Here is a 144,179-nt window from a genome sequence, read left to right on the forward strand (position 1 = left end):
GGGGGGGGGGATTTTACAGATGAAAACATAATTTAAAAAATATTAGACTGTGAGGAAATGGATAGGCTAACATTATCTTTAATAAAGAGGATACAAAATACTATTTAACATGGGATTTGTTTTATAAATGGTTAAACAGCAGAGGTAGAAATTAGAAGTTGCAAGAAGTAAAGATTGTTATTATTATTGATACTATATAGGTAAATTGACCCAGACATAGTTACCAAGTCTGCATTACTATTAATCTTGTTCCTATCACCCATCTGCTCCCACTTATGACTGCATGACTGTAACCTTGTTGCTGGTATCCTTAAGATTTATATTGACTGTTTCCTAATATGATTTGATTGCTTATTTGTTCCCTATGACTAGCATTAAGTATTGTACCTTATGATTCTTGACGAATGTATCTTTTCTTTTATGTACACCGAGAGCATATGCACCAAGACAAATTCCTTGTGTGTCCAATCACACTTGGCCAATAAAGAATTCTATTCTATTCTATTCTATTCTATTCTATTCTATTCTATTCTATTCTATTCTATCCTATCCTATCCTATCCTATCCTATCCTATCCTATCCTATCCTATCCTATCCTATCCTATCCTATTCTATTCTATTCTACATTATACTGTTTATTCAACACTCATCTATGTTAAAGAAAAATGTACAAATAAAATTTATAAAAAAGAAAAGCTCCCCAAATCCTAATTTTTTTTAACACATCAGGTTTTCAGAAATAATAGGCATGTAATTCTAGACACAAAGATAAGCTGTGATCCTTCTGGAAATGCTCAGCTGGAGGGAAAAACAAATTTGACCAGCTGCTTATATATCACTGGCTACTCAGCAAAAACAAAAATGTAGGTGCACCTTTGATCCAGGGCTAAAAGTGCAGTCATAATCTTCCACTATGTAACCGCAACACAAATTGTAGAACATACAGCAAAACCAGCAGGCTGGAAGTAATGTTGGCTGGTAGCAGCTTCCATCTCCCTCGAGCAAGGATGGCCTGTCATCTTCTGAAATTGCCATCTGGCTGACATAACTAATTCCTCCGATGCCCAAATCTATCTAGGCAAGACCAAAGCCAAAGACGTTAGAAATAATTCTGATCAATTTCAGCTAGGATTTGGGTTCCTTTCATTTTCGGTTATTTCCCGAGCCACTATTCTCTGATGCATCCTTCTAAGCAGTGGTGGGATTCAGCCGGTTTGGGCCAGTTCGGGCGAACAGGTAGTTAAATTGCTGGCTGGTCCCACCCCTTCCTGCCCCGTCCCTTCCAGTAATCCCCACTCGCCCCACTTTTGCTCCCAGATAAGTGCAGGAAGGCCTCCTAGTCCCCCCCCCCAGCAACCCATTTTCACTCCCAGCAGGCTTCAGGGAGGCTTCCTAGGCCCAAAATGGGATGGGGGGTTGTGCATCCTCCTCCCACATGGGCTGTTTTTGCACCCAGAGGGTGCAGGAAGCTGAGTGCTGCCTGTCACACCTCCTGGCCACGCCCACCAAGCCACACCCACAGAACCAGTAATAAAATATTTTGAATCCCACCATTGCTTCTAAGCGATGCTAATGTACATTGAGTAGTAATTTAGCCCAGACAGAGCATCAACACTGATCATTCAACTGCACTCAGGCGAAGACTTCTTCCTTCACTCTGCCTTGTGAAGCTTGTTCGATTCCGTCCACTACCTATTGGATGATGGCACAATATGTTTATGGATTACATGGCAACAAGGGAAAATCAAGACTGTGTTGCTTTGCCCTGAAGGTGGACGGCAGCTAAATGTCTTCTGGGCTGAAAACTCTGTTCAAATACATCAGATGTGCTCTCCGAGCCACAATAACAAGTGGTAAATTCATTCTAAAACTCAAATTTAAAACAGCTCTCTGGCAGAACAATATGCTGGTGTGCTTTCCTGAGTGTGAACGTTTTTTTGCCTGGCCCCTTGCAATGTGAAATATGAACAGTATTACGAGGCAGAAGGAAATAACGAAGCTGAGGATCCCATCAGCGGAGGAAGCAAGAAACGAGGGCGCGAGGTCTCCGAATTTTGCAAGTGATCTCCATGTCAGATTCTTGGCAACGGCAGGAAAAAAACGGAGAGCAATTTTGACAGGCTGAAGTAACACAATTGTGGGAGAACATGGTGCTTGGGGCCAAAAGCCGCTTTACAAGCTTAATAGCACGTCTGCCTGTTCATTTTTGGGAGGTGATTTCATGCTTCTGTTAAAGGAAAGGCCATTCAATGCTCCAAGTTCAATGTCAGTTTCCTTGGAAACGCCTTTCTTACCAAATGGGGGAAGCAGGCCTTCTCCTCAGCAGAGGCCAGTCCTTCCCTTTGAGGCAGGCTGCCAGCGGACCAGAAAAACAATAAGGGTTGCAACGGAGCCTTTAGCCACACTGCTATCTCCAGAGATTAACAATGATCACTTTTGACCCCACTTGTATTAGCATTGTCTGCCTGCAGTTGGTAGGTACCTGCTAAACATGTTTTGGTGGCAGCTGTTTGTTTAATATGAATTTAATGCCGTTGTGTTGTTCTTCATTGTGTGTGCGTGTGTGTTTTAAAATAGGATTAGCTATCTTGGACACCAAATCCTGGTGAAAAGCTGGGATGTAATTCAATTCCATCAAAGAAATAGTGGAAGTGGATTAAGCAGCAGTCAAAAGGGACACGGTGGCTCAGTGGCTAAGACACTGAGCTTGTCGATCGAAAGGTCGGCAGTTCAGCAGTTCGAATCCCTAGTGCCGCGTAATGGGGTGAGCTCCCGTTACTTGTCCCAGCTTCTGCCAACCTAGCAGTTCGAAAGCACGTAAAAAATGCAAGTAGAAAAATAGGGACCACCTTTGGTAACAGCATTCCATGCGCGTTTCGCATCTAGTCATGCTGGCCACATGACCACAGAGATGTCTTCAGACAGCACTGGCTCTTCGGCTTTGAAACGGAGATGAGCACCGTCCCCTAGAGTCGGGAACGACTAGCATGTATGTGCGAGGGGAACCTTTACCTTTAATTAACAGCAAAGATGATGGGTGTTAAAGCCCCAAACATCTGCAGGACATCAGTTGTGTGCTAGGACTTCTCCTTGAGCGTCACTGACCTTCAATAAAGCAAACCCTAGAGAGTGTATATATGGCTCCTTCACAAAATAAAATGGCCGTACTAAGCATCCATTCTCAAAATGACCGATTAGATGGCAGACACAAGGGCACTCTTAATAAAGAAGGGCACAGGCCTTTCTTTCAAACTCCTCCAGAATCTCAAAAGCTGGAATTTAGCTCCTTTTCCCTTTTGGCTGATTTAGACTGTAGAAATTTAGATTTGTTCCCATGCTTTGAGAAACTCTCCAAAGCTAAGCAAAATCTTTCCGCTTCTGAAGATTATAGGCCAAGGTCAAGCAAGTTATCACGCCTTGCTCAATCAGACCAAGCAAGCAGAAGACGTGGTGTGTGTGTTCCAAACAGAGCATCTCAAGATGTTTCAAGGTGGACATCTCATTTCATAAACACAAGTGGCTGGATTGAATGTTCAGCAATGACAACAATTCCTGCCCTTTCCTCAGATACTTGCCATCAGAAGAAGTCATCCAATCCAACCAGTGGTGGGTTCCTCCATGTTCCGCTGAGCCGGTAGCGGTGACGATATGATGTCATCGAACCGGTTCTGCCCTCTCCGCCCCCCTGTCCCCCCGCCCCGCCCCCTGCATTATTCTTACCTTTTATTTGCCCTCACCTCCAATCTATTGCTGCCTCCTGAGTCCCAGCTGATTGGCTAGAGGGGAAAAAACTGTTTAAACTCTTGCCGCGGGGCTTCAAAGGGCTGTCCTACAGCTGATTAGTGTTAAAAGAAAACAAATGAGTAGACCGGTGCCTGCAAAAATAAATGAGTAGACTGGTGCCTGCAAAAACAAATGGATAGACTGGTACAGCTCTGCAAGCAGTTAAAAGCCTGGTAGACCAGTACCTCTGCTAAATCCTAAAGAATTGTCACATGACCATCAAGCCACGCCCACAGAACCAGTAGTAAAAGATTTTAGAACCCACCCCTGAGGCCCACCAGGCTCCAAAATGAAGTTTACTCCCCCTTCCAACTTTACAGTAGAGCAACAGATGTATTTGCCACATCCTTGTCCTGTTTTTCCCCTTGCTGCAAATTAGTGCAACCATTTTTTTAAACTTATTGGGCCCTATTATAGCTTAATTCATTTTAAAAAATAAAATATGGCTTTCTGGTCTTTTGGAGATGCTGACTGGGGAATTCTGGGAGTTGAAGTGCACATATCTTCAAGTTGCCAAGGTTGAGAAACACTGAAATCCATCCCTCAAGACTGCTTCATGTCAAAGTTGGTTTGGGAAGAGAACATGTGCCTTTCTCATAGTTACTAAGAGAAAATCTGGTGTTGCTTTGGTGAAAGTAATTGCACAAAATGAATCCTATTTGTCCAGAACCTCTCAAACAATCCTAATGTCCTTGTTGTGAACTTGAAATCAAAGTTGGCCATTAGAATAGGAGCAGCTAAAGAGCCATGCTGCCCTCTAGTGAATGTTCAGGGTATTTTTTTTTAAAAAAAATCTCACAATTAAAATATTTTTAAAAGGCTTTTTCATACATTACATACATGATTAGCACAAGAACCTTACCGGCTGAGCCTATATGCAAAAATTAGGAAGTCCTTGGCCTTAAAATCTGATTACTCATTAACTTTATCCAAACTGGATTCTGATCTCTATTAAATCATTCCTGCAAACCTCCAATAATCAGAGTTATTCAGGCACCAGGAGGGAAAAAATAGTATTAAAATGAAATCATTGAGCTTTTCATTTCTGAGCAATGCAATATTTTCCTGTCACAAGAGAATTATTATTAGATTGTGCAGAAATGAACAGATTAACGCTTGCAATTAAGAAGAAAGAACAAACTGAATATTATATGATATGGGAATTATTTTATCAACGGTTAGAGATTAAAAATGGAAGTGGGAAATAAAAGAAGGAATTAAAGAAGAGTAGAAAATATGTTAAGATAGAGATGTAAACAATATGATAATTGTTATTATTATGACTATTAGGATTATTATGCTTAATATTATTATTATATTATTATGCTCAATTTTTCAATATACTACAATTGTAAGATCAGAGAATTAATATCAATGTAATGAATGATGTTGTAAATATTGATGGTTATTGCACAGAGATATTTGTACCCAGATGACACGCTGTTTAAGGAGATGAAATGTTTATATTTTTTAAAAAAAACAAACTTTTTTTTAAAAAAGAGAGAATTATCTTCCCCAAGTCCCATCTTCCTAGAATCATTTATATCAGTGGTCCCCAACCTTTTTATCGCCGCGGACCAATCAGCCTTTGATAATTTTACCGTGGCCCGCTGAGCGCGCGCAGGGGTGGGGGCTTTGGGCCACACGTGCGTACCTGCGCGGGGCTCTCTTCCCTGGAGCCTTTGCGCACGGCCCAGGAGCTTTTGCGCACGGCCCAGGAGCTTTTGCGCACGGCCCAGGAGCCTTTGCGCTGCAGCGTTCATGTCCCCCGGCCGCTGCGCGGCCCGGTGCCAGGTACTCCACGGCCCGGCACCGGTCCACGGACCGGGGGTTGGGGACCACTGATTTATATGATGCTAGGGTTAGGATTTATCTCTTGTAAAGCAGGTGCGGAAGAGATTAAATCCATCTCAGAGTTAAGCTATAGAATTTGCTATAACCCAGTCTGCAGGGGTGGGCTGCTGTGCAGATTCTGTGCAGTTCGGACAACCCCCAAATCCTACTCGTGGCTGGCCCCGCCCATCCCACCCCACCCTTCCCCGGAATCCTCATGCAGCCCATTTTGGATGCAGGGCGTGCACAGAGGCTCAGGGAGGGCGAAAAACAGGCCTACTGGAAGATCAGTCCTCCGGAGCCTAGGGAGCCTGGGGAAGCCATTTTTGCCCTCCGGGAGGCTCAAACAAAGCCTCCGGAGCCCGGGGAGGGCAAACCCCCCCACCATCATGGTGCAGGAGGCCGACTAGGCCACGCCCACCATGGCCACACCCACCCAGCAATCAGGTAGAGAACCCCTAGCTAAAATTTTTGAAGCCCACCCTTGCCAGTCTGGGGATGACCGCTAACAGGAATGGCTTTATAAGAGGAAATGTAACAAATGAAAGGAGCAGAAGCTTTCAATAGCCATCAAGTAATAACAGTCTTCTCTTCTGCCAGGATCAGGAGCTGTCTGCTTCTGAATATTCTTGTTCACGCATTACACTTGTAGGAAGAAAAAATCCAGTTCCAGTTCCAAGCTGGGAATAAAAGGGAGGCCGATTGGAAAGAAAGTTGGTTTATTTATGAGCAGAACCACCAACAGCATGTGATTCTGGGACAGCTGACCAAATGGAATTGAGAGTGGGTGAGGTTTTTTAATAGCTTTTCTGGTTCCTATGGGGTCATGTAGAGGTCATGGTTGGCTCTATAGCAGGGGTGGATTCTACTTACCTTTACTACCGGTTCGCATCGTGTGCACGCGGGAGCTCTAATGCGTATGTACAGAAGCTCCTGCGCATGCGCAGATCACTTATGATAACATCCGGGTCAGTGGGCGGAGCCTCTCACCGGTTTTACTACCAGTTCTTGCGAACCGGTCCGAACCGGGGGAAACCTACCACTGCTCTATAGGCAAAAGGGGGAAATGCAAATCCTAGGTGTTTGTCTGAGCTAATCTTGTCTTGCCTAATTGCTTATCTGGAGTTTCTGTCTGACCCAGTCTTTCTGAATGGATTACCAAATCTGCATTTCTAAAAGCTGGCCTCCTCAGTTTCTGCTTGGGACAGGGAGACTGGGGCTGGTTTCTGCCACCCTTAAGATTTTTCCCCATTTCTCCTTTAGGGGAAGTATTCTGACCTGTCTTTTTAATATTCCCCAAAACATTTCAGTCTGTAAGAGACTTTCATATTTTGTTGTTATTGTTTTTTTTTTAATTGAAAAAGTTTTACAAATACAAATTTTCCCATTTCCCCCCCCTTCCCTCCCTAACCCTCCCTAACCCTCCCCTCCTCCCATGACTTCCCCAAGGTGAAATCCATCCACATTATGTTATGTCATACTTTACCACCCTTCTGTTCTCCCCCGTGTACTATACAGTTCTACATAACAATAATCTATTTTACCCCCTATATACTATACATTTCTGCACAACATTCAGCTAAAAGCTATCTGGTACTTCCTAGTTTGATATTTATTCTGCACATAATCTATCCATTTTTTCCACTCCCATATATAAGTCTCTTGAGTCCGGTCTTTTAAGTATGCTGATATGTTCGCCATTTCTGCAAAACTGGCCATCTTCAAAGTCCATTCTTGAATTGTAGGCATAACATCCCTTTTCCAATATTGACCAATCAGCAACCTAGCTGCTGTCACCATATACAATATCAATTTTGTTTCACCCACTGAGAAGCCCTTAACTATACCCAGTAATAACAATTGAGGAGAAAATTGAATTTTTTTCTTCAGAACATTTTGCATAACCCACCAAATTTTTATCCAAAAAGCCTTTGCTTTCTTGCAGGTCCACCATATTTTGTTGTTATTGTTGTTCTACTGGATAAATCATAATTGGCTGGCTTCTCACAAAAATTAAAGAAACCACATTTGGGCTATGGATTGTATAGGGACCAGGAACCCTTTTCCAACGAAGATGTGACTATGGGTAATCCACAACTTACAACCACAAACTTTCTGTTCCTAAGCAAGACAGTTGTTAAGTCATTTTGCCCATTTTACGACCTTTTCTTCACACAGTTGCTAAGGGAACCACTGCAGTTGTTAAATTACTAACACGGTTGTTAAGTGAATCGGGCTTCCCCATTGACTTTGCTTGTCAGAAGATCGCAAAAGGGGATTACGTTGACCCCGGGACACTGCAACCGTCATAAATATGAGTCACGTGGTCATGGGGAGGCTGCAAAGAATTAGGAAGTGTGAAAACTGGTGGTTAGTCACTTTTTTTCAGTGCCCTTGTTAACGTCGGTCACTAAATGAACTCTTATCAGTCGAGGACTATCTATACCGCCTAGAATTGAAGATGGAGTTTCAGTTCTGAAGGGCAGTTTGGCCACCTTACCAAGAGCTTTCTTGCCTTGTAAAACACCTGTAATGGTATGTGAGAATGAACTTGGGAGCAGGGGTGAAATGTAAAATTTGTTACTACTGGTTCTGTGGCCGTGGCTTGGTGGGGGGGGGATTAATGTGACTGGGTGGGCGTGGCCAACTTCTTTTTTTCTTTTTCTTTCCAAAGCATTTTTTCTAATGCTTTGAAAAGCCTCTGCTGATCAGGCAACTCAGCTGGGATCGTCAGAGACTTTTCAAAGCATTTTTTTTTACCACCTCTTCGGCCAAGAGGTTGCAGAAAAAAAATGCTTTGAAAAGCCTCTGACGATCCCAGCTGAGCTGCACGATCCTCAGAGGCTTTTTATTTAAACTTTTAAAAGCATTTTTTCGTCGGAAGAGGTTGTAGAAAAAATGCTTTTAAAAGTAAAAATAAAAAAAGCCTCTGATTATCGTTCAGCTCAGCTGGGCATGGTTGGGGGTGGGGGTGCAGGGATTTTTGCTACCGGTTCTCCGAACCACCCGCCATTGCTACCGGATCGGGTGATCCGGTCCAAACCGGGAGCATTTCACCCCTGCTTGGGAGCCAGGGAGCAGGAGTCACAGCCAGAGGATTAGGTCAGATAAGAAGCTTAGTCCACAAAAAGAATGGAGGCAGGGCAAACATCTCAAAAAGAACCCTCCCTATTGTCTTGAGCTATAAAGGATTATAAAGGGAGAGAAATGTATTTTCAGACTTGCAAGTCTCTTAGTGTCACCTTACAGTAAAGCAGAATTAATGCATATGGGTGGTGCTTCTTGTCTGGTCTGGTTTTGCAAAGATGACTCTTTTTACATTCCAGTAGGCCTCTGCCCCGCTAGTCTTTCAGAAGCCTTAAAAAGTTGGTTTTTCTCCTAAATATTAAAATTTGGGTGAAGCTGAAATCCGGTGACGATTGTTACTAAGGAATGCTGCTTAAGGTGTTGTTTTTTTGTTTTTATTGAAAAGTTTTACAAAAAAGAAATACAAAAAAAAAAATCCCCCCCTGTTCCCCCCACCCTTTCCCCCCCTTCATCCCCCCCTCCTCCCCCGACTTCCCAGAGCGAAATACAAGATATTTCATTTAATCAAACATAAACTAGATTAATCTACTTATCCTCAAAGTACTGCCTCCCCCACTGAAACCTTAACTCCACTACAGATAACCAAATACTTCTAATACTAACATTCATTCATAAGCTATTTGATATTTTCTTATCTGATACTTATTTTGAATATAATCAATCCATCTTCTCCATTCCGAAACGTATCTTTCTTGTGTATAATCCTTCAAATACGCCGAGATTTTCGCCATTTCTGCTAGGTTTGTTACTTTCAATATCCACTCTTCAATAGTAGGCAGAGTCCTTCTTCCAATATTGAGCTACCAGCAGCTGTTTTTCTTTTTTAATGTAGGTTTTGTTTTTTTAGTGTCTGTTATTTATTTGTACTGTTGTCAGTGGTGGGATTCAAATAATTTAACAACCGGTTCTCTGCCCTAATGACCCGCTGGGTGGGCGTGGCCACAGGATGTGACAGACAGCACTCAGCCTCCTGCATCCCTTTGGGAGCAAAAATGGGCCACGGGCAGGACGCACTGCCCCGCGCCCGATTTTGGGCCTAGTAGGCCTCCCTGCAGCCTCCCGGGAGCAAAATTGGGGCGCGTGGGGACTCCTGGAAGGGGTGGGGAAAGGAGGGGCGGAGTCAGCCAGCAATTTAACAAACATTTCACCCGAACTGGCCCGAACCAGCTGAATCCCACCACCAACTGTTGTTGTGAATTGCCCAGAGTTATGGTATACATAAGGACAGCCACATTTAATTTAATTTAATTTAATTTCCAATTTATATACCGCCCTTCTCCCTGAGGACTCAGGGCGGTGTACAGCCAAGATAAAAAACATAGAATACAAATATTAAAACATTTAAAAATATATATAAATTTTGGCCCGAAAGTTAAGAATCACAGACTAATTAAAAGAATTTAAAAATTTTAAAAATTTCTTCTTAGGCCAACCCGGCTTGTTGAAAAAGATAGGTTTTCAGGGAACGACGGAAGGCATTGAGGTCCTGGATTCTTCTTATCTCCGGGGGCAACTGATTCCAGAGGGTGGGAGCCCCCACAGAGAAGGCCCTCCCCCTGGGGGCCACCAGCCTACATTGTTTGGCTGATGGCACCCTGAGGAGGCCCTCTCTGTGGGAGCGCACGGGTCGATGGGAGGTCATCGGTAGCAGCAGGCGGTCTCGGAGATAACTAGGCCCTATGCCATGGAGCGCTTTAAAGGTGATAACCAACACCTTGAAGCGCACCCGGAAGACCACCGGGAGCCAGTGCAGCTCGCGCAGGAGCAGTGTTACATGGGAGCGCCATGTTGCTCCCATCACTACCCGCGCTGCTGCATTCATGAGTTTATGAAAATAAATAAAATCCACCTTAATGGGCCTTATTTCAGGGAAGCGCTTTTCATGTCCGCTAAATGAAATCAGCTAAAAGTAACCCATAATACATGGCAGCGACCAGTTACTGAAAAACTGTTCAAAGTGCCCATTTAATCTTTGTAATCTTATATTGCTTTGTTGTTAAAGAATTTAGAATACGGCTTTTTAAATTCTTTACCTTTGATTTGGTTTATAGCGCTTTGGCTTCCCAGCAGAAAGGCAGCATTAAATAGGATTGCTAAATAAATACTCATTTTGAACATGTATAAACTTTGTTTATTCACTGCTTGATGCAAAGTTCATTCCATCTGTGTGCAAATCTTCATGTGTTTTGTCTTTCTGTTATAGAGTGTAATAACCAATTATTAGGTTGATCTCATTCTAACCTCGATGAATGTTTATTTATCCATGACTGAGATTGCCAATTTGCACTCAAGTGCACTTTAAAATGTATAACCCTTTCCAAGCAACATAATGGAGCCACACATTTTAAATATAGATAATCCTCAACTTACAACCGTTCATTTAATGACTGCTTGAAGTTACAAAGACACTGGTCCTCACATTTACCGTATTTTTCGGAGTATAAGATGCACCTTTTCCCCCACCTAAAAGGGGGTGAAAATTTGGGTGCGTCTTATACACCAAATGTAGCCTCACCCACCCATTGGCCTCCACCCTTTGGCCTCTGCCTCCCAGCAATTTACGTCCTTGCAGCAAGCAGCAAGAAGAAACAGCCCATTTCAGCTTCAGCACAGCCTAATTAGCACAAGTTGATTGTTGGTTGGATCGGCCTCCCGACTCTCAGCTGTTTCAGGCCGCAGGGATTGCCATTGCCTATTGCTGCGTGGGCCTCAGCTGCTTGCTGCAAGGAGGTAAATTGCTGGGAGCAGATTTTTTTTTCTTGTGCTAATCAAGCTATGCTGAAAACAAAAATGAAAGTAAAGCAGGCAGTTTGCTGCTTGCTGCAATGAGGAAAAATTGCCGGGAGGCAGAGGCAGATTTCTTTTTCTTGCTTTCCTCACCAAAAAAGGTAGGGGCGTCTTATAGTCTAGAGCATCTTATACTCCGAAAAATACAGTACATTGTTTGCAGCATCCCCACAGTCAAATGATCAAAATTCAGGCACCTGGAAACCAGAATGTATTTATGAGAGTTGCACCGTTCTGAGGTCATGTGATCAGCATTTGCAACCTTTCTAGCCGGCTTCTGACAAGCGAAGTCAATAGAGGAAGCTGGATTTGCTTAAAGACCACGATTCACTTAACCGCAGTGATTTGCTTATAATCACAGCAAACAAGGTTGTAAAATCAGGCACAACTCATTTAACAAATGTCTTGCTTAGCACTGGAAATTCTCATCATCGTTGTGGTTGTAAGTCGAGGATTAGCTGTACAACCTATATCCATATTCATTTCATACTCCGTACCGTACAGTTAAAATGAATCTAGAAATCTGGATTCACCAAGCTGGCATTCAACCTAAGATAAATGAGAATACCCTGTTTGCATAAATTCTTCAAGCCAAGCAGTTCCCAATACTTCTATTTATTTGTCATTATTTGTTTTTCTTTTTATGACCCTGTAATCCTTTTTATGACCCTGTAATCCCTTGCTTTGGAGTGGGATCAAGATGACTGAATGGAGCTGAGCATTTACTGGCCAGATTCCCTTCCTGACGCCTATGCGGAGTTCACAGCACATATTTTTCTTTGTGCCCTGATAGAGAAAATTTGTTGCTGCCTAGGATTGAACTCTGCACTTTCCGAGTGAGAGGCGAGCGTCTTCACTTCTAAGGCCACCATGCCGCTCATTTATTTTTCAGAATTACGACAAACAATTACTTTGGTTGTTCTACGTCAGCTAATGAAGTTAGATTTGACAAAGAACCCATACTTCACTGGGTCCTCTAAATTGGGCTGAAATAGGACAAAGGAAAGAAAGTAAATATTCCAAAAAACCCTCAAGATTTCGAAAAATCGCAGTGTTCATTAAGAGAGCATAAGGGGACCAAGGAGAAAAACAGCATCAGTCATTATTTAATCATATCTGAAGCTGAATTTTTAACTACATTCATACATAATTCTAAACTCAAAAGGTCGTGAAACAAACCGCAGGAGCCTGATTTATGCAATACGATCAAAACAAACCAAGATCCTTTATATCAGTGTTTCTCAACGTTGGCCATTTTAAGATGTCTCAACTTTTAACTCCCAGCTAGGCTGGCTGAGGAATTCTGGGTGTTGAAGTCCAAACCTCTTAAAAGCGGCTAAGATTGAGAAACGCTCCTTTTATATTGTATGAAACAAATGGGCATTTCCATTTGACAAACAGCCTGTTTTATACATCTCTGATGATAGAACTTTTTTTTTTTAAAGCTCAACAAACCAAGCAAAGAAGAAATTGGACAGTATTTAAAATGGTGATTAGTTAAATATACAGCGGCCAGAGAAAGATATTAAATGCACCAGTACGTAAGATAAAGCACTCTCTGTTATTATTTATTTACATAGCACCATAACAAAGAGGAAGAAAGATTGTTCCCCCACGAATTAACCTAAATTTCGATTAATGTGGTACCTAGGTACTCCACTGCTTTGAAACTCATCGAATTCGGTACTCAAACGCATTTTGACGTAAAATCTTTATCCCGGTACTCAACACACAATTTGTCAGTGTCACTTGCCTTATGACTCACTATATTATTCCTTATGTTAAACCTGTTTGGTACTCATCATTTTTGCTATTCATCTCACCTCCCAGAACAAATTAAGGATGAATACCAAGGTACCACTGTATTCAGGAAGACAATGGGAAGCAAAGGGTAAAAAGCACAGGCTGCATATTAGAATGAGATAATAGAAAAGCGAGCTTTTACAAAGGATTTGAAGGATGGGATATTCTAAAAGAGAATTCCAGGCATAATGGAAAAATGCAGGACATAAGCAGGGTGCTTGACCAAGATAGACATAGACACCGTCAGGGATTACAGGTAATCCTTGATTTATGACTGTTCATTTAGCAACCGTTCAAAGTTACAACAAACCTGAAAAAAATGACTTGCAATCAATTTTGTATTTACAACCATTGCCGCATTTTGTGATCAAAATTCAGGTGCTTGGCCACAAACTCAACCGAGGAAGCTGGATTCGCTTAACAACTGTGTGATTCAGTTAATGACCACAGTGGTTCACTTAACCACAGCAAAAAAGGTTGTAAAGTTAATAAAGGAGAATATTTGTAGGTTGAAATGAGGGGTCCTTGGGGCTCTCTGAGCTTGCTTTTTTTCTTGCAGATGTTTCATTGCCCATTACCCAAACTAGAACACAAACAAACTCACAGCACATGGACCTCTCTGGTTGTAAAATTGAGCCGCAGTGGCGCAGTGGTTAGAGTGCAATACTATAGGCTACTTCTGCTGATCACCGGCTGCCAGCAGTTTGGCAGATCGAATCTCACCAGGCTCAAGGTTGACTCAGTCTTCCATCCTTCCGAGGTGGGTAAAATGAGGACCCAGATTGTTGGGGGCAATAGGCCGACTCTGTAAACTGCTTAGAGAAGGCTACAAAGCACTATGAAGCGGTATATCAGTCTAAGTGCTATTGCTATTGTGTGCAACTCACTTAATGACATCTTGCTTAGTGATATTTAAATCCAATTTTGGTTGTAAGTTGAGGACCACCTGTAATGGAAGATTAGGGCAGGAAGACTAAGTGAGGGTTGTTAAAATCAAACTAAATGCCTAGCCAAGAAAGCTACAAGATGAGCCATGGTGGCGCAGTGGTTAGTGTGCAGTTCTGCAGGCTACTTCTGCTGACTGCCGGCTCCCTGCAATTTGGCAGTTCGAATCTCACCAGGCTCAAGGTTGACTCAGCCTTCCATCCTTCCGAGATTGGTAAAATGAGGACCCAGATTGTTGGGGGCAATAGGCTGACTCTGTAAACAGCTCAGAGAGGACTGTAAAAGCACTGTAAAGCGATATACAAGTCTAAGTGCTATTGCTACTGAAACAAACTCTCTCTTTTATTTGTACAACCTTGTAATCCCTCAATTAGGGGTCAATTCCATAAACTGAGCTGATTACAACAGCAATAGAAGCACTTCAACCCAGTATAGTGCAATCAGGACATACTGTATTTTATTATTTGTTAAATTTATATGTCGCCTATCTTGCAAGCGGGGCTATTCTAGATGGCTTACAACAATAAAAACAGAAAAATGAATAGAAGCGCAAATGTAACAGTAAGCAAAGTAATGGAACAATGGAATAAAGAATGAGAAAGAAAACATACGATACAGCGATATGAGAATAAAAGATGGATGGGTAGAGAAACAGAGAGCAAGCGTTTTGTATCAATTTAACAGACATCTCCAGTGTGGAACTCCTCCCAGCCAGATCTCCACAGTCTTAGGGAAGGATAAGAGGGTGGAGGTAGATGTCACTTTGAAGGATAAGATATTCCAAAGGTGCTACAGCAGAGGAGGCTCTTCTAGATCCCGATAGTTGGAGTTCTTTGACCGATGGGATCCAAGTAGGTCCTCCCTGCCAGTATAAGTGAGACAAGGCTTGTCCTAGTGGGATGAGAGAGTTCAACAGGTAGCCTGGACCTAAGATATATGAAGCCGATATTCTTCTATTCTTCTTCATTCGGTGAAAATTCTCATAGTTTGCTGAGTGGCATCTCCACAGGTTCTCTTTGGAGTCTCCAGACAACCTGAATTCTTCCTCCTACTCTGTCTAGTTCTTGAAAGCCATGCAGATTTCCGTGATGGATATATTCCAAAATGGCTGACCGCAGGACCGTAATGGGAATGCTAAAGTTTAGGTGAGGGTAGGTCACACCGATGTTGTTATCCCTTGTGTTGCTGGCAACGATTCCTGCGAATGGAACACAGAGGATGAAAAGAATGGAATTCAATATCCCGACATACACACAAAGGGGCAAAAATGCAACATTAAAGGAAACGAGATTGAGGAGAGGCTTTAGGGAGATTTGTGCTGTTAAAATGAATCATTCAGAGCTGAATAATTTGTAGGAGCTAATGTGAGAAATTGTTTGTGCTAGAGCAGGGATGTCAAACACAAGACCTGAGGGCCAAATCCAGCCTGTGATGTGGTTGGATGCGGCCTGCAAGTCCATCCTGGAAAATGTAAGGGGCCGGCCTGCATGGCTTCGGCCCGGTCTACCCAGTGCGAAGAGGAAACATCGGGCGAGAGTGGCTTCGGTCCGGTCTACCCAGTGCGAAGAGGAAACATCGGGCGAGAGTGGCTTCGGTCCGGTCTACCCAGTGCGAAGAGGAAACATCGGGCCAGAGTGGCTTCGGTCCCGTCTACCCAGTGCGAAGAGGAAACATCGGGCCAGAGTGGCTTCGGCCCCGTCTACCCAGTGTGAAGAGGAAACATCGGGCCAGAGTGGCTTCGGCCCGGTCTACCCAGTGCGAAGAGGAAACATCGGGCCAGAGTGGCTTCGGTCCGGTCTACCCAGTGCGAAGAGGAAACATCGGGCCAGAGTGGCTTCGGTCCGGTCTACCCAGTGCGAAGAGGAAACATCGGGCCAGAGTGGCTTCGGTCCGGTCTACCCAGTGCGAAGAGGAAACATCGGGCCAGAGTGGCTTCGGCCCCGTCTACCCAGTGCGAAGAGGAAACATCGGGCCAGAGTGGCTTCGGCCCGGTCTACCCAGTGCGAAGAGGAAACATCGGGCCAGAGTGGCTTCGGTCCGGTCTACCCAGTGCGAAGAGGAAACATCGGGCCAGAGTGGCTTCGGTCCGGTCTACCCAGTGCGAAGAGGAAACATCGGGCCAGAGTGGCTTCGGTCCCGTCTACCCAGTGCGAAGAGGAAACATCGGGCCAGAGTGGCTTCGGCCCGGTCTACCCAGTGCGAAGAGGAAACATCGGGCCAGAGTGGCTTCGGTCCGGTCTACCCAGTGCGAAGAGGAAACATCGGGCCAGAGTGGCTTCGGTCCGGTCTACCCAGTGCGAAGAGGAAACATCGGGCCAGAGTGGCTTCGGTCCGGTCTACCCAGTGCGAAGAGGAAACATCGGGCCAGAGTGGCTTCGGCCCGGTCTACCCAGTGCGAAGAGGAAACATCGGGTCAGAGTGGCTTCGGTCCGGTCTACCCAGTGCGAAGAGGAAACTTCGGGCCAGAGTGGCTTCGGCCCGGTCTACCCAGTCTGAAGAGGAAACCGGGCCAGAGTGGCTTCGGCCTGGTCTACCCAATGCAAAGAGGAAACATCGGGCCAGAGTGGCTTCGGCCCGGTCTACCCAATGCAAAGAGGAAACATCGGGCCAGAGTGGCTTCGGCCTGGTCTACCCAGTGCAAAGAGGAAACATCGGGCCAGCAGTTTGCGGAGTAGCATCAAGCTGGCCATGCCCACCCAGTTTGCCACACCTGGCCAGCCCCCCAAGGTCAACCCTGATGCAGCCCTCAATGAAATTGAGTTTGACACCCCTGTGCTAGAGGCATCTGGTTGCGTCTGCTGAGAATTGTAGTTCAGTGACGTGTAAAGGACAGCAATCTCACCTTTCGTAAACTGAAAGCTAGAAACTTATTTCCTTTAAGCTTAATATCCTCAGGAAGTGAGATCAAGGACAAAGAAAGTGTAATCATTATACACCACGGATTTTTCTTTATATTACTGCTCCAGATGTTCCTATTTTGGGTTAAGAGTTGAGAATTTGGTTGGTTGCAAATCCATTTCTTTATCTATCCACCTTACCTAGAAGTTTCCCACTGTGGGTGCCAAAGAGGGCGCCTCCACTTGAGCCACCATGAACCGCACTGGTTGCCTGGAGCATCACTGGCTTATCTTCCACGGTGATCACAGCCGAGAGGATTCCCGATGTGACGGATGGTCCACAGGCCTGACCGAAGACACCAAAGCTCACAATACTCACATCTTCTCCTGATTGAAGAACACACAAACAAGACAACAGTCATCAAGAACCTTCTCATCATGTTCTGGATGCCCCACTATATTATTGCAGTGTAAAATATATTTTACTCTTTGTCATTTTGGGGGGGCACCTTAACTCAAAAACTCATTAAGAGAAAGGCAGATAAACTATACAATACCGAATTGTTGTTTTTTTTTTAAAAAAAGCATCCTTGCAAATAAAAAGCTAATTTGGGTCTAAACATTTGTTGTTATCTGTCTATGGAGATTCTCAGTCATCCAGGTCATGGTTGCCTCAAAGGTGCTTAAAGGTGCTCAGAGCTGAAGAAGCTTCTTGGATGAGAAGCAAAACGTCCTCAAAGAAAAATCAGAAAGTCCAGTTGCCTCTTGAAAAAAAGCACATTTGTTGTTGTCATTCATAAGTACCTCAAGATAGAAAGTATGGGTAATCCTTGAATTCTGAGCACAGCAGCAACTGGAAAATGTATTGCTGAACGATGCAGTCATTACGTGGGGCATCATATGACCACACCTGGTTTATTTTCGGGGGGAGGCTTATTTTAGCACATGTGCTCAAAAGCCCGATTAATATCAGGGGATATCTTATTTTGGGGGAAACAGGGTAACTAACTTGCTCACTCACTGTGATTTGCAACTTCCCTGCCAGCTTGCCCATTGATTTGGCTTCTCAGAAGCCAGTTGGAAGATTGTAACTGGTGATCACATGACCTTGGAATTTTGCAACTATTCTAAATATATGCCTGTTGCTCAGCAGCTGGGTCATAATCATGTAACTACAGAGTCACTGTGATGGTCATAAGTGCGAGGACTAGTCATAAATCCCTTTTTTCATTAGACACCTCTTTCACTTGCTCATAGAGATCTCCATAAATAGCTGTGCTGTGAAAAGCATGGCAGCTGTAAACCACTTAAAGCATAAACTCTGAGAATGAAGTAATTAGTGTGTGTGCAAAACACTTATTTCATAAGAGCTCTTTTGAATGCTTTAGAAGTATTTCAAGCTCCAATTTTGTTGCAAGCTCCAAATATTTCCAAAATGATTAAAATAACCTGCTCCAAAGGAGAAGCAATGGATTCATCTTGGAAAAAACTGCTTTACACATATAGCATATACACATATATGCTTTACACATACAGACTGGGTGAAATTCAGGTAATAGCAGTAACTTGGCATCTTAGTGGATAACCAATTAAATATGAGCCAACAGTGTGTGGCGGCAGCCAAAAAAGCCAATGCAATCCTAAACTGCATTAACAGAGGGATACAATCAAGATCAAATGAGGTACTAATACCACTCTGTAAAGCCTTAGTAAGACCACACCTAGAATACTGCATCCAGTTTTGGTCACCACACTATAAAAAAAATGTTGAGACTCTAGAAAGAGTGCAGAGAAGAGCAACCAGGATGATTAGGGGGCTGGAGGCTAAAACATATGAAGAACGGTTGCAGGAACTGAAAATGGCTAGCCTAGTCAAGAGAAGGACCAGGGGAGACATGATAGCAGTGTTCCAATATTTGAGGGGCTGCCACAGAGAGGAAAGGGTCAAGCTATTTTCCAAAGCAACTGAAGGCCAGATAGATGAAAACTGAACCAGGAGAGATTCAACCTGGAAATAAGGAGAAATTATGAGAGCAATCAACCAATGGAACAGCTTGTCTTCAGAAGTTATGGGAGCTTCATCACTGGAAGCTTTCAAGAAGTGACGAGACTGCCATCTGTCAAAAATGGTGTAGGGTCTGTTTGGGCGGGAGGGTTGGAATAGATGACCTAAAAGGTCCCTTCCCACTCTGTTAATCTGTAATCTGCTTCACTCAAAGGAATTGTTTGGAACTCAATTTCAGGTCAAATTTAATTTAAAATATATTTGCCTATCTCTTCAAAGATGATTTCAATATGTAAGGTTTACACTTTCCCATTAAATTTGATACATTATTTATCAATGCCAGCTTCAAAATTAATTGTTTACTAGTCCAATGTTAAGTAATGGGTATCAATATTTAATACAACAATATTTGAGGTGCTGCCACAAAGAAGGGGGGAGGGGGAAACCTATTCTCCAAATCACCTGAAGGCAGAACAAAAAGCAATGGATGGAAACTAATCAAGGAGAGAAGCATCCTAGAACTAAGGAGAAATTTCCTGTCAGCGGGAACAGATTGGACAGCCATTTCTCTGGAATTGTATAGGGTTTCCAGCTTGAGCAGGGGGTTGGACTAGAAGACCTCCAGGGTCCCTTCCAACTTTCTTATTTTGTTCCTCTTCTTTACAGCCCTATGTAGACAAAATAACAAAAAAGAGACACCAATCTGGATGCATTATTCTGTTCTCACCTGGATGAAAAGCTGATGCTAGAGGAAGCTCTGGCAATGTGGATAAACCTTCTTCCAACTCCACCAATGCAATATCATATGGAGAAGTGTCCTTTGTTGCAAACACTACCTTTCCTTTCACTACAGAACCCCTAGGAGGGGAAAAAAAAAAAGAAATCAATATTTCTGGTGGTGAATAATAATAAAATCTGTTTGTTAAGCAAATTAAATATCCAGACAACATGATGCTTATTAAGCACTAAGAAATGTAATTAATAGAAAATTAATAATATTTATTTTTTTAAAAAGGCAAATCTAAGATCAAAGAATGAGGATCTCGCCCACGTTACTCTTAATGGGCTTTTCTGCATTACAGTAATTTCTCCATTGCATTTTCTAACACATTTCCAGAGAAGGAGATGATACAAAGACGAACAAGAGAGCAAGGCCTGAAGAGCCATATTGAAAAGAAACAAATGGCTGATGCTGAAAATTTTTCCTTTTTTTCTCCCAGGCCATTAATTAATTCTGTTTTAGGGAGCATTGTGGGGGGGAGGAGAATGGAAGGAGTCAGGGGGATCAGTATAAATGACTTTAAGTTCAGGTTTGCATAAATACTTACCCATCCCAGAAAAAACAAAATCTGTGCTTTTTTCCCCTCCATGTTCCCTGTTACATCACAATCAGTTATTAGTATTTACACTGCAGTCCTTATTATTACCCTATTACCCAACATGGACTGATTTAATGGTTACACATGTTGGTTAAAGAGCACTGCAATGCATTTCTTCATTGAAAAAAGACACAAACCACAACTTAAATTCAAACGTAACTACCAAGAATTTTAGTCTGGAATGGATTTTCACTTTCATGTGTCTGTTTTCTTTTCTATAAGGAGGGCTCTCTGAATTTATGATTCAATGCATAAAATGGGAACTGCAGTATATTAACAATAGGAATAGGAATAGCACTTAAGACTTATATACCGCTTCACAGTGCTTTACAGCACTCTCTAAGCGGTTTACAGAATCAGCATATTGCCCCTAACAATCTGGGTCCTCATTTTATCGACCTCGGAAGGATGGAAGGCTGAGTCAACTTTGAGCCTGGCAAGATTTAAACTGCCAAATTGCAGGCAGCCAGCAGTAAGCAGAAATAGCCTGCAGTACTGCATTCTGACCACTGCGCCACCACGGCTCAAGTTACACAAGTTATCAGTTCTTCTAAAACAGTCTCCTCCAACCTGACTCCCTTTGGATATGGTGGGATCCAAAGCCACTGTAATTCCACACAAATCGCTGCTTCTCCAAGAATTCGTATTTGACCAGAATCCAAAATCGAACTGACAATACAGTTCTTGCAAGCAAATTAGCACAAACAGAATAATAAACGTAACTCGAATTCTCCATCCATCCATCCATCCATCCCCAGTGCAGTGCAATGATTAAATTGCTGGACTAAGAACCAGCAGACCGCAACATAAGACCGAATTCTAGCCCTATCCTAAGAAAAGAAGTCAGCTGAGTGACTGTAAGCCAATCATTCTCCCTCCACCCTGATTGGGAAGTTGAAAAACATCCACCATCATGCAATGGATCAAAATGGCAAATATAGGTAGTCCTTTGCTTAATAACCATTTGTTTAGCAACCATTCAGAGTTAGAATGGCACTGAAAAAAGTGCCTTACAATCAGGCCTCGGACTACCAACCATCACAACATGCCCATGGTTCTATGCTTGGTAACCGGCATACATTTATGACAGTTACAGCCTTCTGGGTGATCTGACATTTTTTACCTTCCTAGCCATTGTGTCAGGTTTCGATGTCATCTCAAATAAATTGCACTCCCAAACAATTAATCTTTGCTGAAATATTCCATTTATTGAGTACGACAGATCTGGCCCCGACTTCGTCGTAGCCGATACTAACCCTCTGACCCCCAAACCCTTCCCTTCCCTTTCCGTTTCCCAATTCTCAACTTCTCATTGGCCATCTTCCAAGTCAGTCTCCCCAGCTTCTGACCTCATCCCACAGGAATGTTCCCCCCCCATCCCATCTCCTAGGGGATATTATCTACAGAGAAAATAAGGTAGGTGAAAAGTCAAGCCTCATCTTTTTATGGCAGCATCAGAATGTTGACACATTGTCTGACAAGCAAAGTCTTCGGGAAGCCAGATTCGTTTAACTGTATGATTTGTTTAAGAACTGCAGTGATCTGCTTAATAACATGTGGCAATGGTCATGGAATTGGGCATGACTTACATAGCAAATGCCTTGCTTAGCTATGGAAACCCAATTGTGGTCACAAGTCAAGGACTACCTGTAATGGTCCATAACTTTGCACGAGGAGCCTTCATCCTGCAGTGAATTGATTCAGACTGATAATTATGCACACTGCAGAGCTGTGGATGACAACCAGAGATGGTATTCAGCTGGTTCGGAAAAAATGGTAGTGGCGACCTGCGGGTGAAACACGCTCACATTTTCAGTGCGCAGCAAACCGGTGGTAAAATTATGTGAAACCCACCTCCGGTTACAACAGGCACCGTTCTGCTATTATCAAGTCTATCCATCTGGTAAGGACATCTTAGGAAGTCCTGTGAAGAGACGTTCTTCTCTCTGAAGTGGCAAGGTAACCATCGTCTCTGTGGAGGGACTTAGTTTGGAATTTCTTACCTGCAAAGGTCCATAAAGTTCCCTTTCTCTTCACTTTAAGGAACTTTTTTTTAGAAAAAAATAAAAACATTTTTAGAAACTCTTTAAAGTTTTATTTCATTGGTCCTTCAAACCTTGGTAAATTTTTACTGGTGTCCATGTATGGAGAGGGTTGATTTATTATTACTGTTCTTTTTATCATTTTAATTTATTATTCTCTTCTTGTGTTTACATTCTTAGAACCCAGCCAGAATCTTTAAAGTTGCTCTTAGATTCACCTAAATCTTTAAAGTTGGCTTTCGTAGGTTTTATGTGTATTTCTCTTTAGCCAGGTTCTGGCTTGGTTTACGTAGGTAGAACCTGACTAAAGAAAAATACACACACACACACACACACACACGTATGTATGTATGTATGTATATATATGTATGTATATATGTATTTATATATATATATATATATATATATATATATATATATATATATATATATATATACACACACACATCTATATGTATCTATCTATCTATCTATCTATCTATCTATCTATCTATCTATCTAAATATATATATATATAGAGAGAGAGAGGGGGGGGAAGGGGGGAGGGAGAGAGAGAGAGAATATACACACACCAAATTTTTCGGAGTATAAGATGCACTTTCCCCCCCCCAAAAGAAGCTGAAAATTTGGGTGCATCTTATACTCCGAATGTAGCTTTTTCGAAGCTTTTTTCCAGCCCTAACGAGGTGCTAGCGAGTGAAGCGATCTTCCGCGCTTTGCCTGCTTTTCTAATTGCTTCTCTCTCCAAAGATCACTTGTATTTTAGAAGCTGTTTTTTTATCCCCAAGCAGCAAACTAACGACCAGACTAAGGACGCTAGCCAGATGAATACCTGGTAAGCAGATTTTTTTCCCCCTATTTTACTCCCCCAAAACTAAGTTGCGTCCTATACTCAGGTGCATCTTATACTCTGAAAAATATGGTAGATAAAAAAACTGCAGGGGAGGCTGAAACTCCTTCAGTCTGGAAATGAGACTACGCATGCTCACATCCTCAAGACTGCCACACCTATACTCTTCCAAACTTCACCCACAGCTGCTCAGATCAGCATGTTCAGGTTGCATCAGAGACACCCAGGAGAACAAAGAAACACATAAGCAAATATTAAAATTCAGACTCACCTGTTAGGACTGGTTAGAAACCTGATACGGACATATGATGCTCCGCCGACCACATGCCGACAGGTTAACAACAGCCTTGAATTAATCATCACCCCGGACCCCCAGGTCGACCCACATTCTACCAGAACCACAGCATCCAACAGGTGCCTCTCCAGTCCATTTCTGTGTACCATCATAGCGTGCGACCTGGTCACATGTTCCATGGGGAGCAACCAAGGAGACCCAGAAAGGACCCCCGCCACACTCTCCAGAATGGAGTCAATGGCACAAACCAGAGTCAAGCCAACCCACTCGGTGGATTTCCAGCAAAGCGGAGCTACGATGATTCCGACTAGATGAGGACCCATTCCTGACACGACAAAGACGCCCCCACCTTCGGTGCCAGGCAAGCAACGCGCGTCAATCAAGAGGAGGGCATTGTTTGCTCCTGCCAGGTTGCTGACTATTCCTTTACTAAGGGTATTCATGAATATCTCCGGGCACAATGAGCCGAAAGGTGAGCCACAGGTGAAGACGGTATCACCCTTCCTGAGGGATCCGGCTGGAACACAGGTCGCCCAACTTGCCCCATAGGAATCATTCTCCAGGATCCTCAGCAGAGCAAACCAATGCAGGCAAGGCAAGTCCTGTTCCAAAGAGTTGACCTCTTGCTCAAAGTCATTCCCTCCAAAATGCCACAGATCCGAAGCGCTGAAGATTTTGGAGAAGGCCTCCTGGAACCGGGGACAGGCGGCTACCATCAGGAGCTCAGCATCGCAGTTCTTCCAACCGTGGGGAGATCCACGCCGATTCGAAAGCGGATTAAACTTTAGCACGGGGTTATTTCCCCCCAGATCTCCAGCCAGGCAATCCCGGTCCGCTTTGCTGCTGCTGCTGCTGCACTCACCACTTGCCTTAAGCACCTGGATCTGGAGGCCCGGGAAGAAGCGATCGGAGAGCAGGACTTTGCCCTGCGACCAATCGGGATGCTCGGATTCCAGAAGGAAAGGGGAAAAGAGGATCCCGGGGCAAAGAACGAGGCCCGGGGGATCTGGACTCAAGAGGACGCCGCTGCCGCTGCAAGATCCGCTGGTGACCCGGGAGTGAGACACCGAGATCACGCAGCCAGCTCGGGCTGCGGTCGATCCCAGCGTTTCGGACATAGGGACAAAATAAAAGTCGCCAGCGGAATCTCTCTCGGCTGATCGTCCGGCCAGAGGGCGAAAGGGGAAGCCCGAATTCTGCAAAAACGCTGGGAGAGTTTAATTGCAAAGAAAGCCCGTCGCTTCCAGGGTCGCCCATTCAGTGCTGCATGGCTCCTTCCTGCCCCTTTCCGAGAACCGGGAAGATCGGACCTCCCACTGCCCGACGGAGCTCCGCTGCAAGTCCCGGGACCCGCCGGACCAGCCGAAACAAACCACCGAAACGGAGAGGAAGAAGCATCGGGCAAAGCCGGAATAAACAAAGAAAGTGGGAGGGGGTGGAGAGCTAAGCTCGCTCCCATTGGCCGATCGGTCGATTGCAGCGCTTACGATTGGTGGAGGAGACTCGGGCAAGGAACGTCCTCTCCCATTGGCTGCTTTTAGAGCTTTGGTTTGGGGAGCTGTTTGATTAACTCTCGCCTTGAAGAGCTGCGACCCTGCCTAACTCAAATTTTGGCTTGAAAGGGATCTTTCTTTGGATCAAGCGCCGGAGTCATTCGGCATCAATATTACAGTGATAAAGCGCAGACTGGGATTGAACAAAAAAAGTTCTGAGTGCTGCATAAATTCTTTGCCTTTGATGATCTTCGGGATTCCTTATTTAACTTGAGGGGGGGGGAGGAAGCAAAGAAGAAAGCCATTTAACAGATTAACAGAGTTGGAAGGGACCTTGTAGGTCATCTACTCCAATCCCCCCACTCTCCGCCCAAACAGGAGATCTTACACCATTTCTGACAGATGGCAGTCCAGTCTCTTCTTGAAAGCTTCCAGTGATAAAGCTCCCACAACTTTTGAAGGCAACTTCTGTTCCATAGGTGAAGAACAGAGAATCCAATATTAGGATACATTGATAGCATTTCTAAAATGGGGAATGTAATTGTTCTTATTTATTCTGCATCCCTCAGATCCCACCACATATACTGTGTCTGGTTTGTGTGGGGAAGTGTTTAATGTGCTAGATTGCAACAGGATGACCCAGATTCTAATCCCAATTCAACCAAGGAAACTCACTGGCGTGAGTTCACACTCTGGGATTTCTGAGTTTGGCTGTTTTCTTGCAGATGTTTTATTACCCAACTAGGTAACATCTTCAATATAATCTGGTTGGGTAATGAAACACCTGGAAGAAAACAACCAAGCTCAGAAACCACCAAGGACTCCACAGTTCAATCATGAGTTACAAATATTCTCCTCTGTTGCACATCCACTCTCTCTCAGCCCAACCTACCTTACATGATTCTTGTTGGGAACAAAATGGGAGGAGAACTATGTATGACACCATGAATGTGAAAGCTAGGCAGGGATTTGGTTGTGATGCCATACCTGACATCTTGCACGTTGTAATCCTTTCCCTGTGGGCGCCATTGCACACAGCTTAACAAATACACAAATGACTATGTTAAGAGTGCAAGCAAACACGGTCAAATAAAGGCGCCGATGCCTATTAGGAAACAGAGGTTTAGCAAGAGCAACAGAGATTAGGCCTCATTAAGGTATTTGAAAGAGTGTCTTATGGAAAAGGTGGCCTCTTTTCAACTTTCTTACATCTTGAGGTTGCACGAAAGCAAGACAACCTACTGTTGCATGTTTGAGAAAGCTTGCTAATGTGCTAAGAGCTGTCTGGTTGTGAAACCAACACACTAGGAAGGGAATGGTCCCTACTTTGCTATTGGCAAAGGACACAGAGAGATCTATTGGGGACGCTTAGAGCTGGATTCTTGCAAGGAGTGGACATTGGACTGTTTGCTCCTTTCCACCTCTAACAGTTACTAATTTTGTTGGCTTGTAGGTCTGGTTGGCAATCCATGTTCTTTTAAGAAATACAAGAATTTTCCAGTGTTGTTTTGGGAAAACTCCAAATCAATGTAGTCTGTCAATCCATTAAACAAGTATATATTTCTGAATTCCGACAATGACATGAAAAGCAAGCATAATTAACCAAGTATGTGTTATTTATTCTAGTTGTTTCATTTCCTGCTGCTTATTTCCATTTTGAGATCCCTTGTTCTGGAAATATGAGAGGAAAACATCTGTCCTGCCATAACTGTCACACACCTCCATCTTTTAGAAGCTAAAAAAATCCCCAAGTTGTTAAGTTTCCCGGCAGGGGAACCATTTTAATGTAGTTACAGGTAGTCCTCAACTTACAACCACAATTGAGCCAGTGGTGGGTTTCAAAATTTTTTACTACTGGTTCTCTGGGTGTGGCTTGGTAGACGTGGCATGGCTTGGTGGGCGTGACAGGGGAAGGATACTGTAAAATCTCCATTCCCACCTCACTCCGGGGGAAGGATACTGTAAAATCCCCATTTCCTCCCAATCAGCTGGGACTTGGGAGGCAGAGAATAGATGGGGGTGGGGCCAGTCAGAATTTTTACTACCGGTTCTCCGAACTACTCAAAATTTCCGCTACCGGTTCTCCAGAACTGGTCAGAACCTGCTGAAACCCACCTCTGAATTGAGCCCAACATTTATGTGAGAAATTTATTAAGTGAGCTTTGCCCCATTTTATGACTTTCCTTGCCACATTTGTTAAGTGAATCACAGCCGTTGTTAAATTAGGAACACTGTTGTTAAGTGAATCTGGCTTCCCCATTGACTTTGCTTCTCAGAAGGTCGCAAAAGGGGATCACATGACCCCTGGACACTACGACTGACATAAATATGAGTCAGTTGCCAATCGTCCAAATTTTCATCACGTGCCCTTTGGGGATGCTACAATGGCCATAAGTGTGAAAAATGGTCATAGTGAGGTTTTTCAGTGCCATTGTAAGTTTAAACAGTTACTAAATGAACTGTTGTAAGTCAAGGACTACCTGCACCAGTGGTGGGTTTCTCTCAGTTCTGCCGAGCTGGTACCGGTGACGATATGACGTCACCGAACTGGTTCTGCTCCCCCGCCCCCCCCCCCAGCATTATTCTTACCTTTTATTTGGCCCCATCCCAAATCTATTGCTGCCTCCTGAGTCCCAGCTGATTGGCTAGAGGGAAAAAAACTGTTTATACTCTTGCCAGGGGACTTCAAAGGGCCGCCCTACAGCTGATCAGTGTTAAAAGAAAACAAATGAGTAGACCAGTGCCTACAAAATAAATGGGTAGACCAGTGCCAGCAAAAATAAATGAATAGACCTGTGCCTGCAAAAATAAATGGGTAGGCCAGTACCTCCAAAAACAAATGAGTAGACCGGTACAGCTCTGCAAGCAGTTAAAAGCCTGGTAGACCAATACCTCTGCTAAATCCTAAAGAATTGTCACATGACCATCAAGCCACGCCCATAAAATAAGCCACGCCCACAGAACCGGTAGTAAAAAATTTAGAACCCACCCCTGACCTGTACATGTAGAGTGGCCCATTCTATGTGTTCTGGAGGTCTACAATATTCTTTCTTAAAGTGACATCATCCCAAGCATAATATTAGGAGTGTGGCAATTTGATTTTTTCTTCCAATTAAAAAGTACCTTTTTTTCACAGTAGTTACAGTCTGTGCTTTCCTTATGTGGAGCGAGCATGGGAAATGCTTGAACCTGCTCCCACTGACTCTAAAATAAAGGCACATTCTGTGCTAGTTCTTGGGTAAAATGAACCATAATATCCTTTTAATCGATGTACATCTGGCCCTAAAGAGGTCTGACCCAATTTAGCATTTTCATGATCAGGTAGTGGCACTGGATAACCTTGAGTGATCTAGATTGAAAAGTAAAAAACAAACAAAATTAAAAAATACTGGAAGGCAAGGACAAACTATTCCTGGATTGCTGTCAAGACTTGTCTGTGAATCAAGCTTACTTTCAAAGCATCTTTACTTTTTTTTTTTTAGCTTAAAGAGTACTGCATGTATTTTTTTTTTTTTTGAAAGAAAGTTCAAAAAACAGAACAGCCTTGAAATTTATTATTTTATTTTTATTTTATTATTCATATTTCTATGCCGCCCACTCTCTGAGGACTCTGGGCGGCTTACACCAAAGACAGTATACTAAATAGCATATTACCCCCAACAATCTGGGTCCTCATTTTACCCACCTCGGAAGGATGGAAGGCTGAGTCAACCTTGAGCCGGTGAGATTTGATCCGCTGATCTGCTGAACTAGAAGTCAGCTGAAGTAGCTGCAGTACTGCACTCTAACCACTGCGCCATCTCGGCTCTTATATGTGCTGGCTTTGTGTCTGTTCTAAGGACAATCAATCAAGGAAGGGCTAAACTGCAGGGGTGTCAAACTGGTGGCCTGCGGGCCAAACCCACCCCAGCTCTGTGAGCAGAAAAAATGTCATAAAACATCATGTGATGGCAATATGTTGCGGCGAGTTTGACACCCGTGGGCTAAAGGGAAGCTTTACATTAGAGCAAGTTGACAGATCTGGAAGCCATCTTTTACATTTGGGCCTTCAGGCCTGCCACATATTCTTCTGTGGGAAAATGGGAAGGGGGGATTGCATAGAGTATGGATGATATGTAGTATGTAGTCAGAACAACACTCCTTTGTCAGAGAGTCAAGGACACTTTGCCCTGGCAGCTGGAGTTGGATGACTGGGAGGTGTCTCCAGTTTGGACAGTGGATGATTGGACCATATGATGGACATGAGGGTGCTGGACAGGGACTTGAACTTTCACTTGGGTGAGGAAAACCTAGAAACTTTCAGATTTGGGTTTTCCCAGTTGTGCCAATATGACATCTTCAATAAAAAGAAACTTTGAGGAACCTCAAGCCTTGGAGTTTTCTTTCATTGGGGGTGTTACTTGGAATCCTGACACAAGTGTGTAGGAGGAGTAGCAAGACCTGGAGGGCAGAGTCAAAACAGAAATCAGCCTAGAGTCACTATGTAGCCACAAATGAACTAAATCCAACCCCTCTTGAATTCTGTTGAACCTTATTTAGTGCTAAAATAGTGCCAACTGTTGAGTAAATTCCACTGCTTAGGCATGAGTAGTAATAAATCAGTTTCATTAAAACTTCAGGTGCTGTCCAGGTTTTTAGTGCCTGACAAGGTTTAATAATCAACTGTTGGGTCTGAGTCCCATAATTTCCATCCTATCTCTTTGTGCATCGAGTGAGATAATTGGTGGCATAGCTAAATCCTACTTCCCTTCAAATACTCACCATCCATATAGTAATCAAGTAACCAGAAATGTAAAACTTTGAATACTTTGGGGGTTTTGTCGTTGGGAAGGACTAAGCCTATAGAAATCTTGCTCATCTCTTGTTAAAAGGCACTCCACATTCTCTGATGGCAGCATTCACCTGGTTTTGCCCCCTTTGAAAAATTGTGTCCAAATCAGAGCTATGCATGGAGTGTGCCAGCTGAAGTGCCCATAACACCTCTAGACAAGATGGTCAGCACACAAATCTAATAAATATATAACTTCGGCTCTTGCACCTTCAGGGAGGACCTGGAATACTTCCAGGCCTTGTAAAGACCAATTCAGGTGACCTGAAATTATCCATTGTTTCCAAAAAAAAAAGGGGGTTTAGATCTAGAATCCCTATTGCACAACCAAACTTAGCAACACGAGTTAAATCTTTAATTCTTGAGATCTTGGCTCTGTGCCTGGAACTACTATTGTACTTTTGAAGCCAGAGAATGAAGACATTCCCTTCATTACATTGCAATGGGGGATGGAGGGCTCTCCTTTAGCTGTTTCTTGACCAGGAGGGATTGTCCTTCCTATTTGAACATATGAAAGTATGTCTTTGCTTGAAGAGGAGTAAAGCCCTTTTCTATTGAAAAACACCTTTTCCTCTTCATTGTTCTATCTAGTTTCTCCTGTCCTTCCTCTCTCTTTCCTACACTTTTGTTTTCATCCACAGCATTTATTAAAATGCTCTAAATTGTGCCCACAGATGCCAAACGCTAAGAATACAAGAGGAAATTAAACTCACATTTTAAAGACTTCTGGGTACCAGCCAGACCACAGAACATCTTTTCTGTTGCCACAACCAGCCAAAATCCACCACTGGGGATTGAGTTTTCAGATTTTTTTTGTTCCATCTTTCCCAAACCTTTCTTGGAAGTTGCTCTCACAGATCAGCTGCGAAAGGGGTTTTAAAATCGAGAGGGAAATCTACAAGTCACTAACTGAACCTATCCATATGAATGGAAGCCCTGGCTCCCAACTCTTTTTAAGAATTGAATAGGCAGCATTCCTGATGGGTGGGTTCAGAGGACTTGCATAAAACAGGTACAACTGATTCTCATTTGCTGAAGCACAGTACTCAGGCTCGGGGTCTTACAGCAAAAATGGCGAGTATAGGAACATTATTTTCATATATATTTTTGCAATCTTTTATGCCGTCAGAAATTTATTAAACTATAGCATCTAGCAGTTATTTTTTAACTTAACAAGCATCCTTATTTTCTACTCCCTCTTGTAGTTTTTCCATAACAGCAAACTTCTCACTATGATCCTCAATGTGTTCGGTTACTAGAAGCTGTATTTTTTTCTTAATTACTTAATTTACTTATGGATAAAAAGATATCAAATGATTCACTCCCAATTTGACATTGGTCAAGAGTATCTTTGTGGCCCAGGACATGGGATACCTTCTACATCATCTGCCTCTGGATTGTGTTAGGGCCAGATTCAACCCAAGTATATGTATAAATATATATTTTTTTAAAAAAACTTTATTAAAATGTTTTGGATACAGACAAACCGTCTCTGCAAACATGTTCATTTCCAGAAATTGGAAGTTAAAACATTTTGCTAACAGAATGATGTTTACTCTATTTTCCAATCTGTAACCCAGTTCCTAAGGAATATATTAAACTTTATATCCAGACATTGCAAGGAGACTTGTCCAAAGACAGAACACAGCAGGCAGAAAAGAGATCAGAGCCATACACAACCGGTTTCTCCAGTGGCTGAGATACCACTTTCATAGAAGTTGTTCCTTTGGGCACCATCTTATAGCTCTGCTTACCAGGGCCTTCTTTTTTTAAGTATGTAGTTGAAGATAAGGGTTATCACATCTCATGTTGATCCAAGGTGAGCCATTCATCCATATCCCTTGATCGAACAGCCATTAAGAGAATTAAAGGTGTTCAATGGAGCAGATGTTACATTATTTGCACCCAATCAAAGTTTTTTTTTCCCGTGGACTCATGTACACTTATAGATTTCCGTATCTCCTTGGCACCATATGCACAGGCACTTTGGCCTAGGAAATATTCACAAGTCATTGAAAAGCTTCTTACATAAAACCCAAAGGTTTTACAAACCACAAATGAACTCAGTAATGATGCTGCAAGTAATCATCTTGATGAAGATACTGCAAACAGTTCAAGAATAACCACATCAGAAAAGAGCCTGCTTAATTATAATGAACTCTTCCCCAATTATCCCTTTCAGGAACTGGCTACGTCATAGCTCTTCCAATGGAATGATGAGACTTAAATTACCTCTGGAATTGCAAGCTGGACTCTTTCAACCTGTAGTTTTAAGATGCTTCATATTTGAAAAATAGTCAGCCCTTTTTGCAGGCAAAGTAAAATATTTATCCTGATGTCTGCATTACATACTTCAGAAGGCCTCGTGAGTTTTTACCTGAAATGTTAGTAATTTTAGGTAAAGACCAATGCATTCTGACCTACCAATGCACTGGGTGAAGCTGACAATTCAGAAGTTATTAAAACTGATGTCCAAAATCACAGGAGGATTTCTGGGATGTCCAACTGTTAATGATTTCACTTTCCCCCCCTCTCAATGAAGTTGATGCTATGATAAAAGACACAAAACCACAACTAGTATTTAATTCAAGAGGTGGAGAACTGGCTCCTTTATAACTGGTAGACTTCAACTCCCGGAATTCTGGGAGTTGAAGCCCACCAGTCATAAAAGGACCCTAGTTTCACACCCCTGATTTAAGTGAATACACCCATACCCATTTAGTGTTATCATTCCCTGGAGTTAAGTGCCCATAGTGTACTGCCATTTTGCATTTCACGTTTTGCAACGGGAGTCAGAAAGCCAGTGTCTTCAGACATGGGGTCCCTTGCATTCACCAAAGCAAGTCTGTCCACGAGCACTAAATAGTTTTAATTAAAAGAATCTTCACGCTTCCAGCCAAGGAGAAGAACGCCTGTTTTAAGTGAAAATGAAGATGTCTAGGCAAGTAATGAAAATTCAAACACAAGCTCTGTTGAGTGTAAAAGAAACAGGGTTAGTTTACAGTAACAGCATCTGATACGCACTTGTTGGAACAATTTAATGCTACAATAACCAACCCCCCCCCCAAAAAAATAAATTCATGATTTCTACGGTGTTTGTTTGTTTTTTTGCAGTTGCCTGCAATGTAGAACATCGTGTATTGTTAGGTCCAAGACAAACTTTCTGCTGGTGCTGCAAAGAGGAAGAAGAAGAAGAAGAAATAAAAAGAGACTGCCATTAAGGAAAGTGATAGTAACTTTTAGAGGTGGGGCAAAAAAAGGGGTCAACCACATTTCAGACTCCTGCACATGACAAGGAAGGCTAAATAAGTTGTGCCTGTGTGTGTACTCCATCCCACACCCCCACCCCCAACTAAATTCCCTGTAAGTTAAAGAAAAATATCATTGCACAAGTCAGTCCCAATAGCACCATCTTCATGATTGAGCAGTGTGACAGCGCAACCACCATACAGGGCTATGAAAGCCACCTCTCTTTGTTTGCTAAAGATTTTGAATATCATGATAGCTGGTTCGGTCATTTGGGAACCGCCTAAATACCATTAAATAGATTTTTTTCTTTCTTTTTTTTTCTTTTTAAAAAAAAAAAATCCTAACAGACTCTGGCCTGAACAGGATGAATGCTAAACTTAAGAAAAATCTAAAGGGACGCCATTTACACCAAACACTTCCTTTAAAAAATATAGTTGCTTTCTTTGAAATCAATTGGCCACAGTGGTGAGACATGTCCTCTTTTCCAGCCACATAGAGTGCCGCGCAGAGAGCTTGGCATTCCAGCTTCGCTCATCCCATTTGTAACTGAAAGCCAGGGTTTCCATAGGAATCCGTGGCCACTGGAAGTGACAACCTGCACCAGTGTACAGAATGTTATCTCCCAGACACAGGGAAAAGAATTGTGTCACCACTGTGATGTAGGGTAACTGAAGAAAGGAGTCTCTTGGTTGTTGCCAGTATGCAGATGGAGAGTCTTCCATGTTCTAATAGAAAAGTCCATAAGGAATTTGTGAACAGGATCAGTCCAGGAATAGATCTGTCTCTCCAGTATCAGTCAATGTACTGTGACAGCCAACGAAAACCTTCACCGTAGCCTTGCCTCTTCAGTATACTGCACATGAACACTTCCATAGGACGCGTGTTCAGGTCCTTCAATGGCACATTCCCCTGGAGAATTAAACAGAAATTCATTCAAAAGGAACCTTTTAACTGCACTGGCAGAAATTCTGGGCATTCAATCCCAGAGACCAGGACAAACACAGCTTTGTATATAAACATATAGTCATATCTGATTTGATAGCTGCAAGATAATTTTTTTTAATTTAATTTCTACTAAAAAAAAAGATATTAAAAAAAGACAGGAAAAAATAGAGATGGGAAAATTGCAAGGGCTAAAGGGAAAAGGGAGAGAAAGAAAATGAAAAACTTTGGATTTTCTTTCATACAGTTACAAATATAAAATACATTAAGCTTTTAATTTGAAATTCAGCAATATATAGTATTTCTGTAATCATGAACAATTCGAATTGTCAAAGCCCACAATATAGCATTTCTTTCGGTTCCAAGCAAAAAGTTGAAAGATCATTCTTGATTATATGCCCTGGCATATCAGTTTTTTGATACTGATCCAAGAGCTACAATGAAATTAACAAAAAAGATTGCCCGAAAACGTTCAGAACTGTGCACCTGAAGGAAAGGTGGGGTGGGGGTGGGGGAACCAATCATGGAGCTCAACCATAAGCTCCATCAATGACCTGAGAAACTTGTTGGGCAACCTTTACCTCATGTCCCTTGAGGTTATGCAGTCTCTGGACATTTTAAGAATAAAGTGTGCTTCAAAAAAGAAAAGAAACCTTTGTGCAATTTAATATATTTTTTGAATGGTAAATCGCACTGGTTTATTCTGGCAGGAAAGGGATATCACAAATAATCTATTTAAGCCTACAGTAAAGGGCATATGCTACAATTTTTTCTTATCTATCATCTAAAGATACTCTTATGCTTCCCAAGACAATCTCTAAACAGAATGAAAAAAATACTAATCAGACACCAAAAATGGCGATGTTCAAAAAAACAGTGTGAGAATATTTTAGTTATCAAGATACCACTGGAGGCTAAATTAATTGAAGTCTTTCCAAAGGAAAGTACAAGTATAAAACTGATTATGCCCAATGGGTATAATATATACCCATTGGTATATATCCTATCAATATATCCTTCCTAATTCTATTATTATTATTGGTGCTACTGTACACAATCAGTTTAGTTGTCTTGTATCCATTTAAACACCAATTTATTTGTCACACCTAACTGCACTTGATTCTAATTTAAATTCTCAATGCACCAACATACAATCACAAAGTTAACAATTCAGGCTTCCAAGGACGTATACTCTGATTTATAAAAACTAAATATGTTATTAACTAACCATACAAAACATTCATTTGTAAACAGAAAGAAGGATAAAATTAGGCTATTCTACATTAATCCAATAAATTCATTTGTACCATACATGGATCTAATATAAATTGTTACTTGTGTTCCTGTGGTATTTTAAGAGCCAAAGTTAGAATCTTGGTATACCATAATATTCAGAAAAATATATTTTGAAAAATAAGATACATTAATTTTAGAACCAAGCTCGGATTCCTTACCTTTCCTGTTGTCTGTCCATAAAGACCAAAAATCTCTCGCAGTTTCTCCTCACTGATAGCTTCTGGTCGGTCAATCTTGTTACCCAAGATAAGAATTGGCACATTGGATATTGTCTCATCAGTCATTAGTGCCTAAGGGGAAAAAAGGGGAAAATGTGCAACTATGTAACCACAGAAAGCAACTAATAATTTTAAATAAGAATTCCAAACCCAATTTCTGAAAATGCTATTAATAGACAATAGATACATAATACATAATATTTCATTTTGATTATATTTGGAATATTTTAAGTCACAACATGACCTCATAAATCTAAATATCATAATGGTGGCATGTAACTTACAACTCATTTTTAGAAACATATTCCAAATTATGTACAAGTACTGCTTTATACTTTGCCTGCTTTTTAAAGATTTTTTTAATTCCACCTTTATTATTTTTATAAATAACTCAAGGTGACAAATATAACTAACACACTGTCCCCCTATTTTCCTCATCACAACAACCCTGTGAGATGAATTGAGCTGACAGAGTGTGACTGCTCCAAAGTCACCTAGCAGGCTTTCATACTAAATTCATACTAGTATTTAGTTTCCTTTTTGCTCATAGGTGCACATTTTAAATTAACTTGCTGTTCAAGACAGAAAAGGGATATATAAATACTACAACTAGTACTAGTGCATTCAAAGGAAAAAGTTACCCACATTCAGTTCCACTTTAGATTCCAAAAGACGAGAGTGATCTGCACAATCCACTAAAAAGACAATCCCATTAATTGCTGGGAAATAATTCTTCCAGACACGCCGCGCTTCAAGGAAAAGAAAAGCACTTGTGAAAATATAGCAACACCATAGCACCAACACCAATAAAGGGATGAAAAATGTATTTTGAGCATCCTCAGCTATCTTCCATGTTCCAGCTTGATATCACAATTCAACCTATAATGCACTTAAGCCTTCTACTTAATTAAGCTAGGTGGTTTGATGTGTGTGCTTAACACAGTACTTGAGGATTCTGCAGAGGTAGTCCTCAACGTACGATCACAATTGAGCCCAAAATTTATGATGCTAAGTGAGAAATTTGTTCTGCTCCATTTTACGACTTCTGCCACCCATGTTTGTTAAGTGAATCACTGCAGTTCTTAAATTAGTAACACAGTTGTGAAGTGAATCTGCTTTCCCCACTTTGCTTGTTAGAAAGTCGTAAAAGGCGATCACATGACTCCGGGACACTGCAACTGTCATAAATGTGAGTCAGTTGTTAACCATCTGAATGAATATCACGTGACCATGGGGAGGCTGCAATGGTCATAAGTGTGAAAAATGGTCATCAGTCACTTTTTTCAGTGCGGTTGTAACTTCGAACGGTCACTAAATGAACTGTTGTTAAGTCGAGGACTACCTGTACTTGTGCACTTATTTTACCTTAAAGCCAATATATAGCAATATATTGACATGCCCCTGCTGTAATCTTCATGAATGTGAGAATAAATATGGACAACATAGAAATTCAGTGATCTCTTAATGTGATCGAATCTCCATCTCCATTAGTAGAACATTTTATCTGCATAAAGGACACTTTCTCTCAGATTAGCCAGGAATAAGAGAATAACAAAATAACAAATATCGATATTGATTACCTTGCTCATGGCCGCCAAGATCAAAAGTGGTGAAAGTCATTCCTGCAATTGTTAATTCTTCTGATGCTAGAGGAGAGAAAATTGTTTTATAGCCTTTAGTAGTGGGTATGTTCTTTACAATGTCAATTACCATAAGGCATAAACTATTCAAGATACGTTAAGATCAGCCTTCCCCAGCCTAATGCTCTTCAGAAATATTCGTACAAGTAAAGAACTGGAAGGGTTTATATAACCAGTGAATCCAACATCTGCATAGTGCAAGAATAAATTTACAGCACCCTCAATAAATGTCTATTTAACCTCTGATTGAACACACCCAGTTTAAAGGATTTAATAGCTTACTTTGGTAACTGACTCCATATAAATATTGCATAGTTTTTAGGAAACCCCAAAATTCCAAGCTTCTTGATAAAGATGATGCTGATTAGGAATTAAAACCCGATACGTCCATAAAAAAATGGAAGGAGGAAAGCTGTGTATGATCTTAAAATATATTCAGGTTAATTTGACATGTCAGATGTTGGAATGCAATTCCCATAATTCAATCACTTCTGCTAGGACAGGTGGGAACTGAAGTTCATCAACCTCTGGAAGGCACATGTTGCCTTCAGCTACTCTAAAAGGTCACTAATACTGAAAATCGTATCTTGAATCTTCCAATTCTCCTAACTCAAATGTAATCCATGAACTGTAATAGTAATATTTGCATTTTATATAATACACCAAATCATAATCTTGAGCCTAATCTCTCTTATTCTTTCCAGGTAATAAGCCTCACAAGATACTGGGATTAGGAGTAAATTTAAATGTCATTTTCAAAACAATTAAGCACAAACATGAAACAACTTTATTTTTTTTAAGTATACTAATCTTCCACATTATCATACAATAATGTTCTAAAATGACATCAATGCAAAATTCCATAACTATATGGTGCTTACTTGGATATAATGTGGGAACATGTTGACCCAATCGGTCATCCTTTAGCATGTGCAGAAGAGTAGTTTTGCCTGCATTATCCAAACCCAAGAAAACTAATTTCCCAGACTTCTTGTACAATCCTGTGGGGAAAAAAGCATGTATGAAATAAAATGAATTATTTATTGGATTAAGCCTATTGAGCATTCTTATTCCCCAAAGCGAACAGAGAGTGCAATTTGCATTATGACTCCTACAAGCAGCTATTCGGAAGGGAAAAATGTGGGGAAATTGTGGAAGTATGTGTGCCGCACTGGACACTGGCAATGAATGCCATGATGCTTTGGCAGCAGGAGGGTGAGAAAAAAAGGCACAGGGAAGATCAAGGGAGTAAGTCATTCAGTGGGATATATCACACTGGCAGCTACTATGGGGGATGGTGTTGGTGCTATTGTATTTTAGTTTACACTTCCCAAATGGATTTTCTATCAACCCTAACGTTGAAGTACCAAGAGTTTTAGGCTTCATTTCTGCCCCTTTGTGTCTGAATCAAAATGGTTCAGCAAAATGTATGAAATGCACTATTTTGGGGAGGGGGGAGGATTGAAATATTTCCATATTATGTGTAACACTAAGCTAAAGTTCCCTATATTTCTAGAAGGATGCAAATATAAAAGCAAAGTAGACTGATTTTAAAGTTTTAACTTCACTATTTTGCTATCCATGCCATTCATTTAGCTTTATAAAATAAGGCAAAATACATCACAAACAAGTGTAATTTGCATTTCAATCACTTATAGAATGAATTTATTATTATATCATTTATAGAATGATACAAAAAATGAAAAGATAAAACTGGCACCTGACCAGAGAAAATTAACATTTTAGAGGCATTATTGCCTCCTTACTATAGCAATCTAAAAATCCCTCATTTTTAAGTTAATAAATAAGCTCCTGAAAATTATTCATTGCTAAACATTTAAAGTCTTACCTAGGAACTGCAGCACACTGCTGAAGCCATTATAGATCCATTCAAACAAGAATGACATAATGGAAGAATTGTGTACCTGGAAATAAGCATATTAAATAAGCATATTTAATTAAATGTCTTAATGCCATATAAGGAAGGAAACATGTTCACCTGTGAAGTAGGAACCAATAGAAATTCTATATTCAAGTCCTGACAATAAATATTGTAATTCAGTTCTGAAGTTAGCAGGAACAAATCACACTTACAAAATAGCTTCAGCGTCATTCTATGCGGTATCAACAGGATTGTGATACCTAACCTCAGATGAACAGAAATTGAGTTCTGTTCTGAGCAGAGGAAGGACAGAATTGGCAAAAGACAGAGTGATAATCTTAGCTATGACCTTTTAATAGATCACACTGTTTGTGCTGCCATCAGTGCACTTGGCTGACAATATGGTAGTCAAGCAAGACCTCAGTGGCAGTTCCTAATTATGAACTGGTTCCCCATGACATGTTCGGCTAGCCATCACAGGGTTTTCTTTAAAAAAAACAAAACAAAACCTGGAAACATAATTGCTCCCACAGACATTAGTAGGATAACAAATTGCCCAGGGTGATGTAGTGGTTTAAAATGCCAGTTTTTAAAAATGAATTTTATATTAATATATTATTTCTAAGAAGTTTTTGCTTTATTTTTTTTCAAGGTTGGTTTACTGTTCTTTCATAAACTATGCTAGGTTCCTCTGGAATGAAAAGCAGTATAGAAAAATGAAAAAAAAAAAAATCTACAGGAGCTTCTTAAAACTGTAAGAGCATGATTTGATTAAAAGGAAGGAAGGGTGTTGGGAACACTAGCACAAAGCCTGGAGGTTTCATTATTATTCGCCTACTATATTCTCTCCATTTTGAATTCTAAATAAAATTCTCACCAGCTTTTCCTGTCTTTCTTTTTCAAGAATTAAACATATTGATAAAGCAGGTAATTCTTTAATATAATTATCCAAATCAATCCCAGGCTTAATCCAGCTCCCAAAATGATTTTTACAGTTAAAACACAATTTTGAAAGACACTAAATTGTTAAGTACGTATTTCTTAGCAGAGATTTTTTTTTTCCAGTTAAGAAACTGACACTTGCTAAATAATCAAATTTCTGAATAACTCTAAGGAGTTAACTCTAGAGAACGGAACCTTTGTTTTTAGAAATGATATTGCACACTTCGAAGAAATGTCTCAATGAACCATTCTTAATTTGGGCTAAAGAAAGACAACTGCATTCTTCTCTTTACACCAGATTTTTTTTGGGGGGGGGAAGCTTATTCCGCCAAAGATCAATTGAGTATTGGACAGGCACACAACAAATACCGTGTTTCCAATCACTGACAGCGAAACAGAAGAGCCGTTTTAATAGAGAAAAATACACTGCAAATGGCAGGGCATGGGGACACCTTAAGGGTAAAGCCAAAATCAAGGATTTTTTTAAAAAAGCGACCAATCTACTTCAGTTACATGATCCTTGTGTAAAGCACATAACCTGGTCAACAACTACCGGGTAGTTGCATAACCCAGAGGGTGGCAGGAGAATAAATTTGATGCTTCCCAATCGACCTACCGAATCATTGCTGGATCCCCCCAAAAAACAAGGAAGGCCTTATTGGACTATTGGAGCCCCCCCTTTATCCCACACCACCCAGTTCTGCCATACTATTCCAAGCATCGGCATCTTTTATTCTTTATTTATTTCATAACGTTGTTGTGGGTTTATTATTATTATTATTATTATTATTATTATTATTATTATTATTGCCTTCCCCTCCAGCAGAATCCCCTCCCCAAAAAAATTAAACGCTAAGCTTAAAAAAAAAATTAAAAACATAAAAAGACCATTTTTTTTAAAAAGCAGCCATTAAAAACGGCACACCAGAAACACCCCCCCATTGCCCCCCATTTTTTTTTTAAATTTTGGAAACAATAATAATTGTACGGCTTTGGGGTGGGGGGTCCCAGCATATTGGGGGGGGAGATTCACCCTCGACCTTGCCGATTTCTAAACAAAGCGAATCTCCGAAAGAGAAACCGACAAAAGCGAGACCCGAGATCAATGTCGATGCACCCCCACCCCCAAATTCAGCCGCAGGAGAGCGGAAAGCGGCACCCCAAATAGGGCTCAGGGTGGGGGGGACACCCCCACCCCCACCAGCGGCCCCAGTTTCCCACCTATTGAGAAGGGATCGGATCAGGACCCACCAATCCTAGACGGCGAGGGGGCGATCCACCAAGGCTTCGGGAGGCAGGATTACAAAAGGGGGGCCCGGGAATCTCTGGCGGGTCCCAAGCAGAGTCTCAAGAACGGGAGATACCATCCGCCGAAAGAAAAGGGGGGGGGAGTGCGGCCTCCCCACCCTCATTTCGCCTGCGTGTCACTTGCTCGCCTTCCGCCCCCCCCCCTCCCAGCCGCTCGTTTATACCCGCCCACCGGCCGGCTCAGGCCGAAAACCCATCGGTCGTCGCCTCTCTCTCTCCCTCACCTTCCTCGCAGACAAGCAGCGGCTCCTTTCGCCAGGCGGATTAAAAAAAAAAGCCTTTCACGACAGTGGCGGTGGCGACGACTCTCCTTCTCTTTCTCTCGCTTCCCGGCGAAGCCTCCCGTCGCTCTCTCTCTCTCTCACGCTCACTCACTCACTGGCTCCCCAAGCCGCCACCTCCACGCCGGAAATACGTAGCATCTCCTCCTTCGGCGGTGACGGAGTTCGGCGGGCAGCTTCCGGTTTGGGAAAGAGAAGCGCCGGCGACGGGTTCTTGCCACGCGCTAGGTTTCCGCCTCCAAGGCACGTGACGGTGAGCGCAAGCCACGCCCCCCTCTCCCCCCCCCCGCCTCTGACTCCACTGGCTCCGAGAGGCTGCTTGGTTTCCCGGGGCTGGATGGATGTGATTGGTTGGCTCTTTTGACGTCAGAGGGTGGGGAGGAAATTTTTCCTGCCTTGTGGAGGGAATCCTGAGTTGAGAGATTTATAACAAGTTTCGGTTGGCAGGTTTCGAAAGGCAGTTTCGGCCGGCGGGTTTCGAAACGGGCGGGGGGATTTTATTATTTATTTTATTTTATTTATTTCAACTTGTATACCGCCCTTCTCCCCAAGGGGACTCAGGGCGGTGAACAGCCAAACTTAAAACACATATAATACAAAAGTTAAGAAAAAACTAAAAATAAATTAAATCATCGGCACTTCCAATTTAAAATCCCAGATCTGCAAAATCGAAAAGTTCCCAATTTAAAACCCAAAATCAATAAAATCGAAAATTTAAAAAATTTCTTTGGGACCAAAGAAAAAGAGGGATAACCTAAGGGGAAGCACCTCATCTTCTAAAATTTGCCCAAAAAAGAAAGGTGGTTTTAGTTTTAATATCTCCCCAAAAGACTTAAGGTCATTTAACAGTAACAGAGTTGGAAGGGACCTTGGAGGTCATCTAGTCCAGCGGTCTAACCTTAAACACTCAAAGTGCCATTTGGACCAGTTTCCCACAGAAAAGAAAACACCGGGAGCCACAAAATCATACCTGTGCCTGGCTATTTCTTGAGCGGCCACAAAACTAGCATATGTAGTTCAATTAAATGTTCTGTTTTCTTCTGAAACTTTTCTTTTCTTGGATTTATCCATGGTTGGCCTACGGGGGGTTGAAAAACTCAATATATCGCGTGCCGGTGGGTGTTGCACATTGGCGGTTGTGACGCATATTTGAGTGACGGAGCCGCAGCAGAGGGGTGAAAGAGCCACATGCAGCTCCAGAGCCGCAGATTGCTGACCCCTGATCTAGTCCAACCCCCTGCTCACGGAGGAGACCTGTACTAGGGATTCGAACCGCCGGCCTTTCTAATGGACAAGTTCAGTGTCTTAGCCACTGAGCCAGAATTTCTCCATCACTAAAATACTGACTATTCCTTCATTTACTGACTTTGTCGCCTTTCTGAAATGGAAAGAATTCCGGAAATGGGAGCCAATGGTTTTTGTTTAAGCTGTTTATCTAAAGCAATAAAATACAATTATATGCGTAATTTAAATAAAATCATAATGACTATAATTAAATTAAGACTTAGACACACACACACACATATCCACACATAGATACCTATGGAATTGAAGTACATAGATAATCCTCGATTGATGACCTGTTGGTTAATGACTGAAATTAAAATAGGCTCAGAACAGATGAGACACTTTTGTCTTCTTAAATTATGCGCACACAAACCCTCTGATGGCAACTGCTTGCCTTTATGAGTGGTGGTAATGGCCTATGGTCACATGACTCTGCTGGTTTCTGGACAAAAGCATCCATTAGAAAAAAATTGGTTCATTTTTTTCATGGGTACAACGTTTGCTTAATGATCACTAAATAATTGCTGAAAAAATGTTGCAAAATCGGATCTGCTCATATGGGTGCCTCGACTTATGACTGTAATGACTTACAACTAAATCTGGTCCCAATTGCAGTTGTAAATTAAAGGATACCTGTACTTGGAGTGCAGTCTGTAAAGTCAGATCTAATACTGAGTTTGGGAATATTAAAAAAAAAATGGTTCTGGTCTTAAGTACCACCTTCTGATCTGAAACCCATACCAGAGAAGACTCACTCTTTCTCCTTCCTGGGAACTGTAGGAAGAATGAAATATTCTAGGAAATATTAAAAAGGCAGAATATTATATCTCCCTGAATGAGAAAAGGAGATACATTCTCTTGGAAAGCAGCCCCCACCTTTGTTAATAGCTTCAGAAAGACTGGGCCATCCTATCTATAAGACAAAAGGCTGGGCCAGCTTATCTACAACACAAAAAACCTTCACCCTCAGGACATAATAGGATTAGCCCTCTACCCATCTCACTACATGGCACCTGGGAAGATTACATCACCCAGCAAGATTCAACCAAGCCTGGGACTCAAGACAACCTATGAAGTCACCCCTGCATGGCCCAATGGGAGTCTGACAACCAATCAGAATACATTTCTTTCACAGGAACAGGAAGCAAGTTCAAAGCCCAAGAGAGAGTCCCTTTCAACATTCCACAAAATCTTCCAAGACTTGGCTCTGCTATAAGGCCAGGAATCCCAGGGGACCAGAGATTCTGCGACAGCTCCCTGTTCTGACCTAGGCTTTCCTAAACCACGAAGTAGACTCCTTCTCCCGACAAAAAACCCTTTTTATTAAGCTACTGTGAATTCTTTTCATTCACATCCAGCAAAGTCTTTCAAGGGTGAATTTACAATCACAGACTTTATCAGGCTCCAGCTGTTCGTCTGCCTCACTGATGTCAGACTCCGAAGGTAGCTGATAACTGGCATACGGCCCTGGCCCCAGTGGTGGGATTCAAATAATTTAACAACCAGTTCTCTGCCCTAATGATGTCTTCCAACAACCAGTTCACCAAACTGCTCAGAAAGTTAACAACCAGTTCTCCCGAATTGGTGCGAACTGGCTGAATCCCACCACTGCCTGGCCCTCTCTGCCTCCGACACAGAGCCCTCATCAGAGCCTTCCCCAGACTCCAGGACTGCCCTATGTTCCTCCCCAACCTCCTCACTGTCCGAATCTGTTGGCCGCTGGCAGGCCACAACACTCCCTTACAACTAATATCCTCTCTGTTGTGTTTTAGTTTTTAATGACGGTTTTTATATTTATTGGGTTTTCTTTTTAATTCACTATTGTACATCTCAGACTTATGTTTTTGTAGATGGGCGGCTATATCAATATATATGACTAATGCTACAGATAGTCCTCAACTATCTGCACCGGGTGCAGAATGCAGCTGCGCGGGTACTTATGGGGGCGACATGGCGCTCCCATGTAACACCTCTCCTGCGTGAGCTGCATTGGCTTCCAGTGGTCTTCTGGGTGCGCTTCAAGGTACTGGTTCTCATCTTCAAAGCGCTCCATGGCTTAGGGCCTGGTTATTTACGAGACCACCTTCTGCCACCGAGAACCTCCCACTGGCCAATACGCTCCCACAGAGAGGGTCTCCTCAGGGTGCCGTCGGTCAATGTCAACTGGCGACCCCCCAGGGAAGAGCCTTCTCTGTGGGGGCACCCGCTCTCTGGAATGAGCTACCCCCAGGGATACGACTGATCCCAGACCTCTGAACCTTTCGCCAGGCTCTGAAAACGTTTTTATTTCGGCAAGCCGGGCTGGTTTAGAATTCTTTTATTGGTTAATTTTATGGGTAAGGGGTTTTAAATTGGGGAAAGCCATTGGATTTAATTTTGTTTTAAATGCATTTTAATGTTTGTATTGGATGTTTTTTAACCTTGGCTATTCACCGCCCCGAGTCCTTCGGGAGAGGGGGCGGTATAAAAATTTAAAAAATAAATAAATAAATAAACTTATGACTAGGTACTTAGTGACCACTGGATCTCCCCAAGGGTACTTACAACCTGGCTCCAAAGTTACAATGACCAAACCCCCCCCCATGGTCATGTGACCACATTTCGCGTGTTTAACAAACAGTCCTCATGTGAGAACTCTGGGTTGATTTGTTAGATGATCTATTTTCTTGGTTGTTCATAGTATTCTCAGAAATCTTGTCCAACAATAAAGTTCAAAAGCACCAAGTCTTCTTATCCTGCTTCTTTAAAGTCTTTAAACTTCTGCTTCCATGGAGTGTCACAGAGAATATCATGGTCTGCACGATTCTGATCTTTGTACATATTGAGTAAGCTACATTTCAAGAGCCCTTTAAAAGCTGTTTGTCTCATCTCTTTCCCCTTCCTTTAGTGAATTCAAAATAAAATTCAGAAGTTAAAAAACTGCATGTAAGAAATCAAGCTCACCCGTTCCATTAAAATATGGTTTTAATGTTTATTGCCATCTTTAATTTCTAAAGAAATAGCTTTATTTTAGAGTCTTTTAAATCATTTGAGTTTTGCTTGATAGAATATAATTATGAAATTTAGCAGCATCTTTCTTTCTCACCCATGATTTCAATAAATAAGCAGACCCTAATCCCAATGAAATCATGCAGGAGTTGCACAAATTCATTTTATTATTTTTAGGTAAACTCATAGCACAAGTTTGAAAAGGCCTCATATGATGTAAGATGTAGAATTGAAAAATTCAGGGGAATATCACAAATAGGCAGCAGAACTAGTTTTCATAGGAAATAGTTCATCAGTGCTATACCAGTGTCAGCCTAGGTAATGATTAGAGACCATCAAAGCTAGGGAAAATCAAATTCTGAAGCCTGAATTAGGAGCAGGAATATTCCCTTCTGAGGCGAGCTTTAAAAAGCGACACAGAAGATCCTTGTTGCCTTCCATCCAAGAACGAAATGGAACATCTTCCCAGACTTAGCTTTAATCAGGTTAAGATTACTGCCCCAACTACAAAAGGTTGGGAAAATTAAAAGAAAATGGATGTGGATTAAGTTCCTTTGATCGAATTATTTCAGGGATTAAATTGAAGCGTTCCCCTGCATCGAGTTCTATTTTGTTCTGTCTGCAATGCGTATGTCCATAGATATGTATTCCTAGTTAGCAGAACAGCTGCTAAGTAAAGCCTGCAAAAGTTGTGATTTCCCCCCCCTTGCTCTGATAAATTCTGAAAAAGGCAAAAAAAAAAAAAAAAAAAAGCCCAGAATTCTCAAGGATGTGGGAGGCTGTAGGGAAGAGTATGCCTTTACAAGATGATGTTTTGGATTTAAAGAATCACAGCCTGGGCCATGTAAAAGAGATCTTGGAGGCAACGTTTGCTCATTCCTGCATTAGTCTCATCCCATTCATAGACATCATTAGAAGAGGCCAGTGCTTGAGGGGCTGTCACAAAGAAGAGGTCAAATTATTCTCCGCAGCATCGGAGGGCAGGACAAGAAACAATGGTTGCAAACTAACAGAAGAGAGAAGCAACCTGGAATTAAGGGGAAACTTCCTAACAGTGAGGACAATTAACCAGTGGAACAGCTTGCCTCCAGAAATTGGAGGTTTTTAAGAAGAGTCTAGACCAGAGGTCTTCAAACTTGGCAGCTTTAAGACTTGTGGACTTTAACTGGGAGTTGAAGTCCACAAGTCTTAAAGCTGCCAAGTTTGAAGACCTCTGGTCTAGACAGTCACTTATCTGAAATAGTACAAGTCCTCCTGCTTGAGCTAGTTGAGCTGGACTAAAAGACCACTAAGGTTCCTTCCAGCTTATTCATTCTATTCTAATAAAGAAACACAAACGGCACTAATGATATTACCTACTTTGGTAATGGAATGTCTGCAAGAAAACAACCAAGCTCAGAAAGGACCCCTCAATAATAATAATAAAAAAAAACCCACCACTGCTTTGAGACCTGATGGGCAGTCTCAAGCTATTATTTTAGCTTATTCACTGTTTTATATAATGACTGGTACCTAGGTCATTTTATATTGGTTTGCCATTAAATCTTAGCACACTGTTAATTTATTATCTACTGACTGCATCTATGAACGGAAGCAGCCATAAGCAGCAGCAAATTACGTTCTCTGGTTCTACATTTAATCTCAGTTGCATGGTTTGTTAATTTTGAGGATGTGGCTAAGAATTCAGAATCAGTGTGGGGCTTCCCTCCGCCCCCCCTCATCTGTTAAAATAAACCTGTCTGATAGAGAGAAAAAAAGCCCTAAAATTTTATACTGGAAAACACTTGAGATAAACCTAGCAAACAACAAAATAATATTGGTACAGAATGCGTCAGTGAGTTTCATGATGTATATTTGAAGACTTTAGTTGGTGTTTTACATCATCTAATGTCATTTTTTTTAACATATACAGTGCACTGTGAGTCATAATTTACTTATTTATAAACATATTGTTTTGGATTCTCAGCTAATTCTTCACAAATGTTCTGCACAAATATCTTGAGGAGTAGGCAGCAGCCTCTGTAATCTTTGTCTTTTGGTCAAACTTCAATGGCAAAAGAACCACCGGTCCACTGGTTGGAGAGAAAAGAAATAGGGGAAAGAGTACAAAATGTCAGCACAATCTGTTTCAAGCTATAGTAACTTACTGCGGCTTCACAGAAGTAAATTATTCAGAGGCAATTTCTCTGAAAAATGACAGAAGCCTGAGCAAAAACTCAGCACTCTTACTGAATACACTTTTTTTAAAAAAATTGGAGTGGACATGAGTTTTAGCTGAACAGCCTTTGCCAGCACATGATCTGGACATCTGACAATCTGCATATCAGAAAGTCATTCCTTTGACGATCTATGGGGAAACTCCTTCCGTGAATATTAAGAACATAAAGGGAAAGCATCTTTAAGTGAAGGGATCATAAACAGAGATGGTAAATATATGGGCTGAGCTTCTGTAAGGTCCATAGGGATTTCAATGCGGGTAGTTTTATAGCTATGGTTTTCTAAATGCTTAGAAATACATACTGTAGCACTATAAAGCCACAGAATGTACATTTAGCTTTCAATATTCAGTTTCCAGAACAGCAATCATGCTAAATTGCCACAGTATAATCAAAGTTGCATGTATGATAAATCAGATTTTAAACCTCATGAACTTATGCTCTTGTAATTATAAGCTTTTGAAATACCTACTTCTTTCTTCATAAAAAAACAAGACGTCTTAGTAGATATCAAAACCAGTACTCCAATCTTAATGGTGGTGTACTTACTCTTTGGCATAGACACACTGGATAAATATCTTACCCTGGCTTACATTTAGCCAGGTTTAGTATCCCAACCAAATGATTGACTGTTTCTGTCCTTAAATCTGTTTTGCAATGCGCAGCAAGGTACAAATATATTCAGCATATTCAGGTTAATATGCAAAACAGAAATTGTCAATCTTGTCAGTCCCCCAACACGAAAATACATATATTTATATTTCACTCCAAATTAAGATAATTTACCTTCAGCTGGTAGTGGATGACAGGTCCCACAATGAGGTAGCTGAAACAGACATTTCATTCAGAATTTTTACTTAATTCAGAACTGCCTATAAATCAGTATTAAATGTTTCATAATAAATATTTTAAAAAATCAAATTTTGAGAGTTTTGGAAATATCTTTCCTGGCTGCATGCTAGCTGGAAGAAGCTGGCTGAGAATGAAAATGCCTCTAAAACATAACTTTTATGTCTGAAAAATTGAATCTTGTTTATTAGCCTGTGAATTTCCTTCTCCTTCTGTTCCCAGTGTTAGTGAGAAAATGGGGTACTAAGATTATTGCAAGCCAATTCTAAGTAAAATCAATTAAATATTATTTTGCATTTCTGCTAACAAAGCTCCTTATATTATTTTTTGAAACAGATGAACCGAGGACTTTGTGCAGTATCTGTATGACAAAATCGCTCAGATTTGGGAAGACTTGGACTCTGACTGGGTAGACTCAGGAGGGATGATGAGGGCAGGTCTTGAGAATGTTATCTGGGAAGAGTTTGACCCTGTGACTCCCGAAGACGTGGACAGGATTCTGGGTAGACTGAGCGCAGCCACATGTTTATTGGACCTGTGTCTCTCCTGGTTGGTGCTGGCTTCTCGGGAGGTGACACGAGGCTGGCTCCAGGGGATTATAAATGCTTCATTGAGTGAGGGTGACTTTCCCGCCGCCTTGAAAGAGGCGGTGGTGAGGCCTCTCCTCAAGCAGCCTTCCCTGGACCCGGCAGTGTTAGCAAACTATCGTCCAGTCTCTAATCTTCGCTTTGTTGTGAAGGTTGTTGAGAGTGTGGTGGTGCAACAGCTTCCCCAGTACCTGGATGAAATGGTTTATCTGGATCCATTCCAGTCAGGCTTCAGGCCTGGGTGCAGCACGGAAACGGCATTGGTCGCGTTGGTTGATGATCTCTGGAGGGCTCAGGACAGGGGTTGTTCCTCTGTCCTGGTCCTATTAGATCTCTCAGCAGCTTTTGATACCATCGACCATGGTATCATGCTGCACCGGTTGGAAGAGTTGGGGGTGGGGGGGGGCACCGTGCTGCGGTGGTTCTCCTCCTTTCTCTCCGACCGGTCGCAGTCTGTGTTGGCAAGGGGGCAAAGGTCAACCCCGAGGCGCCTTATATGTGGGGTGCCACAGGGGTCGGTCCTCTCGCCCCTTCTGTTCAACATTTATGTGAAGCTGCTGGGCGAGATCATCCGTGGTTTCGGGGTGAAGTACCATCAGTATGCTGATGATACTCAGCTGTACATCTCCACCCCGGACCACCCCAATGATGCCCTTGAAGTGATGTCCCGGTGCCTGGAGGCCGTGCGGATCTGGATGGGGAGAAACAGACTCGGGCTCAACCCATCCAAGACTGAGTGGCTGTGGTTTCCGACGTCCCGATATAATCAGTTGGTGCCATCACTGACTATTGGGGGCGAGTCATTGGCCTCCACGGAGAGGGCTCGCAACTTGGGCATCCTCCTGGATTCACGGCTGTCTTTAGAAGAGCACTTGATGGCTGTGGCCGGGAGGACTTTCTATCAGGTCCGCCTGATATGCCAGTTGCGTCCCTTTCTGGATCGGGACTCCATACGCACAGTCACTCATGCCCTCGTCACTTCCCGCCTGGACTACTGTAATGCTCTCTACATGGGGCTCCCCTTGAGGAGCACCCAGAGGCTCCAGCTGGTTCAGAGTGCAGCCGCGCGGGTGGTTATGGGAACGATGTGACACCTCTCCTGCGCGAGCTGCACTGGCTCCCGGTGGTCTTCCGGGTGCCTTTCAAGGTTTTGGTTACCACCTTTAGAGCGCTCCATGGCTTAGGACTAGGGTACTTACGGGACTTCCTTCTGCCACCAGTAGCCTCTCACCAGCCAGTACGCTCACATAGAGAGGGGCTCCTCAGGGTGCCGTCGGCCAAACAGTGTTGACTGGTGGCCCCCAGGGGGAGAGCCTTCTCTGTGGGGGCACCTGCTATCTGGAATGAGCTCCCCCCGGAGATACGGAGGATCCCGGATTTACGCACCTTCTGCCGTGCCTTCAAGACCTATTTATTTCAACAGACTGGCCTGGCCTAACTTCCCTTTTTAATTGTAACTTTTAAAATTGGTTTTAAAACATTAGGGGTGTTTTAAATTGTTTTGGGCCAAATTATTTAATGGGTTTTTATAGTCTTTTAAATTTTGTAGTTTGTGTGTTTTATCTTTCTGGCTGTTCACCGCCCTGAGTCCTTTGGGAGTAGGGCGGTATATAAATCTGATAAAATGAAAATGAAAATGAAATGAACCAGATGAACAGAATTGGCATAGTCAGCCTGTAGAAAAGATCAGAGAGGCAACTAAATTGTAAACCGCCCAGAGTCACTTGGTTGAGTTGGACAGGTATAGAAACTGAATGAATAAATACATAAATTAAACTGACTTAAAAGGAGTTTGTGGGGAAAAGAAAAGCTCACAGCAAAGTATATTTTTACCTGTTGTGCCCTCACTTAACAAATGACCTGTTTAACAAACGTCGAAAGTTATGACTGCGCTGAAAAGTAGCTTTATGACTGGTCCTTGCACTTACAACTCTCACAGTGTCCTCATGGGTGCGTGATCGAGACTTTGGCACTTTGCAACTGGTGGGCATTTACAACTGGCACAAAGTCCATGGCCAGGCAATCACCATTGGCATGTTTTACAGTCAGATTCTGACAAGCGAAGTCAAAGGAGAAGCCGGCAGGAAAAACTTGCAAGCTGTGGTCATGTGATGTCTGGGTTGATGTCGCTTAATGACCAAATGGGAACTGATGTCACAGATCCATCACGGTCACATGATCTTTCGCTTGGCGATGGAGCTACTGGTTCCAATTGTGGTAATTAAGCAAGGACTATCTGTAAAGTGGATTACTAAGATACACACTAGATTCTCATGGGTCTACATTTCGCAACCAATACTGTAGGGGTAGAAGGTAAGGCTATCAATATTGACTAATCACAATAGGGATAGCTGACCTTCAGCATCAGAAATGGCACTGTGATCCCTACAATGATAAGTGGGAGGAATGCTTCTGACTTCAGGCCTGCCTTGTGGGCTTTCTCCAGCCTTTGTGGAGTCTCTGTTGTTGTAATTAGACCTTGGATCTGATCTGGCATTTTCCTTTCTTAGTTTGCCCAGAATAAACACAGCTTTTCTTGGTAGATGTCCCAAGACATGAAGAGAACAAATCTTTATCACAACTGCTTACCGCTGTCACAATGGTTGCCGCGGCATTTTGACTGCAACGGAAAGGACTATCTAACAAAGTTGCATTTGTGCTAGGAAACAAACAAACAAATAAGTAAATAAATAACCAGGTGTTTCTCCAATGCATTTAAATAATATATCTTGAAACATACTTTTAAAACGTGACATTTTTAGGGAATAAAATAGGATATAAATTCCATAACACACTGTTGGCAAACCTTTCCAGCACCGAGTGCCGAAGCAGGAACACCGGAAACCGGAAGAGCAGTTCCCTGGGCTTCCGGTTTCTGGCGCGCATACGCACACAAAGACCAGCTGTTGTGCCGGAAACCAGAAGCTCAGCTTCCTGGTGCGCGGATGCACACCAAGGAGCTGCTCTTTCGGTTTCCGGCACTCCCATGCACGCAAAGACCAGCTGGCATGCGCGCCGGAATCCGGAAGAGCAACTGGTGATGGCTGGTGTGCCCGGAGAGATGGCTCTGTGTGCCACTTCCGGCACGTGTGCCATAGGTTCGCAATCACAGCCATAAGATATTAAAGCATTAATTTTATACACAGGTTAACACCAGTGGTGGGTTGCCCCCGGTTCGGACCAATTCACAAGAACCGGTAGTAAAACTGTTGGGAGGCCCCACCCACCACCCCGGATGTCGTCATCAGCGATCTGTGCATGTGCAGAAGCAATGGGCATGCGCACCCATTGCGAACCGGTGGTAAAGGTAAGTAGAACCCACCCATGGTTAACACATTCATTTAATTCATCTCTCCAAGCCACTTCTGAAAGAAACAGTGTAACTACTTACCAACAAATCTCTCCTGCATCTGTTTTTTTAATAATTAGAGCCTTCCAGTAGTTATGAGTGCTTTTAATGGTATCAATTGCAAAGTTCTGGGATTTAAAAGGGGAAACAATTTTAGTCTCTTCTCAGCAGCCTGATATAATAATACGCTGTGATTACCACAACATACATAGATACATACATAAATTTTATTTACCATATTGTTATTCTGCACCATAAGGTTTTGGATTGGGACACCAACAGTGCAGTGAAGCATCTCTGGGTAGTTAATTTGGGAAAAAAAGCCCTTTTTTCTTGTGTAGTCTTCTGTAAAAAGGTAAAGGTTCCCCTCACACATATGTGCTAATCATTCCTGGCTCTAGGGGGCAGTGCTCATCTCCATTTCAAAGCCAAAGAGCCAGCGCTGCCTGAAGACGTCTCCGTGGTCATGTGGCCGGCATGACTAAACGCCAAAGGCGCACAGAACGCTGTTACCTTCCCACCAAAGGTGGTCCCTATTTTTCTACTTGTATTTTTTATGTGCTTTCGAACTGCTAGGTTGGCAGAAGCCGGGACAAGTAACGGGAGCTCACCCCGTTACGTGGCACTAGGGATTTGATCCGCTAAACTGCCGACCTTTCGATCGACAAGCTCAGGGTCTTAGCCACTGAGCCACCGCGTCCCTTAAGTCTTCTGTAGTTAAGAACAATTTCTGAATGCGGTTCTGAACAAAAACAGCTGCAGACATACTTTCATGCACTTGTGGTATTGTTTGCATTAACAAGAACAGCAATGTTCTGACCCAGCTCCCCAAACACGACTAACGCTCTGTAGTTGAAACAATGATTCCTTTATTAGGAGCGCCAGCAGCCCCAGCAAAAAGTTTCTCTTTCACCGCAGGCTAACAAGTCTGTTTAGGCGGAAGATGAATAGCTGTCTGCCACATCTATTCATCTTCTCCCCCTGCCTTTTATCCCCAGAGCTAGAGTGCAGCTTCGCTAGCAGTGGTGGCTCTTCCGTCCCAAGGATCGACCCACGGATTTCCACTGCTCTCCTCTCCTCTGCCTTCTGTGCATCTGCTGATCAGGCACTGGACCCAGCTGTTCCTCTTCTTCCTCATCAGCCACCTCCAGACCTGGGGTTTGTTGAGTCTCCATCTGAAGGCTGATGGATGGCCCTGGCTCCGCCTCTGTCTCTCTCTCTGCCAGCTGCATTCCCTCTTCCCCCTCAGAGCTCTCAGGTTGCCTTGATGCTGACCCTGAGTCCCATGCTGCCTCCTCATATTTGGCTGCTGGAGGGGCCGGCGGCCAACAGGCCACAACAAGCGTAAGCAGCTTCAAACAGTGGCCAGCAGTAGACAGAATATATACATACCCTATCTTTAAATTCTCCATGGAATGCAAACTTGTTTTCTGGCTTCCCATCAGGTACTTTGTATCGTCTAAACCAGTCCACAGTTGCTTCCAGGTATCCAGGCTTAATTCTTCTGACATCATCAATATCTTAAATTTTTAAAAGGCATACATTCAGAACCTACTCAACTTTTGCTTGAGTGTCCCAACATATTTTATTCTTAAGATTTCCCTGGGGAACATATCTTGCAGAAGAAATGTGATCATTCTCGTAAAAATCAGCCTACATTCCAACAAGAATTCTACTGTACATCGATGGCATTAATTAGGGACATTTCAAATTTAAGAGCAGGAAGCCAAAAGGAAATCAGATCAATATACCGTAGTACTCAAAAATGAAGTTCATGTTCTGCCCCAGCTACGGACCCCAAAGAACACAGCATGCACAAAGTCTGTACAAAACTTAAATTTACTAAAATAACTCAGTCTTTTCCAAACAAAGGCTGTTAATAAACTTTCTAAACAGCCTACAAGAAACCAAAGATAAAGTAATCACAATCTTACTAAGGTTAGCAGAAAGCCCAGAAGCAATTTGCAGAGAATCCAGACGCGAAGGAGAATGAACTAAAGTTGTTCCCTACAAATTGCTTCAGTCGGCGTTCCTCCTTAAATAGGCTAAGGGAGTGGCCAATTAGCCCAAGCTTTACTCTTGAGGAGACCTCCTCCTGAGGAGCCACTCCTGCCTTTTGGCAGCTCTGCATGCCCGTGCATCAAGAAGAGGCTCCTCCTCTTCATCCTCTTCACTTAAAGGAGCTTCTGGAGGTTCTGAAGGCCCTGGCTGAATCCCTGCCTCTAGCACCACATCTTCTCCAGCCTCCTCATTGTCTGACTCGAGTGCCAGCTGCACAGGCTGCTGGCGCAGCACCACACCAGCCTCCTCGCTGTCAGAATCAGCTACTAGCTGCACAGGCCGCTGACAGGCCACAACAGTTCAACTTTGCATGATAGCTATTTATATACAGGTAGTCCTCAACTTATGACATCTGAGCCCAAAATTTATGTTGCTAAGTGAGACATTTGTTGAGTTTTGCCCCATTTTACAACTTTTCTTGCCACATTTGTTAAGTGAATCACAGCAGTTGTTAAATTAGTAGCCCGGCTGTTAAGTGAATCTGGCTTTATTTGTCAGAAGGTCGCAAAAGGTGATCACATGACCCAGGGACACTGCAACCGTCATAAATTTGAGTCAGTTGTCAAGCATCCAAATGTAAATCACGTGACCATGGGGATGCTGCAACGGCTGTAAGTCTGAAAAATGGTCATAAGTCACTTTTTTCAGTGCTGTTGCAACTGTGAATGGTCACTAAGTGAACTATTATTAAGTTGAGGACTACCTGTAAATCCTTAAAAACAGAATGGCAAGAAAAATATAACCTCAGTTACACACTTTCCACATGTGGAATTTCAAAACTGGAAAAGATAAGGCACAAATGTGTCTGAAGTCTGACTTCAAAGCTACTTACTGTTCATTTTAGCAGCTTCAGGGTCATTAATGTTGATTGCAATGATCTTCCAGTCGGTTTCACCCTCATCAATCAATGCCAGCGTGCCCAGAACTTTCACTTGAATTATGTCGCCTCTGTTGCACACCTGTTAGAATAAATTTAAGTATGATTCAGAATCGCACAGCTGGTCCCACTAAGCCAGAACAGCTGAAGTAACAACAATATTTCCTCTCAGGGTGGATTTGATTTAAATCGAGTTGATTTAAATCACAATTTAAATCATGATTTAAATCACTAGTAAAAAGGCTTGATTTAAATCAACTTGATTTAAATCATAATTTTTAAAGAGCAACTGTCATCTCTGCTACTCCTTTGACCCACCGATAGTCCCAGTGTTGCAGAATATACAGCCTCATGCTACATAACTAAGCTCCATTTCATGCTGAATAAACTAAATTATCTATGTATCTTAAATAGAAAACTATCTTACGATAGATTTTTACCCCAAAAGTTTTTTATTAAAATAAATTCGATAAAAATCAAAAAAATCCAATTTAAATCAAAAAAATCCTATTTAAATCAAAAAAATCTGATTTAAAAAAATTTTTTTTTAAAAAAAATCATTGATTTTTATCCACCCTGTTTCCTCTTCTCCCTGACTGCTCGGCAACCTGAACTTTGTGGAAAGAATTCCAGTGTTCGTATTTCACCAAATCAGTAGCCTATTCAGAGGCTGATTTTGGACAACAATTTCTGTAGGCAAGCTTTCCTCAGGCGAACTTGATTATTTTCAGCTAGGATAGGTACTTTTCATTGCGTATTACATTCTTCCAAGAAATGCCTTCACTGTTCTGACCTAGACTTCCTGATACAGTAAAAGTACACGACGAGTCCCAAAAACCCTCTTTTTATTTTCAATGGTTGTGAATTCTGTTTAGTCACAGCCCATGCTGAATCACCAAGAGTTTGTAAAGAGTCTGAAAAAAGTCTGCCAGAGTCCTTCGGAATAAGCACCCACCTTTATCTCCCTTGACAGGCTGCCAAAGACCTAATTGGCAATTATCTTTGCAAGGCCACACTGAACACAGAGTCAAACGCAGCTTCAGAATACAAACTGACCAGCATCAAGAACGTTGCTTCCTGCAAAGGCCCATGTGCCTTTGCTCCTACTTTATGATTTATGGGAGGGGCCAATCATCTCCAAGCCCTACACCCGAGTCGTCCCTTTTGTTTCAACTGTTCTTGCCTTCTGGCAGCTCTGCGCATGCACGTACTGGGAACAGGCTCCCCTTGTTACTCTGCCTCGCTGAGGTCCCTCTGGAGGCTCTGGAATCCGCACATTACTCCCAGATGGCCCTGGTCCCATCTCTGACTCCGACACAGAGCCCTCGTCCGAGCCTTCCCCAGACTCCAGGACTTGCCCATGTTCCTCCCCAGCCTCCTCACTGTCTGACTCTGCTGTCAGCTCCGCAGGCCGCCAGCAGACCACAACATTCACAATAATAATATTTGAACCAACACTATATAAGCATAATGTCTGGGCACCTACCAGATTTGCTTTCCACATAGTATTTAAATATTTAGGCTACGCATAGAAATGGGCATATGTTTGCATTCCATGACCTTTTAGCTTTAAACGCTGCAGCTGGTATATATATATACCAAAATATATATAATGCTGTATTGAAAGATTAGCACTTTCTGCATCTGTAGGCTCTCTATCAACTTCTAAAACAATTCTTAAAATGCACTAATTTGGACATACCCTGAGGGCAATGGAGCAATTTGTAACTGCTTGTTGTGAGCCAGAAATCCAGTTTGGAATTGCAACTTCAAGACATTGTATAAAACAACAGACTCTGGTGGTTTTGTCAAAAATGTTGTGTTTTGTTTTTGTTTTGGGGGAGTAATCAAGAGGCTCTAGCTGGTGCAGAATGCGGCCGCGCGGGTGATTATGGGAGCAATGTGGCGCTCCCACATAACACCTCTCCTGCGCGAGCTGCATTGGCTCCCGGTGGTCTTCCGGGTGCGCATAAGGTGTTGGTTCTCATCTTTAAAGTGCTCCATGGCTTAGGGCCAGGGTATTTGCGAGACCGCCTGCTGCTACCGATAACCTCCCACCGACCAATACGCTCTCACAGAGAGGGCCTCCTCAGGGTGCCGTCGGTCAGGCAATGTTGGCTGGCGGCCCCCAGGGGGAGAGCCTTCTCTGTGGGGGCACCCGCCCTGTGGAATGAGCTGCCTCCTGGAATACGATTGATCCCGGACCTCTGTACCTTCCGTAAAGCCCTGAAGACGTTTTTATTCCATCAAGCCGGCCTAGCCTAAACGGTTTTTTAAATTGGGATTTTAAATTTTATGGATTTGAGGGTTTTAAATTGGGAAGCTAGTGATTTAATTCTTTTTAATTATCTTAACTTTTGTATTTGTATGTTTTTTAATTTTGGCTGTTCACCGCCCTGAGTCCCTTCTGGGAGAAGGGCGGTATACAAATTAAATTAATAAAATAAAATAAAAATAAATTTAGAGAGGTGGGATGCCCTCTGGGTCTTCCCTTACTCCCAGGATACGCTGAGGGCGTTTCTGCTCCCTCAGGGGTGGGGGGGTTCTGCCAGGCTGCAACTCACACGGGCCCAGCCAGAACCAGAAGTTTCCCTCCCTAAGCAAGAGTACAATTTCCTGCTTGTTTTGGGAGGAGTAATCACATTATTCGAGATGAGAAAAGGGATATAATTGGATCAAACAGTTTAAGAACCACTGAAGTAATGGGACACCAGATGGATGAGCCTTTATTATTTCAAAGTATCCCTGCCATTTTGAAATATAATCCTTCCCACCCCCCCACACCAGTAGAATCTGTTGTGAAATGTTAAAATTGCATTGACCTAATATGCTTCCCATCATAAACTTTAAAGTTCTTTAAACATTTTCTGTACAGGTAATCCTCAAGTTATGACGGCAATTGGGACCGGAATTTTTTATTGCTAAGCAATGTACAGGTAATCCTCAATTTACAACAGTCCAACAGGTCCAACAGTGACCGTGACTGAAGAAATTTTTTACACTTATGGCCACTGTCGCATCCCTATGTTGACATGGTTAATATTCGGATGCTTGACAACTGACTCACATTTATGACGGTTGCAGCGTCCCGGGGTCATGTGATCACCTTTTGCGACCTTCTGACAAGCAAAATCAACGGGGAAGTCGGATTCATTTAATGACCGTCTTACTAATTTAACAACTGCAGTGATTCACTTAACAAATGTGGCAAGAAAAGTCGTACAATGGGGCAAAACTCACTTAACAAATTTCTCAGTTAAATACATAAATTTTGAGCACAATTGTGGTCGTAAGTTGAGGACCACCCAATGTTATAGGACTAAAACAGGACTGCAGCAGAACTGCAATGGGGTGAAATTCACTTACCTTCCCTACCGGTTCACAAATGTGCGCACACCATCCTCCGCGCATGTACAAAGCCTTCTGTGCAAGCACAGAGGCTGAAAATTGTCACAAAAAAAGGATGTCATGATGCCCACACCATGATGTGGGTGGGGCTTCGCACTGTCGGCCCTACCGTATCGCATGATCCGGATAGAACCGGCTGAATTTCACCCCTGGACTGCAACACTTAACGACGATAATCCCTGCAGCCCGTTGCCCTCATTAAGTGAGGATCCAAGAATTGGCACCTGTTAAGGGAGTACTCCTTGCAATTGTTTGCTGGCTTCCAACAACCAAGGTCAATGGGAAGCTTGGCAGAAAGTTTCAAGTTTCAAGTGGTTTGTAGGCAAACTGGCTGGGTGGAAGAAAGCAAGGGTGGGAACAGGCTTGGGGCGCCTGCTACTGGGGGTGGGGAGGGTGAGTGGCTGGGAAGACACAAGGAGAGATGCTGGGAGAATGTGTGGATGGGTGAGACTTACCTGAGCAACTTGCAACTTTCCCTGCTGCCTTCCCCACTGACTTTGCTGGCAAACTGGCAGGGAAGGTCATTTATTATTGATCATGTAATGATGGGATGCTGCAATCATCCTAAGTGTGAGCCGATTGCGGAGTGCCCAGATCGTGATCACATGACCGCAGAGGTGCTGGGACAGCTGGAACTTCAAGGATCGGTTGTAACCATCACTTGTTCAGTGCCATCGTGACTTCAAATGGTTGCTGAACAAGTGGCTGTTAACCAAAACTCCTCTATATGTAAAAATTAGTCACTACTGTTTTCTGCATATTTGTAGTGACAGCTAGATGAATAGCCTGATTGCAAATATCTTCAACGTGACATATTAGCAACATTGCAAAGATGGTTAACAAACCCCAAATTTCCACCTGGAAAGGGTTTAGTTACCTTGTCTCCAATTTCACAAACGTCGATTGGATCATTGTCTCCACAACAGTTGGTATTTTCGTCTTTATGCTTTGGATCTTCCCACGTCTGCAAAATAAATACTGTTTCCTTTAAGTATTTGCTGCGCAAGCTTCATCTCAGCAAGGGGCTGCTCAGTTAAAATTTAAAAACTGTACCGTATTAAAATATTTTGTTCTTTACGTATTCTATGAAGGAATTCAAAACTGTTCTTTGTCCACTGACAACCATACAGAATTGGGTAACTGGTAGTTGTGATGTCTTTGCTAGAAGGGCAGGAAAACAAGGAATTCGTAACCTTTCAAAGATATAATGCAGGGGTGTCAAACTCGATTTCATTGAGGGCCGCATCAGGGTTGTGTTTGACCTCGGGGCTGGGGTGGGCGTGGCCAGGGTGGGTCTGGCCAGCTTGACATCACTCGTGTCAGGGCGCCTGTGGCCTGAGCGCTCTGCCGAACAGGCTTTTGAGCTCAGTTTTCAGCTGGGACAGCCTCCTGCAACCCTCTGCCAGCAAAAATGGAGCTCGAGAGGGCCGCCATTTCCAGGGCAGCCTCGCGGGCCAAATCTAAACACACATACCCTGGGCCTTGAGTTTGACAGCCCTGATATAATGGATTCCTCACAAAAGGGACCCGGATTCGAAGTTCTGATGTCAGGACACTCCCCCCCCCCCACACACACAGTGACATGACATTTTGAGCATTTGACAACTGGCCTGCATTTACGACCATTTGCAGTGGTGCCTTGTGATCATATACTATGATTTATGACCATTTTGCCAGAAACAGGCACATAGTAAACAAGTTCAAGTTTCTCGACAGGACAACGCAAGTATTGTTTATGAACAAAGTGGAAAACAATTCGATATAGAATCCAAGGCACTTCACATGAGATCAGAGCTACTTCAAAGTAAAGAGGTTATCTCACATCCAATGTGATTGCGGGGGCAACAGTTGCTAACAGGAAGTTATAGTTCAGGACTGCTTTAATAGAAATTGACCTAACTTCCTTCCAGTTGAGAAACAGCGTTACGAAAATCTGGCAGACACAGCTATGGAACACTTTGTATTTCATACAACACCACATGCTATCTGGAGCACCAGGGATACCAGCTTGGGGAATATAAGGGATATCAGGGAAAAAATCCTTAATGAGATGAACATAAAGCAAGTTATGTGCCACTTTCTATGGAAAAGCGAACTTATTATCAGGATAGCTCTGAAATCTGAGAGAGAGGTTAACAGTAAAAAAAAAAAAAATCACGAAGTCAACCAGTCAAAAGGAAAAGGAAAGGCTCATCATCTTTTCCCATAAATAACAGAAGAACAGAAAGATCAGTCAGAAGAAAATTGACAGAAAAGACAATAATAAAATACTCCATTTTAATGTATCTTGGGTTCCTAGGACTTTGGACGCAATGGAAATAAAATCTATCCCCAATAGATTCTGTGCATGCATAAGATGCTCCTTAAAATACCTAAAATATACATGCGTAAAATCCCAAATGTTCTGCTCTGATGGACACCTATTAGTGTGTTAAATGGATTTATTAATTGCATTTTAATTATAATAAATCCATTAAATGAATTGGATTAAAGCACATTAATTATGCTTTAATCCAGGGGTGTCAAACTCAAGGCCCGTGGGCTGGATCCGGCCAGCAGGGTGCTTAGATCTAGTCTGTGGCGCCACCCTGGAAACAGCAAAGGACCAGCCCGCGGTGCCTTTGCCAGCAAAAATGGCTCAGGAGGGCCGCATGTTTTCGGCTGTCGCGACTGAAAATGGGACATTGGGGATGCACACAGCCCCCTCCCCCGGTGCTCCGTTTTCACTGGCAGAGGGCTAGCAAAACAAACTAAAAACAAAACAAAAGGGAGAAATGTTTCTCCTTTTGCATTTAAGCATGTAAGAAGGGACAGGAAAGGAGAAAGAGGAAAGACAAAGAAAAATAAGTAAAGATGGGAAGAGAGCAAGGAAGGAAAAATAAGGAAAGAGGGGAAGGAAGAAGAAAGGAGAATGAAGAAGAGGAAAGGAAAAAGAAGAAAAGGAAAGAAGGAATGAGATTATAATGAGAGTGAGGGAGGGTCTGAGGGAAGTCCTACTTTAGCACTTGGCCACCACAGGTGCCTCTGACACAAGTGACGTTGAGCTGCCCCCCCCCCCCGAGATCAAACACAATCCTGATGCGGCCCTCAATGAAATCTAACTTGACACCCCTGTGTTTAATCCAATTCATTTAATGTGCTTTAATCCACTTAATGGATTTTTTATTATTAAAATACAACAGTCATGCTACAGCAATAAATATTAAGCGTTTGATATGATTTCCATGGACAAATTTAAAAGACAGCATCGATTGAAATAAATATTAAACCAAAATTGATTCATGGAGCATTCCTATCAACATTGGTTTAATTCATTCAATCTATGCTGGCTTTATAAAAGCACTGTGTATTTTTAAGGCTTCTTATTCTTTAATAAAACGATTCTTTCTGTTATAACACAAGCAGCTTACTTGTTTACAACCTAAGGTGTTTTCGTCTTCCTCCAGAGAGTTTGCCCACAGTTGTCTATGCAGAGGTACAAAGTTCCTCTTCATTAGTGTTGTTTATTACTGGAATTCATAAAAAAGATTATGAATATTACAGTACCTGTGGAATAGCGCCGTAGTTCCAGATATATCCCTTATGGGGAAATACATTAGCAACGTAACGTAGCTTTCCTTTCTTCACATCTTGTTTAATTGGGTTGAGAGGATCCTTAGTTGCAATCTAAAACAGAATTTACTTAGTTTAGTATTCAAATTTTAAAAATCTTTTAAGAAAAAATGTAACTTTTTTTGTAGATGTTTTATTTAATATTTCCAGCAAGATCAATTTCTATAAATATACAGGAATCAATAACACACACACACAAATACGGAGTGTGTGTCTTATTGGAAAAGGTTCCATGTAAGTATACACTTACTTTAAAACACTTACTAGATTATATACTACTAATAGCAGGCAATTTGAAATTTAATAAAATTAGTCCTCCACTTACGACCAAAACTGTGTCCAAAATTTCTGTTGCTAAGCAAGACAGTTGTTAAGTGAGTTTTGCCCCATTTTATGATCTTTCTAGCCACAGTGAAGTGAAACACAGCAGCTGTTAAGTTAGTAACATGGTTGTTAAGTGAATCTGGGTTTCCCATTGACTTCGCTTGTCAGAACGTTGCAAAAGGTGATCACATGACCCAGGGACACTGCCAACAGTCACAAATATGAGTCAGTTGCAAAGTATCTGAATTTTAATTACGTGAACATGGCGATGCTGCAATGGTCGTGAGTATGAAAAGCGGTCGTAAGTACTTTATTCAGTGCCGTTACTTCGAAGGGTGATGGTTGGAATGGTTGGAAGTTGAGGACTACCTCTAAAGTAAGCAAATTTTGATCAAGTAATTAATGAAGCCATCGATTATAGTGCTCTAACTGAATTACCTCCATCTTAGCATTGGTCCATCGAGGTATCTCCACAACCATGTTGAAGATGTGCTGAAAAGAACATAAATTCAGCAAAGTACATATAAAATGTAACACAGAGAAAAATGTGCTGTCAGTCGTCCTTCCTGAATTGTCGCCCAGAGACTATCCGCCCACGAAGCTCCCTGAAATGTTTCCATTCCCATGAATATTATAATTATGCTTTTTTCTCCTTCCTGCCCACAAAGAGTGTAGCCAGGGTGGGGGTTTGCAGGGGTTCGGGAGAACCTCTAGCTAAGATTCTGTGCAGAAACCCCAAATCCCACTCCTGGCTGGTCCCGCCCAGTCTGCCCCTCCCTGGAGTCCCCACGCGGCCCGTTTTGGATGCAGGTAAGTGCACGGCACATGCGGAGGCTCGGGGAGGGCAAAAAACAGGCCTACCGGAAGTTCGGGAAGGCCAGCCTCCAGAGCCTGGAGAGGCCGTTTTCACCCCCCCCGGAAGCTCAAGGAAAGCCTCTGAAGCCTGGGGAGGACAAAAACATACCACCCCCCGGCCGTGGTACAGGAGGCCGGCTAGGCCACGCCCACCTTTGCCATGCCCACCCAGCAACTGGGCAGAGAACCTCTTACTAAAATTTTTGAAGCCCACCTCTGAGTGTAGCTATTATCCAAGTGTAAACTGGCCCTATTATAACTTTCAACTGGGAGGAGATGCTCATTTTCCCTTACCTAGGGAATAGGAAGAAACCCTTGACTTTTAAGAAAAAGATGTAGAAGAAATTTTCTCTTAGGGTTTGTTTTATTAATTAAGGGACATGATTCTCTGGATATTCAGGCACAAATTTGTATTGACACCGCAGCACTGAGGACAACCCCAAAATCTTCCCATTTGCTAACGCGGCAGCAAATATCTTTCATACACTGGAGAAGGTAATAGTACATTATTGGAATACAGAAAAATGCACATCTGATGCCACTTCCTACTTATCAGTTTATTCTTGCATTATTCACTGCCCCTTAAAAGGATTTAAGCAGTCCTGAACCCTAATCCTGGTTTTCCATAAGCTTAAAGACAAGAGGGCAGATCAGCTTACTTTAACACAACTAGCTTAGGTAATTAATTTTTTTCCTTCAAAGATTAAGTTATTTAAAAGACCTTTTAACTGTCTAGGTCTGTCCATTTACGACAGAAGCTCAATTCTTGCTATTAAGCAACTACTGGACAGAAATGCTTCAAAAAAGCCATTGAGAAGAATCACCATCAAATTCTGCAAGTTAGGAAAGATAAGCAATTTTAGCAAAAATTTCAGAAGAAATTAAAGGTTTTGAACATTTGTTTATATAAAATTTCAGATGATTTTTACATGGTTCAGTGAAGCAATATGCATTTGGAATATAATGATGGAAACAATGCAGGTAGGAATTAATTTTAAATGTCTCCAATACCAGAGTGAATGATGCTTTATACTATTAAGTTTATCAAGACAACGTGAATACTGGAAAGTGCTAGAGACTAAAGATCATAATATTTTGTTCTAGGTAGAATTTTGAATTTTGCTTCCTAATTCTCACTTGCCATTAATAAAAAGCTCTTATAAATTGCATTGGGGTTATGACCTTGCAATTCTAACTTTAAAGCTGGCTATTCTTGTTTATCCTCAGAATTCATCTTCGCTTTAAGCTGCTGTCAGTGCATGCAGATTCTCAGCCTTCCAAACACTTGCATTCTTTTCTCACATGTTTTTATATTTATTTTATTAGTTAAACTGGCTGTTGACAAAGAATGTGGCAATAATAAGTTCATTTGAGGCATTTACTTTTTTGAAATATAAACATAAACCCTGATTATCTCAACTGCTTGTCCACGCAGTACTGATGTCTAACCTGGAGGCCATGTGTTCATAAGAACTTTTCTTGTTCTATCTGAAGTCGAAGTATTTTATTTAACTTGACACTTTCACTGAACCAGTAAAACAGAATGTCTGGGGCTTATTTGCTGAGTTCCTATAGTAGCTGGAATAAAAGGTCTGTAAAATTCCAACGAAGCATAAATCAGGTCTTTAGCTAGTCTAGACATCTGGCACAGCAGCGTTTTAAGCCAGGCAGGGACACCATTCAAGCATGTTGGGGAGATGAAATTAAGGGTATTCCCCCCCACCCACAGCTCTCCTAGCTACAAGCTTGAAACCCGTCCACTCCAAACTAAATGTTCTTAGTCTGATGGACAAAGACATTATGTTTAAGCACCAGGGTGGATAAAAATCAATGTTTTTTTTTAATTTTTCTAAATCAGATTTTTAAAATTTAGATCAGATTTTTTTATTTTTATCAAATTTATTTTAATAAAACGTTTCTGGAGTAATTATCTATCTAAAGATAGTTTTCTATTGAAGATACATTAATAATTTAGTTTAATAAAAGGTCAATAAAACTACAGGCAGCCCTCAGTTTATGACCACAATTGAGCCCAAAATTTCTGTTGCTAAGTGAGACAGTTGTTAAGTGAGTTTTGCCCCATTTACAAAATTTCTTGCCAGTTTTTTTTAAAAAAAATTGATTTATATGCCGCCCTTCTCCGGAGACTCAGGGCGGCTTACAATGCGTTAAACAATAGCCTTCATACTTTTGTATATTTATACAAAGTCAGCTTATTGCCCCCACAAACTGGGTCCTCAATTTACCTACCTTAGAAAGGATGGAAGGCTGAGTCAACCTTGAGCCTGGCAAGATTCGATCTTACTTTAATTGCAGACAGCTGGTGTTAATCACAATGCTATCAGTCTGCTGAGCCACCAGGCCCTTATCAGTCACTTAGCCGCCAGTTGTTAAGTGAAATCACTGCAGTTGTTAAGTTAGTTAACAACTGCAGTGTTAAGTGAATCTGGCTTTCCGATTGACTTTGCTTGTCAAAAAAAAAAAATCACAAAAAGTGATCACATGACCCCAGGACACTGTAACCGTCATATCAACCAGTTGCTAAGCATCCAAATTTGGATCACATGACATGGGGATGCTGCAATGGTCATGAGAAAATGTCATTTTTTTCAGTGACACTGTAACTTTAAAACATCAGTAAGTGAACATGTTGTATGTTGAGGACTACCTGTACAGCAGTTGCTTTGTACAGCAAATACAAAGGTTAGATTGTGATTAAAATATACAGTAGTGGCCAAAATTGTGGAAACCTTTTGGGGAAAAGTGTATTTTCTAAAACTAGCTAATAGCACCACTTTTTTTTTTTGGAGCAATACCATAAAACTATATATCAATGGGAAGATAATTTAATCAAGAATGTACTGCAATAACTTTTAGGAAGGATTTGCTATTAGAATAGCAATTACAGTATAAAGAAGAAAAGTGAAACACGTAGAAAAAAATGAGATATACAAAAATTATCACCGTGTCAATTAATACTTAAGTTGGGTAACCTTTAGCATGAATTACAGCCTTACAACATCTTCCCATGAGTGAACCAAGTCTTTTAGTTCTGCAGCTGTTATAATGTGAAACCAAGATTGAAGGACTGCTTCTATTAACTGGGTTTGATTGCTGGGTCACTTGTTTGACTAACAAGTTTCTTTAGTCGGCTCCATAGATTTTCAATTGGGTTAAGGTCTGGGCTATTCCCAGGCCATTCCAGTAGTGGAATATGATTACCTTGAAACTCCAAAAAAAAAAAAAAAAAAAAAAAAAAAAAAAGTGGTGTTGGTAGCCATCAAACCTCAAAAATACACTTTTCCCAAAAGGTTTCCACAATTTTGGCCACTACTGTACATAATACAAGCAATTCATTTCCTTTAACATGAACTAATTACCTATCTAGCACTTAATCATATAGTTCAGAGGAATAGGTGAAAGGAGAAAAGGAATCTTGTATATTACCTTATCAGCATCTGCATATATTGGAATGTCATGGAAAGGAGAGATGTACTGTCCTTTATCATTTTCTGGAAATGAAAGAAGATGCCTATGATTTTTATTAAATAAATTCAGCACTAAGATAAAAGTCCCTTAATAGGGCATTTATGACAAGAAACAATTTCTGTTCTATCGGTAGGATAGGGAGATGGGACCCCTCCCCTCCTCTTGGTAATCTGCTCCAGATTTGGTAAAATCTCATTTGGAGGATTCTGCACATCTGTAGAAAAAAGGCAAAAGAGGAGAGAATGCCAACACTCCATTACAGATACAATGGATTTGAATTAATACCATGAGCATCTCTAGGAAGACAAATTTATAGACTTGACAGTCTCTGTGGTTAGTTTGCATTCCAATTAAGTCAAAACAGAAGTCTTACAAAGAATTCCCATCTGCTTCATCTCAAATTATTCAATGTAATAAGAGGAAAGTGGCACTTATGATCAAGTCTGTAAAAATCCTTATGGATGTCCTTAACTTTTGACTGCCAGATGTTCTTGCTCAGATGACTCCCACTGATAATGTTGATTTAAATTCTCCTAACCAATGCCTATAAATTAAACATGTGGAATTTAATGCAATCTTGAACTGGCACAGAACCTGGGAAAACTCTTTCCATTTACGTATGTGTAGACACAGAACAGTAAAAGTAAACAAATGTCTTTATGTCTCCTTTCAGCTAATCTCTATTCTGCCCACTCAACAAATTTCTGATTTAATGGAGAAGATGAAAGAATTAGTGACCTACTGTACTCCAGTGTTTCCCAAACTTGACCCTTTGAAGATGTATGGGCTTCAACTCCCAGAATTCCTCAACCAGGCATACTATTCCTCAACCAGGCATACTGGCTGGGGAATTCTGGGAGTTGACGTCCATGCATCTTAAAATAGCCAAGTTTGGGAAACACTGCTGTACTCATAGTTACATTTAACCACAAATTACAACATGAAGTTTTCATAAGTTAGAGCAAGGGTGTCAAACTGGTGGCCTGCGGGCCGGAAGCATCACACACAGGTCACGCCCACCCCAGCTCCATGAAGGGAAATAAATGTTGCGATATGTCACGTGACGGCAACGTGATGCCACAAGTTTGACACCTGTGAGTTAGAGCATGAGTTTGTATCAATATGAAGGCCCCAGTTGCATCTACACTGACAGCAATAGCTGAATGGTAGAGAACCTGTAGATGAAAAAGGCAATTGTGGGATTCAAATTAGTCAACAAATGCTAAATGCAAATGGATAGAAAAATATCGTAACCTAAATATAATCCATGCATTATATTTTAATACAGTAATTACTATAAAATAGCTAAGCGACCTGGGACAAATCCTACAGAACATCATGATCAGCTGAGATTCAACAGCATCTTTCTCCCTCTCCTTTAAAATCTGCCTAAACAGATTGAAAAAAACTGCACACCCTTTCTTATATGGTATACTAACTGGACGCCCGTGCTTTGCTACAAAACTATGTGGTCGGGCTTGATAAATCAGGGCCTTGTGGCTCAGCAGACTGATAGCATTGTGATTAACACCAGCTGTCTGCAATTACTGTAAGTTCAAATCTCACCAGGCTCAAGGTTGACTCAGCTTTCCATCCTTTCTAAGGTAGGTAAATTGAGGACCCAGTTTGTGGGGGCAATAAGATGATTTTGTATAAATATACAAAAGTATGAAGGCTATTGCTTAACGTATTGTAAGCCGCCCTGAGTCTCCGGAGAAGGGCGGCATATAAATCAATTTTTTTTAAAAAAATTGACATTTAAAGCCTGAAACTTAATGTAATAGTAATAGTTACTATTAGATTTTTATCATGTGTTTGTGGTAAGAGAGAGAGAGATTGATGAAGAGGGCATCACATGGCCAGACTCGCTTTTACAACCTTTTTGCTGCAATTGTTAATCAAATCACCACAGTCATTATATGAGACATCCCATGACTTTAACTTGTGACCTTCCCTGCTGGGTTCCCCATTGACATTGGATGTCAGAACCAAGCTGCTGGGAAGATGGTGTAGGAAGAAATATCCTTCTGGGTTCAACTCCAAGTGGGGAAAAAGACACTGGAAACATGGAGACTGCTTGGAAAGATGGTTTAATGGTGGACAGGATCACATGGTTTGAATTCCTGAACAGAAAAGGGGCGAGATGCAGCGAGTCCGCGGGTTTTATGCCCTCTCTGGCTTTGAATTTCCTGGGGCCCAGAAAGAGTATCCTGATTGTTTGTCAGACTCCCAGGGAGTGGGGGTCTTAGCTAGCCTTGCTGGCTGATGTAATCTTCCCAGGTGCCATGTGGTGAGTTTCTGTTGCTAGATGGGTCCTATTGTGTTAGTTTCTGTTGCTAGATGGGTGCTATTGTGTTGTAGATGATGATCCATTGACAAAGATGGGAGGGAATTGAGTTTCTGCCTCTGGCCCATTGACAAAGGGTGGGGGCAGGAAGATGGGAGCTGCTTCATCTTTAAAACATGCTTCTCCATTTCTCATCCAGGGAAACATAACATTCTGCCTTTTTAATATTTCCCAAAATATTTCATTCCTCTAGGAAAGGGGTGGGTGCTAACTTCCTACAATGGAAAATGTCAATCACGTGTCTGCAGGTTGCTACAAGTGTGTGAGTTGGTTGCCAAGCGCCCAGATCACAACTACCTGACCCTGGGGACACTGCGACAGTTGTGTGAGAACCACTTATAAGTCACTTAAGATGTCTGGTACTCCTGTGTGACTTTTTATTTTGGTACCCTGTTTCCCCCAAAATAAGACATCCCCTGATAATAAACCCAATCGGACTTTTGAGCACATGGCAATAAGGCCAAGCGCTTATTTCAGGGTTAAAAAAAAAAAAAAAAAAAGACAGGGTCTTATTTTCGGGGAAACACGGTAGTAATTTTCCAGCTGTTTGCCGATAGTCAAAGTTCATTCAGAATGGCAATTCTGGACCCTATTAGGGAGTCGCCTATCATACCACACTAATTGTTGCAGGTAACCTTTGGATAATCTCACCAGACATTTCCTGTATGGTGAACACAGAAATTCTTGCGGTCGATCATTGCTAAGAAGAAAATTGCCTTAAAGGATTATACAGAAGGCGGTTTTAATTTTACAGCTAGTACAGTCAGACTTTAAACTCAACTTCTGTTTGTAGAATGGGGAGAGGAAATGGGTGAGGATAAAAATCAACTGCCAGCTAGAAGGAAACTAGAGAGAATGCCTTAAAAAACTACGAGAAAGGCAATATTCAAGGCATTATACTACAGATATGTGGACCAACTTTTATTTTTATTTTCCTCTATCTCTGGTGGCTTCATAAATGCCCCCACATAGTTTCTTGGCAGTAATATAGCAGTATTTGGTTGGTGCTTCCTTCCAGGGTGTTTTTTAGAAAACTTCCCCAAGTGTAGACGCCATTCACCCCAATTTCTATTCCATGGACCCGTTCCAACTGAACCACAGTCAATTCATTTTATCATACAAGTCAAACAAAGCCAGGGAGAGGAATTATCTGTCCTAAATCTAATATAAGCTGATATTACTCTGCTGTAATACTTTACAGTGCTTGTCCAAGGGAAAAGCCATAATTGAGCAACACAGTTTAGTAAGATTTTAAAACTCGCTTGAGGATGTGGGGATGTCAGTTTTAGAAAAGTGTCACCCAGATCATCCATGTGCTATTTAAAATCTTGCTAAATCATGTTGCTTAATCTTAAAGACCAAGCCTTTGCTCTTGGGATTAAATTTAAAGAGCATTACAATGGAATTTTTTTACTGGTTAAAGTTTCTGGTTTGAATCAACCAGAAAGATGGAGTTGTTAGCCTTCAAACAAATGTTCTATTATTTGGACAACAGCAATTTATAAATTTAGAGTACAGTTGCTGTTATCAGACCATTTATCATTCGTTGACCATTTACCTGGTTTAAAGAGACCTTTTTTGGAGCTCCTCGTTATCTCTTTAGTTTATATCCCCCTTATATCTGCAAACACAGCCAATTTACTTAACTCAAGGAGGTTACAAATAGTTTACATAATCCAAAATCAGTATTTCACAACAGATATTTCATGCAAGCATGATACCAGTATTTCACTGATTTTCCCTTTTCTATAACAAAAATTCCCTCCAGTGATTACAGGCAAAATAATTCTGTAGTCCCATCATCTCCTATTGCTGAGTGGTCAAGTTTCATTTCAACCTCTTGGTAAATTTTCAAAATAGGCAGATGCCTATCCGGTTTCAATTCTTTTTACTAATTGAAAGCACTGCAATACAAATACATTGTGTAAAACCACCTTGGAATTTAAGCCCATTTTAAAACAATCTACTTGAAGAGCAAGTACAACAGGTAGCTGCTTTTAGCTAAACTTTGGCTGATTTCAAAAAAAAAACTAATCAGGATCAACTTTGGTTGGGAGATAATCAGGCTTGTGAGTTATACCTGAACAGTAAAGGGCAAACCAATTCTGTAGTGCTGAAAAAACAACAACCAAACAATAAGTGGGGGAATTGAACTTGTTTCAAAAGACTGTATTTTGACACCATTTATGTAATCTCTTTGCATGGATAGTAACAGAGGTCACTGACTTTTTGAATCCCAAGAGACCTTTTTCAAACAGTCATTGGAAAAGAGAAAAGAGCTGCAGCCTTCAAAATTGAAAGAACTGAAAGTAACATTGCAATTGCAACACATTTACTGTCAGACATAAATCCAATTTCCCCCCTTTCACTATTTCCCCAGCCTGTTCTGCTCACGGTGGATAAAAATCAATGATTTGGATTTTTTTGAGTTTTATCGAATTTATTTTAATAAAAAACTTTTGGGGTAAAAATCTATCGCAAGATAGTTTTCTATTTAAGATACATAAATAATTTAGTTTATTCAGCATGAAACGGAGCTTAGTTATGTAGCATGAGGCTGTATATTCTGCAACACTGGGACTATCGGTGAGTCAACAGTGGGTCAAAGGAGTAGCAGAGATGACAGTTGCTCTTTAAAAATTACGATTTAAATCGAGTTGATTTAAATCAAGCCTTTTTACTAGTGATTTAAATCATGATTTAAATTGTGATTTAAATCAACTCGATTTAAATCAAACCCACCCTGGTTCTGCTCCTAGAGAACTTACATCGATTTCCCCCATACTTCTCTTCTTAAATAAATCATACCTAGTAGGAGACACACAAGGCATATATGAAAGAAAACTTTCACCCAGCAGCCCCATCTATGCTTCGGTTACATTAACAAAATGGTCCTTGGAAGGGAAGATTTCTATCACCATCCTTTCCTAAACAGAAGCAGCCAAAGTTATGAAATAATACAGAGAAGCCCCAAACCCGCCAGGGATGGGTTTGAGATGCTTGAGTAGTGATGGTGGTGGTGGTGGGGGAAGAGGGCTGGACTAGAAGACCTCCAAGGTCCCTTTTCCAGCTCTAGTCTACTTAAAATATTGAGATGATTATGAACGCGTTTCCCATCCATACTCCCATACTTAAAAACGGCAACTAAGCTCCAATAATGGGACTCAACCTGGCTTATTTCTGAGGATGCGTCATTTGGGATGACCCAGAAACTTTTGGTGGTTAATTTTTCAGGAGGCACACCCAGCTTCTTGGAAAGACCCTCCCGGATCCCCGCCGGGTTTAAAGGACCGTTGCAGGAAAGCGAAACGTTAGTTACACTTATCTCCCGCTTGAAGCCCGGTTCACGCCCTTAACAGCCGCGGGCGCCACGCAAACGGGACTCCTAATGCCGCCTTTATCTCATTGAGCAGCATGTTTTCATTGACCGTAGTCAAAGGACGGCTGGCACTGGAAGGGTCCCCCCCCCCACCACCAAGGCTGCCTGCGCCCCACCAGCCGCCTCCGGGGAAGGGAAAGGCTCTCCCGTCCTCCCGCCAAGGACTCACTGAAGAAGAGCCTGTAGTCGAGGCTGTTGGGGTCGCCCCGCTCCTCCACTCGGTAAGCAGCCATGTCGCTCAGCCGGACCGGCTCGTGAAATGAGCCACAAGGGAAAGAGCAAACTCACCGCGCAGCCGCTCAGGGCGGGCCTTGATTTGTCCGATTGGCTCCTCCCCTCTCCCTTTTCGGCCCCGCCCCCTCGCTGCATGGAACAAGCACCCTGCCTCACGCCGCCGGGGTTTTTCATCATCCAGCCGCCACGCCGGTGCCGTACTGCGCAGGCTCCGTAGCTTTCTCTTTTCAGTAGCCTCTCGTTCGCGTATAGAAGTAGGAAAAGGGAGACTGGCTCACCCGCCGTGCGCTTCCGACTCCCGTGTTTTGGAAAGCTTGAGCTCATCCTTCGGTTCGATTTCAACACGCGGAGGGAGAGGGAGGGAGGAGGGCAGTGGTGAAATCCAATTTTTTTTTACTACCGGTTCTGTGGGCGTGGCTTGGTGGGCGTGGCAGGGGAAGGATAATGCAAAATCTCCATTTCCACTCCACTCCAGGGAAAGGATAATACAAAATCCCCATTCCTTGGGGAAGGATATTGCAAAATCTCCATTCCCACCCCAGTCCAGGGAAAGGATAATACAAAATCCCCATTCCTGGGGGAAGGATATTGCAAAATCTCCATTCCCACCCCAGTCCAGGGAAAGGATAATACAAAATCCCCATTCCTGGGGGAAGGATATTGCAAAATCTCCATTCCCACCCCACTCTGGGGCCAGCCAGAGCTGGCATTTGCTAGTTCTCCCAATTGCTCAAAATTTCCGCTACCAGTTCTCCAGAACCTGTCAGAACCTGCTGGAGGAGGGTGCAATTATCATCCAGCATTGACTTTTTTATACAAAATCAGCTTATTGCCCCCACAATCCGGGTCCTCATTTTACCTACCTCGAAAGGATGGAAGGCTGAGTCAACCTTGAGCCTGGTGAGATTTGAACTTGCAGTAATTGCAGGCAGCTGGTGCTACTTAATAGCACTTTAGTCTGCTGCGCCACCAAGGCTCTTTTAGCATTGTAGCATCCCCCCCCCACACGTGATCAAAATTGAGATGCTTGGGAATTGACTCACATTTATGACCGTTGTAGTCTCCCGGGGTCATGTGATCACCTTTTGTGACAACCAGAGTCAAGGGGAAAACCAGATTCACTTAGCAACCTCATTACTCATTACTCATTTTACTGCTCTTATTGCGTCATCAGATAATCGCCCGGCCACCCTGTTTAGGGTGACCCGCTCCCTGCTCCACCAGGAAGCGCGGGAGGACCCCTTGGAGGGGAGAGCCGAGGATTTTGTTCAATATCTGTATGACAAAATCACTCAGATTCGGGCAGGTCTGGACTCTGACGGGATAGATCCAGCGAGGGTGACAGAGACAGGTCTTGAGACTGTTATCTGGGATGAGTTTGATCCTGTGACCCCAGATGACGTGGACAGGATTCTGGGTAGATTGAACGCGACCACATGTTTGTTGGACCCGTGTCCCTCCTGGTTAGTGCTGGCTTCCCGGGAGGTGACGCGAGGCTGGCTCCAGGGGATTATAAATGCTTCGTTGGGTGAGGGTGTCTTTCCCGCCGCCTTGAAAGAGGCGGTGGTGAGGCCTCTCCTCAAGAAGCCTTCCCTGGACCCGGCAGTATTGGCTAATTATCGTCCAGTCTCCAACCTTTGCTTCGTTGCGAAGGTTGTTGAGAGTGTGGTTGCGCGACAGCTACCCCAGTACCTGGATGAAGCGTCGTATCTAGATCCGTTCCAGTCGGGCTTCAGGCCTGGATACAGCACGGAAACGGCATTGGTCGCGTTGGTTGATGATCTCTGGAGGGCTCGGGACAGGGGTTGTTCCTCTGTCCTGGTCCTGTTAGACCTCTCAGCGGCTTTTGATACCATCGACCATGGTATCATGCTGCACCGGCTGGAAGGGTTGGGGGTGGGAGGCACCGTTTTACGGTGGTTCTCCTCCTTTCTCTCTGACCGGTCGCAGTCTGTGTTGACAGGGGGGCAGAGATCGACCCCGAGGCCCCTTATATGTGGGGTGCCGCAGGGATCGGTTCTCTCGCCCCTTCTGTTCAACATTTATGTAAAGCCGCTGGGCGAGATCATCCGTGGTTTCGGGGTGAAGTACCATCTGTACGCTGATGACACCCAGCTGTACATCTCCACCCCAGACCACCCCAACGATGCCCTTGAAGTGATGTCCCAGTGCCTGGAGGCCGTGCGGATCTGGATGGGGAGAAACGGGCTCAGGCTCAACCCATCCAAGACCGAGTGGCTGTGGTTTCCGACGTCCCGATATAGTCAGCTGGCGCCATCGCTGGCTATTGGGGGCGAATCATTGGCCCCCACGGAAAGGGCTCGTAACTTGGGCATCCTCCTGGACTCACGGCTGTCTTTAGAAGAGCACTTGACGGCCGTGACCGGGAGGATTTTTCATCAGGTTCGCCTGATTCGCCAGTTGCGTCCCTTTCTAGATCGGGACTCGTTACGCACAGTCACTCATGCCCTCGTCACCTCTCGTCTGGACTATTGTAATGCTCTCTACATGGGGCTCCCCTTGAGGTGCACCCGGAGGCTCCAACTGGCGCAGAGTGCGGCCGCGCGGGTGGTTATGGGAGCAACATGGAGCTCCCATGTAACACCTCTCCTGCGCGAGCTGCACTGGCTCCCGGTGGTCTTCCGGGTGCGCTTCAAGGTTCTGGTTACCACCTTTAAAGCGCTCCATGGCTTGGGACCTGGTTACTTACGGGACCGCCTACTACCATCAACAGCCTCCCACCGACCAGTACGCTCCCACAGAGAGGGGCTCCTCCAGGTGCCGTCGGCCAAACAATGTCGGCTGTCGGCCCCTAGGGGGAGAGCCTTCTCTGTGGGGGCACCGACGATCTGGAATGAGCTCCCCCCAGAGATACGGAGGATTCCGGATCTGCGCACCTTCCGCCGCGAGTTGAAGACGCTTTTGTTTCATCAAGCTGGCCTCGCCTAAATCTTCCCCCTTTTAAGTGTAAATTCTAAATTTTTAATGGATTTTAAAATATGGGTATTTTAAATTGGATATTAATTCAGCCAAATTTATTTAATTCATTTTATTCGATTTTAAATTTTGTATATTTATGTGTTTTATTTCATGGCTGTGCACCGCCCTGAGTCCTTCGGGAGTAGGGCGGTATAGAAATTCAATAAATAATAATAATAATAATAATTACTAATTTAACACCTGCAGTGATTCACTTAACAGCTGTGGCAAGAAAAGTCGTAAAATGGAGCAAAATTCAGTTAGCAAACATCTCACTTAGCAACAAAAATGTTGGTTGGTCGTAAGTTGAGGACTACCTGTAAAAACTTTTTTTAAAAGAAAGGAGCAGGGCTTCAAGGATGCAATCACAGCTGCTCTGCTATTTTTGACACACATCGACACAGAATGAGAGAGAAGGGAAGAGGAGGAGCCTGGTTGCTGCAACGCAAGTATTTGCTAAGTGGGTCCATTAGAATCAGTTGATCCATGTATATTTGAGATATGTTTACATCAGGGGTGGGTTCTAAAATTTTTTACTACTGGTTCTGTGGGTGTGGCTTATTTTGTGGGTGTGGCTTGGAGGGGTAATGTGATGATGGGCGTGGCCAACTTTTTTTTTTTTTTTACTTTTAAAAGCATTATTTCTACAACCTTAAGAGGTTGCAGAAAAAAATGCTTTTAGAAGCCTCTGACGATCAGGCAAATCTGCTGGGATCGCCAGAGGCTTTTAAAGGGATTTTTTTCCCCTACAACGTCCTTTGGCCGAAGAGGTTGTAGAAAAAATGTTTTCAGAAGCCTCTGAAGGTCCCAGCTGAGCCGCGTGATCATCAGAGGATTTTTTTTTAATTTTTAAAAGCATTTTTTCAGCCGAAGAGGTTGTAGAAAAAATGCTTTTAAAAGTAAAAAAAAAAAGCGTTGATGAGGTGGCGGGGTAAGCGAGCCGCGACCGGGCTGGGGACCAGTTCGGGGGCGTGGCCAGCCAATGTTATTACCGGTTCTCCGAACTACTAAAATTTTTTACTACCGGTTCTTCTGAACCGGTGCGAACCGGGAGCAACCCACCACTGGTTTAAATCATTTTACAGTCACTCACATTTTGGTTGTGATGGGACCATTTAGCCTTGGGCTTTAATTCTAGTTCATAATGGTGGCTGAATATTTTGCAACTCGCAATCCAACAACCAATCTAGAAAGTTAATGTGTTGTGGTGGTTAAACTGTAGTAGAGCCAAGGAGATCTGGGTAAGTGCCATATAGAGGGCATTGTATCCTTAACCTTAACACTCCCAAAATATCCCTTAAACAGAGATTGAAGAATAAAGTCAAAGTGAAACAAAGGACTCCTATTATCTTCCTATTCAGATTACTGAAAGGTCGGCAGTTCGAATCCCTAGCGCCGCGTAACGGGGTGTACTCCCGTGACTTGTCCCAGCTTCTGCCAACCTAGCAGTTCGAAAGCACGTAAAAAATGCAAGTAGAAAAATACGGACCACCTTTGGTGGGAAGGTAACAGCGTTCTGTGCGCCTTTGGCGTTTAGTCATACCGGCCACATGACCACGGAGACGTCTTCGGACAGTGCTGGCTCTTCAGCTTTGAAACGGATGAGCACCACCCCCTAGAGTTGGGAACAACTAGCACATATGTGCGAGGGGAACATTTACTTTTACCTTACCAGCAGCTGTGCCAGACCTCAGTGTCTTCCAGCCTATTTTGAGATGGACTGATTATGCATCATCAAATCAGTGTCAATTCTTAGCTATTGCTTAGTAGATTTTCTGTAGGACCATCTGTCCCCAAGCTGAATCTTTAGAATTCCTTTGTTTACCAGGGCCTCATTTCATTCCCAGAGTGGGATTCCATGAGCCAAATTGTACAATTACATAATATGAAGCTATCATTTAGAACAGCGGTCCCCAAACGTTCCCACTTTGTGGACCAGTAGTGGTGGTGGAGGCGGGGGCGGGGGGAGAGGGCATGGTTCCAGGCGGGGGTGGGCTTCAAAAATTTTAGCAAGGGGTTCTCTACCTGGTTGCTGGGTGGGGGTGGGCTTTGTGAGCGTGGCCTAATCAGCCTCATACACCATGGTGAAGGAGGGGCGCTTTTGCTCTCCCCGGAGGCTTTCCTTGAGCTTCTGGGAGGGTGAAAACGGCCTTCCCAGGCTCCGGAGGCCCTCTGGAGGCTGAAGTTTCCAGCCTTCCCGAACTTCTGGTAGGCCCATTTTTCACCCTCCCCGAGCCTCCACTCGCACCCTTCAGTTACTGCATCCAAAATGGGCCACTTGGGGACTCCTACGAGGGGCAGGGTGGGGTAGGTGGGGCCAGCCAAGAGTGGGATTTGGGGGTTCTCCGAACTGCACAGAATCTTAGCTAGAGGTTCTCACGAACCCCTGCGAACCCCCAGCAGCCCACCCCTGGTTACAGGCGAGTGGCGGGCGAGTGTGCATGTGTAGCTCCCTTTCTATAAGTGATGAGTGCGCATGCACACCACTCGCACAAAAGCTTTGCGTTTGCATGCACTTGCCTGCCATTCATGCAATTGGAACTGTGTGTGTATACACGTGCACTCACTCAACTGCTTCCACAGCCTGATTTCAAATGGGCCACAGCCTGGGGGTTGGGAACCCCTAATGGAGAAGCACCCATTGTACTGTTGTTGTTGTGATACCTTTTAGTTGTTGCCTGGACTGCCTGGACTAGTACCTGCCGTTTTCTTGGCAAGGTTCCAGAGATGGCTTGCCATTGCCTTCTTCCTAGGGCTGACAAAAAGTGAATGGCCCAAGGTGACCCAGACTGCTTACTTTGTGCCTAGGCACTAGAAGTCACAGCCTCCTGGTTTCCAGCCTTGTTGCAACCATTAACCCCTGGTGTAGTCTAGAAAAATTAGTGAGATTATTGCAGAACTGATTTTGAGCAACAACTAAACGACTTAAGTCTCTTTATGAGTATGATGCAAAGTTTATTATTTGCATTGAAGTAGCACAGACAGTGGAATCCATTGGATGAGGTATTTGCATTATCAATGTATAGTCACCATACATATCCCTCCTCCAACTACACCAGATTTTCCTTTAAACAGAGGCAAGGAATGGGAAAGATGCTATGGAGGACTGAAACACATTAGAAGCATTCATCTCCTCCATATTATGTAACCAAAAAGTGGGGATTCAAAGATGAGATCATCTCCCACACCTCACATCCTTTCCTTGGTGTCAAGAATGGTAAAGCATTTGGTCTTCATAATTTGCTTAAACCATGTTTCTAAAACGACTATGAACATACAGTGGTATTTTGGTACTCAGCTGCTTTGAAACTCATCCAATTTGGTACTCAATGCATTTTTTCCCCTGATACTCATCATTTGTTTGGTACACAACACACAAGCTAGAAGATGTCGACATTGGCTGACTTGTGACATACTGTATTATTCCTTATGCGAAAAATTTGTTTGGTACTCATCGTGCCTCCCAGAACCAATTATCGATGAGTACAGAGGTACCACTGCATTCCGAAAATATCTCGCATCTAGTAAAGTCAACTCATCATTTCAAAGAAGATTGAAATGTGCTCAGATATCCCAAGCAGGGATGCTAACAGTTTTGGGAGAGCAACTTTTACTGTCCAAATCCTCCACCTTGAGCCCGCGGTGAGCTGCCTGACCATTTTTGGCAAGAAACAATCCTGCTTTCAAAACACTGCTTTCTCCAGAATCAGAGGGCTGCACCGAATCGGAGCCTTGAACTTCGACGAATATCCGATTGCGCGCTCTAAAAAGAGGCCTGCTGTGGTTGCGGTCAGAATAGGTTTCCTGGTGTTCCTTTTCTGCCGAGCAAAAATGGATTTTGAAGGCAGCTTGGAATCCTCTCCGGAAGTTTTCATTGAAGTACCCGTAGATGATTGGATTGATGCTGCTGTTAAAGAAAGCCAGCCAGTGGGCAAATGGGAAAAAATAAACCGTGATGAGGCTGAGCTGATGATAATCCAGGTTCCCGTAATCGGTCAGCAGCATTAAAGTCCAAAGGGGCAGCCAAGAGAGACTGAAGAACAATGCCACAATAATCAGCATATTGATCACTTTTATTTTCCTCTTTGAGATCCTTCTTCCCTCGCTGTCCTCTGACAGGGAACCTCTGATAGGTGCGGAGGACTTGAAAAGCTTGAAGGCGATTCGAGCATACATGATCACCATTGCGATGAGAGGGCCAAGATAAATGTGTGAGAAGAGGACAGTGGTATAGATCTTACGCATTTTGGGGTCTGGCCAGGCCTCCCAGCAGGAGTAAAAAGGGTAGGAATTATTATAAGCATCCAGCATGAAGTGGTTTTCATCTCGAGTGACGGTCAAGGTAACCGCGGAGGGGCACATGATGATGAAGGCTAAGACCCAAATGATGATGATGATGATCAGAGCTGCCTGTAGAGTTAGCTTTTGTCTGAAAGGATACACAATGCAGCGGAACCTGGAAGAAAAAGAAAAGGCGGTCTGCTCAAATATCAGAACTGCTGTTTGAAACAGGCCTTCTTTTGTGGTTTGCTGTAATACAGGGGTGGAATTCAATTTTTTTTTTACTACTGGTTCTGTGGGTGTGGCTTGGTGGGTGTGGTGTGGCTTGGTGGGCATGGCAGGGGAAGGATATTGCAAAATTCCCATTCCCTCCCCACTCCAGGGGAAGGATACTGCAAAATCCCCATTCCCTCCCCACTCCAGGGGAAGGATATTGCAAAATCCCCATTCCCTCCCCACTCCAGGGGAAGGATACTGCAAAATTTCCATTCCCTCCCCACTCCTGGGGGAAGGATATTGCAAAATCTCCATTCCCACCCCACTCAAGTGGAAGGATACCTCAAAATCCCCGTTCCCTCCCCACTCCAGGGGAAGGATACTGCAAAATCCCCATTCCCTCCCCACTCCTGGGGGAAGGATACTGCAAAAATCCCCATTCCCTCCCCACTCCTAGGGGAAGGATACCTCAAAATCCCCGTTCCCTCCCCACTCCAGGGGAAGGATACTGCAAAATCCCCATTCCCTCCCCACTCCTGGGGGACGGATATTGCAAAATCTCCATTCCCACCCCACTCTGGGACCAACCAGAGGTGGTATTTGCCGATTCTCCGAACTACTCAACATTTTAGCTACCGGTTCTCCAGAACCTGTTAGAACCTGCTGAATTTCACCCCTGCTGTAATATCTACTCAACCATCTATTGGGAAGTATTTTCCCATCTATTGGGAATCTTTAGATCTCTGCCTGGTGTGTTCATTATAACATGCAATCAACAAACATGATTAAAAAGGAATATTTATTACAACTTGATAACAAGCAAAGAATAGTGCATTGAGGAAAGAGAGACAAAAAGACAGCAAAAGATTTAGAGAGACTTGGGCTCAGATTCTTCTGCTGTAAACCGTCAATTTTTATTACTCAATCCAACCTACCTTGCAGGAATTGCTGTGACTGGATAATCCCAATATAAAAAAATTAACCATATACTAAAATTTGTCAGAAAAGATGCTGACAATATCTTCCTAATTTTAAATTTATATATTGTTAAGCAACATCCCACCACCTAGGACAGTGATGGCGAACCTTTTTGGCACCAAGTACCCAAACTGGAACGTACGTGCTGGAGCTCCGGAAACTCGAAGACTAGCTGGCCGGCATGCATATCAGGGGTGAAATCTACTTACCTTCCCTACCAGCTTGGAAGTGCGCGCCATCATCATGTCCAATTTTTTACCCTCTCCACATGCGCAGAGGGTCAAAAACGGGTTACTTCTTGGTTCAAACCAGGAAGTAATGACGTCTGGGCGGGTGGGCGGAGCTTTTTTTTGTTTTTAATTTGATTTATATGCCGCCCTTCTCCGGAGACTCAGCGCGTTTTACAGTGCGTTAAGCAATAGCCTTCATACTTTTGTATATTTATACAAAGTCAGCTTATTGCCCCCACAAACTGGGTCCTCAATTTACCTACCTTAGAAAGGATGGAAGGCTGAGTCAACCTTGAGCCTGGCGAGATTTGATCTTACTTTAATTGCAGACAGCTGGTGTTAAATTACAGTGCTTCTGTCTGTTGAGCTAAACCAGACCTCACGCTGCTGCCGCTACCAGTTTGCTGAATGACGCGCTGCCGCCGCTACCAGTTCGTACAAGCTGGACAGAACCGGTAAGATTTCACCACTGACGCACATGCCTGTTTTTTGGCCGGTTTTTTTGGCCGGTTTTGGGGGTGTTTTCAAGCTGTTCTTGGGGGTGTTTTCAGGCCATTTTCTGGCACCCTGGCATTTGTGAAGACCAGCTAGCCGACACGCATCTGCATGCCGGAAACCAGAAAAGCAGCTGACGACAGCGCATGTGCCCACAGATAGCGCTCTGCATGCCACCTCTGGCATGTGTGCCATAGGTTCGCCATCACGGACTTAGGAGGTTCATCCTAAATATTAACCTAAATTCATGATAGAAATTTTATAAGAATAACTATATATACACATACATACATACATACATACATACATACATACATACATACTCTGGATCCTAGCCCTTATAAACCCCTCTTTATTGATGACGTATGTGTGTGTATACATACATACAAAAGTCATCACTAAAGAGAGGTTCATAAGGGCTAGGATCCAGAGTTCACTTTAATAGAAAATACAGTTATAAAAAAAAAGATGCATCAATTAATGCAATTAATATTGGATAATCATTTTTTTAAAGCATTATCCCAGCTTTTTGGAATTAAGAGGCTGTTCTGTTCTCTGTTTCAGGCAGCAAGGAGGGGATTTTTGGGAGCAAGTTGGGGGAAGAGAAGCTTGAAGAGAAAGGTTAATTAAGAGAACAAATTTCAGATCCGTAGAATGTCAGGTGACTTTGTAGTTTCCTTTTCAGACTGAAGGGAAAGAATAGAAAATTAGTGAGGCAAGCTTACCTCTCTACCGCAATGGCCACGAGGGTGAACACGGAAGCCGAGACGGACATGCCTTGGACCAACCCACTCATCTTACACATAAAAGTATCAAATGGCCAGCCTGGAACGATAAGCAGAACATCCTAATAATATACTTACATCCTAGTCTGACTCCAGCTGTCAAGATTTTGCCTTGTTTAAGAATTGCTGAATCACATGTTAATAAGATATTTTTTTAAAAAACCAAAACTTGGTTCCTTGATGGACTTTACATATTATCAGTGGTGGGATTCAAATAATTTAACAACCAGTTCTCTGCCCTAATGATTTCTTCCAACAACCAGTTCACCAAACTGCTCAGAAAGTTAACAACTGGTTCTCCCGAAGTGGTGCGAACTGGCTGAATCCCACCACTGCATATTATCCATCTAATACTTGTGTATGGTGCACATGGAGATTTGTATTTACTTGCAAATGTTTGTGGTTGTTGAAGAGGTATTATCAAGTTCTGCAGACTGACCTTCGGGAGCTTAAGTCCAAAGCTAGAATAACTAACACCCTCATTTAAACACATGGTTGGCTTCTTTAGAGAATAGCCAACTCTTTGGTATTTAATGTATTTTATGATCAATGCTGTAAGCCTTGATTGCTTTATTGCAGGGGTGTCAAGCTCGATTTCATTGAGGGCCTCATCAGGGTTGTGTTTGACCTTGAGGGGGCGTGGCTAGGTGCTCATGGCCAGCTTGACATCATTTGGGTTGGCGGTGCCTGTAGGCCTGAGCGCTCTGCCAGCAAAAAAGGGTTCCCAAGCTCTGTTTTCGGCTGTGACAGCCTCCTGCACTCCTCTGCTAGCGAAAACGGGCTCCCGAGCTCCATTTTTCACTGTGACAGCCTCCTGCAACTCTCTGCCAGTGAAAACGGAGCTCAGGAGAGCTCTGTTTTCGCTGGCAGAACCACCATGGGGCAGTCTTTTGCTGTTTTCAGGGTGGCTCCATGTGTTGTGACCCAGGCCCAAGTAGATAGCATTAGACGCAAACAGTTCCAAAACAAACAGACTTTATTAGAACAACTGAGAATTAACTCATTCTCAGCATAGTCCAAAATAATTAAACCAAATTCTTCATAACACAAATTCTTCAGTCTAATCACCAACCTTGGTATAATTAGGGAAACTGCCAAAGGCTTCTCTTGGCAAAAGTTCAGAAGCAGAAGACGCCGACCAGAGATAAGTGCAGCAAGACAAAAACAAGTCTATCAACGTTTTCCAACAAAGAGCCCAAGAGTCGTTGCTGGTCTTTTAATCCTTATGGGAGCGGCCAGTCATCTCTTGGCCCTACTCCCGAGTCGTCCTCTTTGCTTTAGCTGCTCTTGCCTTCTGGCAGCTCTTCTCATACGTGCACTAGGAACAGGCTTCTCCTGTTCCTCTGCCTCTCTACTGTCAGCCTCTGGAGGCTCCGGAGTCCGCACATCACTCCCCGATGACCCTGGCCCCATCTCTGCCTCCGATGCAGAGCCCCCATCCAGGCCTTCCCTAGCCTCCAGGACTGGCCCCTGTTCTTCCTCAGCCTCATCGCTGTCCGACTCCGCTTCCAGCTCCGCAGGCTGCTGGCGGACCACAACACCGCGGGCCAGATCTAAGTACCCTGTGGGCTGGATCCGGCTCCAGGGCCTTGAGTTTGACACCCCTGCTGTTATGTATTGAATATTTATAGTTGTGTTAGGCCCTGATAAAATGAATTTACCTTTGGATTACCCTGGCTGTTGGCTCCAATTATTACATTTCGTATTCTCCCTAGGTCCTTAACTCCTTATAACTCAAAAAAAAAACAAAAAAAACAACCCCAGATATAAACTACTTAAAATTATTCATTCATAAGCTAGATGAATCTTCTTATTCCGATATTTCTTCTGTATATAATCAATCCATCTTCTCCTTTCCAATATATATCTTTCATTTGAATGGTCTTTAAGATATGATGAAATTTTTGCCATTTCTGCCAAATGCACAACTTTTAATGTCCATTCCTCAATGGTGGGTGGATCTTCCTTCTTCCAGTACTGTGCCACCAGTAACCTGGCAGCCGTTATTAAGTTCAAAACCAACTTAGTCTCTATTACAGTACAATCCGTAACTATTTCCAACAGAAAGAACTGTGGTGTGAATTTAATTTTTTTCTTCAAAATGTTTTGAATAATCCACCATATTTTTATCCAAAAAGCCTTAATTTTTTTACATGTCCACCATATATGAAAATATGTAGCATCTTCACACTCACATCGCCAACATTTGGGTTGTAAGTTTGGATACATACAAGCTAAATTTTTTTGGATCTAAATGCCATCTATAAAACATCTTGTAAAAGTTCTCCCTTAGATTTTGTGCTTGTGTAAATTTTACATTTCTAACCCATATCTTTTCCCATGTTTCCATCGTTATTGGTTCACCTACATTTTGTGCCTATTTTATCATACAGTCCTTAACTAAATCTGTTTCTGAATCTATTTCCAGTAATGCATTATACAACCTTTTTATATGCATTTGACCTTTATCTCTTATTTGCTTTATCAAATTCTCATCCTGCTGCAAAATACCAGTTTTTTGATCTTCTCTCCATCTGGCCAGCAACTGTCCATATTGAAACCAAGTCTTAATAATCCCTTCTTCTTTTAATTGCTCCATAGATTTTAATTGTAATCTGACTCCTTCCTTATAGAGGAATTCCTTATATGTAATCTTATCTTGCTTTTGCTCTAAATTTATGTTCTCTATCACGTGTCTGGGTGCTGTCCATATTGGTAACCTATCATTTAATTTATATTTATACTTTTTCCACGCAATAGAACATTTCTTAATATATGACTTTTAAAAGTCTTATTTACTTTCTTATCATACACTAAGTAAGCATGCCAGCCATATACCAAACCATATCCTTCAATATTCAATATCTCTTCCTCCGTTAGGTTTATCCAGTCTGTGATTGCTGAGAGGGCAGCGGCTTCATAGTACAGTCTTAAATTGGGCATCTTAAGACCACCTCTTTCACGAGTATCTTGCAATATCTTTTGTTTAACTCGTGGTTTCTTCCCTGCCCACACAAATTTATTTATGCCCTTCTGCCATTCCTTCAAGTTTTCATCTTTTTTAAGTATAGGTATCATTTGAAAAAGAAATAAAAATTTTGGTAAAATATTCATTTTTACAGCGGCTATCCTTCCCAGCAAAGACAGTTGTAGTTTTTTCCAGTTGTCCATCTCTTTCTGTATTTTGTGCCATAATGGTTCATAGTTGTACTGATATAATTTCGTATTTGCAGTCATAATATAAACCCCCAGATATTTAACGTTCTTAACTACTTCAAATCCTGTTAACCTTTCTATCTCTTCTTTTTGGCTCCTTTTTTCAACCTTTTTTCAGGTTTTTTCAAGTACTATGGGCCTAGAGCCGTGATGGCGAACCTATGGTACACGTACCTCAGGTGGCACATGTAGCCATATCAGTGGGCATGCCAGCTTAGCTCTGGTATGCATGCGTGCGCCGGCCAGCTGATTTTCAGGCCTTCTGGGCCCACCAGAAGTAGGGAAACAGGCTGTTTCCTGCCTCCGGAGGGCCTAGGGGGTTGGGGAAGGCCAGTTTTTCTTTCTCACCTGGCTCCAGATCCTCTCTATGCATCTGGGGAGGGCAAAAACAGCCTTCCCCACCCTCTCGGAGGCCTTCCGGAGGCCTGAAACGGCCCATTTCCCAACTCCTGGTTGGACAGGAAGTGACTTTTTTGCTGTCCCCAGCCTCCAGAGACTCCTAGAGAGCACCCCCCCCCTCCTGGCACGCGATGGCAAAAAGGTTAGCCATCACTGGCCTAGAATATAAATTACATTTGCCTGCTGTTCCTCAGTTCCAGTTTTCAGTCAATAAATGTTTTTGTAGCTGTGCTGGTCTGCTTCTTGCCTACTGAAGCCCACTACACAATATGTCAGAGTCTGCCACAGCGTGACTGCCAAAGTATCATAAACTTATATCACCGCACTGATTAGAAAGCCCATTCTATTGAAAAATTACAGCAATATGCGATTGCAATTTTTTGCAGTCTCCACTAGGGGTCTCCATGCCCCGCATGATCACAATCAGCTACTGTATGTATGAGATAGCACTATTCTTCTTGAAGCCTGTTTAAAAATGTCCAGCATATTTATTTATTAAATTTATTTGCCACTCATCTTGTTTCCAAGCGATTCTGGGCAGCTTGTATCATTCAGAGGAGAATGCAGAAAACTTTTAGCCCTGGATGTGAGAGATGGAGCTAAGATGGAGTTATAATAAAGATCACACTTTATTAAAACACGAATCTTTCCATTTCAACTTGAAGGAAGAACAATGCAATAGAAAGATACACCTTTTAAGGAATTTGACTTGTGAGGCAGAACTTTTTAGGGCTCTAATTTGTTAGAGTCTCGGACCATATCAGGAAAACATGGTACATTTTTGGTTGTATAAAGAGAGTTATTTTATTGTGCTTTTAAAAGTTGACAGAAATGGGCAGAAATGTTTCTGGTTTTTAAATACTTTTTTTAATACCAACTTTATTATTTTTATAAATGACTCAAAGTGGCAAACATAGCTCATACACTTTCCTCCTCCACAACAAACTTTTTTAAAAAAAATTTGATTTATATACCGCCCTTCTCTGGAGACTCAGGCTTACAATGCGCTAAGCAATAGCCTTCATTCTTTTGTATATTTATACAAAGTCAGCTTATTGCCCCCACAACTGGGTCCTCAATTTACCTACCTTAGAAAGGATGGAAGGCTGAGTCAACCTTGAGCCTTGGCGAGATTCGAACCTACAGTAATTGCAGGCAGCTGGTCTTAATAACCAGCTTAATAACAGGGTGCCTTAGACCACTGTACTACCAAGGCTCTTGTGAAGTGAGTCAGGCTGAAAGAGAGGACTCCACAAAGCGCCTGTGTTCACATTTTCAGTGCGCGGCAAACCGGTGGTAAAATTATGTGAAGCCCACATAATTGGGACTCTGGACTGGCCAAAGTCACCCAGTTGTTCTCATTTAAATATTTAAATGATGTTTACATTTGCCTAACCCAGGATTAGAACCCACAGACTCCTAGTTTCTAGTTTGATGCCTTCGCCACTAGACCATACTGACTTTCTTGTTTCTTATTAGCAGTTTCATTATTTTGTCTTACTCAATTGCAGATGGCTAGATTTTTGCTAGCTAATCACTTTCATTCTGCCTTTGTTAAGCTGAGCAACACAGGTAAGCCTTTGGTTTGCAACCATTCGTTTAGTGACTGATCAAAAGCACAATGGCACTGGAAAAAGTGATTTATGACCATTTTCCACACTTGCAACCATTGCAGCATCCCCATGGTCACGTGATCAAAATTCAAATGCTTGGCAACTGACTCATATTTATGACAGTTGCAGTGTCCCTAGGTCCGTGATGGTGAACCTCTGCCACAGGCAGAGCCAGCTCAGCTAGGGAAGGCCCATTTTTTGCTCTCCCCAGACTCCAGAGGCTTTCTAGGAGCCTGGGGAGGGTGAAAATGGCCGGATAATAAGCCCAATGGGGCTTTTGAGCGCATGTGCTAAAATAACCCCTGAAAATAAGCCCTCCCCAAAAATATTTAAATGCATGCGTAGCCGATCCCCGCCATTTCCTCTGGTTAGGGTTAGGGTGACAGAGCTAGAAATCAGGTAAGATGGCAGAAGGAGCCCCGTCTTGCTCCACGCGCCCCAAAAGAATAAGACCTCCCCAAAAATAAGGCCAAGCGTTTATTTCGGGGTTCAAAAAAGTATAAGACAGGGACTTATTTTTGGGGAAACACGGTATGTAAGGAGGAACTGTAAATGTTATAGGGAATGACCTTGAACAATGCAGGAAAAGTTGCTCCTGAGGCAATAGTTAGATAAATGGGGCTTGGTCGTCAAAGTTAAAGGAAAGAAAGGAAAAGAATATTCAGATTTGCAAGATTCTGTTACTATGAACGTACAAAAATAAAATAGTACTGTCCTACATAACATTGGGTTTCTTAGTCTGGCCTACCTTTTAGGTCTGACAGGAACTGAACCTTGTCCCTGTCATTTTAACAAGGCTGGGGAAAATGTCCTAGAAATAAATTCTCATCTCCTTTCAGCCATAACACTATTCCCCCCCCCCCGCACACACACTTTTGTTCATAAAAGGAGTAAATATACTTTGTTTCTTGGTAGATAAAGCGGTTTGACTATTCATTATATGGAGACTGTTTTATAGAGAAACTAATCAGAAGAAATATTTTTGCACAGGAGTAGTGCTGGCACAGGAGTGGGGATACGGTGGCTCAGTGGCTAAGACGCTGAGCTTGTCGATCGAAAGGTTGTCAGTTCAGCGGTTCAAATCCCTAGTGCCGCGTAACGGGGTGAGCTCCCGTTACTTGTCCCAGCTTCTGCCAACCTAGCAGTTCGAAAGCACGTAAAAAATGCAAGTAGAAAAATAGGGAGCACTTTTGGTAACAGCATTCCATGTGCTTTTCGCGTCATGCTGGCCACATGACCACAGAGGTGTCTTCAGACAGCACTGGCTCTTCGGCTTTGAAATGGAGATGAGCACTGTCCCCTAGAGTCGGGAACAACTAGCACATATGTGCGAGGGGAACTTTTATCTTTTAGTGCTGGCAAATGAAACCCGAGGCTGTCCAAAAATATATTCTGAATTTCCCTTTCTTATGAATTCCTTTTGTGCCCTGCCATCTCTCAACACAGTGTGAAAAAATTCACATCTATTTGAACATATTCCTGGGTGGAATATGTGTAGTGGAAAACTACACATTCATATAGTTTTCTTGGCAAATACACCCAGAGGAAAAATACATTCATCAATGACTTCTTCTGGGATTTGCCCCCACGCCCCTCACCAGTGGTGAAATGTAAAATTTGTTACTATCGGTTCTGTGGGCGTGCTTGGTGGGGGGGGGGGTTGGTAATGTGACTGGGTGGGCATGGCCACCTTTTTTTTTTTTTTACTTTTAAAACCATTTTTTCTACAACCTCTTTGGCTGAAGAAGAAAAGCTTCGTCAGAAGCTTTTTTTTCTTTACTTTTAAAAGCATTTTTTCAGCCGAAGAGGTTGTAGAAAAAATGCTTTTAAAAATTAAAAAAAAAGCCTCTGATGATTGCACAGCTCAGCTGGGCATTGGGGGGGGGGCAGGGATTTTTGCTACCAGTTCTCCGAACCACCCGCCGCCATCGCTACTGGATTGGGCAATCCGGTCCGAACCGGGAGCATTTCACCCCTGCCCCACACCCCAATTTCACAGACAAGCCTACAGTTAGATTTCCTGAGGTGACTTATCCAGAGGTGGGATCCTGCTGGTTAAACAACCGGTTCAGTGATCGCACGCTTTGCGCGCATGTAAAGTTTTACAAAAACTTACCTTTCGCGTTATTGCTGGGGAGTAACACAGCAGAGGCGCGGCAATCCTCTCTGCAGCACGAATCAGCTGAGAAAATATAGGTCAGTAAAGCGCAGGGGCGGACGGGCCCACCTGATCGTCGGAGCGAACCTCTTCGCTCCCAACTAATCATCAGAGCTACCGATTCGCCCGAACCGGTCCAAACCTGTAGAATCCCACCCCTGGATTTATCCACACCAAACCTGATCCTCCTTAGCATCATTCAAGATCAGCAAGATGAGACCACCTGCTACGCCAACACATAAATACAAGAAAACCAAATGCTTAAAATCAAGACAGAAAATGTAACTATTTGATGGGAATATATGGTAAAAATAACATTGTTGTGGGTTTTTAGTGTATTTTCCATTTATTTATTTATTAAATGGTACAGGCACCCCATTACAAGAAGTGACTCTGGGCTGAGTATAATAACCAAACAAAAACAACAATTAAAAATGCAATCATTATAAAAAATATAAAACAATAATTGTTAACATTTAAATATATTAAAAGCAAAATAGGCTGGATGATTAAAATTAGAATGTGCTGGATGGATTGTCAAACTTAGCTCTAAAGAGCTAATCAACATTCAGAAGCATAAATATGCTTTTAAGATGTCCAACTCTTTACATAACAAGAAAATGTATGTTTTCACCTGCTCAAAATTTGCCTGCCTACACTGAATAAACCCTGATGAAAAAAATAATCTGATTTATTTTAAAGTGCCAGTGGGCTGGATAAGTGCAACTCCCTGGTTACTTGTTACAAAAAAGCAAGATTAATAGCTACTGGGGGGAAAAACATTCTCAAAAATGCTTTCCAATCTTTCTATATTGATCAGTGCACCTCAGAACTCCTTTGTAGTTGTACTGTGAAGAAAATAAATGTATCTTCAGTTCTGCTCATGTGCAGGTTTAATGTGAGGAAAATTAGCGTATCCTTAGCTCTAATAATTACACAGAAATATGGAACTGTAATTTAATTTTTTAAACATCTATTTGATAGGCAGAGAGAAACATGAAAGATAGCAATAGTACTTAGACTTATATACCGCTTCACAGTGCTTTACAGCCTTCTCTAAGTGGTTTAGAGAGTCAGCCTATTGCCCCCAACAATCTGGGTCCTCATCTTACCGACCTCGGAGGGATGGAAAGCTGAGTCAACCTTGGGAGTGTGGATTTTCATGAATAATGCAGGTAGTCCTTGACTTACAAGGACTTCATTTAATGACTGTTCAAACTTACAAAGGCACTGAAAAAAAGCAACTTATGACCACCTTTTCACACTTATAGCTGTTGCAGCATTCTCATAGTCAAGTCATTTACATTTGGATGCTTGACAACTGACTCACATTTATGACAGTTGCAGTGTGTCGGAGTGATGATGAGTCCCCCTTTTGCGAACTTCTGACAAGCAAACTCAATGGGGAAACCAGATCCACCAGTTGCGTTCCTTTCTGGATTGGGACGCCCTGCGCACAGTCACTCACGCCCTCGTCACTTCCCAGCTGGACGATTGTAATGCTCTCTACATGGGGCTCCCCTTGAGGAGCACCCGGAGGCTCCAGTTGGTCCAGAATGCAGCCGCGCGAGTAATATGGTGGTGACTCGTCACTCCCATGTAACATCCATCTTGCGCGAGCTGCACTGGCTCCCGGTGGTCTTCCGGGTGTGCTTCAAGGTGTTGGTTACCACCTTTAAAGCGCTCCATAGCTTAGGACCTGGTTATCTACAGGACCGCATTCTGCCACCGATTGCCTCCCACTGACCAATACGCTCCCACAGAGAGGGCCTCCTCAGGGTGCCGTCAGCCAAACAGTGTAGGCTGGCAACCCCCAGGGGGAGAGCCTTCTCTGTGGGGGCCCCGGCCCTATGGAATGAACTGCCCCTGGACATACGAAGGATCCCCGATCTCCATGCCTTCTGTCGCGCTCTGAAGACCCTATTATTCCAGCAAGCTGGACTGACAGGATAAAGGTTTTTTAAATTGGGTTTTGATAGGGGTTTTAAAATGATCTTAGTTGGATATTTTAAATTTGGCCAAATGATTGAATTATTTTAATAAGCTTTTAATTTTTGTTGTACATTTTTTACCATGGCGGTTCACCGCCCTGAGTCCCTTGGGAGAAGGGCGGTATACAAATATAATAAACTAACTAACTAAACTAACTAACTTAAGAACTGTGTTACGAACTTTAGAACTGCAATGATTCGCTTAACCAATGTGGTGAGAAAAATCATAACATGAGGCAAAACTCACTTAACAAATATTTCACTTAGCAATGTAAATTTTGGGCTCAATTCTGGTCGTAAATTGGGGACTTAGTTGTATCTGCTGGGCAGGATTCGGCCGAGCCGGTAGCGGTGACAATATGACGTCACTGAACCGGTTCTCCCCCACCCCCCACCGCCCACGTTATTCTTACCTTTTATTTGGTCCCACTCCCAATCTATTGCTGCCTCCTGAGTCCCAGCTGATGACTAGAGGGAAAAAAACCGTTTAAACTCTTGCCGTGGGGCTTCAAAGAGCCGTCCTACAGCTGATCAGTGTTAAAAGCAAACAAATGAGTTGGGTTGTAAGTGCGAGGACTGGTCGTAAGTGTGAGGACCTTCCAGAAATGACTCTGATCAGCTAGCCATGCCCACTTAGTCACATGACCTCCAAGCCACACCCACAAAATAAGCCACACCCACAGAACTGGTAGTAAAAAAATTTAGAACCCACCCCTGGTGCACATGTGCTCGCTGGGAAGATGATCTTCTGGATTCACACTGGCCAGCTGGTCTTCGCATGCATGCATGCCAGAAACAGGAAGACCAGGTGGCCGGTGCACATGCGTGCACCAGAAACAGGAAGATTATTTTCCCGGCGCACGCATGCATTCCGGGCGGCTGCTCTTCCGGTTTCCAGCATGCGCGCACCCGTTTCAGCACTTGGTACCAAAAAGGTTTGCTTACACTGCTCTATGTTATAATCCTAAACGCCACCAAACAGCTTCCCTTTTTTGAAACAGGCAAAATTCATAGGCTATCTTACCCAAGGAAAGATTTAAGCGTTATGTCTAGCGTGATAATTCCACATATCGGCTTAAAGCTGTCAATAAACCGAATTTCCGAGAAGAGATAAAATAAGTTGCTCTGCTGGAATGAGGATTTATGTTAATGAAGGAGAAGGCATTTGCTGTTTCTGGCCAAACATCTAATTCATTTCCATATTTTATTTGCAATGTTTGCATTTTAACCTTTCTTTATCATTTATTTTAGGTCAAAGGGATTGAAAGCAAATGAATTGTCTGTCATCCCACTATCTTTTCTTGTACTTCCCTAAACCAGCATCTAATAAACATCACCCACAGTGAAGCATAAAAAAAATATTGCCTAGGATTGAAAGATTCATGTAGGTTGGATTTCAGTCCAAAGATGCAAAATGTATTTTCTCTGTGGCCTTTGAGTGTTGGAGATGAAGCCAGGACAAAAACTAAAATTAATTTAATATATATTTAAACTTAAGTTGAATCTATTTGAACTTCAATTGGTAAAACCGACTGGCTGTGGATAGTCAGCTCCTTTGTATCTGGGGATTTACGTCTATGGTTCTGGATAGGGTAACATTGCCCCGGACAAGGGGGTCTTCCTGGACTCGTGATTCCTGCTCAAAGGGATCTCTCCTCCTGGGTTTTTTCCCCCAACTTTTGGTTGTGCACTAGTTATGCCCTTTCTTGGATCCTAATGACCCACTAATGACCCAGTCATCTCCTGGATGGACTACTACAATGTGTTCTACATGGGGCTACCCTTGAAGACTGTCTGGAAGCTGCAACTGGTGCAGAAAGCAGTGGCGCAAGCAGTTTTGGATGCCGCCAGGGAGGTGCATGTAACACCTCTGCTAAGCTGCACTGGGTAACCTGTTTGTGTCTAGCTTCCAGTTCCAGGTGTTGGTTATCACCTTTCAAGCCCTTCATGATGTTGGACCAGAATACCTGAGGAACCATCTCATCCCAGTTACATCAACTCGTTCCACAAGGCCAAGCAGAAAGGGCCTTTGCGCATTCTGTTGGTCAGGGAGTTTCAACTGGCGGGATCTAGGAGGAGGGCCTTCTCAGCTGCTGCCTCTATTTTATGGAATATCTGATCCACCCACCCCACTCCCTGAGATGAGGCAAGCCCTCATTCTTCTGGTTTTTGACTTTGCCAATTAGCATGGGTCTTGGTGTCTAAAAGTGGGTTGCAGCCCTGGAATTGCTGGTAGCCTGAGTATTTTCTTATTGCCCTATTAATTTCTGTCAGGCACAAACAACCAGGTCCACATGTGAAGATTCAAAATTATTGATTTACTAGCTGGACGTCCGTGCTTCACTACGAAACTATGTGATCGGGCATGATAAATTGACACTTAAAGCCTGAAACTTAATGTAGAATGTGTAAATCTGTAGCATCAGGGCATGTTAATATAAGGCAGCTGGCAGTTGGAACAGAGAGAGGGGGGGGGAGTAGAATGTCCCAGCCTGCAAGCTGGATGAGTCACGGGCTGGCCACGCCCACACCCGGTTTAGCAAAGGGGTAGCATCAGAGGGTGTTAATATATGGCAACTGGCACTTGGAACAGAGTTCTTTTCAGGTGGGGAGGGGAAGTAGAATGTCTAACTCCTTAGCATCAGAGCATGTGAATATAATACTGTATATGAAATACTAATGATCTGATGGTCATTTGGAAAAATCCTTTCTTAGCGAGCACCTAGAAGCCAAGTGGAACTCACGTGCCAAATTTCAAGTTTGTAGGCTTTACCGTTCTAGAGATTTTGTGATGAATGAGTCAGTGGTAAAATTTGTTACTACCGGTTCTGTGGGCGTGGCTTGGTGGGAGGGGTAATGTGACTGGGTAGGCATGGCCAACTTTTTTTTTTAACTTTTAAAAGCATTTTTTCGGTCGAAGAGGTTGTAGAAAAAATGTTTTTAAAATAAAAAAAAAAACCAGCCTCTGATGATCACATGGCTCAACTAGGCATGGGGAGCGGGCAGGGATTTTTGCTACCGGTTCTCACGTAATTAGGACACTGGTTTGACAAGCCTGCATTTGAGACCTGAGTGGGGTGAGTTCTCGTCCTTTGTTCCAACTCCTGCCAGGGACGTGAAAGGAACCCTCAACTGGGCATCCTCTGGGCTAGTGGTCCCCAACCCCAAGGCCACAGACCAGCACTGGTCTGTGGCCCGACAGAAACTGGCCCGCACAAATGAGCAAAGCCCCATCCGTACACGCATGGAATCCATGCAGCTTACGGAACCACACACTTCCCAGTCCGCAGAAAAACCTACCTCTGTGGAACTGGTGCCTGGTGCCCAATAGGTTGTCCTTTGCCATGGACAACGGTGATGTCACTGGCTAAGCCTTTCAATATGGAAACCCCTCGGTGCTTCCAGCATGAGTATAATGCGATTAGATAGATGATGCCATTCAGCAATATAATTCCATTGTATGCTGCCCAGAGTCACTTGCTTGTGAGAAGGGCAGTTATATAAATTAGATAAATAAATAAATACCTCAGAAAGAAGACAAAAGTACAAGTCTCCGTTCAATGTCCAAACTACACGTTCTATCACTTTTCATAATAATGCCCTCTCCAGGGAAAGGCTTCATACAATTTAATCACAAAAGTAAAAAGTTTTACTTTTTTTCCCCCTATGCTATCTCACAACTATAACCTGTGTATAAAATCCAAAACTAGTATTTGTGCCACTGGCACCTGAGCTGACTTCAGCTACAAAATTAATGCTGCCCTTTCAAATGAAATAAAATGCTGTCGGAACCATAATTTTTTAATGGAAAATTTGCATTCACTTCATTTCATATTTTAAAATGGTAAGACATTCATATCAGAGCTAGTGATGTTCTCCAAAATCATAAAACCTCAAAGTCCAATCTCTTGTAAATTAGTTAGCAACCCTAAATATTTTTGGGGGGGATCTTAGCATTTCTTTTCACAGTTTCTCCCTTTTTTCAATATTCTCGGAATATTCTTGGTTTTCATTTACCTGTAATCAGGTTGTCCACCAATGTGGTTGGCATGCAGAAAATCCCCACCAAGACATCGCTGATCGCCAGGTTGAGGATAAAAAAGTTGGTGACTGTTCTCATCTGCCGGTTCTTTAGCACGATGAAGCACACCAACATGTTGCCAATCATGCACATGAAAAAGATAAAGGCATAGGCAACGATGAACATGGACGCTACTGGAGAAGAATGTTGATAGTAGGGGGAGAAGGTGGAGTTCCCCTTGTAGGTCTCGCCATGGCTGGTGTTCTTAGAGAATGGTGGGCTGCTTTTGGTGGGGTGTGGAATGACACCTGCGAAGGAGAAAGAAGACAAAATAACAGAATAACAGAGTTGGAAGGGGGTTCTAGTCCAACTCCCTACTCAAACAGAAGACCCTATACCAGTGATGGTTAACCTTTTTGCTGCCAAGTGCCCAAAGTGCTCTGTCTTGCACGCAAATGCACGGGCACGTGCCAGAACCCCCCAAATGCAATGTGAGTGCCCCCTGCATATGTGTCCTGCCCCGTGTATGCACGTGCATTCCCATGCATGCATCTTGGCCTCCATGCATGCGCCCTGGCCCCCTGCACCCCGTTTTGGCTTCCAGGTTGTTGCAGGAGACTTTCCAGGCCCAAACCAGGGTATGGGGGGCCTCACGCACCCTCTTTTGGGCCTGGAAAGCCTCCTGCACCAACCTGCATCCCCCCCCGCATACGCCCCCCCGGCATGTGTGGGAGGAAATGGGGATTTTGCAGTAACCTTCCCCTGGAGTGGGGAGGGAGTTGCCAGGTGTCCACTATTTGAGCGGACAGTCCGCTTTTTTCACATTATGTTCACTATTTTTTTTCACAAAATAGTGGACATTTTTTTTATTCAAAAGCTTTATGATGAAATGGTACGTAAGTTTTGCGAGTCAGAATTCCATGAAGTTTTGCGCCATGTTCCAACACGTTGGTTAAGTTTGTTTAAAGCGGTCGAAAGACTTCTTTTAAACTGGATACCTCTAAAATCTTATTTTATTTCTCTTGGATCTGATGAGTGCCATAAGGTTATCTGGAACCTTATTTCGGATCAGGAAAATGAACTCGCAAAGGACGATGAACCAACAATTTCAGAATTGTATTTATATTTCACGCACTTCTTCATGTCAATAATGCAAGACACCCTACTGAAGCTGGAAAGCAAGAAAATTCTTGCATGTGATCTTCACATTATCATGTGTAAGCTGCGTGATTCTTTGCAAAAAAAATACGATGAGCAGTTTTTTGGAATGAAAGTTTTATTTGCCTTACGTAAAAAACATTTGCCTGAGAATACCGTGCAAAAGTTCAAGAAAGAAGCCATCAATGTGTATCAAAGAGCCATTGCGTACCTAGAAAAGTGGTATAATTTCACCGATTCAGTATATGAGACTCTAAGTTGTTTCAATCTAATTAATCGCAATAATCCTCCAACTTCAGAAGAAATGACGAACATCTGGTTATTATCACCATGGCGAGAAGAACTTCCACCCAACACTCTCTTCGATGAAATTTCTGCCTTAGAAGAAGTTTATGTTCATCTGCAGGGCGATTCATCCCTTGATAAGTGGACGTACTTTTTCAAGAAAGAGCCAGCTCCGAGTTTACTGAAACTGTTCCAGTATTGTGCATCAATTCCGGTATCAAATGCAAACGTTGAACGAATTTTCAGCGACATGGGAAATTTGTGGACTGACGAACGTAACAGACTGCTTGTACCATCAGTTCGAAGTGAACTTTGTATATTTTTTAATATTTCTCAACGTTGTACTGAAATTAAAGAATTATTCCTTAAACACAAAGAATTGATCAAAGCTGCGCAGTCAAATAAAAAATACACATGACAGCAAAGTAAAATGTAATTTAATATTTTACATATTACTATGGTATATTTGATGTTTTGAATTTTAAGTAAAGTTTTGAAGTGATTATTTTAATACGTGTTAAAATGTTTGTAAGAAAATATATAATTTAATTGTAAATTTTTTATTTATTTTTTTACTACTTAACCCCCCCCCCCCGCTTGTCCGCTATTTTTGGGAAGCAGACCTGGCAACCCTAATCCTTCCCCTGGAGTGGGGATGGAATGGAGATTTTACAGTATCCTTCTCCTGCCATGCCCACCAAGCAATGCCCACAGAATCGGTAGTAAAAAAAAATTGAATCCCACCATTGGTGCGCACCTTCTATCTGTGGGCTCAGTGCCTCTTATCCAACTGTTCCTCTCTCTGTGGCTCTTCCCTCTGTTCTCCCAAAGGTCATTCCTCCATTACCATTACCATTTGTGGAATTCTATTTCCCATCATCCCTCACTGTTAGACAATCTGGCTTGGTTTACTACATTTATATTTTAGAAAAACTCTGGAGAACCCGTGTCCCACTGAGTCATCACTTCAGAGATATTTCCTTACTTAAACTGAGAAGCTGAATGAGTGGGAACAACTTCTGACTTCCTACTGGCTTTCCCATTGAGTTTCCTTGTGGGAAGTGTGGGAAGTGTACCCCACGGGGACAATGCCAGGGACCTCATAGCACCAGAAACCTCAGAAAACAGTGCCAAGAGACTCCAGCCAGCCCTTCCCCCTTTAAGAAAACCAAGAAGCACCAGCTGAAAGAAAAACACAGAGCTGCCCTGCTAACAGAGCTGACAATAGAAATACTTAAGTAGGGCCATTAAGATAAGGGGAATCAGGCTAAAAATAACTCACCTGGAACTCCCTTTTTCTTTTTCCTGGCAAAATTAACCCCCAGGATAGGAAAGACAAAGCCCCAGGAACAGGATTAACCCATTAAGGCAGGAAGACAGGATCCAGGGCAATCACTTTAACTAGAGGCACACAAATAAACCAGTAGTGGGTTCCTCTTACCTTCGCTACTGGTTCGGAACCGGGAGTGCGTGCGTGTGCACGCTCGCTTCACTCATGCACGGACCTTCTGCGCATGCGCAGAGCATCCATGATGATGTCCGGGTGGGTGGGCAGAGCCTCCTGCCACCACCGCTACCAGTTTGCCCGAACCAGGGCGAACAGGTAGAAACCCACCACTGAAATTAAAGTAAGATTGAATCCTGCCAGGGTCAAGGTTGACTCAGCCTTCCATCCTTTCTAAGGTAGGTAAATTGAGGACCCAGTTTGTGGGGGCAATAAGCTGACTTTGTATAAATATACAAAAGTATGAAGGCTATTGCTTAACGCATTGTAAGCCACCCTGAGTCTCCGGAGAAGGGCAGCATATAAATCAAATTTTTTTAAAAAATCCATCAAGCTGCAGAAGCTTCAAAGGGGAATTAAGAATAAAAGCTCAGAGCCACACTTCCAAGTTTGCTTGCAACCCAGGATCACTTGAGCTGTGTTACTACCCTTCTTGCCTTCCTGAATTAAAAGGATCCATTTTCTGGCAGCTGCTTCCATGTCTATTTCTTCTCAGCATTGGTGGCTGCTTCCCAAGCTGGGAACGAACCAGGGAAATTTTTTTCAACAGAAGCTAGCGGGGAGCAACCAAACTTTTCCTTTCTCCTCTCCCCTCTCCCCTCTCCCTTCCCTCACCTCCTTCCCTCCCTTTCACTCAGTTAAAGGTCATGACAACGAGAGTTTCCATAGAGTATAGATCAGGGGTGGGTTCTAAATTTTTTTACTACCAGTTCTGTGGGCGTGGCTTATTTTGTGGGTGTGGCTTAGAGGTCATGTGACTAGGTGGGCGTGGCTAGCTGGTCAGAGTCATTTCTGGAAGGTCCTCGCACTTACGACCAGTCCTCGCACTTACGACCCGACTCATTTGTTTGCTTTTGACACTGATCAGCTGTAGGACGGCCCTTTGAAGCCCCGCGGCAAGAGTTTAAACAGTTTTTTTCCCTCTAGTCATCAGCTGGGACTCAGGAGGCAGCAATAGATTGGGGGTGGGACCAAATAAAAGATAAGAATAACGTGGGTGGGGGGGGGAGAACCGGTTTGGTGACATCATATCGTCACCGCTACCGGTTCGGCTGAACCGGACCGAACTGGGAGGAACCCACCACTGGTATAGATCCAAGAGTATCTGTAGGATATAGTAAAATAAATAGTGGCTCCCGGTAAATGTGATTAAAGCTTTGTCTGATTTTTAATGTGTGCCACATGTGCACATGAGAAACAGATAGGGCTTCACTTGTACCATCCCGACCTCCCCCCACCATCTATGACTTTGCCGTACCCTGGGGGACACCCCTGACCATCTCGGTGACCATTGGTTGTTTTTCAAGGCCACCAGATAAACTATGGAAAATAAAGCAATTATATTTCAACCATGATGTTTTTCTATCCTCTTATTTTAAGCCCTCTGAAGAAAATGTCAGTTCGTAGCATGTGATATTCTCATTTAATAATGAAGGTCAAGGAAAAGTCGAATTTGCTAATTCAGAGATGGTTTGTAGTTGCTGACACCCTTGAAATTACCAGTTCTGCATCTAGGCTCTTGATAGTTAAGCTACCCTGAAGTGAAAAGGATTAAACATAATGCCACCCGGTTATGAGAAGGAAAAATAATGTTCCCCCAACATATGGTCACTTAGAAGGTTAATGTGTTGTATATAGAAGAATGACATGTTTGTGAGATAGATGACTATATAAATTGGGTAGATAGATAAACCAATAAAATATCCCTCAAAATAGACAGTTGACCCAGAGAACTGTCACAGATTTCAATTAGCCCAAAAGAGACCCTATCGTGCACAAAGGTTAAATTAATTTCATTCACTTATGGGAAGAGCCGAGGTGGCGCAGTGGTTAGGGTGCAGTACTGCAGCTACTTCAGCTGACTGCTAGTTCAGCAGATCAGCGGATCAAATCTCACCGGCTCAAGGTTGACTCAGCCTTCCATCCTTCCGAGGTGGGTAAAATGAGGACCCAGATCGTTGGGGGTAATATGCTATTTAGTATACTGTCTTTGGTGTAAGCCGCCCAGAGTCCTCGGAGAGTGGGCAGCATAGAAATATGAATAATAAAATAAAATAAATAAATAAATAAATAAACCTCTAGAACCAGTCAATCAACTCATTTTGCATAGTTAGTCTAGTGGGGGAAAAATTGGGGGAATAAAACAACTTCTGCAGGATCCAAGGCCTGGCAGCATAGAATATGCCTGCCAAATTCAGTTGCTCCTGAAGATTTAGCCCTATCCATTATCTCCCAATTCCATTCAATCCAAATGTACATAATTGACACATTTGATCCTCTTGAATGTCTACATAATTGATGTGTTTTCATCCTTGGCATCAATTTGTCTCAATTTGCATCAACTGCATAATAATATCATTTGTGGTTTTACATTGTGCACCTCCCGTTTATGGTCTATCTGTAATCCTCACATGGATTAAACAAAACAAAGGACATAAATTGCTCAGACAGATTTTTAGAACAATGGAACAATTCAGAACAATTGTTCTCTGTTTGTTATCAGATTTCTGAAGAAGGGAGCAATTCAGAACAATTGGTTATTTGTTTCTGTGAACTGCTTGACGAAATATCAGTTTGGCCCCCTGAGATTTGAATGAAAGTCCAAAATTTAAGGTTTCCCATGGGATATTACATCAGTTCTGGAGAAACTGTGGGTACAACTCAGGGGTGGGTTCTACTTACCTTTACTACTGGTTCGCAACAGGCTCGCACACGCGCCAAGTTTCGGCGCATGCGCAGATCACCTATGACGACATCTGGGTCGGTGGGTGGAGCCTCCCGCCAGTTTTACTACCAGTTCTTGTGAACCAATCCGAACCAGGGGCAACCCACCATTGGTACAACTCTATTCACAGAATGGTGATTTTTTTAAAAATCTGGTTACTGTGAGTAGAAATTGCCAGAACCACCACTTTTGATTCAGTTAACCGTGTTGTGAATGTCCGCAGGAAGAGATCACGGTATCAGACCTGGAACTCAGTCGTTGCAGAGGCCTTTGTGTAAGCAGAATGATTTCCACCTTTGTTATTTTCAGCGAGCAGATCAAGTGGCTTTGAAACGCCCCCTTAATAAAAGGCTATTATTCCAAGCTAGCAGGGTTCTCCTATGAAGGATCATTTATTTACACCATCTCTTAACTGAATTGGAATAAGAATATATTGCTCAGCTGCATGATTAACGCAATCGACCCAAGAATTATTTCTACCCTTGCAGATTTCAGGAGGGCTGGAAAACCTGGTTTTCCACCTCAAGCATTGGGTTAGGATGGGAGTTGAGCTGGGAGGCGGTTTGGTTTGGTTCCTGGGGAGAAGGGTAGTTTTGTTTTTAGCTGTGTTTTAGTGGATGTTGTGTGCTGCCTAGAATTGTTATATGAGATAGGTGGTCATATGCCCTGTTTCCCTGAAAATAAGCCCTATCCCGAAAATAAGCCCTAGCATGTTTTTACGCATGCGCCTAATATAAGCCCTACACCCAAAATAAACCCTAAGAGCCTGCGCACCCACCTGCCCGCCTATTCCATCTTGTTGCTCGCGGTGCCATGGCCACAAGGTGAGGTGGGGTGGTAGTAGAGCTGCCCCATGTGCCCCGCACTCACTTACCTCAGGGCCCGCGCAACCAGTCCATCCACGACATGACACCTGCTTTGCAATAGCAGCACCAGCAGCCACGTGCATCAGGAGATCACATGGCCGCCAGCCCACTCCTTCTGCTTGCTCACGGCCACAATGGAGCAGGAGGCCAAGTGGCATGTCAGTGCCACAGCCATGAGGGGAGGCAGGTGTCAGGGCGTGGTGGCCTGGCTGCGGGGGCCCTGAGATAAGCCGATGCAGGGCACATGGGGCAACTCCACCTCCCCCACCTCGTGGTGGTGGCATTGGCATGCCACACGGCACCCTGCCCCACTGTGAGCAAGCAGAAGTGGGCCTCCTGTACATGGAAAAAAAATTAGACGAAGAAGTTGTAGAAAAAATGCTTTTAAAAGTAAAAAAAAAGCCTCTGGTGATCGCGCGGCTCAGCTGGGCATGGGCGGGGGGGCAGGGGTTTTTGCTACTGGTTCTCCTAACCACCCGCCATCCTCACTACCGGATCGGGTGATCCGGTCTGAACCGGGAGCATTTCATCCCTGATAGAGAGTAATAAATGGTGTTGCATATAAGGCACACATAATACCACAACTATTGGCTACTTGGTGTGTTTCTTAGTGCAATTTAAGGTGCTGGTTGTCACTTTTAAAGCTTTACATGGCTCATGATTGGGTTATGTCTTTTTTTCCAAGAGTCTGTACCTGTCCAATTCAGTCCAGCAGACTGGGCATGCTGCAGATCCCCCAGAGGTGGGATTCACTTACCTTCCCTACCGGTTCGCAAATGTGAGCGCGCTTCGCTCACACGCACCACTTCTGTGCATGCGCACGGCCTTCCGCACATGCGCAGTGCTCGTGCATTATGTCCAGGTGGGTGGGTGGAGCCTCCCACAGTCACCACTACTGGTTCGTCTGAACCAGACAGAACCGGCTGAATCCCAGCACTGAGATTGCCTCAGCCAAAGAACGTTAGCTGATAGGGACCAGAAGAGGAGTCTTCTATTCTGTGGAATCTTATTATAAAGATTTTATAATGGCTCCTGCCTTGTTGACCTTTCAGAAGGTTTGGTCCTGGAACTCCAAGGTATTATGGGCTCTGCTTCTTGGCTCAGCTGTTAATGGATAAATTATCTCAGCTGCAGTACATCTTTATTTTGGATTGTTTTAAAGTTGTTTTAACTGTTGTATGACTGTAGAACTGTAAGATGCCCAGGGCCATTTGATTGAGATGAGAAGTCATAGAAATGAATTAAAGAAATAAATATTCTATCAGTTCTTCACTACAGCGTCTTCAGAAAAACCAGAGACCTAGGAACAGAAGAATATGATGTTATTTTCTCATTCAGTGTTACAACCTGTTGTGGCCCGTCGGCTGCCAGCAGAGCTAGCAGAAGAGTCAGATGAGGAGATTGAGAGGGAGCCTGGGCCAGATTTGGAGCCTTTGAAAGGCTCTGATGAGGAAGCAGGATCAGAGGCAGATGCTGAGTCAGGGCCTTCGGTCCTCCCCCAGGTAGAGAGGCAGCTGTCTTCGGGGCCTGAGCTGAGTGAGGGGGAGGAACAGATGGGGCCCATCCCAGATGCGCATATGCGTAGAGAGGAAAGGAGAGGAGAGCAAAGGAAAGCAACAAGCCGGCTCTCAGGGAAAAGCAGACATAGATGATACCCAGTCCCGCCCTGGCTGGGAAATAAATAGTAGGGGTTTGGAAGTAGCCGGTTATCACAGACAACCATTCATTTTCCATTGTACATCAATTACCTCAGATTTTTTTGCCAGAACCAGGTTTGTTGGGATTAATTGCTCTGTATTTGAGGTGCCAACGGAATCTCCCTGCTAGGAAATAATAGGGAGTGAATTTGCCTCAGCTGATGTGAACAGGGACTGTTTCTGCTCGGCTAATTCCTGAAAGGACTTTTTATCTTGAGTTCTCATGTGAACCAAAATTGCTTCATGCCCTGTTGTAGAAGGGGAAAAGACTTTCATTTGTGACTACCATATTTTTCAGAGTATAAGACACACTTTTTTCCCTCCTAAAAGAGGCTGAAAATTTGGGTGTGTTTTATAGTCCAAATGTAACCCCGCCCACCCACTGGCCCCCAGCCTTTGGCCTCCACAGATCCTCTTCCTAGCTGCAGAGATTGCCACCGACAATGGCTTGTGTTTTTGGGCTCTGCGCATCGCGTTTTCAGCCTCCAAACGCTCCATTTGAGAGCCCTTCAAGACTGCGGGGATCACCACATTGCTGCTGATCGCGGCAAAAACGCAACACATTTGGAGGCTGAAAACACAACGTGCAGTGCTCAATATGGCTACCCGAATGGCTGCTGCCTTCTTTTACCCCTTCTGCCTTCACCTGCTTTAGTCACTGGAGCTCCCTCCAACGATCAGCTATGCTTTTGAAGCTGTTTTTTAACCCCAACCAGCCCCAACCTCAAAACCAGTGAGCAAACTAATGTGCTGAAGCTGACCAGGCTAAGGACTAGCCAGATGAATACCTGGTAGGCAGAATTCCCCCCCCACACACACACTATTTTTCTCCCCAAAAACTAAGGTGCATCTTATACTCCAAAAAATATGGTACTTACTTTTGGTTTTGTTGATCCAACATGAACAAAGACTGTTCCTGCCCTGACTTAAATAAAAGAGTTTGTGTTACTCGTGAGTAAGTGGTTTCTCATTGCTTGCGAAGGCTGGGTCAGAACACAACCCTCTTCAAATCCACAGATCCTGAGCTAGTGAAAGAATCCATTGTATCAATATTACACAACACACCCAATTTAGCAAATAAAACTAAGGTCGAAATACCAAGAATCATGGATCCCATCATTCTCTGCCGCACTACCTAGTTTCTACCTAGATGAACAAATATACCAACAAATCAGAGGAACACTCATGGGATCGCCCCTCATAGGACTCACAACAGAGGCTGTAATATAGTGTCAAAAAACTATAGCACTCCCATGGATACGGCCAAAAGTATCGATCCATTTTGTAGACAACCTCTTCATCATAATAAGGAACAACTAGAAAAAAGGCATGAAACCATCACCTCTGGAGAAATAAAAATCACAAGGGGAGAAGAAAACAACAACATTGGATGCCTGCCTTGTATTGACCTCTGGATACCCTCATCGGCACAGGACACAATGACAAATGGGAACCCAAGTCTACCAGAAAGTAACCTGTAGTATCCTAGATAACACCTTTTGTTGGTTTATCAAAATATAAAATACAAACCATATGACGGAAAATTAAGATAATGGAGAGAAAAGGAGAAGAGAGAAAAGTGCAGGGCGGAAGGGGGGAAAATGGTGTTGACTTCCGACTCCTTTTGGTACACTTGAATAAGGTAGTAACATAATAAATAAAATAACTTTATTGTCATTGTATGGGTATACACAGTATACCCATACAATACTTCAACTTTTTACTTTTATTTAATAATATATACTAACAATTTCTATAACATCGAACCTCTCTAATTGGCAAAACCCGAAGTCAGCAACCTGTAGTATCCTAGTGCTCCACTACCAACATGACAACCCAACCTCTTACAAGAGGAGCTATATAAGAATGTAACTCAGACAAGCACAAACACACTGCGGCAAACTGGAACCAGAGGAAGCAGACCATTTATGCAACATCTTGGATACTAACACAATTTTTTATCAAACAGTGCCTCACAACACAACCAGTACAATGTGAGAAAAGGATAACATGTTCCTACTTCAAAAACAGCTCAGAAACAACCAACTGACTGCTAGAACAGCATCGTTGTAGCACACAAACCAACTAAAGCTCTCCAAAACATTTTAAGCAAACAAAACAACCCAGTAGCACAAGAAAGAAAAAACAGGGTTGATGTACAACATACAGTGGAAGGTCTGCAACAGCCAGACGTAGAAGATTACAGAACACATCCATAAATATCAACTGCTTTCAGAAGATATGATGAAAACTCCTTAATTTCACAACACCTGGACAGATTCAGCCACAGTTTCAACTAGGAATCTATTAGTAACTTAGAGTAAGCCAAATCCAAACATACTACAGAATTCATGGAAGTTTGTCATTCAGACAAATCAGCCATCAATAGACACGTAGAGATAAATCACATTTCCTCACCATTCAATGGAGACAATAAGAAAACCTAACAAGGAAACAAAAAGACTACAACATATCCTCCCTAGAAGCAACACCCAGATAAGCAGGGACGAGCACCAGACAAACCATTAAGCAAAAAGCAATATTAATCTAATCAAGGAACTACCAAGGAGGAACAACCCCACCCCCAAAACTCCCAGGACAAGCTGCTGCATGTAAATAGGCAGCAAACTATATTCCCTTGCACTGATGATGTTACCTAGTTAGGTAATCCAACATCTATCTGCATGCAAACAATCAAGCTCAGAGACCATCAAAAACTCCACAGTTCCACCTTGAGCCTACATATATCCTCTTCTATGGGAACATTTTAAAATGCTTGAAAATTAATTGAACTAAGCAGTGTTTTAGGAAGGACCAACACATAACCTTTGTTTTTAGAACTTTCTTCCTAAAGGAATAATTATTTAACCTAAAGAAAACACTAAAGGCTGTAATTGTTCCACTTGGAGTAACTGATTGGGACTTACTTCTATGGAAATCTATGTACCACGTTTTCCTGAAAATAAGACCCTGTCTTATATTTGTTTGAACCCTGACATAAGCGCTTGGCCTTATTACCATGCGCTCAAAAGCCCGACTGGGCTTATTATGAGGTGATGTCTTATTTTGGGGAAAACAGGGTAGGATTGTTCTGTCTGAAAACAGATTTTAGTCTGCACACTTCTATGGCTGCCTTCTCCTATCAAGTCTCCTCCAAAATACTTCTCTTGCCATTTCCTGTATGCTACAGAATATTTGAAGGGCAGCAGATTGAGAACACTGGTTTGTATTCTAAAAAATATGCTAGTCTTTCAGATGGTATTTGATCCTTTGTTGCTCATGCTGAGGGACAGTCTTTATTTAATGATACCTCCTGGTCTGTCATCTCAGAGGTTTTGTAACCATTCATCTGCCAGCTCCACGCACTTCAGATGGAATTTGAAAATGCTGAGATTCTCTGACTTCTGCTCCATCAGCTTGGAAAATTAAACCTAGTGTCAGATTTTAAGCAATTCAATTCTGTCATTTTTCCCCCAATATTTTCTTGGATCTTGGTTGAGGATAAATAAATCAAGAAGTATTAAGGATTTCCTTGCAACTCCTTTTCGTGCTACGTATATCTGAAGATTCTGTAATGAGATTTGAGTGCAGCCGGTCCCATCTCTCAGATAGGAGGCTTCGACTCTGTAGTTGTGCAAAGAGACTTTTAGAAAATCTCAGTCGTGATCAGTCAGATCACGTCTAGAGATGGAACTTTGAGAGATTTTTCTGGTCATGTATATGTATATATACATATTCTGAGGTTTTCGCAGGTGTTTGTATGTAGGTCTTTGGTTATTCGGGTTTTCTCCTGCGTAAAATTGGAGGTGTCTTTGCAACGTTTCGACGAAGTCTCATTCGTCATCTTCAGGCTGGTGTTTTCGGCTTCGTGCTTCTAGGAGCAATGTGTTCAATGTGTTCATTCGTCATCTTCAAAGCCTGAAGATGACGAATGAGACTTCGTCAAAACGTTGCCAAGACACCTCCAATTTTACGCAGGAGAAAACCCGAATAACCAAAGACCTACATATGTATGTATGTATGTGTGTGTGTGTGTGTGTGTGTGTGTGTGTGTGTGTATATATATATATATATATATATATATATATATATATATATATTAATTGAGACTGAGTAGGAACAAAAAAAGCAGCAGCTTTCTACAGAGGAGTTACCAAAGAGAAAGATGAGTCATCTTTTTGCCCCAAAAACCAAGACGTGTGAAATGCATCCCCTTAGAACAGAAAATATGTGCTGAGCTAAAAGCAGGAACAGAGTGGGCTTCTCTGCAAGAAATCCTATGAAAGCATCAAATGTCAACTTGCAAAGCTTTCAAGTTGCCATGAGCAGGAGGAATGGAGAACTGATGACGCTGATTGATTTCCCTAACTGAAACTACAATCCACAGATGCTTTCTTACATTCGAGATCCTCTAGAAACTGCAAGCTAGTTGTAGGGCTTTGCTCCAAATCCCTCATCCAATGGTGGGCTGTTGCCAGTTGTAACAATCGGTTCACCCAGCACCGAAAATGTGAGCTCGCACAGCCTTCCTTCTGTGTGCATTCCCGCAGCCTTCCGCGCATGTGCACAGCTTCAAAAACACAGTGATATAGGACAGGATAGCGCTGGTAGGTCACAACTACTGGTTCACCTGAATCGGTCCGAACCGGCAGCAGCCCACCTGTGCCCTCATCTTTTCTTTGGTCTGCATGAATAGCCTATCATTACAGAAAACAAAATTGTGGGTTACTCAGTACACTAGACTAGAGTAAAAGGAGATTGGGTATACTAGAGTGAACTACAAGATGTTTGGGTCATTTATAGTTGAGTATATTGTGAGAATTCAACTATTGTGTCAGCATGCTATGTTAAGGAGGACATCACTTCCAACCTTTAAAAAGGTTTATTTCTTTGGTTATAACAACGTGTGTGAACATAGGAATTGCATAGAATTAATGTAGAGATGGAAATTTTTCTTGGATTGTGGGCTGAAAATTGCTTCCACTGACCACAGATGATGCCCTCAGAGGGATGGAGAGAAGACAATATATCTAATATTACATATCTTCACCACAGCAAGAATCGTACATGCGCAGCAGTGGAAGAACGAAAACACCCCTTCAGAGGATGAGACAATAAGGAAGATACTAGTCTGTGCGGAAATGGACAGACTAACTCTAAAAATAAAGGATAAAGGAGATACAGAATACTAATCAACATGGAATAGATTTTATCAATGGTTAGAAACAGGAGGTAGAAGTTGGAATGTGAAAGAATCAGGTTAGGTGGACATGGAAAGCGATACTTTTAATATTGATATAGGAATGTAAGTATTAGAATGATAGATAAATTAACATATTAGAATATGATGGTCAGAAACTATTGTACAACACTAGCACTGTTTAAAATAGCATATATGTTATTCTGTTTTTACTTTTGTTTTATGGCAAGTGGAATGCCAGGAAAATTACACTGTATTCAATATATTTTTATGTAAACAATAAAAATATATTTTTTTTAAAAAAAAGAAGGATGGAGAGATTATTGGGAAGAGAAGGTGCAAAAAGGGTGTGCCATTTTTAAAGATGGAAATGAAAGTCTCTCTGAAAATACACACCAATTCGACCAGTGGTGGCAAAATGGGCATATTTTGGCAGCATGATTTGGGACTGATTTGAAAGATTTACTGAAAATTTGATTTTGCCCCCAAATGCTAGCAGTGCAATTTCAAACACCACCATAGCATGTACTGTAGATTGCCGCCTCTTGTTTAACAAGTGTTGTAACTTGTAAGTCTTCATATCCTTCTCGGAAAACTGAAATCCCATGAAGAGCTGGCACCTTTGAAACTCTCTCAACTTGGCGGGAAAAAAAGCTACAGGAACATCTAAAACCAGGGGACATAGGAGCCATTTGGATAGCCCAAGCAAGATCAAACGTTTATTTGAAGAGAAAAATGAACCTAATGAAAGATGCATGTTCTTCATGAAGGTAGAAAGATTAAGATTGCTGTGAGGCAAGAATATCATTTCTCAGGCTTGACAGAGCAATATATAAGCAGTTAGAAGATGCTGCCCAATCTCAAGATTGGGAAGAAAGTAGCCAAAATTCCATTGACACAAAAGGGCAGGAGGAAAATGCCTTGAATTTACAGTCTGGAGCAGATATAAACATAAGGACTTGATTTTTTGTGTATGTTCCCCTACGGGAGACAGACTTTGTATCTGGTCTGTAATAAAATAGTTATCTGTGTGCTTATGCTATTAGCAAGCCCCTGAGTATGAAATTAAGAATCTAAACAGTCAAGATTTATTGTCAGAAGATGGCAAGGAACATAAAGATTATCATGCAGATAGGAAGGGAGATGCTATGCATGCACTCATACACTCACACACACAAAAGCAAGGTTATTCATTGTTCCCAAATAATGCTTTTTATCCTGTTTATAAAACAGAACCCATGTGTTTAGTTTTATGGAGTTATCCAAAAACATGGCTGTGATGTTGTTGTTAGTTGCGAAGTCGTGTCCGACCCATCGCGACCCCATGGACAACGTTCCTCCTGGCCTTCCTGTCCTCTACCACCTCCCGTAGTCCATTCAAGCTCAACACCATGGCTGTGATAGGAGCAAACAATTGTATTGCCTTGAGCCATCTGGGAAAGAGAACTTTTTGGTCCTTATCCTCCCCATTAATTTCAAAAGGACTTAGATCTTGCACTGGTTCAATTCTGGGACAGCTACGTGATGAAACTCCATGGATGGACAATCGGAATGGATTGCCATAGTTTTATATTTTGGAACTTCTCAGATTATATAGTTATACTCTAATTAATAAAATGTACATGGAATGGATATTTTCTTTTCCCCTCTTCCATTTCCTGCAACAGGTGTTGGAAGGGTGATAGATGCAGCAGGGACTACTGTAGTTTTAGCAGATGTTCGTAGGGAATGCTTCAAGCCGTATATCCCAAATAACCCATCCTACTTCCTGAAAGTTCAGTGGACTGGTAGAATACAATACTGCAAGTTTATCCTGGAATGGCAATTGCTAAGAGCAACCTAACCTGCCCTGGAAAGTGTATGAATTAGAAATACATAAGATATCATAATTTAATTTAATTTAATTTAATTTAATTTAATTTAATTTAATTTAATTTAATTTAATTTAATTCTAAATTGGTGGGATAAACATGTAGATTTCTCAAGCATTCAGAACGTATGGCTTCCAAAAGCAAGAAAACAAACACAGATGAATTCTTTTCTCTTATATTCTCTCCGTGTCTCTTCAACAATAAAGGATATTTTCCACATCGGAATCGAAAATTTAAGAAAGAAGTTATTTGGGATTGCTACCTGATCTCAGGTAACTCTTTGATTTTACAGATTTTGAATGAGTCACTGGAGAAAACAAAATGCCAGGATTTTAGCAGGCTTTCAATCAAACTATAAACAAACCAGGTTTTGCAAGAAAAGAAGAAGAATCCGAGGCCCTTACCTTTCTCGTTTTCCATGTTGTTGTTAATTTGCAGCTTCTTCTCCAACGATATCGGTTGATCTGATGGTTCAGCAGTAAGTGGAGATCTGCTCCATGTTTCCTTTTAGAGGCTTACTCTCTCTTTATACAAAGGCAAGAAAATTGGATTATTTATTTCCAGGAAAGCTAGCCTGAAACTATCCCAACAGTTCTTCTGAGAGTTATTGATGGCTTGCTGAGATACTGCTTCCTTCTACACTTAAATTCCCCTAAATTAACCTTTGCGTTCCAGAATGAATAAAAAACGACATGCATCTTTTTTCCTTTCTGTTTCAAGAGCAGGTGGTTGGCAAACAGCACTTGGTTAAAGACAGCTGAAGTCCTCAGTTAGAACTGCAGGGGAAGAGATGAAGAGATTTTCAATTTATTTCCCTCCCTGGTTTAAAGGAGAGTGGGAAACATCCTTCCATACCCAGGGATGCTTTTTGGATAGGGTTCTGTTGAAATCCCTGTCAGCCCCCCAACTTCAGGGCAATGGGTCTATATCTCTTCTATATCTCCCATCTCTTTCTGAGGAACAATTCCAAGTTGCTGGTATTTTATCCACAGCAACACAGCAAGCAGAAATCTTAGCTCCCTGGTATTTGAAGCACAGCCAGCTAACTACCTTTGCTCAATGTCTGCTCTGCTATCTCGCCCTCCTGTACCCTCTGAATCTCCCTCCTCTGGCTTCTCGCTCAGCCAGGAGGCAAAGCTGGTGGAAGCTGCTGCTCTTGTCAGTCTGAGTCACTTTGTATGTAGGAAAAGGGGAAGACAGGATGGTCTGAAAAGGAGGAGGAGGGGGTACACCTCTCCCCACTACCATGGTTACGACACTTGGTGACTGATCAGGCAAATTACAGATAAATAATCTCCCCCCCTCCTCCTTGCTAAGAATGTTCATTTATCAAATGGGCCAAGTGAAGAATTTTCAAGGCAGAGTGTATAGTATCACAAGAAAGTCTGATCTAATCCTTGCTCCTGAAGGTTTGGATGACCCTGACTTATTATTATCCACTGTTTCATATACCGTGTTAGTCTTTCTAATTATCTATACTTTTAGAATTTAGAATAACAGAGTTGGAAGGGACTTTGGAGGTCTTCTAATCCAACCCCCTGCTTAGGCAAGAAACCCTACACCACTTCAGACAAATGGTTATCCAACGTCTTCTTAAAAACTTCCAGTGTTGGAGCATTCACAACTTCTGCAGGCAAGTTGTTCCACTTATCAATTGTTCTAACTGTCAGGAGATTTCTCCTTAGTTCTAATTTGCTTCTCTCCTTGATTATTTTCCACCCATTGCTTCTTGTCCTGCCTTTAGGTGCTTTGGAGAATAGCTTGACTCCCTCTTCTTTGTGGCAGTCCCTGAGATATTGGAACACTGCTATCATGTCTCCCCAGTCCTTCTTTTAACCAAACTGCACATTTGAGAACTAATTATCTATGATTTGAGAACTTTTGTTCTCTCCTATCACCTGGAGTGGGGAGACAGTAGCATTTCTAGGTACTACTGAATGACAGCTCGCAGCATCCCTTATCACTGGCCACACTGACTAAACCCCTGGGGTTATGACTTGCTGGGGAACTCTGGGAGTTGAAGTCCACAAGTCTTAAAGTTGGGCAAGGTTGGGAAATGTTAAACTTTGGTGATTCTCAGAGATGGTTTAGGACAGATGTGGGCAATTATCAGAGGCATGATCTGCAGGAAGAAAAACTGAGTGGTGTCACCAGTAAGACAGGATGGATGGAGCCCCTAAACTTCTGTCCACAGCCCATGCTCAAAGGCACATCTGATTACAAGAATATTGAGAGCCTCCAACCAGGGCTTCATAGCTTTAGAACGGTGTTGAAACATTTAACATAGAATTACAGACTTCCCAAACATGCACTCTTAGTTATTCCTCTTTTTTTAAAAAAAAACCACTTAAGACAGAGGACAATGCCAACCCAGGAAGTCCTGCTGCTAGAAGAAGGATCTGCCACGAGAAAAATGAGAAGACTCTGGAAAGAGTGCAGAGAAAAGCAACCCAAGAAGAGACTGGAGGCTAAAACATATGAAGAATGGTTGCAGTAATTGGGTATGTCTAATGTTGAATGAAAAGAAGGACAAGGGCTGACATGATAGCAGTCTTCCACTATCTAAGGGGCTGCCTCAAAGAAGAGGAGCTCAACCTATTCTCCAAACCAGTGGTGAAATGCACATTTTTTTACTACGGGTTCTGTGGGCGTGCTGTGGCTTGGTGGGCGTGGCAGGGGAAGGATACTGCAAAAATTCCATTCCCAGCCCACTCCAGGGGAAGGATACTGCAAAATCCCCATTCCCTCCCCACTTCTGGGGGAAGGATATTACAAAATCTCTATTCCCACACCACTCTGGGGCCAGCCAGAGATGGCATTTGCCGGTTCTCCGAACTGCTCAAAATTTCCGCTACCGGTTCTCCAGAACCTGTCAGAACCTGCTGGATTTTACCCCTGCTCCAAACCACCTGGAGACAGGAAAAGAAATAACGGATGGAAACTAAACAAGAAGAGAACTAACTAAAGACTGAGGAGAAATGTCTTAATGGTGAGAACAATCAGTGGAATGGCTTGCTTTCAGAAGTTGTGGGTGCTTCTTCATCACTGGAAGCTTTTAGGAAGAGATTTGGACAACCAATTGTATAGGTTTTCCTGCTTGAGCAGAGGTCGGACTAGAAGACCTCCAAACCAGTGGTGGGATTCAGCCAGTTCGCACCACTTTGGGAGAACCGGTTGTTAACTTTCTAAGAAGTTTGGCAAACTGGTTGTTGGAAGAAATCATTACTTGAATTTATTTATTTATTTATTTTATTTGTTCCTATTTCTATACCGCCCTTCTCCAAATAGGACTTGGGGCGGTGAACAGCCAAAGTAAAAAACAGAACATACAAAATTTAAAAACAGTTTAAAATAATTAAATATTTTGGCCGAAAATTAAAACAACCCAATTTAAAATCAATTTAAAATTTAACTCAAGCCAGCCCAGCTAGTTGAAATAAATGGGTTTTCAGGGCCCGACGAAAAATCCGGAGGTCTGTTATTGTACGTATCTCTGGGGGGAGGTTGTTCCAGAGGGTGGGCACCACCACAGAGAAGGCTCTCCCCCTGGGAGTCGCCAGCCAACATTGTCTGGCGGACGGCACCCTGAGGAGGCCCACTCTGTGTGAGCGTACTGGCCGGTGGGAGGCTATTGATGGCAGAAGCCGGTCTCGTAAGTACCCCAGCCCTAAGCCATGGAGTGCTTTAAAGGTGGTCACCAACACCTTGAAGCGCACCCGGAAGACCACCGGGAGCCAGTGCAGCTCGCGCAGGAGAGGTGTCACATGGGAGCGCCTCGTCGCCCCCATAATCCCCCGCGCGGCCGCGTTCTGGACCAGCTGAAGCCTCTGGGTGCACCCCAGGCGGAGCCCCATGTAGAGAGCGTTGCAGTAGTCGAATCCCACCACTGCTCCAAACACTTAAATCTGTTATTCTGAGGCAACTCTAACGTCCTGCCAGCCTATAGATTTTTTCCATGACCTCCTTCAACAAGCACTCTTCCTGATCTAGTGGAATTAGCCAGAGATATGCCATCAGATCAGATTATGAGTGTTTGGGGTAGACGTTTAATGCCTTCAGATTGTTTATAGTCTATTTTTTCCCCCACTGTAGTGATTGGAGCCCTGGTTTCCAGTTATTAAGAAAATTACCTGGTTTTGGAAAGAGCTATTTCACATTGCAGTTCACAGTGGGTTTCATATTCAGTGGTGTGATGGGCAGCTTCTCATCGTTCAGATTTTCAGCAGGCAACATGAAGAGAGGAAAGAAAAGGAAAGGGGTTCTCCCAATCGTCTTCATTTTCTTTTTATACCGAGTACGGGTATTCCTCAAGTTACGACCACAACTGAGCCCAAACAGTTGTTAAGCAAATTTTGCCCTATTTTATGACCTTTCTTCCCACAGTTCTTAAGTGAATCACTGCAGTTGTTAAGTATTAAATTGTTACCGTAAGTGAACGTGGCTTCCCCATTGACTTTGTCAGAAGGTGGCAAAAGGGTATCACATGATCCGGGGATACTTCAACCATCATAAATAAGAACCAGTTGTCAAGCATCTGAATTTTGATCACGTGGCCACGGAGAAAAATGGTCATAAGTCAGTTTTTTCAATGTTGTCATGATTTTGAAGCATCACTAAACAAATGGTTTTACGCCAAGATCTGCCTGTAGAGGATAGGGGTGTTTATGAATGGGTCAATGTTACAACTTATACCCATCTGTCGGTTTGCTAGAGGAAGTATTAACTGACTTAGAAGTCTCAGTATTCTGGATTCAGCAGAAGATAGAACAGATAGAAGATACATTTACAAGATACTTCAAACTCTTGTGAAGGGGGCTGTCAACTCGCAAAGCATCCCTGGCCATAGGCAAGGGGAATGGGAAACCAATGAAGCAGCCAAAAAACAAAAGCACATTCCAGACATATCTCTCTCAAGGCTGTCACCCAGGGTTACCCACAGCGGCCAGAGGGGAGTGATCTCTACAACCCGCAAAATTGCTCCGTTGGTGAATGTGACTGATGACACACTCTAGGGCAGTAATGGCTAACCTTTTTGCCATCGCATGCCAGGAAGCGGGGGGAGCGGGGGAGGTTCGCGTGTGTGTGTGCCCACACCCATAATTCTATGCACCCTACCCCGCACATGCGACCCCCTTCCCCCCCGCTCCTAGCACACGATGGCCCGGTAGGCCCGTTTTTCTTTCTCACCTGGCTCCAGATCCTCTCTATGCATCTGGGGAGGGCGAAAACAGCCTTCCCCACCCCTCTGAGGCCGAAACGGCCCATTTCCCAACTTCTGGTTGGACAGGAAGTGACTTTTTTGCTGTCCCCAGCCTCCAGAGACTCCGACACATGTGCACCGGAGCTGAGCTGGAGTGCCAGGTGACATGGCTCTGCGTGCCGCCTGTGGCACACGTGCCATAGGTTCGCCATCATGGCTCTAGGGGGAGGGGGGAAACAGGGTCAAGATTGGGCCGTAAATTATGTGGGGTCAGAGTTGGCTTCACTTGGAACGTGCTGACATGAAGCCCCTAATAAATAACTGGATTTCTTTTGAAGCTTGGCTCGAGGCTCATGATTTAATTAGGGCATCCACTGGAACCCTGACAGGGGCATCAACAGTGCCACATGGAAATGCCTTTATCAAGACTTCCCTTTTTGAAGACAAAAAAATCCTTTGATTTCCTCAGAATTGTCCTTTTTTTCAGGTACTTGTCTAGCTTAGATGATGTGCGCCTATGAAGGACAGCCCCACCAAACCTTTTCTGGAGCTCCAGAAAAAGGTCCATTGTTCCCAAGAAGCCACTGTTCAGCATTTCAGCTTTAGAAACATCCCATTCAATTGGAGACCGCCTGACAAACTCTGTAGCCATTTGCTATTTAAGTTCAAGGGTGGGGTGGTATTCCATTTTAAAGAAAACTGGTCTGGAAATGTTGCTATTTATTACTTGTTTTCTAGTCAAGTTTGTCACTTGGAGTACAAGTGGACAATGGCCTTTCCTTCGCCTTTCTTTTTCAATCTCTACTTTCTCTTTTTTTCTGGGTTTTTTTTTCCTTGCCTTACCCACTGTGAAATTGCAAATCCTTTGATGCAAGAGCACATATTTTAGACGTTCTTTGAAGCTTGACGCACAGCACTGCTGCCAGTGAAACATCGAACAAACAGAGCCTTCGCTCAATATTGCTTAATGGGGTATAGTGTCCTGGAAGGTTAACTCTTTCTGAAAGCTCAAATAGACTCACTGTATTTCTGGATATTTCAATACCTTTAGGCTCCTAGGCCTATATATAACTTTCAATATATGTGTTCTGCCCCAGCTACGGACCCCAAAGAACGCAGCACGCACAAAGTCCGTTCAAACTTTAATTTACTGAATAAACCAGTCTTTTACAACAACGGCTGTTAATTAATTGCATTAACAGCCGCCAGGAATTCAAAGAATAATAACTGAAAGCTTACTATGGTTGGCAGAATGCCCCGAAGCAATTTGCAGGAAGCTGAAAAGATAAGCAAGACAAGACACGAAGGTATGTGAACTAAGTTGTTCCCTGCAAATTGCTTCAGTTGGCGTTCCTCCTTAAATAGGTTAAGGGAGTGGCCAATTAGCCCCAAGCCTTACTCTCAAGAAGACCTCCTCCTGAGGAGCCACTCCTGCCTTTTGGCAGCTCTGCGCGTCCGTGCATTGAGAAGAGGCTCCTCCTCTTCATCCTCTTCACTTAAGGGAGCTTCTGGAGGTTCTGAAGGCCCTGGCTGAATCCCTGCCTCTGGCACCACATCTTCTCCAGCCTTCCCATTGTCTGACTCGAGTGCCAGCTGCACAGGCTGCTGGCGCAGCACCATACCACCCTCCTCGCTGTCTGAATCAGCTACTAACTGCACAGGCCGCGTACGGGCCACAACAGTATGTATCTATCAGATATATACATAAAATAAGTAATAAGTAAATAAATAAAATAAAGCCACAAGTGTTAGACTCTTAAAATGGGTCCTAGTTATATCTTCTTTGGGTTCAGGCTCAAAGAACCAAGAACATGAAAATACTTCTGACCAATACCAAGTTTCTTTATTGTTGTTCGCCTATAGACAGAATCTTGCCAGACTAAAGCAATTATCAGCATAATTATAGTTATAAACTGTGAATTTTGGGGGAGGGTTTGTCCTTGCCCTCTTCCTGCTCACTGGATATTCCAAGCTCCACTATCTCTTTGCCAGTGGTGAAATCCAAATTTTTTTACTACCGGTTCTGTGCGCATGGCTTGGTGGGCGTGGTGTGGTTTGGTGGGCGTGGCAGGGGAAGGATATAGCAAAATCTCCATTCCCACCCCACTCTGGGGCCAGCCAGAGGTGGTATTTGAGTAGTTCTCTGAACTACTCAAAATTTCCGCTACTGGTTCTCCAGAACCTGTCAGAACCTGCTGAATTTCACCCATGCTCTTTGCCCTTTGAGAAAGAGCCCCTCCCTTCTGCAACTCCAGACTAAAAACTAAGAAGATTCTAGAACTAAAGGAGAAATTTCTTGGCAGTGAGAACAATTAACCAGTGGAGTGGTTTGCCTTCATGAAGTGCCAACACATGCCCACAGAAAGGGTAACCAATTCCCTACATAGGCGCTGATTCCAAATCGATGTTTTGCGAGAGCTGTGCTTTGTGCTTCCTGTTGATGCAGAACAAATTAACTCTCCAAAGATAGCAATGTTCGGATCACCTACCTTCAGGAAACCCATGCCAAACATTTGCAATTTTTAGATGCAGGTGCAGCATGAAGGTAACATAATAGAAGTGGGAAGACCCAAATGTTAGCCTCCTCTTAGGACGAGCAACCATCTGAGTCATAATTCCACCTCAGCTCTAATTAGTGTCTCTGACATGCCAATTGACTAACATTCACAGATGCACACACGTGTCCCATCATGTTTTGCTAAGCTTTGCTTTGTTAAGAGGTAAAGGTAAAAAGGTAAAGGTTCCCCTCGCACATATGTACTAGTCGTTCCCGACTCTAGGGGGCAGTGCTCATCTCCGTTTCAAAGCTGAAAAGCCAGCACTGTCCGAAGACGTCTCCGTGATCATGTGGCCGGCATGACTAAATGCCAAAGGCACACGGAACACTGTTACCTTCCCACCAAAGGTGGTCCCTGTTTTTCTATTTGCATTTTTACCTGCTTTCGAACTGCTAGGTTGGCAGAAGCTGGGGCAAGTAACAGGAGCTCACTCCGTTACGTGGTACTAGGGATTTGAACCGCCAAACTGCCAACCTTTCTGATTGACAGGCTCAGGGTCTTAGCCACTGAGCCACTGCGTCTCCATAATAGAAGTGGGAAGACCCAAATTTTAGTCTCCTCTTAGAACTGGCAACCAGCTGGGCAGTTATTCCACCTCAGCTCTAATCAGTATCATGCTCTCTGACATGCCAATTGACTAAAATTCATAGACACACACACATATGTCCCATCATGTTTTGCTAAGCTTTGCTTTGTTAAGAGGTGAGCATAGAGCAAAACCGCTTTCCACAGAAGGAGCAGGGAACCACCGATAGGTCTAGCATGGAGCATCTTCTGCTGTTTGGAACAGCAAAGCAGTTGAATCAAAAAAGATGCTCGATTCTTTTTTAAAAGAATGGCTGTTTCTGCTTTCCTGCCCTCCCTCTCTAGTTGCTTTTTTGGCACAGAATTTCTTACCTATTGTATAATGACCTTTTGACAGATTATAATATCTTTTGGCTGCAACTTGTATTTTATTTATTTTCTGTATTGTGTTTGAATTGTTTTTATGTCTATGGAGATTCTAAGTCATCCTGGTCATGGTTGTCTCAAAAGTCAACTGGACTTTCTTTTTCCTTGAAGACGTTTTGCTTCTCATCCAAGAAGCTTCTTCAGTTCTGGCTGAATGGTGGAAGAAGGAAGGATGTATATTTTCTGCAGTCATCTGGTCATTAGCACTCTTCCTGAGAGTTGCTGAGGCCACTTGGAGGTTTATCTCTGTCCTCAGAGTCACCCGAATAGTGCAAGTGGATGTGGAACTTTCATGGAACAGCACAGATAAATACAATTTACAATTTATCTCTCTATATGGTACCGATATAATATAGATATTACATTATTCTATGCAGTTTCTCACTATGTATAATACAAGTAATACATACATACATAGATACATACATAGATACATATACACACACACACACACACACACACACACATATATTGCAAATAATAAATATATATTATATATAATACCCTGTTTCCCTGAAAATAAGACATCCCCTGATAATAAGCCCAATCGGGATTTCGAGCACATGTGCTGAAATAAGCCCCCCCTGAAAATAAGCCCTCCCCGAAAGTATTTAAACACATGCACAGCCGGTCCCCGCCATTTCCACTGGTTAGGATTAGGAAAACAGAGCTGGAAATCAGGTAAGATGGCAAGAGGAGTCCCATCTTGCTCCACGTGCCCCAAAATAATAAGACCTTCCCGAAAAAAAGGCCAAGTGCTTATTTCAGGGTTCAAAAAAATATAAGACAGGGTCTTATTTTTGGGGAAACATGGTATGCATTATTTATTTGTAATATAGATTATATGCTTTTTAATATGTATGACATACTTTTATCTTTATTATTTGGGAAATGATCTCAGTTTTAAACAAAAACAATAACAGAGGAGTTGTCTACCAGTTACAATTTATAAGTAATTAAAATGCTTTCTACCACTTAAGCTTCTAGCACTCCTATAATCAGACATAAAACTTTTTCAAATTCTTGTAGCCCATCTCCAGTTTTACTAATTAAAGGAATACTGCAATTTTCTTTGTTTCTCTGTCTTATAAAAGACTTTTGTGTTTTAATTAACTGTCAAGGCCAAGCTAATAAGCACTGGCATGCATATTTTAAAAGGTGGACAAGCCATTGTTTATTTCTTTGGGTCTAATTTAGCTTGATAAAAATCTTTGGTGATGGGTATAGTCTCATCTAATTAATCCTCCAAAAATAAAGAAAAGCAAAGAAAACTTTCAATTTTCCAGTTCAGAGTCAAAAGGAACTTCTGTTTTGCCATTCACCATTTTTATTATTATTATTATTATTATTTATTAGATTTCTATACCGCCCTACTCCCGAAGGACTCAGGGCGGTGCACAGCCAAACAATAAAAACACATACAATACAAAATTTAAAAAATAGAATAAAATCAAATTAAATAATTTTGGCCCCGACAAATTTAAAACCCCAAACTTTTAAAACCAATTTAAAATTGAATATATAAATACTAAAAAATATTTAAAATTTTAAAAATCTTTTATAAAAGAGGGGGAAAATTAGGCCAGGCCGGCCTGGTGAAATAGTAAGGTCTTTAAGGCGCGGCGGAAGGTGCGCAGATCCGGGATCCTCCGTATCTCTGGGGGGAGCTCGTTCCAGATAGTAGGTGCCCCCACAGAGAAGGCTCTCCCCCTGGGGGCCGCCAGTCGGCATTGTTTGGCTGACGGCACCCGGAGGAGCCCCTCTCTATGGGAGCGTACCAGCCGGTGGGAGGCTATTGGTGGTAGTAGGCGGTCCCGCAAGTACCCGGGTCCTAAGCCATTTTTCTTTGTCTACCCTCTCTCCTCACCAAGATGCCAACAATTTTTTGAGAAACACATTGTTAGATGTATTCTGTAGCCAAAATATGTTAAATTATTAACCATTGTTTGCAAAATACGCCTGGGTTCAGAAAACCCCAGAACAGAAACATTCACATTATTGTTTTATGTTCTTCGGCCGAAGAGGTTGCAGAAAAAAATGCTTTCAGAAGCCTCTGACGATCCAAGCTGAGCCACACGATCATCAGAGGCTTTCTTTTTTACTTTTAAAAGATTTTTTTTCTGCTGAAGAGGTTGTAGAAAAAATGCTTTTAAAAGTAAAAAAAAATCCTCTGATGATCGTGCGGCTCAGCTGGGCATGGGGGAGGGGGGCGCAGGGATTTTTGCTACCGGTTCTCTGAACCACCTGCCACCATCGCTACCGGATCGGGTGATCCAGTCCGAACCAAGAGCATTTCACCCCTGGCACAAAGTCATCAGCATCAGCTGTCAGATGCAAGAAGTCAGGAGCTAGGATAGAGTTCAAAAGTGTTACAAGTAGTCCTCAATTTATAACAGTTTATTTACTGACTGTTTTGAAGATACAACAGCACTGGGGAAAAATATGACTTGTGACTATTTTTCACACTTACGTTTTAGCATCCTCATGGTCACATGAAATTTGGGCGCTTGGCAACTGGCATGTATTTATGATGGTTGCAGTATCCTGGGGTCATGTGATCACCCAAAGAAAGTCAATGGGGAAGTCAGATTCACTTAACAACTGTGTGACTAACAACTGCAGTGGTTCACTGAACAGCTGCGGCAAGAAGTTGTCCTACAATGGGGCAAAATTCACTTAACAACGGTCTCACTTAGCCATAGAAATTTGGGGCTCAGTTGTGGTTGTAAGTCAAGTTCTACTTGTACAAGTTTATTTCATTCAACCTATACACAAGAATAAGGGACACGATGGTTCAGTGGCTAAGGCGCTGAGCTTGTCGATCGAAAGGTCGGCAGTTCAGCGGTTCGAATCCCTAGTGTCCCGTAATGGGGTGAGTTCCCGTTACTTGTCCCAGCTTCTGCCAACCTAGCAGTTGAAAAGCATGTAAAAAAGTAGAAAAATAGGGACCACCTTTGGTGGGAAGGTAACAGCACTCTGTGTGCCTTTGGCTTTTAGTCATGCCGGCCACATGACCATGGAGACGTCTTCGGACAGCGCTGGCTCTTCGGCTTTGAAACGGAGATGAGCACCGCCCCCTAGAGTCGGGAACGACTAACACATATGTGTGAGGGGAATCTTTACCTTTACCTATACACAAGAATCTGATCTATTAACGGTCAAGGCAAATTGGTGCCAGATAAAAGTCAATGGACTTCAATGGGGGGGGCAGGGGGTGGACTTAGATCTTTATGGGGGCATAAAGACTCCAACTGATTATGCATTTGACCCTGCCCTTGAGCTTAGCTTGGCCATCTCCTACATCAACCCTGCTGTTGTGGCCCTGCTCTCCGAGCCTATCTCATCGGAGGAAGAAGGCTCCGAACATGAAGAAGAGGAGTCGGCCAGGCCTCCCTCTCCAGGCCCCTCCCCTATGGCACTGCCTCAAGTGCCGGCCGAGGAAGAGGAGATTAGCCAGGAGCCAGGTGTCTCCGATGAGAGCGAGGGAGGTGATCTGTCGTTCCTGGATCCACGCCAACGAAGGCGTGATAAACGGTTGCAGCAGTTAAGGAGGCGTGCCAGGGATTATAACTGAGTCACTGGACCACACCCCAGAGACTATATAAGAGAGTGTGGTGGCCATTTAAGACTCTGTGACGGACAAAAACTAACTCTGGCTAGTCACTTGAACAACGCTTAAAGCTACCGAAAGGTTTCTTGTTTGGAACTGGACTATTTATAAAATGTGTGTATTTCTGTTTATCTGGTGAAGGGATATTAAGTAAAAAACACTTGGCAGTCGGTGCTCATATTGCTGCCAAGTTTTTGATAACAAACTGTGCGTGCCAAGTGCTTCCTTTAACCCTTGGCTGGCTGTGTGTGTGTGTGTGTGTATGTGTGTGTGTGTGTGTGTGTGTGTGTGTGTGGAGACGGGGACAGAACACCTGCATTCATAATTCCGCAACTCCTTTGACCCCTTGTAGAAGAGGCAGCTGATCAGTGACTGTTTCCAAAACGATTTGCCAGTGAAAGTAGTGTCAAATGTGGAGGGCCTTGGAGAAAACATATGTTCCCCGTTCCTCCTTGACCTATTTCTGTCTCTACACAGTGTTTTGGCTGCTGTCGTCGGAGAAGAACTCTTCTGGCAGCCCTGCATAAGAAATCTAATGCTCTTTGGCAGCATAAGAGCCTTTCGTCCTTGCGCTGGGTTACGCTCTACAACACAACAACAGTATCAAGTAGGGCCTGTTGGTCTTCCAGCCAATTAGGAAAAGGTCCATTTTCAGAAACAACTAGTGACCCCTGGCCTGATGATCCTGATGTACCGTTGGAGAAGAAAAGCCAAATTGATCTTCCCTGCTTGAGGTCAGCCTTTCAACCCTTTGAGACAAACGAGGTCTAGAAACAGGATTGTAGGAATGTACTTCAGTGCAGTTAGGGAACTCTCACAGAAACTGGGTAGTCTGTAAAACCTCTCTCTCGTACAACCGATATCTAATTGGGATTCTAGGTGGAGTTGTTTTGAGCTTCTTTCTCAGGCTTTTGACTTTCCCAGCTCTGAGATACTGTATGTTTTTTATAATTGCTTCACAGTGTGTTCCCACACCTTCTTTTTCCTTCTTCCCTTTTCCCTCTCCTTCTCTGTCTCCCCTTCTTCTTCCTTTTCCTCTCCCTCTCCCCTTCTCTCTCTCTCCCTTTTCCCTTTTCCTCTCTCTCCCCTTCTCTCCCTCTTTCCTTCTCCCTTGTCCTCATGCCCTCTTGCCCTCTTGCCCTCTCTCTTTCTCGCTCTCCTTTTCCCCTTCTCCCCTCTCCCTCTCCCCTTCTCCCTCTCCCTTTCCCTCTCCCTCTCCCTTTCTCTTTCTCGCTCTCCTTTTCCCCTTCTCCCCTCTCCCTCTCCCCTTCTCCCTCTCCCTTTCCCACTCCCTCTCCCTTTCTCTTTCCCTCTCTCCCCCTTCTCTCCCTCTCCTTCTCCCTGTCTCCCCTTCTCCCTTGCCCTCTCCCTTTCTCTCTCCCCTTCTCCCCCTCTTCCCTTCTCCCTCTCCCTCCCCCTCCCTCTCCTTCTCCATCTTCCTCTCCCTCTCCTTCTCCCATTCTCCCTCTCCTCCCTCTCCCTCTCCCGTTCTCCCTCTCCCTTTCCCCTTCTCCCTCCTACATACACCCACATCATTGAACCTGGGCCATTTCTCCACTGGGTGTCCTGATTACCGTAACCAGCCATGTCAGGAACAACTCCAGGTGCTGAGTTTCAGTCTGCCCGCCAACCTTACACTACATTCAACCAGGCGAGTGCTTCTTTCAGCCTTTAGAAGGAAAGACTCAAGAATGGCAGCCGGATTCTGTCTTCCCATCTCTCCTCCTGCCCAGAGACTATAAATGGGGAGAGGCCACCCCACAGTCGCCAATGCTCCTATTCCCCTTTTTGGATTCTGGCACGGAAAGTCAGCTGGGCTGGAGAGCTGATCTGGAGGCTGGGCAAGAAGTGAGTCCTAAGGGGCCACTTTGATGGTCCCTGATCTAAATGGGCTGCAGGTCTTGTCCAATCTGAGAAAATCCAGCTCTCCCTGGCATTACCACCTTGTGAATTTGTGGACTGAGAATTATCTCAGTGATTGACTGTTGAGTGAAGTGATATTTGTAAGATTTTATATACCTGGTCTTGCCTGGCCCTATCTATTTGTTTGTGTGTGTGTGTGTTTGTTTGTAAAATTTATTAGCTGCCCATCTTGCCACATGGTAACTCTGAGTGATATATAACATTAAGTATTGACTTTCCCTTAAGTTAAACAGCCCTGGATGCTACCATTTCCACTCATAGGGAAACTGGCCAGATCCCCCCATTCTGTCCCTTTAAAACAGAGATGTTTTAAAGATCTGGCTCGCGGGGGAGTCCTCGAAATAGCAAAGGACCGCTCCGCCATGCCTCTGCCAGCAAAAACATGGCCCTCCTGAGCTCTGTTTTTGCTGGCAGAGAGTTGCAGGAGGCCGTCGCGGCTGAAAACGGAGCTCGGAAGCCCGTTTTCTCTTGCAGAGAGCTTGGGCCACCACAGGCACCCCTGACACAAGTGATTTCAAGCTGGCCACATCCACCCTGGTGATGCCCACCCCGGCCCCCGAGGTCAAGCACAACCCTTATGCGGCCCTCAATGAAATCAAGTTTGACACCCCTGTGTCAAACAGGGTTAAAACCCGTTTTAAAAGGTATCTTTTCCATTGCTCATATGAAAAGGTAACCTCATCAACAGATGAATTGGAAATGACCAGACATCCATCCTTCCTTCCTTCCTTCCTTCCTTCCTTCCTTCCTTCCTTCCTTCCTTCCTTCCTTCCTTCCTTCCTTCCTTCCTTTTCCTTCCTTCCTTCCTTCCTTCCTTCCTTCCTTCCTTCCTTCCTTCCTTCCTTCCTTCCTTCCCTTCCCTTCCCTTCCCTTCCCTTCCTTTTTCTTATTTTCTTTTCTTTTTTCTTTCCTCCCTCAATGCCAAGCTGAAACCACAGTAAATCCGAAAGCCTCATTTTCATTCCATTGACTTGCCAAAGCACCAACTGCCTACCAGTTCCCCTGGCATCTGTAGCAGTGATCATTCATGCTTTGAAAAAGAAAACAGCACCATGATGTTCCAGAAAGAAAGAAAGAAAACCCTCCTTGCATGGTGGATGAGAGGGAAGCTACTTGTTGCTGCAGATGGCTTTAATGCCCTCTGCAAATAGCCCTTATAAGCAACAGAAGAAAGAAAGATGATTACTCTGGAAAGAAATAATCATCAAAAGGCTTATTGTGCCAGCTTCACACTTGGCAAGTGTCAAGTGTGAGAGCTTCAACTTGGAAAGCAATACAGTTAAATGTTTGATTGAACCAGCCAAAAACATCAACCCTTCTGTTGATTTCCCTAAGCAGAGCTTTGGAATCTTTGTTTTAAAAACTTTAATTATTAGATTAATTTAAAATTTGCTTTAAAAAAAAGATTTTAAAGATCAGCAATTTTTTTTAAAAAAGTAGAATGTTAAACTACAGTTAGCACTTGATTTAGAACCACAACTGAGCCCAACGTTCCTGTTGGTAAGTGAAACATGCGTTAAGTGAATTTTTTCCCCCGTTTTACGACCTTTCTTGCCACAGTTGTTCAGCGAATCACTGTACTTGTTAAATTAGTAACACGGTTGTTAAGTGAACCTGGCTTCCCCATTGACTTTGCTTGTCAGAAGGTCACAAAAGGGAATGACGTGACCCCAACTGCAATGGGGTCACTAGTATGAACCAGTTGCCAAGCGTCTAAATATTGATGACATCAGCATGGAAATGCTGCAAAGGTCGTAACTGTGGAAAACGGTCATCAGTCACTTTTTTCAGTGCCGTTGTAACTTTGAACAGTCACTAAACTGAACTGTTGTAAGTCGAGGGCTACCTGTGTATTGATTCTCGAAGATCAGCAGATACAAGACTCAAATTGCATACTATAGGCAGAATCTCTAATTTCAGTCAAAGGTTGAAATGACTCAGCCTTCCATCCTTCTGGTAAAATGAGGACCAGTAAAATGTTGGGGGCAATATGCTGACTCTGTAAACCGCTTAGAGAAGGGGTGTCAAACTCGATCTCATTGAGGGCCGCATCAGGGTTGTGTTTGACCTCGGAGACCGGGGGGGGGGTGCGTGGCCAACTTGATGTCACTTGTGTCGGGGGTGCCTGTGGGGGCCCGGGTGTTCTACCAGAGAAAATGGGCTCCCAAGCTCTGTTTTTGCTGGTGGAGGTACTGCGGGCTGGTCCTTTGCAACTATCTGTAGGTATCTACCAATGTTAACTTTACTTTACTTTACTTTTATTTGATTTATATACCGCCCTACTCCCGAAGGACTCAGGGCGGTGAACAGCCAACAATAAAATACATATATACAAAATTTAAAAAGCAGAAATAAAATCAAATTAAATAGTTTGGCCCAGACAGATTAAAACCCCAATCAATTTAAAACAAATTTAAACTTTGAGTATTAAAAATATTAAAATTATTAAAATTGTTTAAAAAGAGGGAGAAAGTTAGGCCAGGCCTGCCTGGTGAAATAAAAAGGTCTTTAGAGCGCGGCAGAAGGTGCGCAGATCTGGGATCCTCCATATCTCCGGGGGGAGCTCGTTCCAGATAGTAGGTGCCCCCACAGAGAAGGCTCTCCCCCTGCGGACCGCCAGAGTAAATGATGCTCATTATTGCCTTGGTTTGAGCAAAAATGACTCTAGATCAGGGGTGTCTGTTTTTGCTGGTGGAGGCACCGCGGGCTGGTCCTTTGCAACTATCTGTAGGTATCTACCAACGTTAAGAGTAAATGATGCTCATTATTGCCATGGTTTGAGCAAAAATGATCAGGGGTGTCAAACTCGATTTCATTGAGGGCCACATCAGGGTTGTGTTTGACCTTCGGGGCCCGGGGTGGGTGTGGCCAGGACAGGTGTGGCCAGCTCGACGTCACTCATGTCGGGGGTGCCTTTGGTGGCCCAAGCGCTCTGCCAATGTAAATGGGCTCCCAAGCTCTGTTTTTGGCTGCCACAGCCTCCTGCAACCCTCTGCCAGAGCTTTGTTTTTGCTGGCAGAGGTACCGTGGGCCGGTCCTTCACTGTTTCCAGGGCGGCTCTGCGGGCCAGATATAAGCACCCTGTAGGCCGGATCCAGCCCCCAGGCCTTGAGTTTGACACCCCTGCTCTAGATTGTTCCTGCCAACTTCCGGAAACTTGAAAAATAATCTCAAGATATTTGAATGTTGAAACTTGCTCTGTTTTGTTAAATCCTATTTTAATTCATGTTTATGGCTAGGTCTTCCCGAGAAAACCTTAACTTTACTCCTGGAGTAATTACTTCCAAGCCCTTCTTCCTGCATAATTCTGCTTGCAAGCACCTCCTAAAGGCCACCTATTAAGCAATAACTTGCTGCATACAGCAGTGTTGCCAAATATCTGTCCTTCAACTTACAGCAACCATTAAGTTAAATATAGAGAGAGATGTTAAACAGGAGGGGAGCTAACATGGATTTCTCTTTCCCCTCTTGGCAGATTGGAACCTCTGCAAGAAGATAAGCAGCTTTATTGTAGTTAACTTGAGCGACCGTGTTTTCATGCTGCCTCCTCATTAGCAAAAGTAGCCATCAGCTGATAAGTCTAAGCGTCAGGGCCCGTCAGAGTTTATTTCTTGGATTGGAATCGATGTCAATTTTACATGCAATATATAAAAGCAATATATAAGGGTACTGCTGTCCAATTTTTTTTAAAATTAACAATTGCTAGATGGCCCACTAGCGTCTTGTAGATCTGCTTTGTCTAAATCCAGCTTGCTCATCTTCTTATCTTACTCTACTCCCAGCAGAGGTGTATTCAGCCGGTTCGGACTGGTTCGCTCGAACCAGTAGCAGAAATTGCAGGTGGGCCCACCCCCCCGCCTCAGCTCTATGCCATCCTATTTAAGCACGTTTTTGAGGCCAGGCGCGCACGTGCGCGAAGCAAATGCACGTGGGCGGGGCGAACCGGTAGTAACATAATGTGAAACCCACTGCTGACTTCCAGCCAAAACATCATGGAGCTTGTTGGGTTCATTGAATAGGCTGGCTGGTCGCTGGGGGTGATGTACAGTGTCCCAGGGGTAAATCCAGCAGGTTCTAACAGGTTCTGGAGAACCGGTAGCAGAAATTTTGAGTAGTTTGGAGAACCGGTAAATACCACCTCTGGCTGGCCCCAGAGTGGGGTGGGAATGGAGATTTTGCAATATCCTTCCCCCAGGAGTGGGGAGGGAATGGAGATTTTGCAGCATCCTTCCCCTGGAGTAGGGTGGGAATGGAGATTTTGCAATATCCTTCCCTGGCCACGCCCATCAAGCCACGCCCACAGAACCGGTAGGGAAAAATTTTTGGATTTCATCCCTGGGATGTCCACTATTGCCTATTTTGGGGTTAAGAGCAGTTATAAATTCATTGTCCCAAAGGTGCTATTTCCAAAAAATAGCACCTGGATTTCCTTGTTTTTTTTTTTTTCTTTGAAAACATTTCTTTTCTCATCCAAAAGCTTCTTCAGTTCTTCAGAATGAAGACGGATGAAAAGTGAAACGTTTTCAAAGGGAAAAAACCCCAAGAAAGTCCAATTGCCTTTTAGAAAAAGCAGCTTTGAGACAACCATGTCCTGGATGATTGAGAATCTCCGTAGACACTTATAGACTCATTCTGCTCACCTGCCATTTGAAATGTGTTCTTGACATGGGTAAAAGGGGAAGGAAGGGCAGAGGTCACAGCTCTAAGATCTTAGCATTCATGGAGGGAAAACGAAGGGCAAGGAAGAATAGAATAGAATAGAATAGAATAGAATAGAATAGAATAGAATAGAATAGAATAGAATAGAATAGAATAGAATAGAATAGAATAGAATAGAATAGAATAGAATAACAGAGTTGGAAGGGACCTTGGAGGTCTTCTAGTCCAACCCCCTGCCCAGGCAGGAAACCCTACACCACTTCAGACAAATGGTTATCCAACCTCTTCTTAAAAACTTCCAGTGTTGGAGCATTCACAACCTCTGGAGGCAAGTCCTTCCACTGATTAATTGTTCTAACTGTCAGGAAATTTCTCCTTAGTTCTAAGTTGCTTCTCTCCTTGATTAGTTTCCACCCATTGCTTCTTGTCCTGCCCTCAGGTGCTTTGGAGAATAGCTTGACTCCCTCTTCTTTGTGGCAGCCCCTGAGATATTGGAACACAAGAAAATACAATAAAATACGATTTTATTTTAGAAACGTAGCCACCTTTATTTTTTTATAAACCATGGTTCATGCAAAGTATGACTTGGCTACAGTGGTGAAATTCAATTTTTTTTATTACCGATTCTGTAGGCGTGGCTTGGCGGGTGTGGTGTGGCTTGATGGGCGTGGTTTGGTGGGTGTGGCAGGGGAAGGATACTGCAAAATCTCCATTCCCACCCCTCTCTGCAGCCAGCCAGAGGTGGTATTTCCCGGTTCTCCGAACTACTCAAAATTTCCACTACCGGTTCTCCAGAACCTGTCAGAACCTGCTGAATTTTACCCCTCCTTGGCTAGTGTGACTTGGTTAAAATCATAGTTACAATAAACTTGAAGTCAAGACTGTCCCTGATTCTTAAATTATGCAAAATGATGGACAACAACCTTTTAAAAAAATTGCTTTCCACAATAGAATAAACTCAAATGAAACTAACTCATTGTAGTTTCATTATGGATTCATGAATTCAGCCACAGGGACACAGAGTCATGCATGCATGCAAGATAACCTGGTAGCAGATGTCAGAGCATTTCACCCCTGATGTAGTCACAGGTAGGACATGATTATTGTGAATTTGAATAATGTGATGTTCGATTTAGCGCGATTTGCAAATTGATACCAGGTCATGTTTAATGCGACTTGAAATTCACTTAATGTGAGTAGCTAATGATGTGCAATTGAGGCTAGTCCATGCGCAGTTGCAGTTGGGATTTTAGACCCTGCTAATCTTTGTGTTAGGGACATAGTGGCTCTGTGGCTAAGACGCTGAGCTTATCGAAGAGAAGGTCGGCAGTTCAGCGGTTCAAATCCCTGGTCCCACATAACGGGGTGAGCTCCCGTTACTTGTCCCAGCTTCTGCCAACCTAGCAGTTCGAAAGCACATAAAAACTGCAAGTAGAAAAATAGGGACCACCTTTGCTGGGAAGGTAACAGCATTCTGTGCGTCTTTGGCGTTTAGTCATGCCGGTCACATGACCACAGAGACGTCTTCGGACAGCACTGGCTCTTCGGCTTTGAAACGGAGATGAGCACCGCCCCCTAGAGTCAATAATGAGTAGTGCGCATGTGTGAGGGAACCTTTACCTTAATCTTTGTGTGTGCAAAATGAAAAAAATAAAGATTCTGCCAAAGGAAAGAATAGTATAAATTCTTTAAAAAGAAGAGGCTTGTTATTGGAGCAAAAGTTTAATGTAATTGAATAACATGAGTGTTTAGCATAATATCACTAGAATAGGACAGGATTGAATGTACAGTAGTTGGGTTTTTTTTGTTTTGCTTTAATTTTCCTTTCTATAACTACTCTGGCTTTGTTAAGCATACATCTACATTATAAATGAATTCTTTTTATCTTTGACTGTAATGTTTCATTACTATGCAGATAAAAATGAATATCTCTACTGTTTTTTGTCTGACAAGATATAACCAATGACTCTGTTTTCCATAGAAATATCATTTCCAGTAGTGCAAATCTGAATAATGCAATCACTTTGTGGGAGTCATTAACTGCCCTTGAAGAAATAAATATAACACAGCTCTTGGTTTTCATCACAGGCCATGATAGCTACTGAAGTCCACCCCAACATCAGAATGATGAAATATTGCTCACTTCTGATGCAGGGTAGTCAATTCGATTAAATCGTATCCCTCACCAGCATCAGCCCTTCAGGAGAGATCAGATTAAGAAAGTCATGAATATTAACATGCTAATACTACTTTTATTATAGATTTATGTAACAGAACCTTGCAAGTCTGGATGAGCCTCCCCCCTCCTTGTCTTTAGCCTAAACAGAACTAGGTAGAGTCAAGTCTGGGACACTTTCTCAAGTAGCTTTGGCTTTTGGACTCAGATTTCTGTTATCTGTCCACTGTCTTAGCTGTGGCTCTTCTTATACATTTTACACAGTGGTGGGTTCCTACCAGTTCGCCCGGATCAGGCGAACCGGTAGCGGCGATGGCAGGAGGCTCCGCCCACCCGCCTGGACGCTTCTGCGCATGCGCAGAAGCAGTGAGTGCGAGCGTGCAAGCGCCCACAAGCGAACCGGTAGCAATCAGTTTTGAAACCCATCTCTGATTTTACATCTTCTTATATATCTTCTTCATATGCTAAAACATACAAAGAACGGTTGCAGGAATTGGTTATGTATAGTTTAAGGAAAACATGGAGTAGGGGTGACGTAATAGTAGTCTTCCAATATCTAAGGGGCTACCGCAAAGAAGAGGAGCTCAATCTATTCTCCAAACCACCTGGAGGCACCTGGAGGCAGGATAATGGATGGAAATTAAACAAGAAGAGAACTAACAAAGGACTAAGGAGAAATTTCTTAATGGTGAGAACAATCAGTGGATTTGAGGGGCTGCCACGAAGAAGAGGGGAGTCAACCAGAGATGGGTTTCAAAATTTTTTACTACTGGTTCTGCGGGTGTGGCTTGGTGGGCGTGGCAGGGGAAGGATACTGTAAAATCTCCATTCCCTCCCCACTCCAGGGGAAGGATACTGTAAAATCTCCATTCCCTCCCCACTCCAGGGGAAGTTACTGCAAAATCCCCATTTCCTCCCGATCAACTGGGATTTGGGAGGCAGAGAATAGATGGTGGCGGGGCCAGTCAGAATTTTTGCTACTGGTTCTCCAAACTACTTAAAATTTCCACTACTGGTTCTCCAGAACTGGTCAGAATCTGCTGAAACCCATCTCTGGAGTCAACCTATTTTCCAAAGCACCTGAAGGCAGAACAAGAAGCAACTAATCAAGGAAAGACCCAACCTAGAATTAAAGAGAAATTTCCTGACAGTCAAAACAATAAATCAGTGGAACGGTTTGCCCCCAGAAGTTATGGGTGCTCCAACAGTAGAAGTTTTTTAAGAAGTGACTGGACAACCATTTGTCTGAAATATTATAGGGTATAGGGTTTCCTGCCTGAGCAGGGGGTTGGACTAGAAGACCTCCAAGTCTGTTATTCTGTTATTCTTCCTGATCCTTAAGGTTACTAAGGAGCCATTACATCCAGTTACAGGTATCCTTGATTTATAACCATTGTTTGATGGTTCAAAGTTGGAACAGGCTTGGAAACAGTGACATGACTCACCCTCGCATTTATGACCGTTGTACATCTACGCAGTCGGGTGATCATACTTTGTGTACTTCCGACAATTGCAGCATCTTGCAGTCACGTGACTGTCATTTGTGATCATCTGACAAGCAAAGTCATTTGGGGAAGCCACATTTGCTTTACAAGCAGGGGTGAAATGCTCCTGGTTCAGACTGGATCAGTCGATCTGGTAGCAATGGCAACGGGTGGTTCGGAGAACCGGTAGCAAAAATCCCTTTCCCCCCCCCCACTCATGCCCCCCCCAATTGCCCAGTCGCCTGCTTGGCTGCTTGCCGCTTCTTTCCGGTTCGCTTGCTTTTCCCGCCACTCGACGCTTCCGCCACTTGCTTTTCCCACCACTCGGTGCTTCCGGCCTACCCACCCCACCCCCGGCCTATATAAGTTCCCCTTTCTATGTGGCCCAGCTACTTCACCCAGAAGTTCGCCGATGCCTGCCCGCTCGGACCTCACCTCACCTCGCTTGGACCTCGCCTTACCTCGCCTCACTCGAACTTTGCCTTACCTCGCCTCGCTCAGACCTTGCCTCACCTCACCTCGCTCAGACCTCACCTCACCTCGCTCGGACACCTCACCGACTGCTGCTCACTTAAAAAGGTAAGCATTGCTGGTTGCAGCCTAGCGTGCTGCGCCCCCCCAATCCCTGGGCTCGCGTAGTTCACGCAGCCGTTGGGGATTGTTTGCGGGCCTTGTGCTGCCCCCCTGGTCCCCGAATCCTTGTGCTTGCCTGCCTGGCCTGGCTAAGCCGCCTAGCTAACCACCCACCTTCACCCTAGCCTCCAGCTTGCTAACCTTTGCTCTTCAGACTGAATCACAAGCCGCTGGTCACAACGCTTATCTTGTTTCGCTTGCTGCAATCCCTGCAATCAATTGCATCAGCTAGCAACTGAATCTGCCTGCCTGCAATCTATCTCATTAGCGAACAACTGAATCTGCCTGCCTTGTGCCTTCAATTGGGTAAGTAACTGGGGGTTGTTGGTTTTTTTTGGAGCTTTAAAAAAATAGTTAATTGGAGGGGTTTTTTGTTAGACATAGCCATTTAAAGTTTAGGAAGTTTTAAATTTAGCTGCTTTTATCTAAAAGTATAAATAAAATAAAATATTTGTTCAGCTTTCTGAGATTTGGGGTGTTTCTGTAGTGTTTCACTCTAACTACACAAACACACACAATCTCACAAAGCTGTATGTGGCATTTTGTGTGTGTAAAGTGTGAAAGTTGGGTTTTGAGCTTTTTGTGGCTGTGTGAGGTTTCTGCTTGTTGCAGGGGCCATTTTGGGACAAGCGCAGCTGCCTTTGCATTGTGTGTGATGTCAGATATATATTGATGGTCGTGCTCATTTGGTTCTATGAGGAAGTTATTTGGTCAATACAGCTTCAGGTTCAAAAAATTGTTTTATTATTTACAAAATATATACATGCATATGATAATGAACAAGGTGCCGTGTTGCACCTTTTACCCTAACTGTATGACTCAGACGTTGAGAGGAGAGATAAGTTCACGTGTTGTCTTGCTGAGAGATAGATGAGAGAGAGAGAGAAAACAGAGAAGAGCAAGGTGGTTGTAAGCGTGGTTCTGTTCTTTCGGTGTTTGGGTGAAGAGGAGAAAAAAAATTGGGTCCTTTCGTAAAGAGGTTTGTACTTGCTGCGTAGCTTCAATAGAAAGTTTTTTTAATCTTTTGGATAGTGATTGGTGCTGTTTTGTTAAGGAAACGGTTAATGCATCAATCTCTTGTAAAGATAATTCGTTGAGGTTCAAGGATTCCATGTTAGGAAAAATCGTTCTATGATTTTAAAATTTACAAAAAAATTCATAGACCTGAGCAATAATTTTTCATCCTCTGCTACCATTTGTCAGATATATATTGATGGCCGTGCTCATTTGGTTCTATGAGGAAGTTATTTGGTCAATACAGCTTCAGGTTCAAAAAGTTGTTTTATTATTTACAAAATATATACATGCATACAATAATGAACAAGGTGTCCTGTTGCACCTTTTACCCTAACTGTATGACTCAGATGTTGAGAGGAGAGAAGTTCACGTGTTGTCTTGCTGAGAGATAGATGAGAGAGAGAGAGAAAAAACAGGGAAGGTGTCCAAGTGGTTTCTGGGTAAGAGTCCAATAAGAGAGTTCACATAGTCACATGTGATGTCTGTAAAGACTTAACCCCTTCTAGTCTCTGGTACATCATATGCAGGCAATATTCTGACATGTGAGTCAGTTGTGTTGTGTTGTGTTGTGTGTGTGTAAAGTGTGAAAGTTGGTTTTTGAGCTTTTTGTGGCTGTGTGAAGTAATAGCTAGATGTAAAGATTAGATGGTGAAAGATGGTGACACTATGCATGTTTTTGTTATTGTCATTAGAAGGGCGGACTAAAATGCTGAACAACTAAATAATGAAGGCCTATCTTTTAACACAAATTTATTTATTTATTTAGTTATTGGTTTGATTTATATGCCACCCTTTTCCGGAAATTCAAGGCGGCTTACAATGCATTAAGCAATAGCCTTCATACTTTTGTATATGCCTGCTTAGTAGGGCTTTTGGCCCCCCCAAGCGGTGTTCTTTTTTATACGAAGTCAGCTTATTGCCCCCACAATCCGGGTCCTCATTTTACCTACCTCAAAAGGATGGAAGGTTGAGTCAACCTTGAGCCAGTGAGATTTGATCTGCTGATCTGCTGAACTAGCAGTCAGCTGAAGTAGCTGCAGTACTGCACTCTAACCACTGCGCCACCTCGGCTCTTTTTTTATATTATACAAATATGTATAATAACATTACAATTACATAAGTATGATTTAAGTAACAAATATTATTATTAATACTACCATTACTACTTGTATCCAAATGAATGATACCCAGATGCCTCACTGTTCATGTATTGATATTGATATTGATGTATATTCAAAAATAAAAAAAACATCTTTACATTAAAAAAAAGAAAAGCTAGTAAACACAGCTGTCAGGAAGTGTTTTTCCCTTGCTGTTTTCTATAGCAAAGATCTTTATGAATACAAGTAGCAAGAACATTTCATGTTCCAGTTTCTGTTGATTCCTTATTTCTATCCAGTTGGATTGGCAAGCGCTCAAACTGATTGGCTCATTAACTTTAATCCTACCATTTCTTTTGTCAGGTGCCTCCTATTTCAGTGAACTCAGAAGAATGGATCCATAGGAAGCTTCTGCAAATCAGATAAGTAGGTTAACGCCAGTCGGGCTTGAGGAACATAAATCCAGAAGTGTGGAGTTGCACAGCTGGAAATCACAGGGATCATCTAATTCAATCCCTTGAAATGGTGGTCTTTATCAGTGGTGGGATTCAGCCAGTTCGGGCGAACCGGTAGTTAAATTGCTGGCTGGCCCCTCCACGCCCCTTCCAGGAGTCCCCACGCACCCCATTTTGGCTCCCAGGTAAGTGCAGGGAGGCTTACTAGGCCCAAAATGAAGCATGGTGGTGTATGCGGCCCTCCTGCAGCCCATTTTTGCTCCCAGGAGGCTGCAGAGAGCCTAATAGGCCCAAAACGGGGAGTGGTGTGTTCCTCCAACGGCCCATTTTTGCTCCCAGGGGAATGCAGGAGGCTGAGTCCTGCCTGTCACACCCCCCTGGCCATGCCCACCATGACCACGCCCACCATGACCACACCCACCCAGCCGGGATGGTAGAGAACCGGGTGTTAAATTATTTGAATCCCACCACTAGTCTTTATGACATGATACCCAGTGTGTCTGGAAATTCAAAAATGTATTAGTGCAGCCCTGTTACTTCCCTGGTAGCCTGGATTACAAAACCTATAATGCTGATTGGGATTATTAATATTGTAGTCTAACCCAATTTGCTGGGGTAGGTTGTGGTAACTTAAAAATAAAGACCGTTTTTAAAATGCTCCCTTGAATCTTTCATACAGCAGATTTTGTTCAATTAATTTCACTTACTCAAAGTAAAATGACTTATACTGTGCCTCAAAGTGCCCCCTCAAATAATTCTAATTTCCCACTTTTATCATTATTTAATTTTAATCTTAAATTATACGACCAAACTATGATGAATATCTACAGGAAAAATGCAATTAATTAACAGGGTTCTTTCTCCAATTTTCATGTACAAATTGGGACTGGTAAAGATTGAGAGAAAAAAAATCTGATATAAAGTCTACAATGACTTGCACATTTACCCAGGGGTAAAACACACTGAACTTTTAATGCCTTAATAAATGTCTTATTAAGTTTCCATCTAAGATAAAAATATAGAAGAAACAAAAGTTAGAAAAATAAAAAAGAAGAGAGAAAAGGGCAAAAAGAGAGAGAAAAAAGTAATAACTTCGAATTTTCTTCAGTGCAGTAGATTGCAAAATTAATACATCATCCTTTTGCTTTACATTTCACACCATGTCAAGCCACTTCTACAATTACCAAATCATTCTAATCATCAAAATCTTAAAAATGTCATTTTTTCCAGTTTCGATAAAAAAAAAAATCCAGAAGCAATTTCCAAGTAGAAATAAAACGAGATATATCGTTTTCTTTAATTAGCAATAGCATTTTAGGCTTATATAAGTGCCCCATCACACTTTACAGCATTCTCTGGGTGGTTTACAATGTCAGCTTTATTTGCATATTGCTCCCAACAATCTCGGTCGACATTTTATCAATCTTGGAAAGATGGAAGGCTGAATCAACCTTGAGCCCCATCAGGATCGAATTCCAGGCTGTAGGCAGAGTTTGCCTGCAATACTGCACTTTTCCTACTGCGCCGCATGGACTAATTAAAGCAGTTAATTTTGCCATCTCCACTAATCGTGAACAGACGTTTCCTTTCCTGAATAGAATTGCAAAGTCATTTGTGACTTTTCTAGAAGGATTTGTTGAGTCAATAAGATGCTATCATATATACTGGCTTCAGGTAATGGAGTTAGTTTAGTTTATGTATGATTTAGAGGTGGGTTTCAGCAGGTTCTGACCAGTTCTGGAGAACCGATAGAGGAAATTTTGAATAGTTCGGAGAACCGGTAGTAAAAATTCTGACTGGCCCTGCCCCCCATCTATTCTCTGCCTCCCAAGTCCCAGCTGATCGGGAGGAAATGGGGATTTTGCAGTATCCTTCCCCTGGATTTTTTTTTTTTTAATTTGATTTATATGCCGCCCTTCTCCGGAGACTCAGGGCAGCTTACAATGCGTTAAGCAATAGCCTTCATACTTTTGTATATTTATACAAAGTCAGCTTATTGCCCCCACAAACTGGGTCCTCATTTCACCTACCTTAGAAAGGATGGAAGGCTGAGTCAACCTTGAGCCTTGGAGAGATTCAAACCAGCAGTAAATTGCAGGCAGCTGTGTTAATAACAGGGTGCATAGACCACTGTACTATCAAGGCTCTTATAGTATAGGATTGGGGAGGGAATGGAGATTTTACAGTATCCTTCCCCTGGAGTGGGGTGGGAATGGACATTTTATAGTATCCTTCCCCTGCCACGCCCACCAAGCCACACCCACCAAGCCATGCCACACCCACCAAGCCACACCCACAGAACCGGTAGTAAAAAATTTTGAAACCCACCACTGGTATGATTGGCAGCATGGAAAGCCATGGGAGAAAGACATGTCAAAATGATGAGAGTACAAATTAAGCCCCACTCCTTTTCTACATGAGTTGTATTTGCAACTTATTTTTATAAGGGTAGGCTTTGAGCTCTCTATCTTAATTCTTTGACACCAACCCTTGTGAAGATCCCCGATGGGCAGTCTGTTTTCCCCAAGATTTCACAACTACAGACTGAACAAGATGTGCTTCTATAGATTTGAATCTGAATGCTTTGTGCTTTTTGCTCATGCAAAAAGCACTCATGTCTCCAGTACAAAAAAATAAATTGAATGAAGACTAAAAAGAAAATAATGGAGCTTTGGCATAATAGGTTTTCATATCTTTAGAATAGAATAGAATAACAGAGTTGGAAGGGACCTTGGAGGCAGAGGTGGGATTCAAATAATTTAACAATCTGTCCTAATTATTTCTTCCAACAACCAGTTCACCAAACTGCTCAGAAAGTTAACAACCGGTTCTCCCGAAGTGGTGCGAACTGGCTGAATCCCACCACTGCTTGGAGATCTTCTAGTCCGATCCCCTGCCCAGACAGGAAACCTTATACCACTTCAGACAAATGGTCCCCTTGTCAGAGAGAGACAGTTCACATCTCTATCTCACACAAAGTCCCTCTTGGTCCAAGGACTTTTGTGTGTGAGCCCTTAATTAATATTGGTGGTTGCAGTCAGTAGAACGATCACTTAAGTTGGCTTCTGTATATCAACTGTGTGTGTAAAAAAATACTTTGAGTTCTGTATTATTCTCCATGTAGGTCAAAAATTTTATAAACAAACAAACCAAACTTGTGCCTCATTAAAAAACTGTTCTGAAGCAGGCTTTAATCAATGATATGAGACCTTTCCCCCACTCCCAAGTGTCAACTCGCAAAGCATCCCCGGCCTGCTCTCAAGTTGCCATAGGCAAAGGGGATGGGAAAACGGCGAAGCAGCAAGGCAGCCAAAAACAAAAGCACATTCCAGACATATCTCTCTCAAGGCTGTCTCCCAGGGTTACCCACAGTGGCCACAGGAGAGTGATCTCTACAACCCGCGAAATTGCTCCATTGGCGAATGTGACTGATGACAGACCCTGGGTGGAGGGGGGAAATAGGGTCAAGTCTGGGCCGTAAATTACATGGGGTCAGAATTGGCTTCACTTGGAACGTGCTGACATGAAGCTCCTAATAAATAACTGGATTTCTTTTGAAGCTTGGTTCGAGGTTCGTGATTTAATTAGAGCATCCGTCGGAACCCTGATACCAAGATTGTACAAATAGGCAAATATGTAACTAGAATGTGGAAGGAGAAATTTTGGTATGTATTTATGCATGCATAGTTTGGAAATAACTGAGACAGCAATCACAAACTTTGAATTCTAATATGGAAACCAGATTATTCTGTTTCTTTTATGATTCAGGCTAAGTCAAGATTCTACCTCATTTAATGTTATATCCAACTGGCCCTGAGCAGCACAATCATTTCTTAAATTTAATTGCAGATTCCATTTTAAACAGCGTGGAAGTTGAAAGAAGAAGGTGTTTTCTTTTTTCATTGGAATTTTATTCACTAAGTAAAATACTGAAAGAATGACTTAAAGAGATTGGAGGAAAAGCCTATTGTTGTGTCCGTTGTTGCAATAAATTCATGTCTTTTCAGCATCTCTAGTAGCTCAAAAGATGGTTTGCTGGTAAATTCCCAGTAATTCACTTCATTTCAGGATGAGGTAGAGGCAAAACTATGAGATAGTGAAGGATATTTGCAGGATGGGCCAAATGATACATCTGTGAAGATGATCACCATGCAAATATTGTGAGTGATGTACTTGCATCAGATGTGAGCCAAGAATGCAACTGCGGATTTGTATAATTACATTATCACTCCCATTTTGTCATTTGGAAGACTTTTCAGGTTTTTATGGATGCCACTGGAAATAATGGATGGAAGGATTTGTTTATTTGCTCCTAATTCTGCTTTTCTTTCTTTCTGAAGGAAAGGAGCTGAAGGATCACAGAAGGAAATTGGAAGCCCTCCAATATGTTTTGGATTACAGTTTCAAAGAATATCTTAGCGTTGGTTATGCTGGCTATGACTTAGAAGATCAATTCCAAAACATCCAAAAAGCCCTGAATTTCTTTCTCTTGGGATCAGTAGTAAATAAAAAGATTTAAAGTGCACATCAAAAAAGACATCCAGGGCATCAGATGTGACATTGATAGTCAGGTTCCAGAAGATAAATCCAGGGGGTAATCACTACAACTTCTTAATATACATTCAGGAACTGTTATACATTACATATGTACTGTATATGATGGAATGTAGTCTGAGTGGCACGGTGGCCTAGAGATGAAGACACTCGTCTCCCACTCGGAAGGTTGAGAGTTCAATCCTAGGCAGCGGCAGATGTTTCTCTATCAGGGTGCAAAGCAGGGGTGGGTTCTACTTACCTTTGCAACGGGGCCATGGCGCGCTCTTCTGCGGATGCGCAGGAGCATTTTGATGACATTGGGGTCGGTGGGCGGAGCCTCCCGCTGGTTTTACTACCAGTTCTATAGAACCGGTGCGAACCGGGGCAACCCACCACTGGTGCAAAGAGAAAATATCTGCTGTGAACTCCACATAGATGTCAGGAAGGGCACCCAGCCAGTAAATGCTCCATTCAGTTGCCTTGACTCCACTCTGATAAAAGGGATTGAAGGGTTGTAAAAAGAAAAAAAAATGGTGGCATATAATCAGAATCACAGGAGGGAGGGGGTCTTTCCCAAAGGGCAGCGGGACAATCCAGCTTGGAATCTTTGGTATGCAGAAAGAGGGCAAAGATGGACCCTCCCCAGCTGTTCATAGGGTATATCTCATAGTTTTGCAGATTAGTGCTTTAGTCTGGCAAGATTCCTGTCTGTAGATGAACAACAATAAAGAAACTACAGGTAGTCTTCAACTTACAACAGTTCATTTAGTGACCATTTGAAGTTACCACGGGACTGAACAAAATGACTTCCTTGTGTTGTTGATGGTTTCTTGGGCCTGATATGTATGAGTAATGCTTCTATAGCTTCTCAGGAAAGAATCTTACAGACTGAGCTCTTCCTGGCCCTATAGCACTGGCCCCATATGCTATTCTCTTTTATTTTAATGGGAAAGCAAAGCCACAGTAAATGTTATTATTGCCATCTTTTGTACCCAAGCCTATTTAATTATCGAAGGTCACAAATTCCATGAGATCGTTAAAATAATTCATAGAGGCACTCAATTCATACCACATTATTTCTCAGTACCAAACATTGTTCCCACTGAAAACATGTCAAAATGTCCTTGCATTCAATACCTTCTATGCTCACTACAGCTCCGATGCTCCCAAAGAAACATGACCACTGTTAAAAAAAAAATACTTTTTGACATGAGACTTATTTTATCAATGGCTAGCTGACAAAAACAGAAGCTAGAAACAGAGAAATATATGGATCAGTGATATAAGGAAGATATGTTAACTTGGTTAAACAAACATTAAGATTATTATTAATATTAATATCATTGATATTAAGAGGGACGCAGTGGCTCAGTGGCTAAGACACTGAGCGTGTTGATCAGAAGGTCGGCAGTTCAATGGATCAAATCCCTAGTGCCACGTAACGGGGTGAGCTCCCGTTACTTGTCCCAGCTTCTGCCAACCTAGCAGTTCAAAAGCACGTAAAAAATGCAAGTAGAAAAATAGGCACCACTTCGGTGGGAAGGTAACAGCGCTCCGTGTGCCTTTGGCGTTTAGTCATGCCGGCCACAAAACCATGGAGACGTCTTCGGACAGCGCTGGCT

At 42.9% G+C, this 144,179-nt stretch overlaps 4 protein-coding genes across 6 annotated transcripts; all 4 read right to left on the reverse strand.

Moving 5' to 3' along the window:
* Positions 1-12,572: 12,572 nt before the first annotated feature.
* On the reverse strand, positions 12,573-25,103 carry TYSND1 (trypsin like peroxisomal matrix peptidase 1). The gene is made up of 4 exons (XM_034426001.3): positions 23,623-25,103; positions 19,808-19,938; positions 17,277-17,462; positions 12,573-15,436 (listed from the first exon to the last, which is right to left on the reverse strand). Exons 1-4 carry the CDS (start codon positions 24,762-24,764, stop codon positions 15,219-15,221), a joined length of 1,677 nt encoding a protein of 558 aa, XP_034281892.2. The 5' UTR covers positions 24,765-25,103; the 3' UTR covers positions 12,573-15,218.
* A 7,712-nt stretch (positions 25,104-32,815) lies between these two features.
* Positions 32,816-41,991, reverse strand: SAR1A (secretion associated Ras related GTPase 1A). Of its 3 annotated transcripts, none has more exons than XM_034426002.3 (7): positions 41,669-41,991; positions 39,162-39,237; positions 38,194-38,313; positions 37,253-37,318; positions 36,318-36,421; positions 35,613-35,744; positions 32,816-34,125 (listed from the first exon to the last, which is right to left on the reverse strand). In XM_034426002.3, the coding sequence occupies exons 2-7, from the start codon at positions 39,217-39,219 to the stop codon at positions 34,009-34,011; spliced, it is 597 nt and encodes a 198-aa protein (XP_034281893.1). In that variant the 5' UTR covers positions 39,220-39,237; positions 41,669-41,991; the 3' UTR covers positions 32,816-34,008. The 3 variants fall into 3 exon arrangements, with proteins under 3 accessions (XP_034281893.1, XP_034281895.1, XP_087727906.1); XM_034426004.3 differs by lacking the exon at positions 41,669-41,991 and adding an exon at positions 41,388-41,610; XM_087871780.1 differs by lacking the exon at positions 41,669-41,991 and adding an exon at positions 41,358-41,566.
* Positions 41,992-47,835: 5,844 nt separating this feature from the next.
* PPA1 (inorganic pyrophosphatase 1) lies at positions 47,836-73,675 on the reverse strand. The gene is made up of 11 exons (XM_034426005.3): positions 73,523-73,675; positions 67,586-67,650; positions 63,722-63,775; positions 62,894-63,013; positions 60,225-60,311; positions 55,895-56,021; positions 54,394-54,521; positions 53,044-53,129; positions 52,242-52,311; positions 49,003-49,042; positions 47,836-48,072 (listed from the first exon to the last, which is right to left on the reverse strand). The coding sequence occupies exons 1-11, from the start codon at positions 73,584-73,586 to the stop codon at positions 48,047-48,049; spliced, it is 867 nt and encodes a 288-aa protein (XP_034281896.1). The 5' UTR covers positions 73,587-73,675; the 3' UTR covers positions 47,836-48,046.
* A 5,825-nt stretch (positions 73,676-79,500) lies between these two features.
* NPFFR1 (neuropeptide FF receptor 1) lies at positions 79,501-113,409 on the reverse strand. The gene is made up of 5 exons (XM_034426006.2): positions 113,306-113,409; positions 112,660-112,779; positions 96,946-97,257; positions 83,492-83,591; positions 79,501-81,022 (listed from the first exon to the last, which is right to left on the reverse strand). Exons 2-5 carry the CDS (start codon positions 112,673-112,675, stop codon positions 80,131-80,133), a joined length of 1,320 nt encoding a protein of 439 aa, XP_034281897.2. The 5' UTR covers positions 112,676-112,779; positions 113,306-113,409; the 3' UTR covers positions 79,501-80,130.
* Positions 113,410-144,179: the final 30,770 nt, after the last annotated feature.

Source organism: Pantherophis guttatus, chromosome 6 (assembly GCF_059756535.1).
Source record: "Pantherophis guttatus breed Tessera chromosome 6, ASM5975653v1, whole genome shotgun sequence".
NCBI lineage: Eukaryota > Metazoa > Chordata > Lepidosauria > Squamata > Colubridae > Pantherophis > Pantherophis guttatus.

What these genes read in the sequence shown, in the direction of transcription:
- TYSND1 (XM_034426001.3), bottom strand. Translation starts at nt 24,764, where the DNA reads ATGTCCGAAACGCTGGGATCGACCGCAGCCCGAGCTGGCTGCGTGATC. An exon ending in TTTCTAACCAGTCCTAACAG is followed by an intron (nt 19,939 to 23,622) that starts GTGAGTCTGAAT and finishes TTCCCCTCCTAG; the next exon opens with GGGTTCTGTAGTGAAAGGAA. An exon ending in AGCATCAGCTTTTCATCCAG is followed by an intron (nt 17,463 to 19,807) that starts GTGAGAACAGAA and finishes TTCTTCAATCAG; the next exon opens with GAGAAGATGTGAGTATTGTG.
- SAR1A (XM_034426002.3), bottom strand. Translation starts at nt 39,219, where the DNA reads ATGTCATTCTTGTTTGAATGGATCTATAATGGCTTCAGCAGTGTGCTG. An exon ending in AATCTAAAGTGGAACTGAAT is followed by an intron (nt 35,745 to 36,317) that starts GTGGGTAACTTT and finishes TTTTCCCCTTAG; the next exon opens with GCACTAATGACTGATGAGAC. An exon ending in ATGGACAGACAACAGGAAAG is followed by an intron (nt 34,126 to 35,612) that starts GTAAGGAATCCG and finishes TTAATTCTCCAG; the next exon opens with GGGAATGTGCCATTGAAGGA.
- PPA1 (XM_034426005.3), bottom strand. Translation starts at nt 73,586, where the DNA reads ATGGCTGCTTACCGAGTGGAGGAGCGGGGCGACCCCAACAGCCTCGAC. An exon ending in GGACCAATGCTAAGATGGAG is followed by an intron (nt 63,014 to 63,721) that starts GTAATTCAGTTA and finishes ATTCTGTTTTAG; the next exon opens with ATTGCAACTAAGGATCCTCT. An exon ending in TGAAGCTGCTAAAATGAACA is followed by an intron (nt 54,522 to 55,894) that starts GTAAGTAGCTTT and finishes TAAAAATTTAAG; the next exon opens with ATATTGATGATGTCAGAAGA.
- NPFFR1 (XM_034426006.2), bottom strand. An exon ending in GGTGGACAACCTGATTACAG is followed by an intron (nt 83,592 to 96,945) that starts GTAAATGAAAAC and finishes TTATCGTTCCAG; the next exon opens with GCTGGCCATTTGATACTTTT. An exon ending in GTGGCCATTGCGGTAGAGAG is followed by an intron (nt 81,023 to 83,491) that starts GTAAGCTTGCCT and finishes TTTTTCTTCCAG; the next exon opens with GTTCCGCTGCATTGTGTATC.